The following is a 144,179-nucleotide window of genomic DNA, read 5'->3' as shown; positions in this document are numbered from 1 at the left end:
CCCTGAAGTATTCTTGCCAAAAGAACGTGCAAGCCCATAAAATGAAGTTGTCTGAGCTAAATTCCAGTGTAGAGAAAGTACTAGGAGCGGAGGAGCTCGTTAAATGACACTGCAAGGAAGCAAAGAGACGAGTCTCGAAAATAGGACATTCCACAGACACAGACTCAAGTTTCTGCAGTGAGCCAATGGCTTAAGGAAAGGTGATGGCGGTGGCGGGGCGGGGGTGGGGGTGGGGGGGCAGTCGTAGGGCTGGGAAGGAAGGGCTGCTTCAGATTAAAGAAGTTTTACAAGGAGCACCTGGGTGGCTCAGTCGGTGAAGCGTCGACTCTTGATTTTTAGCTCAGGTCATGATCTCACGGTTTGTGAGATTGAGCCCCGAGTTGGGCTCTGTGCTGACAGCACGGAGCCTGCTTGGGAGTCTCTCTCTATGTCCCCCCAGTCCAACTTGCATGCACACATGTGCGCCTTCTCTCAAAATAAATAAACTTAAAAAAAAAAAGAGCCTTATAAAAAATAAAAACCAAATGCCACACGTGGATTTAATTTGGTTGCTAATTTTACAACCAACTGCAAAAGAGCATTTTTAAGACAATTAAGGAAAACTGAGTATGTGCTGGGCGTTAGATGACAGCAACGAATTGCTATTAATTTTGTTATTTGTGATAATGACCGCACGGTTCTATTTGCAAGTGGCCTTGTTTGTTTCGGAGATCCACACCGGAGGATACAGGGAAAATTACAGAGGTCAGGGGTTTGATTGAAATACTTCAGTTCAAAGGAAAAAGAGAAAGAGCAAAAGAAAAGAAAGAAGGAGGGGGGGAAGGAAAAATGAGTAAGTGAAGCAAGCTGGTAAAATCCGAACTGCTGAATCTGGGTAATGAGAATACTGGTGTGCGTGATTCTATTCTCTTTACTGTTCAGTGTGTTTGAAAATGCCTGATAACGGCGAAACTTAAAACATGGTATCAGCACGTGAAAATACAGTCAGAGCACTGAAGCAAACAAGAAAGTCTTGAAATAACCCCAAATACATACGGCAGGTTAGTATACGAATAAAGGTGATATTTCAAACCGGTGAAGAAAAGGGTAATTGTTTCATCAGTGGTGTTGGGCAAATGAGTGGTCATCTGGAAAAAAAATAAAATAAAATTGGCATCCTACCAGACAAATCAAATACTCACATTTGAAAAACAAAACCATAAGCCTATGAGAGGAACACGTGAGAGAATTTCTTTATGGTTTCATAGTACAGAGGTTGTTCTGCTAGCCTGAAAATGACTGATAGGCAACATTTTTGACCTATGGAAACTATAATTTCACACGGTTCAAACATAATATGTACATTACGGACTACATACATTTTTTTTTTAATTTTTTTAATGTTTATTTATTTTTGAGACAGATACAGGGTGTGAACAGGGGAGGGGCAGAGAAAGAGGGAGACACAGAATCTGAAACAGGCTCCAGGCTCTGAGCTGTCAGCACAGAGCCCAATGCGGGGCTTGAACCCACGAACCGTGAGATCATGACCTGAGCCGAAGTTGGACGCTTAACCGACTGAGCCATCCAGGTGCCCCATGGACTACATACATTTTTTAGATTCTGCGTGGTGAAAGTCCTAACAAACAAAATGAAAATACAGTAAGTGGAGGAAAAAGATTTGCAACTCATATTCTAAGTGTCAGTTTTCCCAATATATAGAAAGCTTCTGTGAATGAGTAAGAAAAATGCCACCGGCCCAACAGAAATACCATGTTAAGAATTCAAACATCAGTTCCTCAAAAAGAGAACGCAGGTGAATCTTATCCATTTGAAAAGATGCTCAATCTCATTCATTTCTCAGCGGGAGAAATGCTAACTAACATTGCAACAAGAGCCACTTCTCACCTATCAGATTGGCAAAGATAAGGGCGTGGAGAAACAGGTGTTTGCACACTTCTCCCACAGACGTATAAATTACTGTGGCTGTGGAAGACAGTCGAGCAAAATCTATCGAAGTTACAACTGCACCTCCATTTCACCCTGCTATTCTGTTCCGAGGGGTTTATCCCACAAATACGCTCACACCTGGAGCAAAATGATATCCAGGCAAGGATGTCTGCTGCGAGTTCTGCTTAAAAAAGGAGAGTGGACACCAGCGGAATGGCTACTTCTCAGGGCTGCTGGATGAATGCGTCACTGTGCATCCACCAGCGGAAGGCCACACAGATGTTAAAAACAGCAAGGCCACTCTATGCGCACTGAGATGGGGCTCCCAGATGCCCTGTGAAGCAAGAGAAGTGGAACGGGGCACATGGCCTGACGTGCTGCTGCCGTGAGCATAACAAGGAATGATGCACTGGGCATGCGTATGGACCAGACCTGTCGGGAGGAGACTCGAAACAGATAACAAGGTCTCTATCTGTAGCAGCTGGCAGGGATGGAAGGAAGCATGCTCCACATGGACCCTTTTTACTTCTTCTTCTTTTTTTTTTTTTAATGCTTATTTATTTAAATAAATAAATAAATAAATAGAGAGAGGGAAAGAGAGAATCCCAAGCTGGCTCCATGCTGTCAGTGCAGAGCACGACGTGGGACTCGATCTCACGAAACGTGAGATCGAGACGTGAGCCGAAATCAAGAGGCGGGCACTCAACCGACTGAGCCACCCAGGCGCCCCTGGACCCTTTTTGCTTTGTGACTGTTAGTGACATAAGTACAACATCAAACTTTGTAAACTGAGGAGAGGGAAGGGGAGCCCTAGGAGGAGGCTAAACAGGAATCCCAGGAAAGAAAGAGTGGGGGAGAGGGAAAGGGTAAAGAAGAAGGTGAGGTACGGCAGGTCAGGGACCCACAGTGACCTTTCCAGAGTTCCCCCCCACCCACACACACACACACACACACACACACACACACACGGCCACACACAGGCCATCTCTCTGCTTCCAAACTCTATGTGAATACATCCCCCACTGGGCTCCCTCCTGGGGCAGGTTCGGGGCTGAGGACAGCTGGTGTGGAGGGGTGGTTGCCCTCTATGGGAGCCATCCATGTGTGCACAAGGCTAAGCTGCAGAGGAGGCATGAGACTCCAGAAAGCCACAAGTCTACTGGCCCACCCCAGAGTGACACGTCATCATTGGCCCACAGTCACCGCCTGCCACGGACTGCGTCCTCCGGCTTTCTTGGCTTCCTGGGCAGGGTGACACATGTCCATCTCGGGGCCCGGGGTCAACTGTTCTGTCTCTAAGGAGCCCCTGCCTCCAGATGTCCATGGGGCTCAAGCCCTACCTTCCAGTGAGGCTGCCTTAATCATTCTGTCCTAAACGGAAGTCCCCCACACTCCCTCCCACCTCCCCCAAGTACCTTCCAACTATCCGTTCTGTTCATTCCTACCTGTTTCTGGATTCTGTCTGCACTCCCAGAACCTGGATGGGGCCTGGCACGCTGGTTCTCCACATGCACTCAGTGGAGGGGATGATGGTCGGACATCTCCCCACATTCCTTTGGTTTGACATTGGCTTTCCCCAAGTCCCTCTCAGGTGAGGGGTGAAGGGCGGGCAGCACGTCAGAGCAGGGCTTTCACATGGCTCCACAGGTCACGTGATGTGGTGAGGAGGGGCAGGCCCGGGCTATCAGGGCCGGGGTGGGGCTCTCAGCCCCTTGGAGCCTCGCTGCTACACAGGTGACAATTTCCACACCCACCTTGGGCCCACTTGTGTCTAATGGCCCCTCCACGTCTACCTCGCCTGATGGCACCCGGGGCCCTACACTCCTCCAAGCCTCAGTCTCCGCCTCTGAGCTATTTGGCCCGCAGACCCTTCGAGCATCAGTGTCCTACGAAGCAATGTTCTTCTGCCGAGGCCTCCTCACCTCCCTTGCCCTGGCCGTGAGTGCACAGAGCACTGGGCAGTGACAGGCTCCCAACTCCAGCACGCCCTCCTCATCTGAAGCAAGCCTGGGACATAGACATTATCATTCTCCAACACCAGTCCTTGGTGTCTGTCGGATTAGGCTGTATTTATTATTTTTATCCCTGCAATAAAGTGCCTGTTTGCAGTCAGGTTCTTCTTCTTCACTGGGTCCTCCTGGGGGACTCAGGGGCCTTGCTCCGGTCATCCCTCCTGGGACTCATGGGGCACAGCCTGCCCTTCTTCCACGGTCCAGGGCCTGGCAAACTGGGCAGTCGGCATTTCTGGCCAAGGCACGTGGCTGCAGCCTGGCGAGGGTGGCAGGCTAGGGCCAGGACACGAGGACTTCCAACATCACAGCTGTAGAGGCTCAGGATTTCCCCGTGAGGGGAACACTCGCGATCCTAGGCGAAAGCTGCATCCATTACAGGTAAGCGGAGAGCTTCCGGGGGTGTGCCGGGGACAGGTGGGCATATGTGCACAGAAGCACTCTCACAGAGGCCTGCCTGACCCTGAGCTACCCAGGGCCCTGGGCCCTGGAAACCCTGCTCCAGTCAACCCCTCGCTGCAAGATGGGGTAACTGAGGTGCAATTCAGTTTAATTCGACCCAGCATCACCTGAGTAGGTGGGTATGGGGGTGTCTAATCCCGCGGTGAGAGATTCACGGGTGGGGGCGCCCACTGCTGGCATTGCCAGGTAGGCCTGTTCTGTCAGGAGGCCTGAGGGGAGGGGAAACATCCTCCTGGGAGGGCAGCAGAGGGGTGAGGTCAGGGCTCAATCAGGCCTCTCCCTGCCCCTGCCCTGCCTCATCCTCCTGGCCAACCTGGGGCCTGGTGCCCTCAGCTTTTCTGCAAGCTCCCCACCCAGGAAGCCACCTGCTACACCGTGTGTGACGCCGTAAGCGGTCTGGGCAGGCCAAACCTGGCAGGGAGCCACAGAGGGCCCCAGCCGGTGTGGGGTGGGCTGCCAAGCTAGCGGGGCAACTGGACCCGGCATCTCACTGGCCGGGCCCACAGCCCATCCTTGTGCCCACCACACTCACACTGGCCCTCACCGTCTACCCACTTGCTCAGCCTCTCCACGCCTCTCTCCAGTCTGCCCTGTGTGCTGCCACCCCTGAGCTGGGCTGTGAGAAGCCTGGAAAAGTTCACGGGCCCTCCTGCTGCAGGACATGCCTGAGTGGGGACCCCAGGGAGTGGACTAGCCCCAGGCAGGACAGCTGGGAGCGGGCAGTAAGGCCCCACACTCCCAGGCCAGGGGTCCTCCCCCAACACTATCCTCACCGGCCCACGGCCAGGCCCCTCTCTCAAGTCCGAGGGGCTCTGGACAGCCCTCGGTCTCAGGTTCTCCCATCCCTGGCCTGCTCAGCCTCCTGCCATCAGGCCCAGGACTGACAACCAGGCTGACTGACGGTCAGTCCTTCTCTGGACAAAGTGACAGAGATCCTCCCTGCACCAGCACAGCACTCAGTCCTGGGGCCCAGCAGTGAGCAGCACAGAGCAGAAGACTTGGACATGTGTGGATAACCCCAGCAGAATGAGACCTCATGGCAAGGTGGCCAGTGCTCTGAGAGCCAGGCCACAGGATGCCACAGGCAAAAGCGCACCAGACCCAAGGTTGCATCTTGAGGCCCACCCACCCCCACCCTGGGGACCAGAGAGGACTGTGGGAAGAGCAGAGAGCTTCCGGCCTGGAAGCGGAAATGGTGCTGCCTGGGGTGGTGCTTCTGGGGCCCAGATTGCCAGGCCGTCCTAACAGCCTGGGGCACCCGTCTCCCAGGGTTCCCAGCACGCTGCGCAGTTCATATCTGCAACCCTCTCCGGAGGACAGGAAGGGCCAACAATGAAAAGCTGACCAGCACAGGGGCCCAGAGTCCAACTCCCTGCCTCACAGTGAGACAAGTCTGGTGCAGTCTACACTCCGGAGTTCCCCCCCAGGGTTAGGCTGAGGCAAGGCTCTGCCTGAAATGGCACCTGTGCCCAGCCTCTTGCCCTTTCCTACCTTGCTTGTTCACCTCCTTAAGGTATCTCTCAAGACCATACCCTCTACACCCCTTGCATTCAAATCCCTGTCTCAGGCTGGGGAGGCTGACCTAAGCCATGCCCTTCCAAGGCATGGATGACGTGAGTGGAAGCAGGCAAAGCCCCCAGAAGAGCGCCTGGCATGCAGGACACGCTCAGAAGCTAGCCACTGCTGTCACAAGTGCCTGGCCCTCCACAGCCCAGAGGAAGAGCCTCCCAGTGGCCCCAGAAAGTGGCAAAACTTCCTGCTGGGAGCCCTGTCCAAGCTGAGACCTGAGGTGTGTGCACGTTCAGGGAAGCATGGGGGCAGGAGGTGGTCACGGTCAAAGGCAGGAAAAGCAGCAAGGGCCAGCTCAGGGCCTGGACACCAAGAGAGGTGGCAGGAAGGCACCAAAAAATGAAAGGAAGCACCAAGGAAGCACATTACCCACTCTCCAAAGTGTTCCTTGGCACAGAAGAAAGACCTGGGTTCAAATTCTGCCTCTGCCCTCTCTCCAGACAAGAAGGTCATCAACAAAACCGGTATAATGGTGCCAGCATAAAAAAAAAAAAAAAATTGGACATTAGATTAAGTCACTTGTTAGTGAAACACAGAGCAGAGCCCTTGGGACAGAGAGCTGGTCAGGGACCCCTTCCTGGTTCTTGCATGTGAATGTGTATACACATATACACACATGCACACACACACAGAGCCCACACACGTGCCCTGCATACCAAAGTCTGAGCACAGACAGGTAATCCAAGAGCTCTGGCCCCCACCACACTGCCTGTGCTTCTCTCCTCTCTCCACCCATGACCTTGGGCCATTCCTCACACTGGCATTTCCTCTTCCTCCCTTAACAGTGCCCCGTCACCTCACAAAACAGCCGTTCTTCCAAATCTCAGCCCAACCATACACGTGCCTGGCAGCCTCCCCTCCTGGGCTGTGACAGGCGGTGACCTGGAGCTGCACCCTGGCGGCCACCCTGGCCAGAGAGCACGCTTTAAAACCCCTGGTCTCTGCAAGATCACAGGCAGGACGGCCCCCTGGCCCCAGCCTGGCCTGAGTGCGAGGAGAAGCGGGGAGATTTCCCGCTTCCCTCAGGCACCCCTGCAGCGGGCAGGAGGCCAGGCCACCGGCTCCCTGCCTCCCAGGAGCTGCTTCCAGGCCTGCTTCCCATCCCCGGGGCCAAGGAGGAGGCACCCGTTTGTGGACTTCTCAAACTCCCTGGGCCCTCCAGACAGGGTCAGCTGGTGGTGGCAAGTGACACGTTTGCAGTGCCCCTATGGCTGTGTCCCACAAGTATCCCTCATTATGTTTGTATCATTGAATTTCATTATCGGCTAATTTCTATTACTATTTCTTCTTGGGTCCACTGTGTATACCTGTGTTTTCAACTTTCCAACTATTAGACTTTATTAGAGTTATGTTTTGTTGTGAATTTCTATCATAACTGCATTGTAAGAAAAAAACATGGTCTGAATCACAGTGTTTTCTGGATATTCCTTGAGGTGTTTTTATGGCTAGTTTGCAGACAGTTGACCTTGTGGTTCTGCAAATACCTGTGACCACGTCAGCCCTGCATCGCTGGGGGCGTGGTCCCGGTGGTGACGCACCGTTGTGGGTGTCTCCCCTAGGCCCCGCCCCCACGCGTAACCCCACCCCCGACCCCGTAACACATGCATTCTTGGAAGTGATCTGGCGGCACTGGCCTTTCCCAGAGCAACAGCTTGGACTCTGGCCAACCCTGCTCGCTGTCAGTCCCCCTCCTAAATCCTTGAGAAACCTCACTTTGCTGACCCAGCAGAGAGGGACCCGGAGACTAGGTGCTCCCAGGTGCTCCCAGGTCACCCACACCAGCGACCTCTCACAGGAACACTCACAGACTCGCTCGCCTTCCTGGAGCTGAGCTGGGCTCCCAGGCCAGAGGAGGGAGGCGCACAGGTAATGGGAGGCCCCTTCACGTAGCGGGGTGCCTTGCAGGAAGGACCCTGGCCATCCGGGGGCAGGGTGGAAATGACATGGTCTCACCCGGGGACGGTCCTGATTTTCTGCTCCCAGCCTCATTCGCCCAGCAGGGGCCACCCACTACTAATACCAACAATAATAAAATGAATAATTGACAGCCTCCTGCCTGCTCTGAGTGATTAACTCCTGAAAGCAACGGAGACTCGCCTAGGAACTCCATGAGCTTCTTCTGTGTGAGCTTCCAAATTCCATCCAATCCTAACCCCCAAGCTGGTTCACAGGGCAGCCTCCCCCCTGCATTGCTCTCCCTCAGCTCTGAGAGCAGAGACCTAGGTCCCAGCAAGCAGGACCGACCCTCCCAGTCACCACAGCCTGGACTGCAAAGCTCCAGGCTGTCACCCAGCAGTGCATGTCGTCACCTCATTTAATCAAGACCATAGCCTCAGAGGACCCGGAAACCCAAATGTGCACATGTCACAGTGGGAAGGGGTTTGGACACAGAACCAGTCTTCAGGAAGTCCTAGGCAGGAAAAGTTTGGGCTTCCGAGCCTGGGTTTCTACAGCAACAAAATAGGGATCCTCACGCCAGAAAGTGCCTGGTGCTGGGGCTGGCACAACCCCCCACACCCCAAGTCAGAAGCCTCCCTGGGTCTGCCCCAGTGACCCAGCTGTGGCTGGGATTCAGGCCACACCCAGATGGAATCCAGACACTTCATGAAATCCACAGGGGAAGGGTCTGAGTACCAGAGGCCCAGAGATTCCCACAGGTAGAGGGTCCAGGGAGGGGTTCATGCAGTTCAGGCAGCCTTGGTGGGGGGTGGGGAAACTGGTTCAGCTAATAAACCCATCAGAACAGGCACACCCTCTCCCAGCCCCCTCAGCTTCTGGGTGAGCCAGCCTCCTCTACCAAAGCTACTCTTTGTTAACAGTGTTGCCATGGCAACGGGATCCAGGGAGAACTCCCTTCAAGGTAGAGTCTGAGGGTGACACTTGGAGAAACGGAAGTGGTGGTGACAACAGGCAGGGGTCTGGCCTCCCAGCCCTACCCCCACCGCTCCTTCCTGAACCCGTCTGGCTCCCCAGAGACCACCCTTGTCTGTCCCAGAGCTTTGGGTCTGCTCCCCTCTCCTCTACCTGAGGGGGAACAGCAACATGGTCCAGGCCGGGCCCCCCATGCACACGTTCCCAGACACATCTGCGTGTCTCTGCCCCACCACGCACAGCGGCTCACAGACTTTCACATATATCCAGGGAAGGCTTGCTGAGTCCGCCGGCCCAGCCACCATCTCAGAGCTGGGGGGCCAACTGGAGACAACAGGCCAAGGGTACACTTGACTCCAAGAGATCACCGACGGACAATTACACGGGGGCAATGTGCTGCAGAGGCCCAGGGCACCCTGCACAGCACACCCCGGCAGGAGGGCACCCCCAAGGAAGGCTGGGGATAGGGAGACCCACTTGGGAACAGAAGGTTCAGAGCATGTTTACGAAGAGAACATTAAAAGGTCACCTGGCTGTGGTGTAGGGACAGAGGCCGCTGCAGTTGTCCAGGGCCGAGTGGGGCAGCCTGACCTGTGGAGGCAGAGGTGGGCAGGGGAAGAGGGTGGGAGAGGGGTCTGGGGTGGGTGGCACAGACTGGCTGACCATTCAGGGTGAGGGCCAACCTGGCAGAGGCAAGAGGGAGGCCCTGGCCATCCCGCCGGCTCAGATGGGGAGCCTGGGGCAGGTGAGGTTCAGGGGCACAATGACAATGGTCATCTGAGAGGGATCCAGCAGGCACGGGCTGGAACACTGACAGAACCCGGCTGGGCCGATGTGAGTTGGAATGGGGTCGGCACCGAGGAGGGAACAGGAGCCACGGCTGGGGAGGAGAGGGTATAGGTCTGGGCCTGAGGAACAGGACGAGTGAGTGGCCCCAGGAGAGGAGGGGAAGCCTGCAGCGAGGTCTGCAGGGCCGCCAGCGCACATGGAGGCCCAGGCACGGGCCTGCAGGGCCCAGGGGGACAAACGCCTGGGAGCAGGGGCAGTGAACACCAGCAAGGCCAGAGATGTCCACAGGCACCTGAAGACCATTTCTCAGAGTGAAGAGGGCGCTCCAGATTGCAGTGGGCTGGGAGTGAGTGGGAGGTGAGGATGTGGCGTGAGCAAGCAGAGAACACCGCTTCAGAGCCAGCCTACTCGCAGGGGAGGAGAGAAGGGGGAAAATAGCTGGAGGGGGAGACAGCAGAGAGCAGTTTGCTATTGTATTTAAGCTGGAAGAAGCTTTATGAAAGTAACATCACCTTGGACGCCATCATCTGTCAACCAGGGCAGCAGCACCTCACCTGTGAGGCAGTGATACAAGAGCTGGACAAATGGAACGAAGTGTCCCATCCCCCCCCCCCCCAGCGCCTAATGCCTTGCCCTCTGGGCTGGTTTCTTGCCTCAGTGTGTGGCCCCTGGGCGAAATGAGGTGCTCCTGAAGAGTCAGGGAGACTCAATGAAGCCCAGATCCAAGGCTTTCCTTGAGCTGGTGCTTGCCTACTGCTCCCTGAACTCACCCTGCATGACAACCCCACAGCCACTCAGAAGGGACATGGCAGGCTTTGAGCTCCCACCGCCACCACCACCCAGGGCAGCACAGCCCACAGCCCGTCCCCGCAGACCCAGCCTTCGCGCTCATGGGGAGAGGGGTGAGAGGCTCCTTTCTCCTGTGCTATGTCCACATCCCGGCCTCACTGCACGGATCCTGAGGAGCTGTCCTATCAGATAAGTGAGGTGGGTAGAAGCTTCCCCAGGCACGATCACTGGGGGTTGCCGTGAACCATACTCCGGGGCACCTATGCGGTTCTTAGGAAATGCCTCTGCAGCAGACGAGACCATTCAGACACCCAAGGCCATCTGACCGTCCTCCCTCAGTCAAGGTCAGTGACAGGCAGCAATCACACGGCCACCCCCTTGGCAGGTATCAGTGTGGTTGCAAACACTCGTACCATTGACTAAACATTGTCACGAGCCCCTCTGAAGCCCATCCCCAGAGGTGAATCCCCAAGACCCTCCACTCCCCAGGATGAGCCCTGCTCCTCTGTACCTGTCCCCTTGAACAGCCAGGACATGCTGGGGCTTTCTGGCTTTTCCTTTCATGGTTCCCACCATGTCACTGCCAGGCTGACGTTTGCTGACCTTCCAAACCCTGCTCCAAGGCTGTCAGACTGGGACTTCCCATGTCCCCAGTGTAGGGACATTCTGAATGGATCCGTAGCCCACTCTATGCCAGACCAGGCCTCCCCTGTGTTCACTCTCTGCCACATAAACACAGAGCCCCACCGCCCCAGGCTCTGTGCCCAGAAAGAGGTGAGAAGGGCATATACTCTGAATGAAGGGCAGGGCATCCTCCCCAGATCCCTGCAGGTCAGGGGGCCCTGACGTGTGACCCGTGGGTGTCACAGGCCCTCCCCCCATGGCCATGGGCCTGGCAGCTTCCCCGCCTGATGTCACTTCAGCACCCCGTGATGACGGCCCCCCCTCCCTTCTACCCTGCTCCCTCTTCAGATTCTGTCTGGAAGACAAGTTGCTAAGTAAACACTCATCCACAGGAGGGAGGTGGGCAAGCGAGGGCAAAGGAACTGAGAGGCAGCCCGGAGTGGGTGGGAGTTACAGGCAGCAGATTTCTGCTCAACATTTGGAAGCTCTGAGAGACAAACAGCCAGAGCGGACCAGGGCTGAAGCAGATGGCCTCAGGAGGGAAAGAGGGAGGGAGGAGGAGTCCCAGCAGGGGGCAGCCGGGGGCGTGTGCTCTGGACTGGGAACAACACTGTGATGACCAATGACCACCTGGACAGGTCCTGATCTGCATCCCCGCCCTCTCTCCCACCGTGGCCCTGGGATCTGCCCCCAGCAGGCCCCATGGTGGGGGGGGAGGGCGGGGGGGGGGCCCTCTTCTGGGGTCAGATCATGCAGAAATGCCCATCCTACCCCAGCCTATGCCAGTGCCCCCACTTCTGAGGACAGTGGTTGGACTTCAAACGGCTCCCCCACCCCCCCCCCCAGCCCTGCACCTTCACTTGGCCTATTTGACAAATTCGGTTTCTGTGAAACACGTGGCTTGAGAACAGGATTCTGTGGTTAAAAACCAAAGATCAGCCAAAGCTATTCCAATACTGCCCATTCAGCCCATCATTCTGCAGACGGGGAGACAGGTGTACTCGGCAGCTCTCAGGCCATCTACTCAGCCCCCTACTATTCTCCTCTGGAGGACCCAGTGGATGGACTAGTGGTCCAGCCTAAGGGGGCCACTTGTGGTGGAATGCCCTCCCCACTCAGCCGCCCCCCCCCCCCCCCCGCCACTGGCCTCACTCAGGACGGCTGAGCACTAATGCCGGTGGTGCCCGCATTTCTCCCTCCGCCCCCTCTGCCTGCGGTTGCTAAGTTACACCAAAAACCCTCCGCTCTGTGTGAACTGTTCCATTTCCACAATTTGCCAGGTGGAAGGGAGCCATCAGGCTGGCAGTTCAAGGATACTCCCAGAGAAAAACAAACTTACTGGCTGGCTTTCAGGCCCCCATGGAATACCTGGGGACACCTGCTTGTGCTCCCAAACCCAGGGGCCATGTGCAAGAGGACACAGCTGCCCTACGAGGGTATTGGCATGTGGGTCTCTACTGCTCACTCAGGGCGTGTGACTTCTGCTGCTGCCTCCCACCCAGCCATGACCACCCAGAGGGCTGTTGGTCACTATGACCCATGTCCCTCACAACAAATAAAAGCTAGATGGGCCCAGAACCCACCCGCGTGCCCGGAGCCAAGGCCCTCCACTTCCTCCCATTCTGGATCCCCTCCTCCTATTCTGGGCTGGGGTCCTGAGGTTCCAATGCAAAGTGTCCCTGGATGCGGGAGGGGAAATTCCCCTAAAAGTCATTGAAGCCATTTACAGATGGGGAAGCTGAGTCCCGGAGAGGCCTGCAGCCTGCCCATAGTTCAGAAGTCCAGACCTATGGCCTCCCAACTCCCTAGTTCTCTGCTCGCAACAGGAGCCGCTGCTTTGCACTCTAGGCCTCCAACTGGGGAGAGAAGAGCCTGGACCCAGGCCAGGCTGTGCTGGGTGAGACTGTGTCCCGAGGGAGGTGGAAGACCCCCGAGGGGCAGAGCAGACCACTGCCTCTTTAAGGTTCCCCTGCATGCCAGCCTGACTCTATATGTCCTGGGCTCCTAGGGCAGGTGGCCATCTGGGCCCTGCCCTTGCTCGAGAGGGTGGGAGAAGAATGATAGCAGTGGGGAGGGTGAACGAGATGGGACTCACAGCTCCAACCCCTGAACGAGGGTGCCCCGGACACCACCGCATCTCAGCCCCCAGGTGGCTCCCAAGAGGCAGGCAACCTGCCTGTAAATATCCACCAGCTCCAGCGCTGAGAAGCAGCTAGAGATGCAGGGGGCAAGGGCCTGCTGCGTGCCCTCCCCAGACAGCAGGAGACCCCTCCCCGCTCACACGCACACACACCGACTAGAACCAGCTGCACCTTGCCCCAGGCCCGTGCTGGGGCAACGAGAGCACGGTCCTTGAAATGACCCTTGCCCACGGTGCAGAGAGGAGCATCTCGCCCCGGTCGTCTCCCTTCAAATGCTGAGCTCACGCCCCAATTCCTCGACAAACAGCAAGGGCGTGAGATGCCACCGCGGGGCCCAGAATACAGACAAGCAAATGGAAACTTCCAACTGCGCAGCCCCGAGCTCCTCAGATTTCCCAGCCCCCTCCCCCACGCCAGGCCCGGGGCAGCGGACCTGCCAGCCAGTGCCCACGCCCGCCTGCGGAGTGCACTCCCGCCACGCCCAGGCAGAGATCGCCCGGTGCCCCGCAGGCGCTGGGGACCGGGGGTCCTGGAGCTGTCCAGCCCGGGGCGGAGTTCTCGGCAACTCCGCGCTGGGCTCCCGCACGCCCTCCTCCACGCGCGTCCCACGACCCGTGCCGGGAGCCTGTGCCCCGGCCACGCGACGGTCGCGCCGGGCAGGACCCGGGGCCCGCGAACGCCCCGCCCGCGCCGGCGGCCGAAGGGGACGGCCCGCGGGAGGGACCGAGGGACTGAGGATGGGCGCCCGCTGCCTACCTCGGTCCGGGCCGGCGTAGCTCCCGCGCAGCCCTCGCGCCGCAGTCGGGCCCCGAGCAGCGCGCGGCCGGCGCCGGCGGCGGCTCATGCTCGGAGCCCGGGCCCGCGGCACCCGCCCACCCGCGGCCGCCCCCGCGCTGCGCCAGCTGCGGGCAGAGCGGCTCCCTCCGCAGCCGGCGCCGGGGAGCGCGAGCGAGCGAGCGCGGAGCGAGCACGGAGCGGGCACGGAGCGGGCACGGAACGGGCACGGAGCGGGCGGGCGCGAGAGCGCGGGGAGCGGGCGGGCGCGGGGCGAGGGTGCGGGGCGGGCGCGTGGAGAGGGAAGTGCAGCACCAAGGTGGAAGGAGAGGTAAAGCGCGTGGCCAGGGCGCAAGGCGCAAGGCGCAGGGCGGGGTCGGGGATGGATGGGGGCCTAGAGAGAGCGCGGGGAGAGGGCGTGCCAGCCTTCATTTTTGAAAGGACAATTCAACAAACAACCCCAAAGGTGATGTGGCCGCCTAATGTGAAAGCAGCTTTAGGGACCCCCTAGAGCTGCCAAATTTTTGGCTTCTGAAACCACTTCCGTGGGCGAATCCTGGTCCCTTTGATTATTACCTTTAACCATCACAATTACCCTATCAGGTTGGTGTTGGTTTTGTTCCCATTGCACAGATGAGTAAACTGATGGTCAGGCAAGTGAAATGACCCTGCAGAATCAGGCATGCAAAGCAAGGCTCCAGAACCACTCTGAGAGATTCCAGAGTCCCCGTATCTCCAAAACCACTATGAGGAAGATGGTGGGGTTCGTCCGGCGTGAAGCTTCCTGTTCTCTGAACAGGCATCTTCCTTCCCTGGCAACAACCTCGGGGGTCAGGAGTGACCCTTACAAGCAGCCCAGACTCAAATGAAAGTGGAACAGGTGTAGGGCCAGGAAGCCCACAGGATGAAGGGGTTTGGGTGGAAGAACTGATGAAGTACCCCATAGCACCCCTTGGAGAAGCTGAGGACCTTTCTTAGTCCTATACATTCAGTTTGTGTTTATGGGGTGCCTATTGTATGCTGGGTGCCACTCTGAGCCCGGGGATACCGTTGTGAATCTCCCTGTCGGTTGAAGTTCGCGTTCTTGTGGGAAGCAGGCAGTAAATAAAAGCACAAGAATATATTTCGTGTCAGATGATGCAGATGCTCTGGAGGAAAGCATGGCAGAGAGAGGGTTTAGGGAGTCCAATTTGTGGAGTTAGTTATTTGATTGTGCAGATCAGGGACGTCTTTGCTGAAGGGGTGACATCTGAGCCAAGACCTGACTGAAGCAAGCCAAGCTGAATCCAAAGAATGAACATCTGAGGGAAAGGGAACAACCACAAGTACAAAGGCCCTGAGATGAGACTATGCTTTGGTCATGTGCAAGCAATAACTTAGGAGACAGAGTGGTGTGCAAATGAGCTACGAGTGTGGTAGAGAGTGGGATATCATGAGGTGCCAGGGTGACTAGATCACGGAGAACCTGGTTGGCCATTGACCCATCGTGGCTTTGACTCAATGCCAAGCTGGTGGAGGGTTTTGCAGACTGATGTTATGGTCCGGCTCTTCTTTACAAAAACATTTTATTATGGAAAATTTTAAACACTTACAAAAGTGGGAGCTAAGAAGCCCAGGGGCCCATCATTCGCAATTATCAATACATGGCCAATGTTGTTTCATCTATACTCCCACTCACCCCTATATTTGTTTAAGTGAGCATTTGTTATTAAGTGAACATTTATAACCTTTTTAAGTAAAATGTACATACGTGATAGTAAACAAATCACAAATTTGTGCTCAATTGATTTTCAATGAGAATATTAATAACCATCTGTACCTTGGAAGATTCTAAATTAGTTTCATTTTCTTTAATAGAAATAGGGCCATGAAGATTATCCAGTTCTTCCACTTTTGATAAATTGTCTTTTTGAAATATTTTTAATTTGGCTAAATTTTCAGATTTACTGACAAGTTGTTTATAACATCCTCCTATTATCCCTCAGATATCTGTAGAATATGTAGTGATGTATCACATTTCATTAGGATATTGGGAATCTTTGTTTCCTCTTTCTTTTCTTGATCAGTCTTGCTAGAGTTTTATGAATTTTATAATCTTTTTCAAAGAAAACTTTTGACTTTGTTTTCTCTATTGTGCCTTCTATTTCATTGATCATTATGTTTGTTTTATTTGTTTTATTATGTCTGTATTTCTGCTTTGGGGGGAGATATTTCCTGCCTTTTTTCCCCCCTTAAGTTGGAAGCTAGGCTCATTGATTTTCAACATTCTTTTTTATTATATGCATTAAAATTTTTTTTGATGTTTATTTTTGAGAGAGACAGAATGAGAATGTGGGAGGGGCAGAGAGAGAGAGAGAGAGACAGACAGAATCCAAAGCAGGCTCCAGGCTCTGAGCTGTCAGCACAGAGCCCTATGCGGGGCTCAAACTCAAAGTGTGAGATCATGACCTGAGCCAAAGTCAGACCATTAACCGACTGAGCCACCCAGGCACCCCTTTATTATGTGCATTTAAACCTATATATTTCCTTTTAAGCACTGCTTTACTATCTCAAGTTTTAAAATTTTTTATTATCAATTAGCTCAAGATATTTTTTAATTTCCATTTTGAGTTCTCTTTTGGCCTATGAGTTATTTGGAAGGGTGTTGGTTAGTTTCCAAATATTAGGTTTTCTAGCTATCTTCCTATTCTTGAGTTCTAATTTAATTACACAACAGGCAGTGGATGTACCCTGATGATTTCAATTCTCTGAAATCTATGCATTTATGCCCAGAATACATTCTATTTTGGTAAATGTCCCCTATGCCTTTGAAAAGAATGACTATTCGGTATATATCATTTAGGTCACGTCGGTTAATCAAGTCCAAATCTATATTGTTACTGAATGTAATTCGTATTCTGCCAGTTTTTGAGACAAACTGGAAACAACCTAAAAGTCCTTCAGTGAGTGAATGGATAAACTGTGGCACATCCATACAGTGGAACGGTACTCAACAACAACATGAATGATTCTCAGAAGCATTATGTGGAGTGAAAGAAGCCAGACTCAAGAGTATTCAAACTGTATGATTCCATTTCCAGGACTTCTAGAAAATGCAGAATTGTAAAGATAGAGAACAGATCAGCAGTCCCCAGGAGTTGGGGGGATGAGGGGTAAGGAAGATTAACTTCAGCATGGGGAAAATATTAGGGACCATGAACGTGTGTCTGTATCTTGATTTGTGCTGGTGGTCACGTGACTGTGCGTTTGTCAAGACTTAAAGTTACTGTACACCAGAAAGAGTAAATTCCACTGTCTGTCAATTCAAAAGTAACTTTCAGTCTCCAGTATAATTAGATGCTTCTCGTGACTGCCTTGTCATCTCTTTTTTGTTTAGGTGCTGTCCACAAGTTTTTGGTTTTCTCCTCCCTTTTGCTATATCTGTTGTTCTGGAGGGAATCAGAATGACTCATTACCACCAGCGAATATAGTGTTGCCACTGTTGCCGCCGAATGGGAGGTCTGTAGGCTACACAGGGGAATTGGAGGGAGCAGCTAAAGGCTGCTGCAAGAGTCAAGTGATGCATGGTGGTTGCTTAGAACAGGGCAGTCATGCTCATGGTGACGAGAAATGTTTGCATCTTGGCATGTGCCACAGATAAAGCCAGAAGTACTTGGGTCAGAGAAAAAGAGAAGAGCCCACCATCCTTTTGCCCCAAGCAGTCTCGTGGCCGTGCTGGGGAGCACATCCCAAGGTGCATTTGCATAGCTGGACACTGGTAGTACTCTGAGTGCTGCTCTATTTGGGCTGGCTTTGGGGTAGAGGAGTTTCTGCGGGTTATGGGAGCTGAAACACATACATCCATGACAGTTCAGCCACCCACTGTTCCTGTTACACCCAGACATTGTCTTCCCTTGAATGTGTCCCCTTCAAGACGCTCATCACAACAACGGCGCTGGCTTTACAGCTTTTTACTTCCGTGGAGTCCAGGTCAGCTATTGCACTAGGTCCTTCAGCAATCTGATCCCCCATCCAAACCAGATCTTCCCAGGATTTCAGCTTTCTCCCTCCTGACTTCACTTGCCTTCTTTTTAGCCTTATTTCCATACAACGGGTTTTCAATTGTTCCCTTGCCAATACCCTGGATTTTCTTGCTCCTTTTACCTTCATATCTCCCACCTGGCAAAACTCCAGTGGCAGATAAATCCAACACTGCCTTCTCCAGATGTCCCCTCAGGTACCTGAGAGCTGCTAGAAGCAGTCATACAGCCCTGCTATCACTCTAAATTCACAATAAATTCATCAGTGGAACTGAGAACTCAACACTGCTCAATCATCCTCTGATAGTTCTTTCTTTCCTTTTCTTAAATTGTGAGTATGTACATTACATATACAGGAGACTGTACGAAATGTATATGTACAGTTTCAGAAATCATCACAATGAGAATACCAATGGAACCAGGACTTAGGTTGAGAAATAGGGCACTGCCAGCACATGGGAAGTGCCTTTTGTGTCCTTTCCCAATTGCTTGCCTACATATCCTTTCCCTACCACCACCCCCCAGAGGCAATCATTACCCTGATATTTATTTCCTTGACCCTGTTTAAGCTTTTATCCCTAGATAAGTACGCCTTTTTTTGAACCTTTGTGAAGAGAATTATACTCTGTTTAGTCACTTACTTGTATCATCAATATTATGTGAGTTCCACCATGTTGATGAGGGTAGTTTGCTTATTCATGTTGACTGCTGTTTGGTATTTTGTTATTTTTATTTGGTCTACATTAGTTGATGTTTAAGGAGCTAACATATTTTTACTATTATTCATTCATTCACTGAACAAATATTTCTTGAGCACCTACTATGTGCTAGGCACTACTTTAGCAATTAGGGCAAAATTGGTAAAATTTTCAAAAAAGCTAAAATTTCCTTCCCACAGGGGTATCCTAGGAGCAGATGACTACAATAAACATTTTTTTAAAAGATAAATTATATTGTATGTTAAAAACGAGAAGTGCTGCAGTGTCTGGGTGGCTCACTTGGGTTAAGCATCCAGTTTTGGCCCATGATCTTGCAGTTCGTGGGTTTGAGCCTTGTGTTGGGCTCTGTGCTGACAGCTCGGAGCCTGGGGCCTGCTTCGGATTCTGTGTCTCCCTCTCTCTCTCTGCCCCTCCCCTGCTCTCACTCTGTCTCTCTCTCTCTCAAAAATAAATAAACATTAAATTTTTTTTTAAATGAGAAGTGCTAATTAAGAACGAAAGCAGGGGAAAACGTGAAAAGTACCAGGGTTAGAGGTTGCAATTCTATATTTCCCACTGAGTTCACATCTAAGCCAGGAATTGAAGGGGTTGAAGATGGTGCCATGTGGCCATCTGGGATGAAGTGTTCCTGCAGAGGGAGGAGCCAGTATACCCATTTCAAGGTAGGACTAATACAGACGGTCTGTGCAATGCACTTCTGGTACTAACTACACAGTTAAGCCAAACTTCACAGGTTAAGGCCACAGTCCCCATGAGACTGCAATAACTTCAGACACAAGCTGCAAGCTTGGGGGTCCCCAGGCCACCCAACTTTTGACCAATTGGCTACAAATTTAGAGGTTCCCATTACCCTCTCAAGTTTGATAATTCACTAGAAGTCACAGAATTCGGGTAAGCACAGTACTCATGATTACAATCCTACCATAACAAAATGGATTCACATCAGGACTAGCCAAAAAAGGAGTCTCATAGGGCAAGATCTGGGAGGATCCCAAACACAAAGTTTCCATGTCCTCTCTACACAGAGTCAGTATGTGTCACCTTACTAGCATGGAGTATTGTTAATCAGGGAAGTTCACTGGAGCTTCTGTGTTCAGAGTTTTATTTCTGTGTCCAGGGTTTTATTACATAAGCATGATTGGATTATCCATTGCCCATGTGGTTCAGTCTCCAACCTCCTCACCTCCCCAGAAGTTGGACTGATGTCATGTGACTCAAGGTCCCAACCCTCTAATCACATGATTGGTCTTTGTGGTATGACTAGCCTCTATCCTGAGTCACCTTGTTAGATTAAACTCAGCTGTGGTCTGAATAACATGAATAAAAAAGATACTCCTATCACTCAGGAAATTCCAAAGATTTAGAGTCTCCCTCCCAGGAATCAGGGGACAAAGGCCAGTCAAATTCTTTACCACACATCCTGTGTGGCTAGAAAAGAGTGAGCAACTCCAAGAATAAAAAGGAGATGCAATCAGAGAGCTACTAGGACTAGATCCCTTTGATTATCCCAGTACCTGTTTCATGGTGCCTAGGAGCAAGAGTTCTCTTAGGTGTAGGCTGGATTTACAATTGCTGGTTCTTGGGAAATGCACATGTTCAACCCTACTGGGAAATATCCAATTGTTTTCTAAAGTGGTTATGCTCCTACCAGCAGTGTATAGAGTTTTTATTGTTCCAATCTATGGTACACAGAATAATGGCCCCCAGAAATCTATGTCCTAATCCCACAAATAAGGGAACATGTTTTCTTACATAATAAAAGGGACTTTGCAGATGTAATTAGTTAAAGACCTTGACTTGGGGAGATTGGACAGGGAGGAACATAATCACAAGGGCCTTTATAAGAGAGAGAAAGGAGGGAGCACCTGGGTGGCTCAGTCAGTTAAGTGGGTTAAGTTTCCAACTTTCACTCAGTTCACAATCTCACGTTCGAACCCCGCATCAGGCTCTGTGCTGACAGCTCGGAGCCTGGAGCCTGCTTCGGATTCTATGTCTCCCTCTCTCTCTCTCTGCACTTCCCCACTCACTATCTCTCTCTCTCTCTGTCTCTCAAAAATAAATAAACATTAAAAAAATTTTTTAAAGAGAGAGACAGGAGGGTCAAAGTCATAGAAGGAGATGTGATGATAGAAACAGAGGTCAGAAAGAGTGAGAGATTTGAGGATGCTACACTACTGACTTTGAAGATGGAGAAAGGAACTGCAAGCTAAGGAATGTAGGCAGCCTATGGAAGCTGGAAAAGTCAGGGAAACAGATTCTCTCTTGCAGCCTTCAGAAGAAACCAACACGCCAACACTTTAAATTTATCCCAGTGAGACTGATGCTTGGATTTCTAACCTCTAGAACTATCAGATAGTAAATCTGTGTCATTTTAAGCCAAAATATGTGACAGTTTGTTACAACAGCAATAGGAAACTAATATGTAATCCTTGCCAATACTTCATTAAATGTTTACTTCTCAATTTTTTTCCAATCTGTTGGTTGTATAGTATCATCTCTTTGTGGATTTTTTTATTTTCCTGATGATAAATGATAACAAACATCTTTTCAGATGTCTATTAGTCATTTGGGTTTACTTTTTAGTAAAATGCCTATTCAAGGTTTTTGCTCAGTTTTCTATTGATTGTTCTTTTTCTTATTGATTTAGAAGCTTTCTATATATTCTAGGTGCTAGTGCAATGAGATTTAAATCTGTTATATTTTGGGAAATGTCCTGTTATTTGGACGATCTTATCCCCATTTGTGCCTTATATTGTTACTCCCTTCATGCTGTCTTTTGATGGAAAGAATGTCTTAATTTGTGTAGTGGAGTCCCATTTAGACTCTTTCCTTTTATGGTTTGAGTTTTTCAATCTACTTATCTCTAAATTCTCCAAACATTCCCAGAAATTTCAAGTCCTCCAGACCTTTCCCAACCTCCAGGCTTCTATTTCCCTCCCTGACAATAATGATTCTTCCTCCTTTACCTCATAGGGAAATTCAAAACCATCATCAGGAACTGTCTCAACTACCCCCAAATTTATACATTTGTCTGCACCCATTCTTCCCTCCCTCCTGTCATAATGGAGAACACAACCCCTTTCTCTCACAGGTCACTCTTTTGTCCTCTGCCCTAGATGCCGTCCCTTCCTACCTCCTCTTTAATACTGTGCATTCAAATACACCTTCTTTCATTTCTCCCTTTAATGTCCTCCATATAAACATCTAACCTTCTTAATTTTCAAAAAATACCTGGGACCCCCACTATGGCTCCTAGGTCTCATCCTGCCTTCTCTTCCCATTCAGAGCCAGGATTCTCAGCAGGATTGTCTCCTCTGATCTGCCTGTACTTCTGTGGCATAATAAGAAATATATATTTGGTCTTTGTCCCCAATTCCTGACACAGAGCTCCTAAATATCTTGGAATTTCCTGAGTGATAGAAGCATCTTTTGTTCTAATAAGATGACTCTTGGCAGGCCCCTAGATAGCTTCAGAATGGAGGCTGATTGCCAGAATGACCAAACCTTGATTTGAAGCCTGGAACTTTCAGCCCCACCCCCCAACCTCCAGTGAAAATGAAAGGAAAATTGGATGCATACATTAAAAAAGAAGGACTTAAAATCAATCATTCAAGATTCTCCCTTGGAAAACTAGGAAAAGAAGAGCAAGTCAAATCCAAGTAAGTCAAAGAAGAGAAGTAATCAAAATTAGAGCAGATCAATAGAGAAAATCAATGAAACAAAAAAATAGTTCTTTGAAAATATCAGTAAAATGGATAAGCTTCTATCTAGGGGAAGAAATAGAGTGGACACAAATTACTAACATCAGAAATGAAAGAGGGGACAATAAATTATATTTTTAAAAAAGAAATGAAAGAGGGACATCACTACAGATCCTATGGACATTAAAAGAATAATAGAGAAATATTATAAACAACTCTATCTCTACAAATTTGATCACCTAGATGAAACAGACCAATTCTCTGAAAAACATAATGTGCCAAAACTCACACAAAGGAGAAATACACAATCTGAATAGGTGCAAACCTATTAAAGAAATTGAATCAATAATTTATAACCTTACAAAACAGAAAACACCAGGTTCAGATGGGTTTACTGATGGAATCTACCAAACATTCAAGAAAGAAATTATACAATTCTCTACAATCTAATCCAGAAAATGGAAGGGAATATTTCCTTTAACTCATTCTGCGAGGCCAGCATTACCCTAAGACAAAAGCCAAAGACAATATAAGCAAAGATTCAACTATTTAAGAAAACATAATCTATGCCCATCCTTAGCAGGGGCCATGGAAACGACACTAGGAACAAAATTCTGAAGTCAGGAAATGTGTGAAAGGACCGCTGATCACTTTCTGCAGTGGGAGCTACTGCTCTGCCCCCAGCATGTGGCCTTTACCAGACAAGACCAAAATTTACCTGACATTTGAATTATGTCTGCATATTAGCCATTAGTAAAGCTGGATTTCTCTATTTTAAATAAATAGATATATTGGGGCACCTGGGTGGCTCAGTGGGTTAAGCATCCAGCTCTTGATTTCAGCTCAGGTCATGATCATGGGATAGAGTCCTGCATCAGGCTCCAGCTCGGTTCAGAGTCTTCTTGGGATTCTGTCTCTCTACCCCTCCCCCACTTGTTTCCTCCCTTTTCAAAATAAACAAATAAACTGAAGAAGAAAAAAAAATTTGTAGATACATACATACATATACACACACATACATACATACATACATACATGCATGCATACATATAAATGGGTCATCTTGCTTACCCAACAGTGGAAACCACTTCTATATTCAGAAAATAATATTTACCTATTAAGTACCAGCCCTGTGCTGAGTCCATAATGTGGATTATTGTATTTAATTCTCATAGCTCTATGAAATGGACCCTAATATAACCTTCACTGAAGTTCAGAGATAACCAAATAACTTCTCCAAGATCACCCAGTTATTGAGGATTAGATAAAAATCCAGACATTGATAACCCTGATCAGAGCCATTGCTCTTAACCATATTTATTATGACAACCATATTTGGGGCAGTATCCTCATTCTTTGCTTAGTGCAGCAACCTTTTTTTGTTGTATACAAATCAAGCACAACCTTATGCTCCACCTTTACCATGACTCCTATAAGGAGAATGGAATCCAGATGTGCCCCCAGCTGCCCTTGCCTTCAGATCCTGGATCTACAAATGGTATGATCTTGGGGCTCTGTCAGGAGTCAAGTCAGCCTTTCTTTCTATTTGGTCTTATCCCATTTTTTTTTTCTGGAAAACTACCTTAAATACCTGAATTTCTGATTTGGAAATGCCACACTTCCACTTCTATCATTGACGCATGCTTTTCCTATTTCTCTATTCTGTTATTGGTCATTTCAGTAGAAATTTGTAAAGAAGTTAGAGTTGCATACAAATGTAGCCATTTTATCTGGGAGTCAGTTGCATCAAGCACAAAAATAAAGTATTTTTTCCTGCCTCTAGAGCATAATTATGGGCAAGTTTTCTGAACTGAGACATTCTATCTCATCTGAGCTAAGAATTCATACCTTAAGCTATTCCACAGTATGTACCTTTGCCAAATTAGCAGGGCCAGGAGGAGCTGAAAGGTAAGGAAGTGTGGGGGCGGGGGGCGGGACTGGGGGGGGGAGCTTCAAAATGCCTCCAGGCTACACTTTTCTGTTCACCCCTCCTGGCCCCACAGTTTACAAAGTTCTTTCTATGGTCATGGTTTTCAGTGTGACCTTTGTGAGCTCCTGGGGAGTGGGAAGGAGGCTGAGTGTGAGACCTCAGAGCCCGCAGTTCCAACTTCATCCAAGCAGCTTTATGTGTATTTATGCTAAAAACATGACCTGACTCTTGGGCAGGATACTATAAGCATGATTGAACCAGGATGTCCTTATGAGAGGCACATGGGGGCTTCTGAAGTTCAGTCCTTATCCTAAGGCAGGATGTCTTATGGAGGAGCCAAAAGGACCCTGCCCCCAGGAGGTGGTGCAGAGTCCAGCCCTATCTACACCCAAGGCCAGGGCTCAATTTTCTCTTAAAGATGTCCAATTTCTCTAATTTCACAGAAGATTGGGTATTAAAACAAAAACACTTTACTACATAGAAAGGAAGCATACAGCATCAAAACAACACTTATTTGAGGCAATGGCCAAGACTGATACCCCTGCCCTCTGGAGAGCTTCTGCCTGTGATGGAGGAGTGCCCCACTACAGCTGCTTCCGCTCTAGATACCGTGGCCTGCTGGCCACTGCCCTATAAGCAAGCAGCAGGTTGTGCATGCTCTGCTGCTCCCAAGGCCAATCAGCACCTCAGCACCTGCTTCTGAAACTGAGAAATGCAGGTGGTGTCAGTGGTGTCAGGCTTCAGGTACCGTGGAGGCTCAGGAATTTACAACTCTGCAGCCAAATCCAGCTTCATACAAAGATTGGAAAGACCACTTCTGCCTTAGGTGTCCTTAGCAGCTGGCCACCAGGATGTGTGATGCTAGTCAGCACCAAGGACAGAGCCCAGGCCAGCTGGTGGTCAGGATAGAAGGGCCTCCTTACCCACATTAGGAAGGGTCAGGGTAGGGGTGTGCCCAAGTGCCCTACAAATGCCACAGGCGGCTGGCATGCCCCTTCCTGTCATCACAATCAGAGTTATCTAGCTGCACTTTCTAAAGTATGAGGCACCAAGTCACTTAGGGGCTGGGAGGCCAAACATTAGGTGTGAATGGATGCCATAAGGGGACCGGATGTTGGGCAAACTCCCTGGAAAGAAATATGTGATATGTTCTCCAAAATGTCAAATTCTGCCTGATCACCACAGACTGATCTCATGGATTTGCATCCTGGCCAAAACATATTCTCTCTCCGGTTTGAATGCTCACACTGCTGATTCTGAGATGTTTTGCTTTCCAAGGGCCCTTGAGTTGGGAAAGAAAGTGCTTTTATGGGTCCAGAACTTTATATGGAGAAATCCTGACAGCAGTAAGAGCCACTAAAAGAGGAAGGAAGCCTCACTGGGATCACACTGCAGGTTCTAACATGGCTGCTGGGTTAAGCAAGGCTCCATTTGAATTGAAACTCCCTGTTCCCAGCACAACTGAGTGATGCAACATTGTTCCTCCTCTGCTCCTGAGGGGCTGCCCTCTACTGACCACTTCCTATACCCTGCATACGCTAATCTCTTCTCTCTTCTGATCCCCATAGCAACCTTGTGGGATGGGTACTGCTGCTGCTCCCATTTTACAGACAAGAAACTGAGACTCAGAGTGGTGAGTCCAGGACTGTAACCCAGATCTGCCTCACATCAATGAACAGAACATGTAGAACAGAACAATGTCTCTGTTCTGTACTACATGGCTCCAAGGGCAGAGAATTCCTGGGGCAATGAATCTGGAGTAAAGAATACACCACAACTGAGCTACATAGCCTTCCTTCTCTGGGTAGTCAAAGGCCATTTAGATTTGGGGGTCAGACAACAAATGTCATTGCTTGGTGCTGGGCTTAGAAGGTCTCTGCTCCTGAATCCAAGAGTCTGGCAGGAAGGCCAACAATGCACAAATAATCATGTACTGTCAATCTCCCAGAGTCTATTTTCACCTACTCAATGAAGGCATGACAATCATGTCTGTCTCACAGCATTCCTCCGCCCAAGGGAGGAATTCCACTAAAAGGTGTCTGGCCCAACATACATGCTCAGTAAATACGACCTCCTTCCTGGCTGCATACTGAGGACCTGTGAATTGAACCTATTCCTTCTGGACCCTGAGTCCCTGGCAGCAGGTCTCCACCTGGGGACTGTGAAGGTGTAACAGCTCCTGCATGGTGGCATCACAGTGGATCTGCTATCCTGGGGGTGGAGTGCAGGGGATCTTCCCCATAGCTTCTCCCCAGTCACTTCCCTTTCCTTCACTCTTATGCTGCTGTAGGTCAGTTTGTGAGCATCCCTGTCCCCTTGATTCTCTTCTTTGGAAGCCCAAGGTACCTCTCAGTAAGGGAATTGCTTGGAGCCCACAGAGCATGGGAGTCTGGAGGGAAGGTCTGGTGTCCCAAACTGAGAGGCAAAGGAAGATATCAGGGATACCTACACTAGAAGCAGAAAGGGCTGTGGCTCCAGAGGGCTTGGAGGCAGCCATAGCTAATTTCCATCCCAGATCTGCCACTTACTGCCACTTGTACCCTGCAAGCAGCAGTTGCCACATCAGTAAAGTAGAATAAGCTGAGTCCCCTTCTTCAGATAAAGTAGAAGGTAACACATGGAAGACACCAGGAAAGTGCCCAGCACATGACAGTGGAACAGAGGTTGACAACACACACACATACCCCCCCAGAATGTGCTAAACTAGTCCAGCAGGGCAAGCTCTCCAAGACTGGAGACTGGTTTGAATAATGGAAACATTCATTTGAGAGTAATAAATGCTTGGATGCTGATAGCATTTCTCAGGAAGTATAGTCAGTGCCCTGTCTCCCACATAGCACACTGGGCCTCCTTGGAAGAAAGGTATGGTTGGTCTTGAAGATGAAGGGCATGGAGCCCTGTAGGCCACATTGCCTGTTTCTCTCACCTCCCAGACTCCTGACCCAGAATATGTCAGGACACCAATGGTGTGTGGATGCCCCCTTCTCCACTCCTTTCTCCCCTAAAAAGGGGAGAGCCACACACAGAGGGAGTTATGTTCCCACCAGTTGAGCACTCCTTTCTGGAAATTGATGTGTTTGTTAAAATCCAACTTCCATCTCTCCTCACAAATTAAATGACTCTTCTCATTTGGATATAAAAAAAAAAAAACCCTAATGTAGATAAAAAGTTCCTATGTAGGTGCTGCTGTTAACAATAATTGTTTTTTTTAATGTTATTTATTTTGAGAGAGACAGAAACAGAGCATAATTAGGGGAGAGGCAGAGAGAGAGGGAGAAACAGAATCCAAAGCAGTCTCCAGGCTCTGAGTTGTCAGCACAGAGCCTGACACGGGGTTTGAATTCACAAGCCGTGAGATCATGACTTGAGCTAAAGTTGGAGGCTTAACCCACTGAACCACCCAGGTGCTCCAACAATATTTGTTTTTAATCTAAACCGATTATAAATGATTAGAAAGTCTTCTCCATTCTTCTGATATATCTGCTTCTGAATGTCAGCTTCAAGAAAGCAGATAATGGGCTCTGGGTTGGGAGGGCCCATAAGCTAAAGACTTCCTAGAGAAGAGGGGAGAATAAGTGTTTGAAAGAGGAAACAAGAGGATTTTCAAAGGACCAGGGCTGGATAATGTTGCCTCATCCTTGATGCATGGTGCCATGCCCTCAGCACATGCTCATTAAATAAATGAATGAGTGAATTAATGCATAGAAAAAACAGGCACAAAAATGGGAAATGCAAGGAAAGATTCATGTTCACTTAGTTGGACAAGATGGCCATTCGGGTCTTGTTACATTCATAAACTGTGGGGAAAATAGGCAGCCATTTTACAAAGGAGGAGACTAAGCCCTGAAAAGTTGGGAAACTTGCTCCAAGTCAATGGCAGGGATTAGGCAGAGTCCAGACCACCCAGCTACAGGCCCAGCCCATCCATTGTGAGGCTTTACCTGGTCTTGAGTTGTTCATAGCCAGACCCCACCCATTCTTCTAGGTTGGACCAGAGGCGCTTCCTCTGGTGACTAGGAGATTGGAACCACAGCAGCCTCTGATGGGGGTGGCCCATAAACCCCTGCCCAAGGGATGAGGGATGGGAGAATAGGTATTCTGGGCAGGCACCTTGGGCCTCATCCTGGGGCAGCAGTGTCTGTGCTGTGTGAGCTCACCACAGTGGGTCTCTTGTCCTGATTTTCACACTACTGTATGCTCCCTACCATGACCAGCCCTCCTCAGTCAGGGGCAGTGAAGCAGCATCAGCCTCACCTCCCATGCTCTGGGGTCAAGCACGAAAAGGGGCTGGCATGGTGGAGTGATTGCTGTTCTCTCGACCTCTGCTGCTCTGCCTGCAGCATAGCTAATGGCTAGTAAAATAACACAGAAAACTAAAACTGAGGCTGAGAAAACAGAGAAGTAGAACAGAGGAGATAGACAGATGAAGGAAGAGTGGAAAAGGAATAGGAAAAGATAAAGAAGAAGCAGAGATAACTACAGAAAAAGAATGAGTAAAACTGAAGAATAAAATCTGAAGAATAAAACAGTGTGTGGGTGCACCTATGTGTGCACATCCATGCTTGGGCATGTGGCGTGCAATGCATGTCTATGTGGTTGCATATACATGAAGCAGAGGTAGGGAGGCTATGTGTGACACTTCATGTGTGAGCAGAAATACCCATGAGCACCTCTAAGTTGAACATGAGTATCAATCACATGGCCACCACCATGGGCTTGGACATCCATCATGGTGGGCACTGCCAGCAAAGGCAATGAAACTTGTTGGAATCTCTGGAGTTCTTTAGGGGTGGAGCCAGGCTGGGAAGGTGTTTGGCCTTTTCTGCTTCTGTAAATTCCCATAGAGTCTGGCCACCCACCAGTCAGGGTCTCAGAGCCATAGACAGGCCAGCATGGTGCAGGCACTTTCCAAATTTGCTTGCAGTGAGGTGACGATGGCAGTCTTGGACAATGAAGGCACCTCAATGCACAGATGCTGTCCAAAATGTGTTCTTTCCATGTTCACCTTCTAAGAAAGGAATGTCTGTGGTACAGATGAGAAGATGAAACCAATGAGGTCAGTTTTTCAGTCCTTGTGGCCATTAAGTTATACAATAACAAAATATCTCTTTTAGGAAATCATATCAGGAGAAGACTAAAAGGTGGGTTTTGTTGGAGGCTCTGAAAGAAGGAATCACAAGAACAGAGGGGCCTGGGCTACTGGGGGGTAAGGGTTTGGGATTTGGGGGGGCAATGTGTGGGGGGGTTAGGCCCTCTGTCATCCTCCTTCACTTGCCCCAAGACAAAGGCAGTAGGTGACTTGGGCTTCAGAGGTCAGACAGAGCCTGGCCAACTCCCAAAAGAACAAGTAACCCTTTTCCAGGAAGCTTCACCACTGGGACTCACAACTGACTGCTGGGATTACACATGTTCCTTTGAGGGGGGCGCTGCAGGAAGTAATAGAACATTCCTATGTGGGTAAACAGGAAATGGCAAAGACAAGAATGAGCATAACCATATGTCCCTATAATTTAACACACACACCCAAGGAAAACAAACACAAAAGAGGAAGCCAATGCATCCAATGGTAACCAACATTTAAAGACCTAGAATTAATTGAGAAAACAGAATAAACTTTAGAATAAGTATAAATTAGTATCCACAATGAGTGAATAAAAAGCCAGAAAAATATTTAATTACAAATCTTGAAGGCATCCAGATTGGAAATGAAGAAGTAAAACTATCCCTGTTGGCAAACAACATAATCTAGTATATAGAAAATCCTAGAGAACACACACACACACACACACACACACACACACACACACACAAATTATTAGAGCTAATAAATGAGTTCAGCAAGATTGCAGGGTACAAGATCAGTGTACAAAAATCACTTGTATTTCTCTACACCAGATAAGAACAACCTGAAAGTAACATTAAGAAAATAAGCCTGTGTTAGTTTGCTAGAGCTGCCATAACAACATTCCACAAACTGGGTGGTTTAAGCAGAAATTTATTGTTTCATAGTTCTGGAAGCTAGAGGTCCCATATTAAAAGTGTTGGAAGGATTGAATTCTTCTAGGATCTGTGAGGGAAGAATCTGTTCCAGGTCTGTCTCCTAGCTTCTGGTAGTTCCTTGCTTTGTAGCAGCAGAACTTCAGTCTTCACTTGGTGTTCTCACTGTGTATATCTGCATACTGATTTCTGCTTCTTATAAAGATATCAGTTTTACTGGATTAGGGCCCACTTTAATATTCTCATTTTAACTTGATTACCTCTGTAGAGACTAACTCTGAATCAGGTCACATTCTAGGATACTGATGGTTAGGACTTCAACATATGGATTTTGGGGAGATACAACTTGACCCATAACAAATTCCACTTACAATAGTTTCAAAAATAATAAAAATACTTATAAATAATTTTAACAAAAGAAGTGTAAGACTTGTACACTGAAAACTATAAGCATAATTGTAATAAATTAAAGAAAACTTAAATAAATGGAAAGATTCTGTTTATGATTAGAAGACTAAATATTATTAAGATGGCGATACACCCCAAACTGACCTACAGATTAAAGCAATGTCTATCAAAATCCCAGATGAATTCTTTGATGAAATTGACAAGCTGATCCTAAACTCTTATGAAAATTCACGGAGCCCAAAATAACTAAAACAATATTGAAGAAAAAAAAAAGAACAAAGTTGGAAGACTCATACTTCCTAATTTCAAAACTTACTACAAAGCTACAGTAATCAAGATTGTGTGATATTAGCACAAAGACAGATATCTAGATCAATGGAATGGAATTGAAAGTCCAAAAATAAACCCTTATATATATGAGCAATTGATTTTGGAAAGTTACCAAAATGATTCAGTGGAGAAAAGAATAGTCTTGTCAACAAATGGTGTTGGAACAACTGAATATTTATCATACAAAAGAATGGAGTTGGATCCCTACCTCAAACCATATATAAATATTAATTGAAAATAGACCTAAAACTTATATGTAAGAGCTAAAACTATACAGCTTTTAGAAGAAAACAGATGTAAGTATTATGACTTTGGATTAAACAATGGTTTCTTAGATATGAGCACAAGCAACCAAAGATAAAATAGATAAGTTAGACTTCAACAAAATCTGAAACTTCTATACTTCAAAAGACAGATTAAGAAAATTAAAAGTCAAGCCACAGCCTAGAAGAAAATATGTTTAAATCTTATACCTGATTTTTAAAAAGTGTATCTGGATTATATAAAGATCACTTACAACTCAGTAAATAATATTTTTAAAAGTCGAACAATCTATTTTTAAAATTGGAAGGTTTTATTCATTCTTTTTTTTAACTTTATTTATTTTTGAGAGAGAGAGAGAGAGAGAGAGAGAGAGAGAGGAGGAAGGGCAGAGAGAAAAGGAGAGAGGGAGAATCCCAATCAGGCTCCAGAGTGTGGAGCCCCATGTGGAGCTCAAACTCCTGAGCCATGAGATCATGACCTGAGTCAAAATCAAGAGTTGGACACTTAAATGACTTGGCTGCACAGGCGCCTGCAAATAACCTAATTTTAAAATGGGCAAAAGATTTGAAGAGATATTTCATCAAAGAATATATAGGAAGGGCTGATATGCAAATGGAAAAACATTCAGCCTCTTTAGTTATTTAGGGATATGCAAATTAAAACCACAGTAAGATATCGTTTCCCAGCCACTAGGGTGGCTATAAGCAAAAAGGCTGATTGGAGCGCCTAGGTGACTCAGTTGGTTAAGCATCCAACTTCAGCTCAGGTCATGATCTCACGGTTCATGAGTTCAAGTCCTGTGTCTGGCTCTGTGCTGACAGCTCAGAGCCAGGAGCCTGGTTCAGATTCTGTGTCTCCCTCTCTCTCTGCCCTTCCCCTGCTCGTGCTCTGTCTCTGTCTCTCTCTCTCAAAAATTAAAAAAAATAATAATAATAAACATTAAAAAAAAGAAGTCTGACCATACCGACTGTTGATGAGAATGTGGGGAAACTAGAGCACTCATACATTGCTGGTGAAATTTAAATGACGCTACTTTGGAAAAACATTTTGTCAGTTTCCTTAAAAGGTAAACATAAATTTACCATATAACCCAAGAAATTCCACACCTAGGTATCTACCCAAGAGAAATGAAAAGCTATGCCCACACAAAGATGTATATGCAAATGTTTATAGCAGCATTATTCACAGTAGCCAAAAGGTGGAAATAACCCAAATGTCCATCAACTGGAAAACCAAATGTAGTATATCCATACAAAGGAATATTATTTGTCAATGAAAAGTAATGAGGTACAACATAGATGAACCTTAAAAACATTAGGCAAAATGAAAGAAACCAGAGGCAAAAGACCAAACATCATATGACATACCTTTTGTGAAATGTCCAAAAAAGACAGACAAAATCTACAGACAGAAAGTAGATGAAGTTATTCCCTAGGACTGGGAATAGGAATAAACACTACTGAAGATGGGCATAAAGGATCTTTTCCAGTGATGGAAATGTTCAGAATTGAATTCTGGCAATGGTTGTACAACTCTTTAAGTTTATCAAAACTGAATGCGAACGCGCACACACACACACCTAAGTGATAATCTCAGTGAAATTCCAGACTTCCAAAAATAAAGATACCTAAAACTTCCAGAGATTTAAAATGAAAGATTTCATCTGAAGAAACATAAATGTACATAAAGCTTCTTTTCCACAAATATGCAACTTATATGGAATAGTACCTTCAAAATCCTGAGTGAAAATAATTTTTTTTATTTTTTTAAGTTTATTTATTTATTTTTTTGAGAGAGACCGCTCAAGCAAGGGAGCGGCAGAAAGAGGGGGAGAGAGACAGAAATCTGTCAGCACAGAGCCTAACGTGGGGCTTGAACTCACGGTTCATGGGATCATGACCTGAACCAACACCAAGAGTCTAACACTTAACCAACTGAACCCAGACGCCACAAGAATAATTTTTTAAGTTTATTTATTTTGAGAGAGTGCTCTCAACATAGTACTGAGAGTTCTAGTTAGAGCAATTAGTCGTGAAAAGGACAAAATAAGCGCCCAAATTGGAAAAAAAAAAAAAAAAAGTAAAATTGTTTCTATTTGCAGACTTTTTATGTAGTTTATGTGCTGCTGAAGCAAGAACCAGACTCTATATGTAGATAACCCAAAGGAAGTCACACACAAAAACTGTTAGAGCAAATAAATGATTCATTCAAGTTATAGAGTATAAAACTGGTACACAAAAAAACAGTTGTATTTCTATATATGTGCAATAAGCAATCCAAAGGAATTTTTTAATTCCATTTACAATAGCATTGGAAAGAGTGAAATAATTAGAAATAATTTTAACCAAGAAACTTAAAGATTTATATACTGAAAACTACAAAATGTTGCTGAAAGGAGACTTAAATAAATGAGAAGACGTCTCATGTTCACTGATTGGAAGACTTAATTAATATTGTTAAGAAGACAATAGCATTCAAAATGATCTAAAGAATCAATGTAATCTCTATCAAAATCCCAATGGTGGTTTTTACAGAAATTTTAAAAATCCATCATAAAATTTATATGGACTATCAGGAGACACAAATAGACAAAACATCTTGAAAAAGAAGAACAAAGCTTGAGGTCTCACCGTTTCTGATTTCAAAATTTACTACAAAATCAACAGTAATCAAAACAATGTGGTATTGGCATAAAGACAGACATATAGACCAAGGGAAGAACATAGAGAGCCCAGAAAAAAAATCCTTGCATACATGATCAAACGATTTTTGGAAAGGGTGCCAAAACCATCCAATGGGAAAGGATATAGTCTTTTCAACAAATTGTGCTGGGAAAACTGGATATCCACCTGCAAAAGAATGAAGTTGGACCTTCATCTAACATCATATATCAACATCAATTCAAAATGGATCAAAGACCTGGGACCCCCCAGGTGGCTCAGTCGGTTGAACCTCCAACATCAGCCCAGATCATGATCTCACGGTTTGTGAGTTCAAGCCCCACATCGGGCTCTCTACTGTCAAGGCAGAGCCTGCTTCTGATCCTCTGTTCCCCTCTCTCTCTCTGCCCCTCCCCCTCCCCCGCTCCTGCTCTCTCTCTCTCTCTCTCTCTCAAAAATAAATAAACTTTAAAAAATGGATCAAAGACCTAAAAATAAGAACTAAAACTATAAAACTCTCAGAAGGAAACATAGATGAAATTTTCATGACATTGGATGTGGCAATGATTTCTTGGATTAGATACCAAAAGCACAGTTTTGGAACCCTTATAGATTGCTGATGAGAATGTTAAAATGGTGCCACTGCTATGGGAAACAGTTTGGCAGTTCCTCAAAAAGCTAAACATGGATTTACTATATGAGTCAGCACTTCCACTCCTAGGTATTGATACCTAGAAACAGGAACCCATACTGAAATAAATATTTGTATCCCAGTGTTCATAGCAGCATTATTCCCGGTAGCCAAAAGGTAAAGACAACTTCAGTGCCATTAAAAAACGGATTAACAAACAAAATATATTATATACATACAATAAAATATTATCCAGCCATACAAAGGAGTGAAGCCCTGATACATAGCATGGATGAATTTTGAAAACACCATACTAAGTGAAATAGCCAGACACAAAAGTACAAATATTGTATGATTCCCCTATATCAGGCACCCTGAATAGGCAAATCCAGAGACTAAAAGTAGACTAAAGATTACCAGGGGCCGGGGAGAGGATGGAGAGTTTTTGTTTAATGGATACAGAGTTTCTTTCTGGGATGATGAAAAGGTTTTGGGAATAGATAGTGGTAATGGTTATATAACATTGTGAATGTAATTAATATAATGTGATTGATGAATGGTACACTTTAAAACGGCAAATTTTATGTGATTTAATATAATGAAACCATTGAATTGTATATTCACATGTGTGAATTCTGTGTCATGTGAATTACGTATCAATAAAGTTATGTCTCACATGTAATATAATGAAACTAGATCCCTATCTTACACCACTCATAAAAATTAACTCAAAATGGATTAAAGACTTAGTTGTGAGGCCTAAACCCACAAAACTCCTAGAAGAAAACACGGAGGAAAAACTTGTTGGTGTGGGTCATGGCAATGATTTTTTGGATAGGACCCCTAAAGTAAGAGCAACAAAATAAAAAATAAACAAGTGGGACTACATCAAACCTATAAGCTGATGCACAGCAAAGGAAACAGTCAACAAAATGAAAAGGCAACCTACTGAATGGGAGAAAATATTTGCAAATCCTATATCTGATAAGCGTTAATCCAAAATATATAAAGAATTTGTAAAGCTCAATGGCAAAAAAAACAAATTTTCCTTTTATTTTTTAAATATTTATTTTTGAGAGAGAGAAAGAGAGAGCACACGAAAGAAGGGGAAGGGCAGAGAGAGAGAGGGAGACAGAGTATCCAAAGCAGACTCCGTGTTGACAGCAAAAGGCCCGTTGTGGGGCTCGAACTCACGAACCATGAGATCATGACCTAAGCCAAAGCTGGAAGCTTAACCAACTGAGCCACCCAGGCACCCCTGGAAATTTTTCCAAAGAGGACATTCAAATGGCCTACAGGTACATGAAGAGATGCTCAACATCACTAATCATCAGGGAAATGTAAATCAAAACCACATGAATTATCACCTCACCTGTTAGAATGGCTATCATCAAAAAGAGAAGACAGAGGAGCGCCTGGGTTGCTCAGTTGGTTGAATGTCCAACTCTTGATTTCGGCTCAGGTCATGATGTCACAGTTCATGGGATGGAGCCCCGCATGAGGCTGTACATTGACAGCACAGTGCCTGCTTGGGATTCTCTCTCTCTCCCTCTCTCTATGCCTCTCTCTCTCTCTCTCCCTCTCTCTCTCTCAAAAAATAAACAAATAAACATGGAAACATTAAAAAAAAGAGAGAGAAGAGACACATGTTACCAAAGATGTGGAGAAAAGGGAACTCTTATCCACTGTTCATGAAAATATGAACTAGTACAGCCACTATGAAAAGCAGGTTCCTCAAAAAATTAAAAATAGAACTACCGTATGATCTAGCAATTTCATTTCTGGGTATATATTTGACGGAAACAAAGTCACTATGCCGATGATATATCTGCACCCACCATGTTCATGACAACATTATTCATAATAGCCACGACATGGAAACAACCCAAGTGTCGATTGATGGATGAATGAATAAAGAAAATATGAGATATGGAGACATATATATAATATGGATAGATACAGGGACACATGGCTGGCTCAGTAGGTAGAACTTGCAACTCTTTATTTTTTTTTTAAGTTTTTTTTACTTATTTATTTTGAGAGAGAGAGAGAGCGAGGGAGGGACAGAGAGAGAGGGAGAGAGAATCCCAAGCAGGCTTCACATTGCCAGCACAGAGCCTGATGCAGGGCTTGAACCCACGAACCGCAAGATCACAATCTGAGCCAAAACCAAGAATTGGACACTTAACCCACTGAGCCACCCAGGCACCCTGAGCATGCAACTCTTGACCTTGGGATTATAAATTCAAGCCCCAGGTGGGGTCTAGAGATTACTTAAAAATAAAATCTCAAAAAATATAAAGAGATTGATATAATGAAATGATCAAAAAGAAGGAAAACCTGCCATTTGAGACAACAGACAGAGACAAATACTATATGAGCTCTCTTATATGTGGAATCTCAAAAAATCAAACTTACAGAAAAAGAGATCAGATTTATGGTTGCTAGAGGCAGGGGATGTGGGTAGGGAATGGGGTGAAGGTGGTCAAAAGGCACAAACTTCTACTTATAAATAAACACTGGGCATATAATGCGCAATATGATGACAAAAGTTAACAGTGCTGTGTGGTATATACAAAAGTTGCTAAGAGAATAAATCCTAAGAGCTCTCATCACAAGGGGAAACTTTTTTTGTAACTCTAGAAGGCGATGGATGCTAACTAAACTTATTGTGGTAATCATTTTGCAAAATATATGTATGCCAAGCCATGCTGTACACTTTGAACTTACACAGTGTTGTGTGTTAATTATATTTCAAGAAAACTAGGAAAAAAGCTATTTAAAAAAACGGAGGGAAACATCAGGAAATATTAAAATAGCTCTCCTTATAGTGGGGATTTTTTATGCACTTACCTGAAAAATCAACAGATACAATTTTTAAAAATGGGTGATAGGTAGATACACAGACATTTTGGATTATTTCATTAAAAATCTTTCTATAAGCAATAGAATTAATCCTTTTAAAAAACAAAAATTTCCTGAGGTATAAACTTCTAAGTATTAAATCCAAAAGTATAATTTGAGTAGCCCATATTTACTGGCTTCAAATGAGTAGTCCCCAAAATTACAAAATACTTTAAAATAACTCTTGGGCTGGGGGGACCTGGGTGGCTCAGTTGGTTAAGCATCTGACTTGAGCTCAGGTCACGATCTCATGGTTCATGAGTTCGAGCCCCACATTGGGCTCAGTGCTGACAGCTCAGAGCCTGGAGCCTGCTTCGGATTCTGTGTCTCCCTCTCCCTCTGCCCCTCCCCTGCTCATGTCCTGTCTCTCTCTGTCTCTCAAAAATGAATAAAAACATTTTAAAAATTAAAATAACTCTTGGGTTTAAAAGAACATCACAACAGAAATTACCAACCCCTGAGAAATGGATGACAAAGTATTCCACTTTTGAAACTTGCAAAATACTTTCAAAGCAGTATCCAAAGAAAATTTATAACCTTAAGTGCATTTATTAGAGAAAAAGAAAGATTAGAAATAAAGAACCACTATCTTAGTTCAAGAGCAGGAATGCCAACATCAAAATAAATCCAAGAAAAGTTAAATAAAGCCATTGAAAAAGAAGAAAGAAAGTAATGAAATAGAAACAAAACTTACAATGGTGAAAAACTCACACCAGTAACTGATAAAACCCAAAGCAGGGCTTCAGAATGTAGCAAATGCTGATTTGGACAGATGCTGGGTGGTTCTACTACATACACATTTGTGACTTGGGTACCACAACCTCATCAAACTGACAAGGAGAAAATGAGAAAAAAACAAGACAGACAATGTCAGGAAAGATTAAAGAAGATAAAAGAAATCAAATAAATCAGAGTAGGCCAGTATGTACAATAAAAGGTTTTGAAGACATAGACATTATGGAGAAATTTATGGAGAAACGTGAATTATCAAAATAAGTGGGAAAAAAACCCAATAAACTATAACGGCAAGGGAGGAAATGGACAAGAGAGTACAAGGTTTACCCTAAAATGCAGTGTCACTTTTTTCAGACAATGTGATTTTTTTACCTAGAAAATTGAACTAACAAACTTTAAGAATAATTAGGACAAGTGCCATTAGGTGGAGAGACCTGCTTGCCTATGTCAAGTCCTCCTATCTATTAGTAATGATGAATTGTAACATATAAGGGAAAATGTCATTCATAATAGCAACAGTGTTGTAGCACAGCTAGAGGTAAATGAAACAAAAATGTGCAGGACTTATATGGAGAAAATTATAAAATATAGTGTCTATAAATGTATTTCCATGAATAAATAGATACTCCATGCTGTTAGTAGAAGATTAAATATGATACAAATGTCATCTTTCCCCCAGATTAGTGCAGAATTGAAATTCAGCATTAATCACAATCATATAAGATTTTCCCAATGAAATTCATGAGCAGATTCTTATATTTGAAGGAGGAAATGTGCAAGAATAGTAAAGACAGTTATGAAAAAGGAAACCCATGAGGTAGAAATTCTTTGAGATATATAAAAATATGTAATAAACTATTATAATTGAAAGAATATGTAAGAATAAACATATAGAATAGATATTCATTTTGAAAGAGGGTAGTGTCCTGAAACTGGCTCATGCATTTAGGAATTTAGTATATAAACTAGAAGAGTGTAAAAATATAGATTCAAAAAAATAGTAGTGGATTGACTATCCATTTGTAATATAATAATGGTAGGGGGCTACCTCCCCAATACCCAAACAAACCCAGATGATTTATCCCAACAAAATTATAAGAATCATTTGAAGGAAATATTTTAAAACACGTTTACAAGTGAAGAAAACATGATAGAATACATATTTTGAGGTAGGAAAGTCATTCTTTTTTTTTTTTTTTTTTCAACGTTTTTTATTTATTTTTGGGACAGAGAGAGACAGAGCATGAACGGGGGAGGGGCAGAGAGAGAGGGAGACACAGAATCGGAAACAGGCTCCAGGCTCCGAGCCATCAGCCCAGAGCCTGACACGGGGCTCGAACTCACAGACCGCGAGATCGTGACCTGGCTGAAGTCGGACGCTTAACCGACTGCGCCACCCAGGCGCCCCAGGAAAGTCATTCTTAAGACACAAATCACAAAACCTGTAAAATAAATGATTGATACATTTGGCTACATTGAATTTAAAACAAAAACTTCCTCTACAATAAGAGATACTAGATGCAAATGTAGAAGACGAATTACAGTGTGAAGATAACACACACCACATCTTTAACAGGTAAGACTATAATAGGCAAAACAGTCCCCGTGACATCAATAAGGAAAATTCAGTGACTCAGGGGTGTGAGGACTGAACAAGTAGGTCAAAGAAGAGGAAATAGAAATTGCCAAAAGACATGAAAAACATGTGCCACCCCAAGATTCAAGATATATATTTTCACCCATCAACTTGGAAAAAGCTGTAAATACTGGAACTACTTAGTACTGATGAGGGTATAAACAGGTACAGCAATTCTGGAGGCCAAGTTGGCCATGTCTTCTAAAATGAAAATGTATAATCACATAGACCAAAAAATTCCACTTCCTGCCCACATGCATAAGTAGGCTATACAAAGATGTTTATTTAGGATTGTTTATAATAGCCAATGCAAATACATGAAACAAAATAACTAACCCAAATGTCTATCAACATGGAAATGTGTAAATAAATTATCACTATTCAGCAGTTTAGAAATGAGGTTGTCCTATATGCATTAATATGAGAAGTCCTCCCAAGATTATATTAAGTGGAGAAAGCATATTGCAAAAGCATGAATACATAGTTAACCATTTATGTTAACTTACAGATGAAATCTAATTATGCAAAAGCAAATTAAACAACAACAACAACCAAAAACACTGTCAGCAGGGATACCTACAACAATTACAATGTCATCTTTGGGGAGGGCTTTGGCTTGTGGGAGGGAGGGAGTGGCCATGCAGGAGGAATTTTGTGGCACTGTAAATTTCATTCTTGTAAATAACAGAAAATCTTCATGTATTATGGGTATAATTAGAAGGTAATCAAGTGCAAATATAAAGGATTTGATTTGGTTTGAGGCAACGAACAGGTACATATGAAAGCACTTGCTGGGTCTTAGCAATGCTTAACACGGATTCCCTGCTTTCCCTGCTTTCCCAATCACAAAGGCTGGGGAGGTGGGGTGCGGGCAGAAGGAAGAGGAGAGAACTCAAGTTTCTGCCCAGTCACGGAAGGTACTGTATCCCCAGGACAGAGAATGAGTATGTGCGTGAGAGAGAGACAGAGAGAGGTGTTGATGTTCCCTTTCTGACTCTGAGACATCAATGGCCAGGTTTTTCCACATGATGCCATCCTCTGCGCCATCAGGAGAATGGATACTGTGGCATTTCTGAAAATAACACCCCACTATCTCTTTCTGGATACTCTCCCATGCCACTGATCCCCATTGTTCAAGGTTTGATGCTGGTACTTTCTCCATCTTACCAGAAGGTGTCAGCAGAATGTTTCAGACACCAGCCAGGGCTCATTTCTTCTCCAACGGTCCTTCGATGGTTTGTTAATGGAAACACTGAGGGGCTGAGGTTATCCAGTCAAGCTGGGGGGAGCGACATATGCAGGAAGCAATATTAATTTCAGGGTTGCCACCTAGGCAACAGTTAAGACTGTCAATGGAGAGACATGTCCTGATTTCTGAAATGTCGAGGTGTAAAAGTCTACATTTCAGAACTGATTAAATGTACTACTTCTCTCCCATCAACTTCAAACACCCAGTGAAGTCATTAATCTGTAGGGAACAGGGGCGGAGGGTGGGGCAGGAAAGGGTAGTGCAGTCCTCTTGTCACCCACCACCAATGTAGTGGAGGCAGCTCCAATCCAACTCTACAGATGTTCAGGGAGGTTAATTCCTCAGGGTTACATGGTCAATGAATGACAGAGCAGGGCTTGAACTCATGACCCGTGGCTCTGAATCCAGTGTTTGTTCTGTTACGCATCCAAGGGAGCTTGCTGGAGGAGGGGGCTTGGGGCTGGGCTTTGACCATACAGCATGCATCAGCCCCTGTAAACACCCGACGGGCCCAGCATGGTTCTCATTGTCCATAGGACCAGACGCTGTTGGGGCCAGGAGGGCATTGGCTGTGCTATGCTTTGGTTCTGTTTCAGCCCTGAACTGCTGGTGACCTTGCTCTGGACCTCCCGCCTGAGGCTGGAGTGCTGAAAGAGCATATTACACTCTCGTGTCTCTGAGGGCTCTCCCAACTCCTGGAGCTCTGATTTCCAGAAAGAAAACTGTGAGACCGTGAAGCCTCATTTCTGTGCCAGTGGGCCCAAGGAGCCTGGTGGTAGTGCCTGGACCAAGGACTCCAGGCCTTGTCCTGCCTGAGGACTCTGGGCTTAGCGGGTAGTGAAAGACTGTGGATAACGTTCATTGAACGGAACCCCACCCTATCAGGGGAAGTGGCCCCCACAGACCTCTGGATCCAGAAAATGCCCGTGAGCAAAAGCCTCCCGCCTTGGATGACTGAGCCCATTTCCTGAGAGCCCAAGATCAAGGAGGGAGAAACTAGGGACGGCGAAACAGGGTCCTTGCTAGCCAGGACAGGCAAGTCTTCCCTTGATCCTAGAGAAAGGCTCAAAGGGGAAACGTAGATGGGCTTCGCAGAGCTAAGGGCATTGCTCCAGATGGAGCAAGGCTGATCCACATGTGGGCCCCCGCATTCCTGTCCTGTGCGCCACCCCATTCCTATTCTGTGGGTTATCCTCTTCCCCTCCTGTCATTCCCACCTGTGGGCCATCCTGCCTGCCTCCTAAAGGCAACCCTGCCCCTTCCTGACCAGTCTGACTGGACTCCAGAAGAATTCGACCAGCCTCTGTGTGCCATCTCCCAGAGTAGCATGCGCCTCTCTGCCCGCCTTGGTAACAGCTGGCATTTCCTGTGGAACTCCCCAGGTCGCTCTGGCTCCACTCTGGTAGAGGTATGATGGTATGGGCTGGGAGATCAGAGGCTGGAGGCAGGGCACAGGGGCACCGGTCAGGGTGGGTGAGGTGGGCTGGATGCAGGGCAGAGCCACATGGAGAAGACCTCTCTCCTTGCCCCCAGCCCAGGCTTCTCCACAGGAAGGAGACCATCACATGGTCAGATACTGTTCGGGCTGGGACTGCTGCCGAAGCCTGCCTTCTGTTTGTCTAGCATTAATGAGAATATTATCTCCAAGAAGGGACACTCTCCTCGGCGGCACAGGGTGATCATGGGAGACATTTATCTCAGTAAATGTGAAGCCCGGCCATGGAGATCTGAATGGAAGGAACAGAGATTTCTGCTCCTTGTTAATTTCATGGTTGACTTAACTGTTTTTAAGTGATTATAGCGCTCGTGAAGATGTGCTTGAAATGCTCTTCTTTTTTTTTTTTTTTTTTTTTCCAGCCAATTCTTCTCTTTGTCCTGAAAGATTCAGACTCTTAGTTTGAAGCATAAGTTCCCTGCCTTAGGGCTTCCTGTGCATTGTGGTCTGTGGGAACATATTTATTTTGTCTGTTGTAGGAGAGAGAGCACTGAAGACAGCATAGTGATGATGATGATGATGACAATAACTGTCTGCATTCCCAGGCAGTTTTTATGACCAAGCTGCTGAGTGCTGTGTTCATGCACCGTTTTGTTGAAATTCTCTCAACAGCTCAGGAGGCAGACACAGCCCCCTGGAATGTGAGCTCCATGAGGGCAGGACTTTTTTCTTTTCACCACTGCCTCCAAATATCTAGAACAAGGCCTAGCATACAACAGAATTCAATAAATATTTGTTTTACAAAAGTGATGCCATTATCGTCCACGGTTTTAAAATAACAAAACTGAGGCTGAGGAGATTAGCAGCCTTGCCCAACAAGGCCACACAGCTTATAGGAGGCAGAACCAGAGTGAGAACTCAGATCTCTGGGACCCAAAAGGTTGCAATCTGACTGTGAAGGTGGGGATAATTCAGCCTCTCCTCGATGGTCAACACAGGGGAGTGGTGTAAAAGCACTTTGGAAAGATATAGGAAGAACTTAACAGGATGGGCTACATAATTCTTAATGGATTGTGATTTAGGTTGCACGTGAATTTAGGAACTCTTACAGCAGTATTTTCCAAAAGTGGCCACACATGCACTTTTTTACAATGTCACACGGAATCTTGCCCTGTGTCCGTCAGGCACCTCAGCCTACACGAACTTGGCCAGAAGCCACAGGCACCTGATGAGCATTTGAAACATAGCAGGTTCAAACTGAAATGTGCTGTGAGTGTAAAATACACATCGCATTTGGAAAACTTTGTAAGGAGAAGAGGATATAAAATATCTTGCTGGGGCACCTGGGTGGCTCAGTCAGTTAAGCATCCAACTCTTGATTTCAGCTCAGGTCATGATCTCAGTTCGTGGAATAGAGTTGAGATCCATGCGGAGTGTGGAGCCTGCTTGGGATGCTCTCTCTCCCTCTCTCTCTGCTCCTCTCCCTTCCCCCCATCAAAATAAATAAATAAACAAACACTTTTTTAAACTTTAACACAAATGAAGGGGCTGAGGCTTCGAAAGGCTCAGCAAGGGGGTGACGAAGCAAGCACAGACCCTCCCACCTTGGCACACCGCCCGGTGCTGGCACATCTCACCTCACCTGCTTCTGGACTGAGGTTTCTTCCCCCCCTTCACCTATAACTTTCACCCATTTTAAGTGTGAATTGAATGATTTTTAGTTAATTTATAGAGTTAAGCAACCATCACCACAATCCACATTTAGAACATTCTATCACCCCATATGCAGTCCTTCTCCACTCCTACCCCATCCCCAGGCAACCACTAACCTACTTTGTCCCAGCACCACTTGTTAAAATGACTATCCTTTTCCTCCATTGAATTGCCTTGACATTTTTGTTGAAAACCAATTAACCATAAACGTAGGGGTTTATTTCTAGCCTCCCAAGTCTGTTCCATTGATATATAGGTCTGTCCACATGCCAGTACCACTCTGTTTTTTGTTTGTTTTTTACTGAAGCTTCACAGTAAGTTTTGAAGTCAGGAAATGTAAGCCCTCCAATTCTGTTCTTTTTCAGAATACTTTTGGCTGTTTTTGCCCTCAGGGATAGCTTGCCAATTTCTGGCGGGGGGGGGGGGGCGGGAAATCCTGCTGGGATTTTGAAAAACACTGCATTGAATCTATAGCCACTTTGGAGAGAATTGCCACCTTGGTGATACTGCATCATCCAGTCCATGAACACAGACTCCCTGTATTTGTTTAGGTGCTCACAGGTTTCCCTCGGCACAGTGTCCATATCCTGGCTGCCATGCACTCACGGCGGAAGAATTAAGCAGACTCAGGGGCTGGCGGGGAGAGGGAGCACATGCTCTCCCCACAAACACACACTGCAAAGTCACGTCACGATGAAATACCCTTACTGTGTCCCTGAAGAGCAGAGGAAAGCAATTTTTTAATACCTGATTCTAGTGAGTGGGCATTTACCTGCACCACTATAGTATAGGAACTCGCTAAACCGATTGGTATTACGATTATGAAACAGAAGCCAGGTTATGTTTGTTCCTTTGTCAAGAGAGCAGTTCAAAACAATTGTGCTCGCCCTCTAGTGGCTACATCCGGCACCATTGTGGCAGATGGGACCTGTCTAGGAGCCCTGTCAGGGGCCCCTGATGGGGCAGCTGACACGGGCCTCCTGTCATGAGTGGGAGGGAGGGACTAGGCAAATCACTATCTGTCTACTGCCTAGGAAGGGTAATCGGGACCCACCCCCTCCATGCTTCCTTCAGCCTCCTTGTCCCCTGCAGACACCTTTCTTCCCACATGCTCTGAGAACATTTCGAAATGCAATTCTACTACAGGACACCTCGAGTTTACCTGACAGCACCTTAACAAAGCGTGTTTACTGATCCCAGAACATTAGTGTGTAAAGGAAGAAACTAAATAACCATGAGGATGTCAACTATACCTCAATAAAGCTGGGATAAATAAATAAGGCAATCTGCTTAACCAGTTGCACCCTTAAAATACTATTGTTCATGTAAAATACCTTTTATTGTTTTTTACTATAAAATTATTTTTTGTTGGGGCACCTGGGTGGCTTGGTCGATTAATCATCAGACTTCTGCTCAGGTCATGATCTCACAGTTTGTGAGTTCAAGCCCCACATGGGGTTCTGTGCTGATGGCTGGGAGCCTGGAGCCTGCTTCAGATTCTGTCTCCCTCTCTCTCTCTGCTGCTCCCCTGCTCACACTCTTTCTCTCTCTCTCTCTCTCTCTCTCTCTCTCTCAAAACTAAACATTAAAAATATTTTAAAATAAAATTTTTGTTAAATAAAATTTGAAAAAATATCAAAAATTATAAAGAACAAAAAGTCATAATCCTACTACCTAGTAATAACCACTGTAAAATGCGCATATGCATTTATAGCATGTGTTTATATCCACTTGAAACCAAATATATATATGCACTATAAAGGGTGTGTCTATGTATGTGTCTATGTGTATGAGTATTCATATATAAATACCATTGAAATTTGTTTTTGAAATTTGACATTACATAATAAGCATTATTTAATATCAGTAAACAGATGCCCATGACATCATATTTTCTCTCCTATATACTATTCCCCTGTATAACAATGGCTTCATAATCAGTTCTCTAGCTTTGGTTATTTCATTCATTTCCAACTTTTAATTACTAATTTGCCATTCTCTAACAAGCATTGGGTCAGTCAGGATGTTTTGTGCTTCAAGCAACAGTAAATCTAAGTGTGAGTGGTTTAAACAATAAGGACAGTGCCGAATCTCATGTAACAGGAGACCCAGAGGTGGGAGGGTTCCCAGTAGGTGGACAGGCTCACTGATCTATTTTATATGTAAGAGAAAACCACTGGAGGATTTTTGCCCTTTGAAGCTCCTTCTGGCTGCTGTGCAGGCATCATATGTAGAATGGGGCAAGAGAAAACAGTGGTGAGGCGATTTCCCTAAATCAGGAGCAAGGATGGGGGTTTAAAGTCAGGTACTAGCAGTAGAGACAGAAGACATGGATATGAAAAAAAAAAAAAGAAGAAGAAGGAGAAGACACGGATATGAATATATTTTGGAGGTTGAGCCCACAGTATTGACAGTAAGGTTGTGCAAAGACTTCCAGGTTTTTGTCTTGAGCAATTGGGTAGAGAGGGTGCATTTCTTGGGATAGAAAAGCTGAAAGAACAGGCTGTGAGGAAATAAAATTGTTCTACTTTGGATGTATTAAATTTGAGATGCTTATTGAACACCAACATGGGTATGTAAAGTAGGCAATTGGATATAAGTAATCAGTGCCCCGTGAGAAGGACAGGCCTGGAGACACACACTTGAGACTTATCAGCCTGTAGATAATATCAAACACTAGGTAACTGGATGCGATCACCTAGGGAGAAATGTAAACAGAGGAATGGAGAGCACAGGATGGGTCCTGGTGGCATTCAGACACTTACAGGTGACACATCAGAGGAAGCCAACCAAGGAGAGATTGAGTTAGAGAGTGGTAGAGCAGGATGAAAAGAGCAAAGCATGGAAGCCAGAGAAAAAATGCCTTAGAATGATAGACTGGTCAAGTGGGTCAAGTACAATTGAGAAGTCAGATAGGAAAAGGACAGAGCATGTGAAATGGAGAGTCACCATAGATCTCTCCAATATGGTGGCCACTAACCACATGTGGCTATTTAAATTTAATTGAGAGGCGTCTGGGTGGCTCAGTCAGTTAAGCCTCCGACTCTTGATCTTGGCTCAGATCATGATCTCATGGTTCATGAGCTCAAATCCCACATCAGGCTCCTCGCTGATAGTGTGGAGCCTGCTTGGGAGTCTGTCTCTCCCTCTCTCTGCCCCTCCCCTGCTCTCTCTCTCTCTCAAAATAAATAAATGTTTTAAAAATAATAAATTTAATTGAAATTAAACGAAATTAACAATTCACTCCTCAGTTGCACTAGCCACATTTCAATTGCTCAACAGTCACATGAGGCTAGTGGCTACCAAATTAGACAACGCAGGACAGAGCATGTCCACCATCCCAGAAACGTCTACTGGACAGTGTTGTTAGAAGACAGTAATTTTATAAATTTTCGTTGGGAAGAGAATAGAGAAGTTGGTTTGTAGTTGGAAGGCAAGGAGGTGTCAAGCAAGAGTGGTTTGGGGTTTCTTTTTGGTTTTGAGAAGAGATGTGCTGGAGCACAACTACACACTGATGAGAACGAGCCACTAGAAATGGAAGAACGGATGGTAGAGAAAAGCGAGTGAGGTGTGAAGACATAGAGAAGCTAGCGCAGATGGGTTCCGCTGAGAACCGTGAAGAGACTGAGGTTAAACCTTATTTGCAAGCTAACAAGTCAGCCTGCCAAGTTTCGTAGATGCTGGCAAAAGACACACGCCTGCCCTTTGCTCCAGGGTTAGATATCATCTCTATCTTCCAAGGCTGTTTACTAAGCAAAGATCATCCAGAGCAAAGGTCAGTCCTAGCAAAATGTGCAGCAACATAAGAGATCACGGAGAATTGTCTGCTGAGAAGAGCCAGAGCAAGAGTGAATGTCTTCACTGTAGATGGGAGCAGGGACACAGTGTCCAGAATGACAGGAGGCTGAGCGGACAGTGTGACTCCGGATCCAGGGCAGGGGTGGTTTTGATGATGGGATGACAAGGCAGTTCTGGTCTGATGGAGTCTGTTTTTCCAAAGAAATATGGTAGGGTAGGGAGACAGAGCTGGGAGTGTGAGGGGAGTGAAGACAGTATGATATATTGTCCTAGAAGATGGTGTGGTGGGCAGAATAATGGTTCAGCCACATCTTAACCACTGGAAACTGGGCATGGACCTTACATAGCAAAAGGAACTCTGTGGGTGTGATTAAGCTAAGCATCTTAAGATGGGGAGATTATCCTGAATTATCTAGGTGGGCCCCGTGTCATCACAAGGGTCCTCATAAGGGAAAGAGGGGGATAGGAGAATCAGAAGAGATCTAAGGACAGAAGCCAGGGGCTGGAGTGATGCAGGGCTACAAGCCGAGGAATGAGGGAAGATTCAAGAAACTGGAAAAGGTAAAGAAACAGATTCTCTAACCTTACCGCCTCCAGAGGAAATACGATACAGCCAATACCTTGATCTTACCCCAAAGTGTTATAGGCTGAATTGTGGGGTGTAGCCAGGTGGGTCCAGCAATGAGAGAGTGGGGCAAGAAAGGGGCAAGTTGATCTGAGGGAGTGTTTCTAATGATGACCTGTGGAATCTGAGCTATGTAGGGAAGGAAGTGAGGAAGGTGATGGATAATTGAAGGTAGGAGAGTAAGTAGATTAAAGGTGTCAATGGGGCAAACACTGATCTAATGGAAAAGAGTGAATTTTCTAAAATAAGTCACTCTGATCATGTAACTCCCTTGCTTAAAACAGCCAGTGTGGTCCAATTCATGTAAGATAGCATCACATTCCCTAAATGGGCCTGCAAGGCATTCCTCTTTGAGCTCGGCCTGCAGCTCAAGATTCTCCTTTAGGATTCCACACTCTCTGCCTCCATTCGGCCTTTGCATATTTATTCCCATCTGGAATATTCTTCCTACCCTCCATCCTTCATCTGTCATGACTGACTCTTAATCAGCCTTCAGGCTCCACCTGGAATGCTATTTCCTCTGGCAAGTTTCCCCGACCCCTGGACTAGTTAGACCCTCTGCTGGAGGGACCTTGGATGCCCAGTACACCATTTAACTGTCACCTCTACCTCCGAAGCCTCTAGAGCAGGCACAGCACCTAGAACACAGAAAGATCTGCAAACAGGGGCTGAGTGAGTCAAAAATAGACACCATTTGAAATGGCTTAAATGGTTCAGCTACAATGATAAAGGACAGACCAAGGCGATCCCTAAGAAAATCTTCCAAGTCAGAGCTTTAGTTCCAGGGAACATTCTTGGTTACAACCTGACCTCTAGCCAGGGGGCAGGACCAGGTTGCAGTTCCACACTCCATTTTGTCAAGGTATTTGAAGCCATCCCACCAACCAGTCTCTGGATGTCAGTACAAAGTGTTGGTCTTCATTTTTGTTGGCCTTGTAATATTTTTCTCAGCATTCTTGTTTTTCCTCTTCTTTCCCTTTTCCTGGTTATGTTTTTGTGTAGATTCTTTTCCAGTTCCTTTTTGATAACTTTGATAACTTTGATAACTTTGAGGTGTTTCTGACTCAGCTCTTTGAAGAAGGTTCATGTGAATAGGGCTCAGGGCTAGTCAAGGCTTTAATATGAGATTTTTTTTTTCCATTTGAAAAAGTGGAAATATCTGGCACATAAGAGAATATATGAAATATAAAATGTATATCTAAGATAAAGAAGCAAATAGAATAAAGACCAATGTACCTGGCACTCAGGTTACAAAATTGGGTGTTATCACCATTCTGGGGGCCCTCATAGTGCCCCCACTGCAGGGCAACCATAACCTTAAATGTGTGCTTACTAATCACCTATTGTTCTTCGTAGATAGTCAATGTCTTTTTTATCCCTCCACATTAAATTGTTTCTCATATACTTGGGCTTTCAAAGAAGCGGTTTTATGCTGTGTATCTTATTTTGTGATTTGCTTTTCCTAATCAACATTATATTTGAGAGCATGTTCCAAGTTGGAGGAAATGGTGACATTTGTTAGTCATTCTCCCTGCTGGGCAGCATTCCACTTTAATGGCTGTACACAATTTCTCCATTCTTCTGTAGAACGACCTTTTCATTGTCCCCGGGCTCTACGATGTTATCTATCTAGAACAACGAAACTCTCTAGTCCCCTGGGCCCCTACCCCAAAGTCACTTTGGACATAAACAGCTGGGACTTAGGATGTGACTAACGTTGCCCCTGCTAGAGGATGGCAAACTGGTTTCCAAAGTGGGTCACTGTGTAGATACCCCAACCCTCAAAGATGGCCCACTGCTCTATGCCTTTCATGTGTTTGGTCAGTTCCCACCAACAGTGAGCAGAGAGTGGCAGACTTGGGGAAAAGCCCCCCCTTTTCTCCACCAAGTTGACTCTTTTCTGTCTAAATGGCTTGGGTGTGAGATTGCTTATTTGTACCCACTCTTTCTTCATGCAGAAAAGGCTGTTGCAACCCATCCTGACCTTGTAAGAAAGATGTTTACATTTTGCAGCACAGGATGTATACTCCTATAGCCCCTTAGGAGCCCTCCCTCCCCTGCCTGTTTACAGCTCCTCTCCCACTCGGTGGTTCAGCTGTTCAGCTTCCCCAAGTTTACCTCAAGATCGTATTTGTTTTTATCTGATTTTGGAGAGAAAATGAAATGCCAACTTAACATTACTATCATTAAGCATAAAACCCTCGAGACTCTTAAAAGTGTCCACTTCCAAGCCCAGTCCCAGCCCCCAGCACTGGTGTTCCCAGATGAGGCCTTGAACATCTGTTTATTTAAAAACCTCTCTATCAACAATAGCCAAACTATGGAGAGAGTCCAAATGTCCATTGACTGATGAATGGATAAAGAAGATGTGACATATATGTCATGGAATATTACTCAGCCATCAAAAAGAATGAAATCTTGCTATTTGCAATGATGTGGGTTGAGCTAGAATGTATTATGCTAAGTGAAATAAGTCAATCAGAGAAAGACAAATACCATATCATTTCACTCATATGTGGAATTTAAGAAACAAAACAGAGGAAGAGATAGGAAGGTGGAGTGTGGGGAAGAGAAGAGAAGGAAACAAACCACAAGAAACTCTTAAAGATAGAGAACTGAGGGTTGATGGAGGGAGGAGGATGGGAGGTGGGCTAGATGGGTGATGGGTATTAAGGAGGGCATTTGTGATGAGTACAGGGTGTTGTATGTAAGTGATAAATCACCAACATTGCACTGTAATGTTAACTAAAATATAAATTAGAAAAGTAAAAAATAAAATAAAAATCCCTCTAGGGGGTGCCTGTCTGCCTCAGTCAGTAAAGCATGTGACTCTTGATCTCAGGGTTGTAAGTGTAAGCCCCAAGCTGGGTGTAGAGATTACTTAAAAATAAAATCCTTAAAAGAAAAAATCCCTCCAGTTTATCTGAACAGAGCCATGCTGGACAGATTTGACTTGGAAACTACTTTCCACCTAAGTCTTATTCTATTATTTTTCAACTGAGAACTAATCTTTTATGAATTAGAAAATATTGACATTCCAAATTCCTTTTCCTTTTTATATGAAACATGCCACTTATTTAATAACTCTTTAGCAGCTGTGCATCTCAATCTGTATTTGGCCTGACAGATTAACATTTTATTTTTGTTTACTCAAATGATTGGGCTTATATTATAAATTAGCTTGTTAATAAGGACTTGGCTTCTTTCTTACATGTTTCCTGACAACAAGAGTCTTCCACATGTCCTACTTGCTCACCATGTAGATGGAATGAAATACTGAAGTCCCCTCCACCCCACCAATGCAGCCCATGTGGCTGTCCTGACACCATCCTGGTTTCCCATCCTTGAGCCCTGGGGGGCTGGCGATGTGCTCACATGGCCATCTGCACCATCTGAGTTTGTTAGAATTCAAATCTCAGCCTGCATCATGCACAGGGCTAAGCGCTTAAATGTGCCACGTTTCATCAGTTTATCTCTAATTCATCCTGGAAAGGCAAGAAATGGCCATCAAGGGAAATACATTCCTAAGGATGTAAACACTTAACCAGGATTCAACTATAAATGCCTTCACTTTCTCTGGGTTCAGTTCCTGGAAACAATCACCAGGACCTTGTATTGGTCCTTGAATTTTCAACCACAATAAAACACTTCCTAAGACTGGCACCAGAGAAGGTAAATCAGAATTTCCTTTGGCTGTTGTTGGCTTTTGGCTTTATTTCTTGTGAAATACATCCACTTGGTTTTTCCTCCTCTGGGATGGGCATGCAATTGTACAATTACCAATCTTTCTAATGTAAAACCTAAAGACAGCTAATGGCTCACAACATGAAATGTCACTTAGTGAATACTTTTCTGATTCTGGTTTGCACTTCTTTGGTCAAGCTAGAGGGGTGTGTGTGTGTGTGTGTGTGTGTGTGTGTGTGGAGAGAGAGAGCAAGCAACACACATACATAATATTTTTATACTGACACAAAAGGTATTAAATACACAGTAAAAGTACAAAGGCTGGCTTTTGGACCTGTGGTAATTCCAAGTCTTTCGGTCTCTCATGCTACCCCTGGGATGCTGGAGGGGGAAACCAACACTTTCCTACTGTTGGAACTACCATTGTCTGGACATTTCCCACCTCCTTCCCAAAAGATAACTTGGGCAAAAAGAGAAGACACCCAGGTTGAGGGGGAGCTTCATGATGCTCTAGGACAAGACACAGTTATTTTATTTAGTGGATGCTCTCAATAGATCATCGCATTGTCTGCATATTATACCAGTGTTATTCCCCCTCTTCATATTTTGCCCTCTCATGTATTCCTACCTACCTATTATCTATCTATCTATCTATCTATCTATCTATCATCTATTATTTATCTATAATCTATCTATCTATCTACCTACCTACCTATTCTCTCCCTCCTCCCTTCCTTATCCTAGAGTTTTGCCAGACTCTGGAACTATGTTTAACTATGGAGTTATCATGTGGACATCAGATCTTGTGCTTGGTTTTAAAGGGAATGCTTCTAAAGCTTTAAATTAAGGGATGTTAAAGGTTTGGGTTTATAGCCTTCAACAAGATTAAAGAAGTTCCCTTATGGATCTAGTTTGCTAGGAGGTTTTGTCTACTTTTCTTTCATGAGTCCACTGTACAGATAAAGCTTTGGGGAGTATTTCCCTGGTGCTTTAAAAGCAATGCACTCTGTTTTTTATGGTGGTTGTCCTTAAGATGCATACTTATATTTATCTATATTTGTTTCTTAAACTTAACACTATCCATTTCTTTCTTGCCACGAAAAGAACTTTAGCAAACTCTCTCGCCCCTGCCACAACCCCACCCCTGCCTGTCCTGTGCCTAGCTGGCGAGGTTTTATATATATTTGTGACAGATGGGCTCACAGTGTCTTCTATTATCCTGGGTATTATTATGTAAAGATAGTCTGTTTCTATGAGAACTGCAAAAAAGAATCTCAGGATTTGGGTTTTCACTTAATAACTCAAGAAGTTGAACATTTTTTTTATGGCAGCTGAAAGTATACTTCTGGGGATGCCTGGGTGGCTCAATTGGCTGAGCATCCAACTCTTGGATCTTGTGATCTCGCAGCTCTCGTGTTGGGCTCTGCACTCTCAACATAGAGTCTGTTTGGGATTCTCTCTCTCCCTCTCTCTCTGCCCCTCCCATGTTTGTGCTCTCTCTCAAGATAAATTTTAAAACTTCTTTAAAACTTCTGGTTCTGTGAATTATCTGCTGATGCCCTCACTGTTTTCTTCATGTTCCTTTCAGTTTTCATTATATAATACTTGTTGATTATAGAAAATTAGTAAAAACAAAAAAGTCAAACAGTAGGAAAAAAGTGGCAATCACCTAAAATCCCCCTGTGCAGAGCTTAGTCATGTTACACATTGGATTTTGTGGCCTTTCAGGTTTTCTCTCAGATGTGCACGACACGGGTTGCCATGGAGATTTCCCTTGGATGTCCACACAGCAACTCCAACAGAGAGGCTTTATCAGGAAGGATTAATTCTATCCCCAAACAAATCCCAAAGAGCTATAGTGTAAACATGGATAGGACTCTGTTTATGCATAGAGATGTAGGCTCATAGCTCTCTGCACTGCTATTCTAGGGCAGAATAGCCCAGAATTGCTACTACAGCTCCAGCCATGACATACACATTCTGGGCAGCAAAGAGAAAGAAAGGGAGAAGGGTACACCCCCTTCCTAAAAAGAATAGTGCTCAGAAACCACACACGGTCTTTTCTGTACATATCATTGCCTGTAATGTAGTCACAGGGACTACACAGGGAATCCAGATGCTGGGGAGGCTGGAAAAGATACCCTTTTGAATGGAAGCATGGCTGCCCCACTCCCAATCAGTGTGCTTTAACTCAGGAAGAAATGCCACAGAGATATCTCAGTTCTTCGGAGAATAAAAAAGGAGCCCTAAAAAGATGTCACTTGCCAGAAGCCCATAGAAGTATAAATGATGCTGTATATTGGGGTATATACTAACCTTTTGGGGACAGATACTAATATTTTGGTCTCTGGACTTCTGCTTCTTCAATTATAGATTATGAGAGTTATTTCTACTTATTCTTAAGAACTTGAAGCAACCACTCAAATTTCTTTTGAGATGTTAATGTCAGGAAACATTCCCGCAGTAAACTCCCATACTGAAATACTGGGAAGGAAACATTCAGAATAGAGGGATAGGTTTTACTGAAACCTTGATTTTGTTCTCAGATTAAGCTCAGGGATGACACGATCCCTCCCAAACCAGCACAGATAGAGTGCCTGCACTGGATGTGCTTCAGAGCTTTTCCATTTTTATTTCACTTAAAAATATAGGGAATATAAACGTTCATTTATGATCTCTTCACATTATTTTAAATTATTAGTGGTTTTAACAGACACTGTAAAAGAGTATCCCTCCACAAGATTGTGATTATTTTTCTCGTGACTACTCTTTACTCTGTTTGCATAATAAATAAAAGACCAAGAATAGAAAGAAACTCATCTAACATACCTATTGTTTTTCTTTTCTTCTTCATTCCTTCCCTGTCTTCCTCTTTTTTTCTCCTTCCCTCTCTCCTCCCTCCCTTCCCTCCTTCCTTCTCTCCTTTTCTTTCCACAAGATGAAAGTGAGAAGGGAGAACACTACCTCAACAGAGTGTTGTGGGGCATGTTGGTTGGGAAAAGCAAGGCTGAGATGTTTTGAGACTTTGAAATCTGGTTTAGTGCAGGCCTTTCAACTTGAGGGCTTAGAACAGTGTAAGGGCCATGATATGATAGTTTGGGATTGGTAGACACAGAAAGGCAAAGGTTCAAAGAGTTTTAATGTATAAACTGTTGTTTCCTGCTTCCTATTGAGTTGCTGATGGGTCTTTCCAGAAGTTGTTGGAATAAACAATAAAGTTGTTTATGAGTGTCTCCTAGGGGAGTAAGGTTGTGCTGATGAAGGCAGCCCAATAGTGATGTCCCATTAGTGTAGACACTGAACTGTGGATGCAGCACCCCTGGATGGTCCTTCGTACCTGGGGCCATCCCTGCATATCTCCATGTGGTTTGAGTGTCATCTGAGGGTGGTCCTTTCGGCATCTATATGGTTTTAAATGAAAACAGGATCAGCATTACTGATTTTTCCTTCAACCTCAACTTCCAACATAGCTGAGCACAGCACTGTTACTGATCCTTCTTTATTTAAAATGATATTTTGTTGGGATGCCTAGGTGGCTCAGTTGGTTCAGCATCCAACTCTCGGTTTCAGCTCAGGTCATGATCTTGCAATTTCATGGGTTCAAGCCCCGCATCAGGCTCTGCACTTGGCAGCATGGAGCCTGCTTGGGACTCTCTCTCTCTCTCTCTCTCTCTCTCTCTCTCTCCCCCTCCACCACTTGTACTATCTCTGTCTCTCTCAAAAAATAAATAAACTTTGAAAATTTTTAATGATATTTTGTTTATTGTGGACTTTTGGCATTTGTTTTGACTTTTAAAAAAGATTATATTAAAATATGATCTTGAGTACAGGGTGTTTTTTTTTTCCCTCAGTCTCATATCTGCCTTTATTGTGAGCTGCAAGTGGACACTTCCAGCAATAGTAAAAAAATAATAATAATTCACAAAAGCCGGGATTTTGGGAAGCCACCTGGTTGTAACCCTTTATATGTAGATGCCAACCCAGAATAGCCGGAAGAAGGCTCCAAAGTCCATGACAAGCAAGGCCACCAAGGAGGTGAGGAGCTTTTATAGATATCCCGAGTGTACTTGGTGGAGGTAATTTCATAAATGAAGAACCAGGTGGTGAAGAACATGCTATGGCCAACAACACCACAGTCAGATGGGAGAAGACAGCCGGGTTCACGGGACTGGTGTATCTGCTCATGACCTCAAGCTCCATTTTGCCAGGCACAAGGTAATCCACTGCTCTGCCACTGGAATAACACATTGGCCTGATTACAGGGTTTTTGACATTCCCTGAAATATGCCCAGGCTGAGTGCCATACCTGTTTCACCCTACTCCCAGCCCTTCTTCACAAACCTCTTAGTCAAGGAGGTCTATTGCTTCAGTGGCTTGATCTAACTCACCTGTTAGTCCAAAGCACATGGGATCGCTCATTTTTCTGGGCCTCCTGTAAAGCATGAAGTGAAGAAACATAAGGAAAGAAGAAAGCAATCTAGAATTCCCCTTGAGTAGTTAGGGTTTCTGTTTGTAAGTCAAGGCCCAGTTTTTTCCTACTCGAATTAAGTTACCTAAATTCTTTTTCCCTAGAAGATAAATTGATGGCCCAGAATGGACACTGGACAATGTCAGGGGCAACCCCTTAAATAAAGCAATGAGTTTCCATCCAGTTTGTGTGTAGGAACAGGTAGGCTTTTGTGTCACAAATCCAATTACCAATCATTGAGAACCACTCAGTGGTCTATTTTTCACCAAAATACCCCTATGAGATAACCAAATAGCACTGTAACATTTTAAAACCATTTGTCAAGAAAAATTAGGTGTCAGCCAAGAATGTTTGTAACATACAGATCATTAGGTAGATCCAGAGCAAAGAAAAATGTCTTCTAGGACTCGTGAAAGTGAGACAGCCTCCAAATAGGCACCACCTGCTCCCTGGCCCTCTGCTGTCAAGGTCCCAGCTCAGAAAAGGCCACGTACAAAGATTTTAGCCCCCACCAAAGTCCCCAGTATTGGTAAGGTACATGATAGGAAGTTTCTGATTTTGAATGCCTGGCCTGTTGCTGTGTCTAAAAAGTCACCCTAATAGTAAAGTCCAGTTGCCAAGGAAACAAGCTGACTCAGTATAAGAGATTGAAACAAAGGAAAACTGGGTGAGTCCCAAAGTAAAATGTGCACAAGCCTAACAGGAAACATGGTTATATGCCTTAGCCACTTCATGGGCAAATTACCCAGGGGTCAGCCTCAGGCCACTCTGTTTTGGACTATCCTAGGCCAAAAGTAAAAAGACTTGGACCCTCGCTGGGAACCCCTCACCCATAGCATGTACTTCATGGACTCTTGAAGCTTGATGACCCTTAATGGGGGTCATTAAGTCATTTTTGTAGGACCCCGAATGGCACTCAGGAGTCCACAGGGTCCTGAACTGCCTCCCATACTCCCATTCAGCCCAGGCCCCAGGGTTGCCTACAAGTTCCTTCCTTGTCCGTTTGGCATCTGGAAACAGGAATGAAAAAGGATCCAGAAAGAGTCAATCTTGGACTTTTCAGAGATGGATGGATCTCCTTAGATAAATGGTTCATAACTTTTCATGGGTCCTAGACCCTTTGAGAACTGAACTAATGCTGTTGGTCGTTTCCTCAGAAATTACACATTGTCATCTACATACAATTCGGAATACATCAGCTCCATACACAATATTGAATGTAACGTCAGGCACCCTTGGGCTTCATGGACCTCAAATTAAGACTGTTTCTCTAGGTAGACCTGCTTCGAAGACTGTTAGGGACCTCTGAGATCCCAACAGAGGCACAGCATAAGGAGGGGGCTGCCAGCATTCTCCTGGCTTCCGGATTCAGACATAGCAGACATCGGCCTGGAAGCTTGTGAGAAGAGGTTAGTTTTTCAGTTACCCAGGGAGATGCTGGCCAGGTCATCCACTGGAGAGATAGTCAAGAGCTTGCAGAAGGAATTAATTCACTTCCAGAGTCAGCCAGATAGCCCAGGTCCCAGGCAACAAAGACAACTGTTTACCCAATGGGTCTTCTGGGGAGTTGATCTCAGAAATTCTGAGCCTGCCCTTTTAGACAGCAGCCAAACTGAATGCCAGGCAACTTTGTGGTCAGTTGGGGTTAGACCAATGGTGCACAGGGCAGGCTTGTTCTGAGGCAAGGATGTCCCTACCATTGTGTCAACACAAGAGTGAAAAATCAGCCTTAGCCGGGGCCTCCGAAGGGCATCTTGACAACATGAAAGCACTCATGCTTTCATGAGGTGGAAGAGGGACTGTGAAAGGGGCAGGTGGCTCTGAGCTCAGTGAGTCAGGGGGTGGCCTCTAGATGTAACGTGTGGGCTTCTCTTGCAGCCCCTCTGGCCCTGAGGTCACTCTCCCCACCTCCTTGCCCTTAAGTCAGGTGCTCTGAAAAGAACACACAGAAAGCAGAGAGAGCCTAAGAAAACTGGGGAGAGAATTCCTGGGAACAATAAGAACCTGCACATTTCTGGGTGCCGCAGCATCTGGGGCGGGGTAACAGCACAGTGCACCCCTCTTGAGGGGCAAATGGAGATGATAAACCCCATCACTCATGGAGCAGCCCCTAAGCTGACAGCCCCCTCCACGATCAAACATTTGGCCTCACTTCACATGCCACCTACTCTGCTCTAGTGGAGAAGTCACTCTGCCGGGGCCCCCTTGCCCATTGCTTGAGGCGACAGGAGAGTGAGACTGAGGTAAGTGCACCAAGGGCAAGTACAGGCGGCAGGAGTCCTGGGAGCCGGAAGACAGGACCTCTCAGTCACAAGCTAGTTGTGGGATCTTGAGCAAGCGACCCGGTGTCTCAGGGCTTTCTTTCACTTCAAAAACTGTAAGCTCTGACAGAGGTAAAGCACTAAGTGCTCAGAACCCACCCAAGCACCATGAGCTCTCCTGTGCTGGCTCTCCTGACACCGTCCTCGCTGTGGAGGAGGGGGCATGATAACTTCAGTGACCCTTGGGGACACTGCTTCCCACACAGCACAGTCCTGAGGGCCAAATGGGATGACAAGTGACAACCTTGCTTTTGTCAAGGGTCCAGCAGGAACATGGTCATGAACTCTGGGGATTCTTCACATCCCAGTTCCTTCTGACAAGATGAACGGTGCCCATCCCGCAGGGCACAGCAGACTCTCTGTGGGAGCTTCTTTTAAATGACATAAAACAAAAGCATTCTTTTTACTAATCTTAATTTTGAAAATTTTCTTTCACATGAAGCCACAGATACACAAGTAGGAAGAACCTTAAACATATCTTTGGCACAGATTCATAAAACATTCGCTTCACAAAAAATTCTAGAAACTGGAAGGGAAAAAAAGCATTCTTGAAAAGAATTACATTTATACTAAAGTTCTCAATCCCCAAGTGAAATGGAGGTCAGAGGGAGGCCCCTCTTCCAGCCCAAATTCCACTCCGGGAAAAAGAGAGGAAGCACTGCCTTGAGACCCCCGCCCTCAGGTCTCCCTAGAAATGATTTTACACTGCTTGTGTTTGAAACACTTGTTTCAAAACTTGTGCTTGCTATGAATACTTTCTTGGTGTTGTCACTTCTGTCCTGTCCTTGGCCAGAGTTTGCCCTGTAGCCACTGGCAGCGGTGAGGAGGTCAGGGGCTCTCTGGTACTAAAGAAGCTCGCCTGCATTCCAGATGGGTCCACAGTTTTGTCATTTTTCCTCCAGTCCTTGACTCCTTGTAAGTTTTTACTTGCTCAGATGGTTTTTGCTTGTTGCTTGGTATTTCTGCACTTTTTCATACCTTTCATTTCTCTCATCCTTTCTGCATATCTAAGGCCATCACCGCTGCTCACTCTAGCCCTATGGGCCTCTGCAGGCTGGGGTACCCCTCTGGAGCACCAGCAAGTGTGGCCTTGCACCTTCTGCACCCAGATTAACTGCCTTGAGGCCTCTTGGGGGATTCCCTAGGCGAGGCAGAGTCCCATTCTCGGGCACATTTAGAAGCTAGAGAACCAGTTTGAACATTGCTGATAGGTTGTGAAGGACTTTCCTAATTCCAGAAGGTGGGTCAAAAGAGCCCTCTTGACTCAGATGTGATTTTTCTGGAAGGATTTTATGACTATATCTTCTGAGAGCTGAATTTTGGATTCCAGCCTTGTGGGGGTTTCAAAAGGTAATTCTGCTGCTTTAGCCTTCTATTCACAATCTGGCCATACTCTAGGCACTTGCTATATTTCTGTGCAGGTATTTTTAAACTTTGGCTCAGTTCATCGTTGATTCACTCAATGTCTCCAAGAATAAAGTGGTAATAAGCACTGGCTTCCAGAACACATCAAGAAATGGGCCCAGACCATGGATCCACAGGCAGCATAGACCTTAAATCGCCCAGTCCTTCTTAACAGATGTTATTTCATTAAAAGCCCTGACCTTGCCACACCTTGAAGTCTTGGGCCTCTTGTAGGCCAGAGTCAGAGGTGTTGAGTTCTTGGGGCCACATGGGCCTCCTAGCATATCCAGCCCTCTTCATGCACTTGCATTCCCAGACTTGCTTCTCCACTCTCTGGTCTTCTCTGATACACAGTGAACCTCCTCACTTCACTCACTCTGTCTTTCATTCTGAGGGTCCTCCGATGACCTCCTTTAGCTGGTGTCTATCCTGTGATGGGCTCCTGGTCTGACACTCATTCTGCCTCTCTCACACACTGAGCTAGAAGTGGGGTGGCCCCTCAATCCTGGACCTTCCCAACTCCTCACTAAGCCTCGGGAACCTGATGTTTCCCAGGGACCCAATGGTCTGGGAAGATCAGGGGAGAGAAGACCCCTAACAGGAGAACAGCTGCTCAGAAACACTGTGTGGGTGGCACACCTCCTGTGTGCAGACTGGCACACCTCCTGATCTTTCCCTAGTCCCACCCCAGTAAAGCTGCACCCAGAACACATGACTGGACGTTTCTGTGGCAATGCTATACAACCTAAACTGTTGTCTCTGCATCACTTCCAGGTCTCCACATCCCCATCTTTAATTCAGTGCTCAGATGTCCTGATGCAATGAGCCAGAACACAAAGAAATGGCGGCTCAAATGGAGGGTCAGGGTCCTAGGGAAGGGATGGCCAGGGTACTTTTGACAGGAGAAAGAGGGCCTTGAGGTCAGGGCCTATGAACCTAGGGACCAATGCTGTACTACCTGGGTGATCAGGGATTTGGGGTTTAAAAAGCTTAGGTTAAGGAACAAGTGTAAAAGACCCATGAGAGGGAGCCTAGAGGTTCATGGAGCCCCAGGAAGCAGAGATACAGAACCAGCTAGTAAGGGAGTAATAGGGCAAGGAGACAGAACAGCTTGTCCTAATGAAGGCCTCCTCCATTGCAAAGCAGTCATATAATGAGCCTCCCGGCCACTGTAGACATGTGAATGTGAGCAGACTCCTTGGCATTCTTGCAAGGGAATCTGAGCCCTGGCTCAGATATTGGGTGGGAGTGAAGAAAGAGGCTCTTTGTAAGTGTTTCAAATCATAGTTACATATCACATAGTTTGAAGAACCAAATATCTCTCTAAGGCTGCATGACAGAAAACAGCGACTCCCTTTCTCCTTCTCCCACTGCCTGCTCCCAGAGGAAATCATCCCCAAGTTGGGCTTTTCCATCCCTGAGCTCTGCCAGGTCACGTTTCACTTCCTCTGAGGTCCTGCCACCTTCTCCTCGGCTCTTGTATCAAAACATGTGTCCCTTGTTTGCAGAGGTAACTCCTTTATCAGTTTGCGTCATGTGAGACAAGATGTTCGGTCAAACTTTCCAGGTGACTCATAGCAGGTTTTCTTACTCATCCATATGTGTTTCCTTTACTTCTCTTTCTGTGCGGTATCTTCAAAGTGACCCTTTGCTGCTTCTTTTTCCTTAACTCATCTTGAAGGCGAGTTTTTCCTGGGCCATATTTGCATAAGACATTTATGTCAGGAAGACTCAAGCGTTGTGTCCTAGGTTTGCACAGATTTTGTTGTGATTCAAGTTTTTGTATGTAATCATGTTTCTCACCTTAAAAGAAGTAGTGGGATATTTTGTATATGAGAGGTTATAAAGGTAAGATATAAAGAGCACTAATAAAGGCCAGTATCGGGCGCCTGGGTGGCTCAGTCGGTTAGGCATCCGACTTCAGCTCAGGTCACGATCTCGCGGTCCGTGAGTTCGAGCCCCGCGTCGGGCTCTGGGCTGATGGCTCAGAGCCTGGAGGCTGCTTCCGGTTCCGTGTCTCCCTCGCTCTCTGCCCCTCCCCCATTCATGCGTCTCTCTCTGTCTCAAAAATAAATAAACGTTAAAAAAATTTTTTTAAAAAAATAATAAAGGCCAGTATCTTTGTAAGTAAAGACTCAGCCTATGAAATAGAACACAGCATTATCTCAGATGTCTTCTGCATGCCTGAGCCTAAGTCTACCATCCCAAGGGTGAAAAACATTGGCACTGGATGTGGACATAACCCCCTGACCCACTCTAAGGTCCACTTTTATCTTCCGTTTTAGTGATTTCCTTGATTTCCTTTGTAGTTTTACTACATTTGTGTTGTATCCTGAAAGGGCTGGCCTCCTATGCCCTTGAACATTCTCTGTCTGTGGCCTTGTGCCCAGGTCTTCCTCTCAAGTACTTGGGATTCGGCCTCAGCCCAGAGGCCAAGCTCTTCACACAAGCCTTTTCGATGTCAAAAAGCAAGACTCAGCGTGGTTTTACACCCAACACATTTTGGCGTTTCCTGGATAGCCACTAGCCCCAGAGGCTTGCCCCCTCACCTTACCGCCCTGACATGGCAATCATGTGCAAAAGAGACCCTAGAAATAATAGGCGTGGCACTACCCTTTACATTTAATTAGCTCCACATTTTTTATTAGTGCACCATTAAATGGTTGACCTGCTGACCTACTTATCTATCCCACAGGGTAGGAAAAGCTATTAAATCTAAAAATGAAGTTCAATGGTTCAGAGGTTAATTTTGTGCAGGCAAATGTACAAAGCATTAATAAAATATTATATTAATAAAAACATTTTAGGGTCTGTACGCTTTACAGGGTGACTTGGAAAGCCGGGCTGTGTCCGTGAACTCATGCCCTCCGGAGACATGTGACATAGTTCTGTATCAAACCCCTCAAAAAGGTTACTTCTCGTCATTCTAATATTGCTGGTTACTGTTATAATTTAACCACTCAGTCTTGTCTTCGGCAGACGGTTTCTGCTTTTGTGCCATGCTTGCTGGAAGATCCATTACAAGTTAAAAACCAGAAATTGCATAGCCAACAAAGGACTGTCTCAAAGCCAGGGTGGAAGGGATCGGTTGGATACTAAGCAAAGGATGCTACAAAAAGACTCATGGGTACAGGATTCTTAGCAACAGCTAACATTACCTGTAAGACTATCCCAGGGAACTGGGCAAGGAGTCCTAGGATTCTGAGTTTGAAGAGAAACAAGTAAGTCACCACGACTCTGGGGCTGGGGCACTGACCTGTTTCAAGAGTCCTCAATGTATTGTTTCATTGTGCATTGGCATGGCATTGCCCTCAGTGTCCAGGGGGGGCAAAGTCCCACAACTTCAGTCAATGGGCCTTCATGCTGACTTACAACCTCCACGAATAGACAGTAGCAGGCCTGTGCCCTGGTGGAGAAGAAAATGGAGACTCAGTGATAGCCAGCCCAGCAGGCCTCCTGCCCCTCAGTCTCCAGCCCCCATGATGAGATGACACAACGAGGCTCATGCCTGGCGAGACATCTGTGGCTCACACTTCTCCAGGCTCATCGTCTGCTTCAGCCCTGCCCAAAAGGGGTCTTGGCATCAAGAAGAAATCTTATATTTTGAAGCAGTCCGTGATGTGGCCAGTCAGGACAATTTACCTACTCCCAGCCCTCAGCCTGCTCCTTTTCCCAGAGCAAGGCAGTGAGACAGAGAAGGCATTTGAGAGCAAGGCTAAAAACCAGTTGGGATCAAAGTCACACTGGCTGAGCATATGGAACCTGAGTGACAACTCCTGAGTTCATGCCCCAGCTCTGCCACAGGAGCTGTGGCCGCTCTGCATTTCTGTTCTCCCTTTCTGTAGAATGATGATGAGAGCCTCACCATTTTGGCTTGTTACAAATCTTGAATGAATTAATGCGTTCAAAGAACTTAGAACAGCACAGCATCATGAGTGACCATGGTGTTATATCTCATTTTCACTTGGAGACCCGGAGGAAAATGGTTCCTTTGAGCTTTGATGGCCACTGATTCAGCCCCAGCCTGGATATCAGCTAACATCGTGGGTAAGTGCTTCATCAAGGGCACTCATTGATGACATGGGAGCAGGTTTCTGAAGTCAGTACAGTATGTTCCTGTAGTTTCCCTAGAACAATGTTGTTCCCTCCCTCCTGCCAGAGCCCCTGTACCTGCCTGCGCCCCCTCCCTGCTGGAGAACCTGATATTTCTGCTTCCATTTTTGCCTCCACTTCTTCAGGGCAGAATTTCTGTTCCCCCAGGAGCAAGGTAGGTGAGAAAAATGCTATGGCGGAGCTTCACTCCATGTTGCCAGACCTGAGCAACTTGCCTGACACATTGCCAAGCATTCCACGTAACAGATGCTTCTGTCAGAAATGCTGTTGTGTGTATCATTTGGAAGTTATAAAGCAACAGTGTCTCCTGCTGAAGTTTAAATTTCACCGACCTTTGAAGTAATGTTTTTAGTGAATATCCTTGTCAATAATTATCTTGTGCATGTCATTGTTTTATAGAATAAATTTTTATTTTTTAAGGTTTATTTTTGAGAGAGAGAGAGAGAGAGAGTGTGTGTGTGTGTGTGTGTGTGTGTGTGTGTGCAAGTGGGGGAGGGGCAGAGAGAGGGAGACAGAATCCAAGCAGGCTCTGAGATGTCAGCATAAACTGTGCTTGAACCCACAAACTGTGAGGTCATGACCTGAGCTGAAATCAGATGCTCAACTGACTGAGTCACCCAGGCACCCCTCTTAGAATAATTTTTTAGTAATAGAATTATTGAGTTCGTGTAAGAATTTTGACACATACAGCCAAATAAGACTTCCAAACAACTTGCGACCAATTTACACTCTTACCAGCAGTAAACTAGTATTCCTGTTTCCTGAACCTTTGCCAAATGCATATTTCATAGCCTCTATCTCTCTATCTCTATGTATCACTGCCAGTTTCCTAGACAAAAAAATTGTAAGTCTTTGTGAATTATAAAAGTTCCCGTGAAAGTTTATCAGTTGGCTATTGCCAGCATAGCAATAGCAATCCACAGAAACAACATGTGATCCCTTCTTAGGCTCTTGCAGTAGTTTAGAGAAGGAGGAGTAGAGCAGTGGGGAGCAATGGGATTTAGCCATGAACCAGATAGGAGATGGGGGAGAAAACAAGGTCAAAGCCAGCTCCTTCCCTGGAAACGGGGAATGCTGATGGATGATCAAGTTTTTTGAAGCATGATCATCAGTAATTTTATCTTGACCAGGCTCAATTTGAGATCGTTATTAAACACCCACGTGTGGATGTATATAAGGTAGATTGCCATTTGGGCCTTGTGTCCAGAAAAACGGACTGGAGACAGCAGTTTGGAGAGTCAGCCCACAGGATTGAACCGACAGCCTCAATAACTTCACTTAGCGGGGTGACGAGAAAAAGAGGAAAGGTCTAAGGCTAATCCTGCCACCATCTCAGGTGGAGAAGGCGAGGTTCAGGGGGACCCACTGAGAAAAGACCAAGGAACGTCCCCTCAAGCAAAGTGGGAAAAGGACTTCAAGGAAGAGGGAAGGTGAGGTAAAATGGAAAGCCTGAAGGTGTGGCTGGGAGCAAGAAATGGGTATCACCCCCGCAGGGGCAGTTAGTGCAACCTCTTAACCACTGTAATCAGGGCTCCAAATCCACCTCCCCAAAAGGCTCTTCCTTCCTCAGGGTCATGGATGGCCCAACAGCTCCACACGTCGTTTACCAGACGCAAAACTCCCAGACCACACACACCCAGTCCCAAGTCCTAGGTCCTAGGGGTCAGCAGTGGGCCAGACTGTCCCCTCCAACACTCCCCTCCAACCCAATGTCTGACAGTAGGAAAGGCGCACTTTGCTCAAGACGCCCAAGGAATGTTATTACCTTGAGGAAGAAAGGAATGATTATCGAGGAAGAAACAACTTTGGTGTCGGGGACACGGAGTCAAGGACCTGAGAGGCCAGGGTAAGTAGAAAGAATCTGCAAGGTGACTCGGATGAGAAGGGAGGAGGGGCCCAAATCTTCACTAACCAACAAAGGGGACGGTGGGGACTCCGAAAGACTTGTTTTCGCGCTGTCGCAGCCCGTCAGCCGCTCACCTGCTCCTTGGGTACCTGTGCCTGTCTCCCTAGGTGAGGCCACTTCCTCTGGGGAAAGTCCTCCTCTCCCCAACTGGCCCAGGCTGTTTGTGATCCCCTTGGCAACACGGGGCCCAGGGCGGGACCGCGAGGGGCGGGGCCGGGAGGGCGCTATTGTGATGCGCCTGGAGCGGAGCCACGGATTGGCCGGCAGGTGCGGCGTGGGGCGGGGCTAGCAGAGGGGCGGGCCGAGAGGCCACCAGGAGGCTCTTGAGGCAGCTGCAGCTAAGGGAGCCGGCCAAACACTCAGGAAAATTCCCATTGCTGGGGCATGGCAAAGCTAGAAGGAGGCAGGGGCGCCTGGCTGGCTCAGTCGGCAGAGGACCCGGCTCTTGATCTCCGGGCTGTGAGTTCGAGTCGCACGTTGGGTGTAGAGATTACTTAAAAAGATATAAGAAGGCATATGCCCTTTACCACTGCGAGTGAAGAGGCTACGAGGCTACGGAGACTTCAAACACAGTCAGTGAAGGAAGTGAACCATGGTCCTGCAGTGGAACCTTCCATGCACCCCAGAAGGCCTGGAATGAAGCTCTAAGGGGCTCAGGCAGGACGGGAAAGTTGTCCACGAGGTGTCCTCTGGGGGTCGGAGCTGGGCAGAGCCCTGTGCTCTTCTTGACACGTTTACAGAGGTGCTGGTGGCCCCCTGCCTGATGGGTCTGGTTATCAGGAGGAGTTCTGAGCGTATAGTGTGGGGAGCCATTTTATTCTGGGGAGTTCTTTTTATGGGGGACTACTTCCTATGAGTACGAATAAGTGGGGCAGCAAATAACTTTAATTTGGCCATCAGGACAGCTGTGGAGTAGACAGGGCTTACCAAGGCATGGAAAAATTATCTTATTTCAGCATTTCAACAGCTAGTAAATATAATGCCAGCCCATATTTACTGAGCCCTCACTAAGCCTGTCACTGACTGTTCTGAGCTTCTACATAGAATAACTCATTGCATTCTCAGCCCGGTAAGGTAGGTTCTGTGATTAGCACATTGGTTGGGAAGCACAGAGAAATTAAAGGAACTTCCAGGTCCCACAGCCAGTGTATAGCAAAGTAAGGAGTTAGATGCAGTCTCTCGGGCTCAAATCTTTCCACACGTGACTGCCATACCTGTGAGCTCCAAGAATCTAACTCTCTGTCGTCACCCGGTTTTCAGCCTGGCTCACAAATTTATTCTTGTCCCATTGCCTCTCTGTGGGAGATGAAGGGCAGGGTGAGAACCATGAGAAGGAAAATAAATTGTACCTCCCAGCCACAGCAAGGAATGCTTCTAAGTTTTCTCTTTGATGCCAGGGCTCCTGTGGGCTGAAGCTGAGAGTGGCCCCCTGGCCTCAAGTGCTCCTGGAGAGAGAGGAATCTCCCAGATGTCAGCATGTTCTACAGTTGTTCTTGACTAAACAGGCAAACGCACAGACAGGAACCAGAGATTTATTTGCAGAGTGAGTCAGTGGGAACAAAGCAGTTCCCCTCTGTTATTTACAATAATTTCCACAGCCCTGCACTAGAGGGCGACATATGGTTACTGAGGGCAGGCACCACTCAGGCTCCCCTGGCAGGCCACAGACTTTCAATATCTCTCAATGAGTGAAATCAGACTTATTGAAGGACCATGCAAGTTATGACGATTTCCTGTTTCTCTGTTAATTCATGATGTTGGAACCAAAGTCCGCTCTTCCCGAGCAGCTCCCAGTAACTGAGCAAAGCAGGAGGCTCACTTGGCCATCTCCACCCACTGCTGCTCTACTCAAAAGGCGGTCCTGGCTCTGAGCTCCTGCAGAGATGACCAAGACTTTCGCAAGCCTGCAGCAGGGACTGAGTCCCCCTCTCCCCAGGCCTACATCCTTCTGCTTTATCTCTCACAGGAGTTGCTCCCCAACCAACCTCTTGCACTTCTCACTTTGACCCAGAGCGTCTGAACTGACACAGTCTGTCTTCAGTTGCCAACAATCAGATTTGGGGTCTGGTGAGAAGTTTTTCAACCATCAGCGTGGATCTGGTGCCTCATCTCTGCTCACCCTGTGATGTGTGGAACAGATATTTAGGGTGTGGAATAATGGCAAAAAGAACAGAAAGTTAGATTGGGCCAAATTTAATGAGGTAGGCCTATTAAGCAGAAAGTACAGATAACAGATTGTTGTAGCTCGAGGGGCTAGAAAGTATTATAACAGGGGTTTTTTGTTGACTAAAAAAAGATGAACCCCAAAGTGGTCTCCACTAAATGAAGTTGAAATTCCAGAACTGCCTTGATATACTGTAGAGGAAGGTATCCAAAGGAAAGGGAGATGGTAATATTAGGGTGTATTTATTGATAAGCAAGAGCTGCTCACCCACCCCAGGAGGGTCCAGAAGAGACACTTTTCACCGTGACTGTAAGAAATAAATTTGTCAGGGGCCTCCAGCATCCTTGAAGATCAAAAATTACAGTGGGAACTGCTGCCACTGAATTGGATCACCAAATGCAATGGGGATAATTGGATCATGTAGTGGCAAGGGCTAAGTGACGGCCCTCAGTCACCAACAGGCAAGGTGGTCATGGTTACCGTTATGAACAACAGAGTCAATGCAATAATCAGAATGGTCTGACTCACAGAGACCTTATGATGTTGGCTAATTGATCATGGTATCCCTAGAAGAGAAGTAGATGAGCACCCTACTAAACTCTTACTTGATCTGTATTAGTAGATGAATTCTAGGTCAGGTGAACAGAATTCTAACCTGAATCATAAAAACAGAGTCACAGCCTTTGTTCGATTCCCAGTCTTATGCCATTTTACAGACCCAGAACTTCTTAAATAAAGGGGAGCCAGGTCCCTTTGAGGAAGGACCCCACTAAACTGCCAAAAACTTATATTGTTACTCTTTCTCTCAGCGTTCCCCAAAGGGACTAACAGCTACTTGCCAGGCACTACTGTGCATTGGAGAAAGAGAAATAATTATACCTTTCAGAGATTATTGGACACAGACCCTCAACTGATTCCTGGAAACCCACCATCCAGAGCAGAGGCTTATGAAACACAGGTGATCCATGGAGTTTTCACTCAGGTTCATCTCACAGTGGGCACAGTGGATCCCTGATGCCACCCTGTGGTTATTTGTCCAGTTCCAGAATTGGAATAGACACACTCAGCAACTGGCAGAATTCTCACACTGGTTCCCTGACCTGTGGAATGAGGACTATTACAGCAAGAAAGGCCAAATGGAAGCCACTAGAACTGCCTCTACCTAGGAAAACAGTAAACTAAAAGCAATACTGCATTCTTAGAAGGTTTGCAGAGATTAGTGCCACCACTGAGAACTTGAAGGATGCCAGGAGTGATTTCCACCACATCCTGACTCAACTCCCCTATTTTGGCCTGTGCAGAAAACATAATGATCTTGGAGAATAACAGTAAACCTGGTTGTTTATTTTTCCTGGAAGTAGAGATGGCCAGAGGCATAAGTCTCTGTCAATTCATGGGTTGCAGCCAGTATTTGGTTAGATGATCAGGGATTTGGAAGCAACACAATTGGAAAATTGGTGATGGTGAGGTTTTGGGAAGAGGTGTGTGGATAGATCTCTCCGGGCAAAGAAACATGATTTTTGCCCTGTGTGAATGCTCACCAAAGGGTGATCTCAGCAGAGGAGTATTTTAATAATCAAGTAGATAGGATGACCCATTCTGTGGTTACTGTTCATCCCCTTTTCCCAGCCACTCCAGTCATCACCCAATGGGCTTATGAACAAAGTGGCCCTGATAGGAGAGATGGAGGTTATGCATGGGCTCAGCAACATGGATCATTCACCAAGGCCAGCTTGGCTACAGCCACTGATGAGTGCCTGACTTGCCAGCAACAGAAACCATGAAGTCCCCAGTATGGCACCGTTTCCAAGTTGATTATGTTGAACAGCTTCCATCATGGAAGGGACAACAAACACTTTGGTTTAATGGAAATAAATGCTTACTCTGGATATGGACTCCCCTTTCCTGCCTGCAATGCTTCTGCCAAAACCACCATCTGCGGACTTGCAGAATGCCTTATCTACCATCTTGTGTTCTACACAGCATCACTTCTGGTGAAAGAACTCGTTTCACAGCAAATGAAGTGAAGAAATGGGCCTGTGCTTATGGAATCCACCGGTCTTACCACGTTTCCCATCATCCTGAAGGAGTTGGCTTGACATAATGGTAGAAAGGACTTTCAAAGATTCAGTTCGGTGCCAGGTCGGTAGAAATGCCTTGAGGGACTGTCACAATGTCCTGCCAGATGCAGAAATCAGCATCCGATATATGGTGCTAATTTCCCCATAGCCAGGATTCATGGGTCCAGGAATCAAGAGGTGGAAATGAAAGTGGCTCCACTCACTATTATCCCCCAGGATCCACTAGCAAAAATTTTGCTTCCCACCCCCACCACCTTAAACGCCACTGATCTAGAAGCCCTAGTTCCAAAAGGAGGCACGATAATGACTCCGTTGAACTAGAAGTTGAAACTGCCACCTGGCCACTTTGGGCTCTTCATACTCCTGAGCCAACAGGCAAATAAAGAAATTATTGAGCTATGTAGAGTGATTGATCATGATTACCAATGGCAAACTGGGCTGCTACCAAACAGTGGAGGTAAGAAAATATACCTGGAATACAGAAGATCCCTTACGGAGTCGCTTAGTACTACCATGCCCTGTAATTTAAGTCCATGGAAAACTAAAACAGCCAAGTCAGGCATGACTGTTGATGGCTTAGACCATTCAGGAATGAAGATTTGGGTCACCCTATCAGGTAAAGAATCACAACTACCTGAGGTGCTTGCTAAAGGCAAAGGGAATACAGAACTGGTGGTGAAGAAAGCCATTATAAATACCAGCTGTGATGACATGAACTCTGACTGATAGAAATAGTTTTTTTAAATAATTTACATAAATAATACCCTACTACATTTGAGGATTACTGCTTAATGAGGCCCCTTTGTATAAGACAGTATCTCATCCCTGTGGTTGGGCACAGACTGACTTTAAGAAGATGGATGGCAAATGTTCATAAGAGTGGCAGTTCCCACCCCAGGACATGTTGGCTTCCATGACTGTGGTCTCATGAAGCAAGAAATCTCATAGCCACAGTCAAGGTGAAATGTGTGGGATGCTGGACGGTTCTGGACAGGCTGGAAACCATCAACTCTTATTTGAAGGAAAACATGCCAGGGGGGCATAGAGGCTTGCTCTGTTGGGACCATGGATTAACCTCAGCTGAGCACTAAGGTCTTGACCCTGAAGGAAGCCCTACCTTGGTAGATCCTCCACCTTCCCTGTAACCTCTTGCCTGGTGGTCTTCTTTCCTCCCAACTCATCAGTTCTTGGATGGGTCCCAGCCGGCGGGGGGGGGGGGGGGGCGGGAGGTGGGAGGTGGCGGGCAGAGGGGGGTGGAATCTGGCTGTTCCATTGTGGCAGATGAAAGATGGCCATGAATTTTTTGGAACTTCGCCCATAGAAAAGTGGGGTCTTTGTCCCCTGCCCTTAAATTTGGGCAGGCTCTTTAACAGCTTTGACTAATAGAATACAGAGGAAATAGTACTGGACCAGCTTTGGGCTCAGGATTTTATGTCTCTTAAGAATACTCAGCTTTTGGGTTCTTGGCTTCCATGTAAGAATTCCCACTGTCCTTCTGAAGAAATCATATTGAGAGACTCTGAAACTGCAGAAAGAATCTGCTGAGCCCAGCCTCTGCCCGTCTCTACCAAAGCACCAGGCATGTGAATGAAGCCATTAAGGGCCCTCCAGACCACTCCAGCTACCAGTGAACACCAGCAAGCAACCACAGTGCACACTCACTGAGCAGGAGTGGCTTCCTGAACCCTGCCTGCCCTCTTTACCCATGAGATCATGGCTGTTGTTTTAAGCCAATGAGCTTCAGGATTGCTGGTCATGCTACCATGGATAACCCAAGAAATACATTCTATATTCACCACTGGCAGCAGAATTGGAGATGGGGCTCCATTTTCCCTGGTGCTAGGCTGGTGGGAGCCCAGAGCAGTGGTCCCAGGTTCTCCCTCCTCACAAACACCTGAGAACTCAGCTCATGGGCAGACCGCCTGCCAGCGGGATGATGCGAAGGGCCAGGAAAGAGACAGCAACAGGAACAGGGTGTTCCTTTGTCCCCATTCATGGCCAGAGAAAGCTCATCCCCTCAAAAATTAAAAAGAAGGTTCTTACTCTCAAAGAGGTCACATGAAAACAGCTAATACTGATTACTACTAACAGTCTACCGTAAGCTCTTCTAACCTTCCTTCAAACCCTGCAAACCCTGTGATATGAGTAGTATTGTGAGCAGATGGGGAAAACCAGGCCCTAAAATGTTAATTTCCCTAGCACACAGATACTGGCTGAGCCAGAATTCAAACCCATAAAGCAGTCTAGCTCCAGAGAAGTCTGTGTTGCCCTCCAGCTTTCATTAGGAAAGGAAGGGCCTGGGTAGTATGAGAAGGACTCTGATGGGTTGATATAAAATATAAAGAGAAGGCATGCTCATAGAAGGATGGAAAGACTGACTGGACCAGATGGAAGAAGCTGGCAAGGGAAGGGGTGGCCTGGAATAGGAAGAGAAGAGGAGAGAGCAACAAATTTGAGATCAGGGTTTCAATAGGGTATGGAGGCCCAGAAGGAAGGGCTAAATGGTTAGCAGAAAGACGGGGGAAGAGAGAAAAAGGCCCTGGCTCAGGGGCATGAGGGTAGAAGCTGGCATCCTACGGGCTCAGGTTGGCTCAATCCCCTCCATCCCCAGTCTCCTTGGATGGTGTCTCCTCTCCTTGCCTGCTGGCTTCTTGGCACAAAGAATCCAAAATTAGTAGGGGACAGTCATGGCTTCACATTTGCTAATAAAGTCATGGCCCTCCGGAGCCAGGATCTCTAGGCTTACAAGGCCTAGAGTTGTGGAGATAGAAAATATAAATTCTGGGGGCGCCTGGATGGCTCAGTCGGTTAAGCATCCGACTTCAGCTCAGGTCATGATCTCATGGTTTGTGAGTTCGAGCCCCACCTCGGGCTCTGTGCTGACAGCTCAGAGCCTAGAGCCTGCTTTGGATTCTGAGTCTCCCTCTTTCTCTCTGCCCCTCCCGCACTCATGCTCTGTCTCTCTCTATACATAATATAATAAATGAATGTTAAAAAAAAAAAGAAAATATTGGGGCGCCTGGGTGGCTCAGTCGGTTGAGTGCCAACTTTGGCTCAGGTGATGATCTCACGGTCTGTGAGTTCAAGCCCCGCGTCGGGCTCCGTGCTGTCAGCTCGGAGCCTGGAGCCTGCTTCCGATTCTGTGTCTCCCTCTCTCTCTGCCCCTCCCCTGCTCATGCTGTCTCTCTTTCTCTGTCAAAAATAAATAAACATTTAAAAAAATTTTAAAAATATATATAAATTCTGGAGGCAACTGGGTGGCTCAGTTGGTTGAGTGTCAGACTCTTGATTTCAGCTCAGGTCATGATCTCACTGTTTGTCAGATGGAGCCCTGTGTTGCTCTACGCTGTCAGCAGAGCCTACTTGGGCTTCTCTCTCTCTGCCCTGTCCCCACTCACATGTGTGTGGTATGCGTGTGTGTGGGTGTGTGTGTTTGAAGTTATTTTGAGAGAGCACATGCATGCGCGCTCTCTCAAAATAACTTAAAAAAAAGAAAATATAAAATCTTTAAGTGGATTGTTGAAAGTGAGGGCCACTCCTCCTTCCACCCCCTTGTACTCTACCTGTCGGGACGTGGCACAGCCTCATACAGTGGGAATGACCAGAGAGGATGGCACTCCATCCTTACAGGATTAGTCTCTTAGCTGGTGCCTCAGTTGCCCCATCACAAGGCCATTCCAGCCGTCTGTCAGGCTAGCAGCTCTAGGGGGAGGGGGAAGGGTGTTATGTGGTAGAACCAGTACACCCCATAGTCACATGCCCACTTTGCTACCAATTAGTTTCCTTGGTCCAATGCAGTGTTATGCGGAATCACACGTTGATGGATTAAACACTCTATATGCCCTCAGATAGAGAAGCAAGACAAACCCACACTCAGGATATGTGTCAGCTCCACTCAAGATGATTGTTGAGTGGAAGAGGATCCAGGGTAATCAACTTACCACCAAGTAGCTGGCTCATCTCCTAGGGGAATAATGCAAAAAGTTCTGTGTTGGTCCCTGTTGCTGGCAGTTTGGACAGTGGGCCAGGGTGATATTCAGGCCAGCCTTGGTGAGTGGGAGCCTGTGCTGTTGGATCCATGCACGTCTCACCCCTGCCGCCATGGCTGCCTTGCTCATGTGCCCATTGTGCCAGTGCTGGTTGATGCCAGTGGGCAAGCCATAACGTATACATGGCTATTAAATGCTTCATCCATGGGAATATGTGATGCATGGATCTTTACGTGCACAGTCCCACAGGTCCTCACCTTGTCTGTCAGTTTCCTAGGCCTACCATGACAAATGACTTAGTGACTTATGAAGACAGAAATTTATTCCCCCAAAATTCTGGAGGCCAGAAAACTGAAATCAATGTTATCAGCAGGGCTGCACTCCCTCCAGAGGCTCTAGGAGAGAACTGGTTCCTTGCCTTTTCCAGTTTATGGTGGCCTGGTGGTCTTGGCCTGTGGCTACCTCACTCCAGTCTCTGCTTCCATGGTCACATGGCCTTCTTTTCTGTATGTGTCTATTCTCCCTCTGTCTCTGTATTATAAGGACAGCTGTGATGGCATTTAGGGCCCACTCAGATAATCCAGATGCTCTTATCTCAAAATCCTTAAATTAATTACATATGCAAAGGCCTGCCAAATAAGGTCACATTTACAGCTTTCAGAATTAGAATATGGACATACCTCTGGAGGATGGGAGTACAATTTTTAGTCGACCACATCCTGCAATCTTTCTCCTTCTAGATTCCGGCTTAACCAGCCAAGCCATCAGTCACTGCCGTGAGCTCTTATGTATTCTAACGTCAGTCTTCTTCTTTCCACACAAAGTGAATGACCAGATGCTTTGTCTGAATTTCTGCCCATTGGGAGGATCTCCCCTCACCACTGTTTTTCAGGGCCACCTCGTTATGAGGCAGGTAGGATAGCAGCATTTTTGACTTACCTCAACCTACACATTCATGGCTGAAACTTGGCCCCTTTCCTCCCTCCTCTCTATGCTGTTTATAAGGGGCCCTTAATGCAGCCCCAGTTATGAGCTGAGAGGCCCTGTAAGCCACATGCCCAATATAAGATGAGCTGCTACCGTCTTATGCTACAAACTGCTGTTGGGCCCACTGACCTTACGACTCAGTAGGTCTGGCAGACCCCAGCTCGAGATGGGTGGTTCTGGCTGTAGGGTCACTTGAACTCTCTCGGTGGGTTGTGTCTCCATCAGAGTCCAGTAGCACACTAGAAGCTGTCAGGTGTGTTTTGGTTTTTGGATGATTTATCTAAAATTCTCAAATACAGATGCCATGGCCTTGATCCAGAGCCCTGAGCATCAACATTGTGATTCTCCCATAGGGGCTTGCCATCAACTCTAGAGGGCATCTTTTCCTAACACCGATAACACAAATACAATACAATCTGCCCGACCGTGGGCTGCAAATGGCAGGGCGGCCAGCAGCACAGCCTGACTTGCTGCAGAGCTCCATCCTGCTCAGGGCCTCAGTCAACACCAACCATGGAACTCAGTAAATGGGCCAGAGCAACATTGCCACGCACACGATATGCCAAGCTCAGACCCAAAGAAGCCCACTAAACATTGTGCTTCATTCTCATTAGTGGGAAGTATGAGATACAATCATTTGCCTTTTACTTCGGAGGGAGTATCGAAGCACGCCACAAACTACTACACCCCTAAAAATCTTCACTGAGCAGTTTAACAGGTTGGAAGACACAAGGCCAATACATATAAAGCAAGTGGATATACAAAAAGTAACTCAAAATGGATCATAAACCTAAATGTAAAACCTAAAACTGTAAGGGCACCTGGGTGGCTCAGTCGGTTAAGCATCCAACTCTTGATTTCGGCTCAGGTCATGATCTTGCTTCATGAGTTCGAGGTCTGCATTGGGCTCTCAATGCAGAACCTGCTTGGGATACTCTCTCCCTCTCTCTCTGCCCTTCCCCCGCTTGCTTTCTCCCCACCCCACCCCCCGCCAAATAAATAAATAAACTTTAAAAAAAAAAACCTAAAACTATAAAATTCGTATAGCATGGGTTAATGTCAGCTGAACCAGGTTAACTACATGTTAACTATATGCTGACCCTTGGCTAACACTGTGGACTATATTAACTAAAGATAAATGTTCTAAACCATGGGTCATCAGTTGTTTCAGAGAAGGACCACCAATCTGTCAACACTGTCTAGTAATCATTGAATTTGTTATTTGTACCTAGTCTTAATGGCGTCTGGGAGATATCAAAAGTTAAGGCTGGTCACACAGCTATAATGTGCCTACGTGACGATCTCAATATAAGACCCTACCACGAGCAGACTTTGGGCTTCCAGTACTGAGGGGCTTTGCATACACGGTACACAAGTGGTTTGAGACCTGAAATCAAAGTGCATCCTGGGTAACCCTGTGGTAGAAGTTCAAAGAAGCCTGAGCCTGAGATCTTCAGACCCCTCCAGTGCATTTTCTTTCTGCTGGGACCGCAATGCCTGCAATAAAATAGGAGTATAAACTGTATGAGTCCTGTAGGTCATTTCAGCAATCGAACACTGAAGATAATTGTGTGTAATTAGCACAAACTTCTGGAAGAAAACAAAAGAGAAAATCTTAGTGACCTTTGGTCTGTCAAAGACTGCCTAAATAAAACACAAACAGCATCATCCATAATAAAACAAAAGCCAGTAATTAGAGTTCATCAGAATTCAAACTTGTTCTTAAAAAGACACAGCTTTTGAAAAGGGAAGCAACAAATTTGGATAAAATATTTGCAAAATATATATGTGACAAAGGTCTTGAACCTGGAATACATAAAGAACTTTTATAACTCAATGAGAAGACAAACCACTCAATTTTTTAAAAATCCAATCAGGAATGAGTAAAAGACATGAACATTTATTTCACCAAAGAAGATATACATTGGCAAATAAGTTCAGGAAAGGATGTTAAACATCATTAGCCATTAGGGAAATGCATATTAAAACCATGATCAGATATCACTACATACCAATCAGAATAACAAAAATAAAAAATAGTGATAACAACCAAATGATGGTGAGGATGCAGAGAAACCAGATCATGCATACATTGCTGGTAGGAATGTAAAATGGTACAGCCACTCTGGAAAATAAATTGGTAGTTTCCTATAAAACTAAATACACACTCACCATACAACCCAGCAACCACACCCTTGGACATCTGTCACAGAGAAATGAAAACTTATGTTCACACCAAAATCTGATCACAAACGTTCATAGGAGCATTATTCACAATTGGTAAAAACTGGAAATTTAAACAAACTGTGGTACATCCATACCAAGAAATAGCAATAAAATAGAACAGAGTATTGACATGTTCAACAGCTTGGATGGATCTCAAGTGAAGTGTGGTGAGTGAGAAAAGTAACACTGACCCAAACTCAAAAGGCAACATACTGTATGATTCCATTTATGTAATATTTTTGAAATGACAAAGAGATAGAGATGGAAATCAGATGAGTGGCAGCTGGGGGTTAGGAGTAAAGGAGAGGGAGACAGGGGCGTGGAGATCAGTAAAGGACAGCCTGAGGGAGTCTTGAGGGGACACAATTGTTCTGTATCTTTTTCTTTTTTTTCTTTTTTTGAGAGAGAGAGGGTGCAAGTGAGTGAGGGAGGGGCAGAGAAAGAGAATCTCACAAGGGGAGAGAGAGAGTGAGGGAGCAGGAGAGAGAGAGAGAAGTGGGGCTCATCTGAAGAGGGGCTTGTGCTTTACCCAAAAGAGGGCTCATGCTCACCCAAAGAGGGGCTCGTGCTCAGCCCAAGCAGGACTCGAGCTCATGAACTGTGAGATCACGACCTGAGCTTAAGTCAGATGCTTAATGACCGAGCCACCCAGGCACCCCTAATTGTTTTGTGTCTTAAGAGTAGCGCTAGTTACATGAATCTACACCTGTGATTAAATCGCACAGAACTATTCACATTCACACACACACACACACACACACACACACACACACGTGCATATAAAACTAGTGAAATCTGAATGAGCACTTCCAACTTCCTGGTTTTACATTGTATTGTAGTTAGGGAAGATGTTACCATTGGGGACAACTGGGTGAAGGGTACATGACACCTCCCTGTGCATTTTTCTGCAACTTCTCATGGATCTATAATTATTGCAAAATAAAAAAACATTTAATACATATTCTTTGTAAAAATGCTTCCCTACCCTGCTCCTCTCCCTTGCTGTACTTCTGTTGCTAAGGCCAAGAATAAAACTACAACTGCTCAATGTTTATATAACACTTAGAGAAAACCACTCCCCACCCCCACCCCCATCATCTCAGTGTAGTGGCATGGCCAAAAGTAACACTGACCCAATTCCAAAAGCTTTGAGCAGTTACAAAGCGCTGTGCCTAGGTTCTTCTGGAGGGGACAGTGAGGGGAGGTCCCTCACAGGGGATCCCCTCGCTCCACCCCTCCTCTCTCCCAGAGCTGCCTCTCTCCCCCTTAGTTCCCAGCTTTCTCCTCCTCTCCTCCCTCTCCCCTCCAGCAGGATTCTTTGATTCCCACCCCCCCAAGTACTCCCAGGTCTGTTCTAAATAGATCATTCTAGCCCCATGCCCCTTCTTCCCATCTCTGCCCTTAAAGAGCAGCAAAAACACCAATACCTCCTCCGAAGACAGGGGACGGTGGTAAGCACTTACTTACACAATATTCTGTTCCTGTCTTTAAAAGATGGGTAAAAAAAAAAAAAAAAAAAAAAATATATATATATATATATATATATATATATATATATATATATGAATAATCACTTCAGCAAAGAAGATAAACTGATAGCAAACACACATGAAAAGATGCCCAACATCATCAGTCATTAAGGAAGTGTTAATTAAAACCACAGAAAGGGGCGCTTCGGTGGCTCAGTCGGTTGAGCATCTGACTCTTGATTTCAGCTCAGGTCATGATCCCAGAGATGTGGGATCCAGCCCCCCGTAGGGCTCCATGCTGAGTATGATGCCTGCTTGAAATTCTCTCTCTGACCCTCTCCCCTGCTCACACACCCTCTCTGTTAAATAGATAGATAGATAGATAGATAGATAGATAGATAGATATAAAATTAAAACAAAACAAAACAAAACACAGAGCAATACTACTACACGCCCACTAGAATGGCTATAATCAGAAAGACTGACCAGTGGCAAGGATGTGGACAAACTGGAACTTTCTACACTGCTGGTAGAACATAAATAGTTTAGCAGGTTGTTTGTGTGTGTGTGTGTGCTTTTTTTTTAATGTTTATTTGTTTTTGAGAAAGAGAGCACATGAGCGTGGGAGTGGGGCAGAGAGAGAGAATCCCAAGCAGGCTCCATGCTGTCAGCACAGAGCCGAACATCGGGCTTGAACTCCCAAACCATGAGATCATGACCTGAGCCAAGATCAAGATCAAGAGTTGGCTGTTTAAGCCACCCAGGCGCCCCTAGCAAATTTTTATAAATTTAAACATGCAAATTTCATTTGACTCTGTCATTCCACTTCTAGCTATTTACCCAAGTTTAATGAAAATATATGCCCACACATTAATGCATTAATGCTCACTGGAGCTTTACTTGTCATAGCCAAAATCGAGAAACAACCTAAATGTCCATCAGTTTGCAAATGGATAAACAAATAATGGCACATCCTGTAAAATGAAACACTACTCACCAATAAAAAGAGTGAACTATTGGCACATTAACATGAGTGAATCTCAAAGTAATTATGCTGATGGGAAAAAGACAGACAAATGAGTATATGTGTATGATTTTATCTATATGAAACTCTAGAAAATACCTGTATTTAAACTTACATTAAAATTAAAAGGAAAATGTCGTTCTTTTTTTTTTTAACGTTTATTATTTATTTACCTTTTTTTGAGAGAGCGGGGGGGTGGGGGGGAGATTGCCCATGTGATCAGGGGAGGGGCAGAGAGACAGAGAGGCAGAGAGAGAGAAGCCCAAGCAGGCTCTGCGCTGTCAGTCCCACTGCGGACTCAGTCTCACAAATCATGAGATCATGACCTGAGCAGAAATCAAAAGCCGGACGCTTAACCACCTGAGCCACTCAGACACCCCCTCAGGGGTGGTTCTTACCTCATTTCTCCAGGCAGGGTGAGCAGCACCTAAAGTACTAGCCTAACTTTGGGGGCTTGAAGTCAAGCCTCTGCCTCCTTCCGGATGTCAGACTTTCAGTCTTACCTTGGGACACCGCACCATAAGCCACACAAAGATCCTGTTGTTTTCTGAGAGGCTCCCAGGCTTCTGTTTGCTCAATGCACTCACTCTGTGTCTGCTATTCATTTTTAATTTTTTTAATGTTTTTTATTTATTTTTGAGAGACAGAGAGAGACAGAGCACGAGTGGGGGAGGAGTAGAGAGAGAGGGAGACACAGAATCCGAAGTAGGTTCCAGGCTCCAAGCTGTCAGCACGGAGACTGATGCGGGGCTCGAACTCACGAACTGCGAGATCATGACCTGAGCCGAAGTAGGACGCTTAACCTACTGAGTCACTCAGGAGGCCCTATTCATTTTTTAAATTACATTTTTTTCCCTTAAATACACAGAAAACAATGTGACAGCCCCAGATTTCATAAATGTTGCCAGGTGTCCACAGCAGGATATGTAGGTGAGTGCCCTGCTGTCGATTCCATCAACTCTCCTGGCAGCAAACCGCAGGCAGTTCGCGGTGCTTCCTTGTCTCTGCAGGTCTAACAGAAGCCCTGGCCGGTGGCAGCCACGAAGCCTGAGGCTCTGGCTCGCTGCAGGTCAAGTTTGTCCACCAAGCCCATGGAGACGGCACCAGGTCAGGAACGGGAAACCGACCTCCGAATCTTTATTCCTGGGAACTTCTCCCTGGTAACTGGATTACCGTCTGTCCCAGATGGGTGTGGCCGTAGCGCAGTGACCGCCACTGGCATTCTCTCTGCAAAGTCTCCCCCGGACCTGCTGACGGAGAGGCCCACACCAGGTGCCCACTGTACACAGGCCCCTTGTCTGCAGCTGCAGCAGCGATCAGGCGTGGAGCAGACATTTGTGGACTCTGGCCACCCGGCCGCAGGCTCCAGGGCCGCTGTGGTGCATGTGAGGCATGGCTGCCCGCCAAGGAGCTCTCGGGTTGGGTGAGGCACACAGAGGAAGCCAACCACCTGTAGCGGAAGGTGGAGTGGCAAAGTCTGGAGAAGGGCGTGACAAAGTTCGGGGGGAGCAGGAGGAGGTAGCGGGATAAAGCTATAGAAGTTGGGAAGCTTTCCTGGGAAGGGGAAATTGAAGAAGAAATAGAATTTCTGGAAAGGGTCGGAGGAGGGAATGAGCACAGCCCAAATCTTTCCTCACGTCCACGTGCTCCCCCACAGCAGGACGGCAAGGCAGGCCCAACTCTGAAGCCACACTCAGCCACTTGCTTCTCCTTGGTGCCTGAGGTGGGTAGGGGGGTAGGGGGGTGGGGGTGGGGCCTAGGGTTTCGCGGATTCACTCTTTATTGGCAAGTTCAAAACATAAGAGCGGGAATTTGGGTGGGAAGGGAAAAGTGGGGTCACTCAAGTGGTCGGTTATCACCCAGGGGTCTGGAAGAGGGGAGCCTCCTGGGTGGTGCAGGCTCGGCTCCTTACCCAGTTGTGTAGCTGGTAGCTGTGTCGGCCAGCTGGTGGTCTGTCTCCCGAGATGAATGCCTTGGCCCTGGAGGTCTGGGCTCTCCAAAGCTTGCTGTCAGGCACTCACACTACAACCCTGCAGAGCACACAGCTTCCTTCAGCCGCTGGCCCCACTTGCCTGCCATGAGGCCATCTGGTGTCAGGGTACTTGGAGCTTATCCCTGTGGACACCCCCCCCCCCCCGCTCCGGGGGGCTGCCCTTGGACTCCAAGATGATTTCTGGCCTTTCTAACTTGCCCTGGGACCCCCTTCCTCATGAAGGAAGGAATCTTGCCAAAGGAAAGGACAAGGCAGTGAAAAGTGAGAAGTACTAGTAAGCTTTGAAAGGTAGGTTGTTAGCAGATCACACGGGGAATGCTGAGAGCCACCGCGGGCTGTGCCATCTGCGATTCTATCCCTGCCGGAGCAGAGGAGGAAGGAAGGACAGGGGCTTTTGGTAAAAACTATGGAACAAAATGGGGACACACATACTTAAGTGCTAAATAAAGACATGTGATAACTGATAACAAGTCCTTCCTACTGATGTTGGAGGGGGCGTGCCCGAGGGCAGAACCAAGCTGGAGGGCCTTTTTCTGAGGATCTCTGTGGAGACTGTAGCACCTGCTAAGAAATTCCGCTCGCCTCACCGAATTGCCCCGAGTTGCCTCGTCAGGATGGCAGCACGAGGGGCTCCACAGACCCACTTCCCAGGGAAACAAGCAAAGCTGGTAAACACTATTTTTTAAAAACTACACCATTTAAAGTTTCTGGAAATTGTCCTAAGGGCATTCAGTCAGTGAAGAAACATTTATTCAAGAAAAGCTACTAAAACTCAGTAAGGCCAGCGAGAGTCTGGGATTTGAACCGCATCCTATTCCCTCTCTCCTCCCCTCTCCCCAGCTCAGTTTGAGGGAAGCTCTACTCTGGGCGGATGTAGCCAAGAAGACAAGGCTCCCTCTCCCCTCAGTCCCCGACCAAGTGTGTAAACTAATAGGCAGTATCTATCTTTGCCCCCAGCTCCTGACAGAGAGCTCCTAAAACCCTTGTGATTTCCTAAGTGATAAGAGCACTTTGAGCATTTTTTGTTCTAATATTTGATCTTTGATCCCGGTTCCTGACACAGAGCTCCTAAATCCCTTAGAGTTTCCCGGGTGATAGGAGTGTCTTTTATCCTAATGAGGCAACTCTTGGTGGGCTCTTGGATAGCTTTGGGATGGGAGCTGGTCACCAGAAAGACCAAGCCATGATTAGAAATTTGAAATTTTCAACCCCACTGCCCATCCTCCAGAGGGACTGAAGATTGAGTTAATGATAGATCATGCCTCCATGTATGGAATGAAGCCTCCATAAAATCCCCAAAGTATGGGATTCGAAGATCTGGGTTCGTGAACACACTTATATGCCAGGAGGGTGACATATCCCAACTCCACGAGGACAGAAGCTCCTGCTCTCGGGACTTTTCCAGACCTCACGTATCACTTCATCTGACTGCTTATTCATATCCTTTATCATACCCTTTATAATAAACTGGCAAACATAAATCAGTATTCTCCTGAGTTCTGTGAGCCACTCCAGCAAGTTATCAACCCCTAGGAGGGGGTTATAGGAACCCCAATTTATAGCCATGTAGTCATAAGTACAGATGATAATCTGGAACTTGCCATTGGCATCTGAAGTGGGGCTGTCCTTTGGGAGGACCTAGCTAGCTCAGTCAGAAGAGCATGCAACTCTTGATCTCAGGAGTGTGAGTTAAAGCCCCATACTGGGTGTAGAGGTTACTTAAATCAACAGATTAACTTGAAGTGGGGCAGTCTTGCAGGGGTGAACCCTTAGACTGTGGGATCTAACACTAACTCCAGGTAGTGTCAGAACTGAATTGAATTGTAGGACAACTGGCTGGTGTTGCAGAACTGCATGATGGGTGGGAAACACACACATCTAGTGTCAGGAGTGTCGTGAGTTGTTACAGTGATATGAGAATAAAAGAAACACAGGAGTGTTTTTCTTTGTTTTCAAGATTTTACTTTTAAGTGATCTCCACACCTAACGTGTGGCTCAAACTCACAATTCTGAGATCAAGACTCTCATGCTCTACCAACTAAGCCATCAAGGTGCCCCAGGAGTGTTTTTCTTATACAAAGGGTTACTGTATTTCACCAGGAGAAGCAAGCTACCAGCACTTCTCATCTCCAACTCCAAGTTGAAGGGGCTAAGTTACTGGTGAGTGTAGCCAAGAGGTCAAGGGCTCCTGTTCTCAACCTACAGAATGGAGGTTCTAGCCCAGGGGAAGCAGGCCAAGAATTCTGAGGTCCTGATCACTCCTGCCCCATCATTTCTAGGGCAGAGAGAGGTCCCACACCAGAAAAACAAGCTGAGAAGACCAGGGGCTACCAAACCCACTCAGCTCCCTAAATAGTGGATCACAGATATTGCCTGGGGGAAAGGCAGCCAGTTAGAAAAGAGAGCTCTGAAGCTCTCACCAAAGGAATTGATTTTATTTGAAATTGAGCGTAGAGAAGTTCAAATTTAAGGACACTCTTAAAAACAATAGTTCCTCTTAATTAAGAGCAACACACTAAACCATAGGCCAGCTAATTCACTAGAGATAACCAAGAGAAAAGAGAGCTAAGAATAGCCCACCTACTCAAAAAGTGGCCTCTGAAACTACCCTTGCCTGAATTTAATTGGATCAGACCAATGAACAATTTATGCCCCAGGACACGGTAGAAAATAATACAGCTATTAGCCAGTAATTAGTGGAACCTAACATATTGATGTAATACAAAATGAGGCAGACAGCTTAACAGAGAGATCAAGGAAAGACACACTCAAAAAGAGCCCTACTAACAGCATTATCACCCCAGGGTGAGTGGCACATGCTCAAGACTGCACACTCTGAAGGGTGTCATCAGAGGCTCCACATTGCAGGGGAAAGATTTCACATTTAGCAGATGAGGGAAGCTCATCTGCAAATAAGCAAGCAAACAAGAACCAAAGCAAGCCAGAACAAGTGGTGGGGAATCTGTATTCACATTGCTTTTCTCCTAAGATCAGGAAAAAGACAAGGGTATCTGCTCTTGCCTCTTCTATTCAAAATTGTACTGGAGGATGGGACACCTGGGTGGCTCAATCGGGTATAGGCGTCTGACTTCGGCTCAGGTCATGACCTCACGGTTCATGATTTTGAGCCCCACATCGGCTCTGTGCTGACAGCTTAGAGCCTGGAGCCTGCTTCAGATTCTGTGTCTCCCTCTCTCTCTGCCGCTCCCCTGCTTGCACTCTGTCTTTCTCTCTCTCAAAAATAAATAAACATTCAAAATAAAATGTACTGGAGGTGATAGCCAGGGCAATTAAGCAAGAAAAAGAAATAAAAAGCATCGAGATTGTAAAGAAAAGAAGTAAAAACTGTCTCTATTCACAAATGACATGATCTTGTTTATAGGAAATCCTGAAGAATCCACTAAAAAAAAAAAAAAAAAAAAAAAAAAAAACCTATTAGAACTAATAAATGAGTTCTGCAAGGTTACGGGATAAAATATGAATATACAAAAGCCCATTGTATTTCTACACACTTGCAATGAACCATCCAAAAATTAACTTACTAAAATGCTCACAATAGCATCAAAAAGAATGAAAGAATAGACAAATAACCCAGTTTATAAGTGAGCAAAGGATCTCAAGATACATTTTTCCAACAAAAATACACAAATGGCCAATAAGCACATGAAAAGAAACGTGACACATTAGTCATCAGAGAAATGCAAATCAATACCACAAAGATACCACTTTACACCCACTGGGATGTCTAGAATCAAAAAAATTAGCTAACAATAAGTATTGATGGAGACATAAAGAAGTTGGAACACTACATACTGTGAGAATGTAAAATGTCTGAGTTCTTCAAACGATTAAATAGAGTTACCATATGACGCAAAAATTACACTTACAGGTATATGCCCAAAAGAAATGAAAACATATTTCTACACTAAAACTTGTATATAAATGTTTATAGCACCATTATTCCTAATTGCCAAAAGGTGGAAACAACTCAAATGTCCATCAGTGGATGAATGGAAAACAAAACATGATACACTCACACAATGGAATATCGTTTGGCTATAAAAAAGAATGTAGTGGGGTGCCTGGGTGGCTCAGTCGGTTAAGCGTCTGACTTCAGCTCAGGTCACAATCTCACTGTTTGTGAGTTTGAGCCCCACGTCTGGCTCTGTGCCGACATCTCAGAACCTGGATCCTGCTTCGCATTCTGTGTCTCCCTCTCTCTCTGCCCCTCCTAGCTTGTGCTCTGTGTGTGTCTCTCTCTCAAAAATAAAAAAACATTAAAAAAAAAAAAAAAAGCAATGAAGTGCTAGGCGCCTGGGTGGCTCAGTCAGTTAAGCGTCCAACTCTTGATCTTGGCTCAGGTTATGATCCTAGGGTTGTGGGATGGAGACTCGCATAGGGCTCTGCGCTAAGCATGGGGCCTGCTTAAGATTCTCTCTCTTCCTCCCTCTGCACCTCTCTCCCACTCATACTCCCTCTCAAAATTAAAAAGAATTAAAAAAGTAAAAATAATTTAAAAAGTAATGAAGTGTTGACATATGCTACAACACAGAAGTACCTTGAAAACATGGTTACCTGTAAAAAGCCTGTCATAAAAGGCCACACAATATATGATTCCATTTATATGAAAGTCCAGAATAGGGAAATAGAAAGACACAAAATAGATTAGTGGTTGTTTAGAGCTAAGAGGACAAGGTGTTAGGAAGATGAGAGCTAAAGGCTGTGAGCTGGGTTTTGCTTTGGGGTGGGGTGGGGGACGGGCGTAGGTAATGTTACCTCTTTTTTTTTTCTTTTTTTAATTGAAGTATAGCTGACATAGTGTGGGGTTTCTTTTTGATGTAATGAAAATCTAAAATGCAGTTGTGGTAATGGTTGCACCTATCCGTGGATATACTGAAAACCTTCAGTTGTACACTTTAAATGGGTAAATTGTATAGTATGTGAATTATATCTCAATAAAGCTGTTTTAAAAGAGAAAAAATACCTCTATATACACATAGAACTAAAATACATGACAGCAGGAGTGCCTGGGGGGCTCAGTTGCTTGAGCATCATACTCCTGATTTTGGCTCAGGTCATGATCTCAGGGTCATGGAATCAAGCCCTGCCTTGGGCTCTGTGCTGAGAATGGCACCTGCTTGAGATTCTCTCTCTCTTTCTCTGCCCCTCTCCCCTGATCATACGCTCGCTCTCTCCCTCTCTCTAAACTAAAAATAATAGTAAAATAAAATCCATGAGAGCAATAATGCAGCAATAATGCAGCAATTGATGAGAAGTTAACGGAGTTCAAATGTTCTAAAGTTCTAGCAGTATTAGAATATTAAAGAAAGTGATCATTTGTATTAGACTGTGCCTTGATTTCCAGTGCCCCAGAGGCTGATTCTGAAACAAGGATTTGGTACAAGCCACGTGGGAGTTAATCTCAAAAAGAGGATGGAGAAGCTGGGCAGGGGCAGGATGGACCAAAAGATGGTGTGTTGTAAATTACCACTGCAGGGGCACCTGGGTGGCTCAGTCAGTTAAGCATCCAACTTCAGCTCAGGTCATGATCTCACAGTTCGTGGGTTCGAGTCCCATGTCGGGCTCTGTACTGACAGCCCAGAGCCTGGAACCTGCTTCATATTCTGTGTCTCTTTCTTTCTCTGCCCCTTCCCTGTCTGCACACTCTCCCTCAAAAAATAAAGATTTTTTTTTAATTTTTTAATGAATAAAGATTTAAAAAAATTTTAAGAGAAAAATATGTAGATATTTAGATATACATTTCAATAAACAGTACTGGGCCAACTAGATTCCCACATGGAAAAGACTCCTATCTGACACCATACAATCAGTTCCAAATGGAGTGCTGATCTACATGTGAGGGTAAAAAATATATACACAAAGCTTTAAAAGAAAAACAAAGGAGAATACCTTCATGACCTTAAAGTTGGCAAACATTTCTTAATGGCAAGTAAAAAGCACTGACCATAAAAAGAAAATTGATAAACTGGAAATTTTCAATTTAATAATTTCTGTTCATAAAAAAAGATCATTAAAGAAAGTGAGAAGGCAACATACTGCATCAAGAAAGTAAAGAATTACTACAAATTAAAGGGAAAGATCATCTAACAGAAGAAGACACAGAAGACCCATAGTTCCTAGGATGCCTGGATGGCTCATCTGACTCTTGATTTCAGCTCAGGTCATGATCTCACAGTCATGAGATCAAGCCCCACATCGGTCTACACACTGGGTGTGGAGCCTACTTGAGATTCTCTCTCTCTCTCTCTCTCTCTCTCTGCCTCTCTCTATATATATTTATTAAAAAAAAGAAGACCCATTGTTCCTGAGAGATGATGCAAATGACTAAGAAGCATATGAGAAGCAGCCCCATTTAATTAGTTATCAGGGAAACGCAGATTAAAAGCTCACCTACCAAAAAGGTTAACATAAAAACATTGGAAAATGCCAAGCCTCCAGGGGTGCAAGGGAACAGTGGTTGTTCCATTTCACACTGTGTCTCCCTCTCTCTCTGCTCCTCCCTTGCTTGTGCATGCATCCTCTCTCTCTCAAAAATAAATAAACATTAAAAAAAAAAAGAATCTTTAAAAAAAATAATAAATAGAGACACCTGGGTGGCTCAATCGGTTAAGTGTCCAGCTCTTGATTTCAGCTCAGGTCATGATCTCATGGTTTGTGGGATCGAGCCTCACATTGGGTTCCATACTGACAGTGCAGAGCCTGCTTGGGATTCTCTCTCTCCCTCCCTCTGCCCCTCCTCTGCTTATTCTCTCTCTCAAGATAAATAAATAAAACTCAAAAAAATAATAAATAAATTGAATAATATACAATAACAAGGCAATACCATAAAATAATGAGAATAAAAAGGCCTTGACTATATGAGAAAAGCTCACAAATGCCTAAAATAAGACAGCCTGTTTGATTCCATTTATATGAAGTTCAAAGGCCAGAAAAACAAATCTAGGGGTTAGAAGTTCAAAGAGTTATTACTCGGGCCAAGTGGAAGGAGGCCTGTGGGGTCTCTGGGTCCTGGTAATGTTGGTTCTTGAGCTGCATGCTGGATACCCAGGTGTGCTCACTTTGCAAAGATTCATCAAGTTAGACACTTAGGCATACTTTTCCATGTGTATATTATACTTCAATAAAAAGCTTTGTAAAGTCATTTAAAAATTTTTTTACTGTTTATTTATTTTTGAGAGAGAGAGAGAGAGAGAGAGAGAGAGAGAGAGAGAGAGAGAGTGAGAGCAGGGGAGGGGCAGAGAGAGAGGGAGACACAGAATCCAAAGCAGGCTCCAGGCTCTGAGCTGTCAGCACAAAGCCTGACACGGGGCTCAAACCCACGACCCATGAGATCATGACCTGAGCCGAAGTCGGATGCTTAACCAACTGAGCCACCCAGGTGCCCATTTTTTTTTAATGTTTATTTATTTTTGATATAGTGGTTACATAAATATTGACAACGTGAAGAAAAAGTGTAGAATAGTGCTAAAATTGATTCCAAGTGGAGAAATAGCAAAATATGCAAAAATACATGTTTATCTTTGTAGACAGGTGTTTCCATCTATACAGTGGTTAGATAAATATAATGCTTAAATGGACCTTATACAGACTCTTTTGTACACTTCTTGATAGATAGGATGTATTCAGTGATTCAAAAAATACATATTCAGATACTTAATGATTAGTGAAGTATAGGTGTTAAGGCATCTGGACACAATGAATACAAGTTTTTCCCACCAAAACTCCAGCCAGGTCAAGCCAAGGATGGTCCTGCCCTAGGGTGCCTGTGGGAACACTGACCCAAAGGAATAGCACCAGCCAGTGGTGAAAAAGGATCCAAGCATGTGACGGTAAAGTTACTCAAAGTCATTATACACTAAGTTTGTACCAGGTCTCATTTCACATTACCTCCACTGGGTAGATTATTCTATTATCCCCAGGTTAGAGGAAAGGAAACTGGGGCTCAACGAGGAACGTCTAGCACAGTAGTAACTCTACAAACCTTTTAAATGTCATGAAAATTGGTGGGCTAGTCCTGATTTTTAAAGTAAACTTCAGGTTTGAACGAATTTGCTGACATCCCAAATCTACTCCCTCTAACCTGGAAGTGTCTCAACAGTGAGAGTGCAGTAGGGAAAAGAATGCTGCTGCAACAGTCCTCTACTGCCACCTTGTGGCTACTGGGGGTGGGCTCTGCCCTGCTCCCACAAATGCAAATTGCCCTGGGATCCCACACCCTTGCTTGGCCTGACTCAAAGGCCACGCCCCAGAAAGGACCCTGGGCGGTGAGCTAACCACTGGCTTCATGCCTAGTAGGGTTGTACCCCGAGGGGATAATTGCTGGGTCTGGCCTGGAGGGTACTAAAACAGAACATCTGGAGTCACAGAAATTTCCCAGTCGAGCAGGCTCAGGGAAGTTGTGAGAGACACCTGGATATAGCAAAGATACAGAAATAAGGATGCAAACAACTCAGAGACCCAGAGCGATGAGGGATAGCTAGAGGGAGGGAAAGAGAGTCCAAGTCAGACCCAGAAAGTGACACCAAGGAACTCAGAGCCACAGATACACAGAATGGCCAGGCAAGAGGATCCTGTGCCAGGAAAAACCCTTACCCCTGCCCTTCAAGGGGACTTCCAGGCAGTCCTCCAGCAAATCTGAACACCCACTTTCTGAAGGTCCGGGGCACTGTAATTCCTACTTCTTTCTGGGATTCTCTAGCACAAATTAGCTTATCTCAGGGCGTTCCCCAGGACAGACGAGGGTGCTGCCTCTGCTGTGGGAGGTCCCACTCTCCAGCTTCCCAAACCTGGCTGCCATGGTGTCTTCAGCCAGCACTCCTCCTGGTGAGTGTTTGCCTGTCCTCTTTCATATACATAATGTCTATTTTCATACATAAAAACATCTATAGCATTTGCCTAGGAGAAAACAAAACTGACTGTGGGTTTTCTCCCAACTGGCTGTCCCACTGAGGCTGATAAACAGCTGTGAATTTGGAGGGCCCAACAATCTGTCTTGGGCTTCTTCAGTGAAGACCCCTGCCGGGCCGATGAATCGAATTCATCTGCCCCGTGCAGTCTGCTCAGTTCACGGCTTCATCAGTAGAACCAGCACTGCCTCCATGTAGGCACTCACAGGCTCTGGGAGAATTCGGGGTGAGTTAACAGGAGAGGGACATAGAAGATGGGAAATGAGAACTCCCACGTTCAATCCGTTATTCCCCTCGTACATTCCCTACCGCGTGCCACCCCCTGGCCACATTGTTTTCTTCCACAAGCACTTCCACTCCCGCCACTGTCCCTGGCCTGAGGCCTAGATTATGGGACCCGACCTGGATTCTAATTCTGGTCTCATCGATTACCATCTGGCTCTCTGTGCCTCCACTTCCCTGACTAGAGAACAGAACACTGATAGGGTCAACCTCATAGTGCTGTTGTGAGGAGTCAATGAGTTAATGCTGCAAAGTGTGGTATTGAACAGTGCTAAGACCAGGGACTTTGGGGTCAGACTGGCCTTGGCAAATTCACTGAATCAGTCCAGATTTCCGTTTCTTGTCTGTAAAATGGGCACAATGACTCTAAATTCATCCATTGCATCGAATTAAATGTCGTGAGAGACCCTATAGGACCTGAGATGTGAGACTTGGCTATAGTGGCTTTCAAATGTCCTGTCTCCTCAGCTGGGCCTCCTCATCCCTCCACACCACTTAGCCTCACCTCTTCTTCTGCATCCCTCTCCAGAAAGTCTGGCCTGCCCAGCCTACAGCTGCTAGCCTCAGAACATTCCCTCCATTCCTTGTCAAGTCCAAGCTGTCCAAACCACAGCTGCTGGTCTTCCGAATAATCCCTCTATTCCCATTTCAGACACCAGCTGTACCATTCCCATGAAAAACCTGGAAGGCCTTCCTCAAATTACCAGTCCCTTTGCTCCTTCATAGCCTTCTCCTGCCAGTCGTTAACTGTGCTTCATTCTGCTACCTGTGCTCTGCGTCATTCTCTTGTACAACGGAAAAGCCAAACAGACGGCACCGGGTCAACTTTAACAGACCCAATAATTACTGAGGCAGGTGAAGTTTCCCGTGCACACGAGGCCTCACTCCGTTCCTCACTTTTCAGAGGAAACTCCAGTCTGAACTGTGCACTCACTTTTTTTTTAAGCTTATTTACTTATTTATTTGGGGGTGGGGGGCAGAGAGACACAGAGAAAGAATCTCAAGCAGACTCCAGGCTCAGCACAGAGCCCGACATGGGCTCCGTGAACTGAGCCGAAATCAACAGACCCATGCCTAACCTACTGAGTCACCCAGGTGTCCCTTACTTTTTAAATTATTATCTATTCTAGTATTTTCATTTATGGCTTTACTACATATATAGTCTTGAACTATATAAAAATGGCATTCCTCTACAACTTTTTTCATTCGATACACTGGTTTTTACCTTAATCCATGACTAAATCACTCAGTTCACTGCCAAATAAAGTTCTAACCCACAAAATGCTGTAATTATCTTTCTCTGGTCAATGGTTATTTACACTGTTTCTGGGTTTTCTTCTATCAAACCCAGTCCTGGGGCGCCTAGGTGGCTCAGTCCATTAAGCAATAGACCTTTGATTTCTGCTCAGGTCATGATCTCACAGTTTGTGGGACCAAGCCTCACGTTGGGCTCTGTGCTGACAGTGTGGAGCCTACTTAGGATTCTCTTTCTCTCCCTCTCTCTACCCCTCTCCCCTGCTTACATGCTCTCGCTCTCTTTCTCTCTCAAAATAAATTAATAAATAAACACTAAAAACAAAACAGTCCTAGTGGGAACATTTCTGAGCTACTAAAGCTACTGAAACTTAAGCTTAGGGGTCCCACACCCCAGCTTCCCCCATTTCCTGGGGCCTAGGCCTACAGGCAGAAAACCCTCCACCACCAGCCCCCTTGACCCCCACCCACGTCCACCCACGTCCTGACCCCCTCCCCCACACCTCCCATAGCCAGATTGCCACAAAGTTCCGGTATCCCTAATCCTAGCCACTCTGCAGGCTCTGGGATCCACCCTCCTGTCTACAGGTCCCACATCAGGGACTCTTCCTCAAAGTCAGGGCATGCCCACCCATAACTCCCCACTCCAGGGCCTGAGCCCCTTACCACACCCAGCTCCACCCACACTTGGGCCTCCTCCCACACCCCAGCCCCCTCTCCAGTTTCTCAGTGTCCCTAACCCCCCACTCCAGGCCCCTCACCCACACAAGCCCAGGCGATCTTGGCCCAGGTCCCAAGCCCCAACTCCAAGTCTGATCCCCCCAAGCTCTGGCCACTACCCTGCTTCCAGCCCTCCTCTAGTGTGTGCCCCCACACCGTGGTCTCCTCCCCACAATGGGACTCCCCCCTCAACACACGCACACCCTGTCCCCCAACCCCCTTAGCCAGACCTCCCTCCCACACACCGTCCAGGCTCCACATAGACCTCTTCCTCACTCTCCAAGACCCTCTTCACCCACCTGGTCCCTCCCTCCCCACATACACTCCCAGGGTCCCTTCCAAGGCCTCTGGAGCAAACCTCCAGTGTGGTCACCCAGCATCACCAATTCAAAGAATGGTGAAGAGTGGGAAATACACAAGAAAAGGTAACTGGGGCGCCTGGATGGCTCAGTCAGTTAAGCTTCCGACTTCAGCTCAGGTCACGATCACATTGTCTGTGACTTGGAGTCCAGCGTTGGGCTATGAGCCAACAGCTCAGAGCCTGGAGCCTGCTTTGGAGTCTGTGTCTCCCTCTCTCTCTGCCCCTCCGATGCTCACGTTCTGCCTCTCTCTCAAAAATAAATAAACATTAAAAAAAAAAAAAAAAAGTGAAACACCCTGAAATATGGCTGCTCATGCATAAAAAAACACTCAGTAGAGGGGCGCCTGGGTGGCTCAGTCGGTTAAGGGGCCGACTTCGGCTCAGGTCATGATCTCATCGTCCATGAGTTCAAGCCCCGTGTGGGGCTCTGGGCTTACAGCTCAGAGCCTGGAGCCTGTTTCAGATTCTGTGTCTCCCTCTCTCTGACCCTCCCCCGTTCATGCTCCGTCTCTCTCTGTCTCAAAAATAAATAAACGTTAAAAAAAAAAAAAAATTAAAAAAAAAAAACAACTCAGTAGAGGTTTTCCCAAATTTGACAGCACCCAAAACTTTTACAAGACATTAGCAATGATACATTGTGAAGCTAGAAGCAAGTTTTCTAAATTTCAGTAAAAATGTTTTTAGAAGAGTTAATCAGGCTAAGAAGGAAGACTTCATTATCTTCCATTCTTTCCCATAGAAATTATTCTAATTTTATATATTCTAATTTAAAATATTTAAAATCACTATCAGATGAAGTAGTGACAAGCTTATGCAGTTAATGCTTCCAGTAAAATTCACATTTTGACAATTTTAAAATTTGTTGCATTAAAAATTTTGTGTCAGCTTTTCTAAATTTGCAATTGCTCTGCTTTGTCATTCCAAATCAATATAAACTTTCAGGGATGCCTGGCTGGTTCTGTTGGTAGAGCATGCCAGGCTTGATCTCAGGGTTGTAGGTTCGAGCCCCACCTTAGGTATACAGACCACTTAAAAATAAAATCTTAAGGGGCAGCTGGGTGGCTCAGTCGGTTGAGCATCCGACTTCAGCTCAGGTGGTGATCTCACGGTTTGTGAGTTTGAGCCCTGCATGGGCTCTGTGCTGACAGCTCAGAGCCTGGAGCCTGCTTTGGAGTCTGTGTCTCTCTCTCTCTGCCCCTCCCCAGCTCATGCTTTCTCTCTCTCTCTCTCTCAAAATAAATAAACATTAAAAAAAATTTTTTAATAAAAAGTAAAATCTTAAAGTATATATGAACAAACTTTTGCACAAACATTATGTTAATGGTTTTATGTTCTCTTCCTAGAAAGAACTTCTGGCATTGTGTGAGCTTCAGCTTCCACTTCTGGGATCTGCCTGCGGGGGTCTTCTGGGGCAGGTGTATCTGTTTTCCAAGGGACACACCCAGGGCATCGCTCCTGGGCATCAGGTTTGCACTTCAGTTTTCAGAAGCAATGTTGTTCTTAAGACAGGTGTACCCCTTTAAAAATGGAACTTAGACCGGGGCGCCTGGGTGGCGCAGTCGGCTAAGCGTCCGACTTCAGCCAGGTCACGATCTCGCGGTTCGTGAGTTCGAGCCCCGCGTCAGGCTCTGGGCTGATGGCTCAGAGCCTGGAGCCTGTTTCCGATTCTGTGTCTCCCTCTCTCTGTGCCCCTCCCCCGTTCATGCTCTGTCTCTCTCTGTGCCAAAAATAAATAAAAAACGTTGAAAAAAAAATTTTTTTTTAAAAAATGGAACTTAGACCTGTGTACCCCCCTGTACCTAGATCTAGAAGCCTAGAAGGTCTCAGTCACCCAGGATGAAAGGGAAGAACACAGCAAACTCCACCCACCTCTAGCAGCAAAACTGGTTCTCCAAGGGCTGTGTGGTGGAGGGGATGGCTTCAGCACTCACTGTGGAAAATCCCAATGTTGATCATTACAAGTTAATACATTAATATTTTACTAGTTTACTAAGAATTTGAAGGTAATTAATAGCTCTCAAGACTTTACACATCAAACTAACAGGCATTTTACTTTTACATTACAAGCAAAAAGTTAAAACTGCTGCTCAGTTTTTAAAATATGATTTATTTCTCATTGTTTAGTGAGCTTTAATTTCTCAATAGTTCTTTTTAGTTTGGTAAACATTGTTTGGAGGTACTTGTCATTCTCTTTTGTAGTCTGATTGGAGTAGAACAAAACACTAAGTGCCTTTGTGTACTGGTGAAACTGCAAAACGTTGCAGGGTTTTTAAATTAGCTAATGCAGTGGAGACAACAAAGACTTTGTCCAGCTTTGACTGCATTTGAATCCAGATTTCAAGCGGTCACAAATTCAATGCTTTCTTCAATTTAACAGACAAGCTTCTAGAAACTACTGACATTCACAGTCAACATTGCTAACAAACACAGAACTAAAACCAGCTTCAGTGCAGACCCTTTCCAATCATAGTGTCTTTGGTCTCTCAAACACGAACACGGTTTTTAGTCTTTCAACTTTAACAATGCCAGTAAAAACATTCTTTTATTCTAATACTGCCAAATAACTACGTAATTTTCCTTATCAGACACTTATTATAACTTATATAAAGAGATAGATTGTTAAAAAAACAAAATTCAACCGAGTAAATTTTAATGATCTTATTTATTGGCTTTATTCAGTGATTCATGAATCTGGCAACATCCCATCTACCAGAAAGAAAGGAGGTCTGAGGTGAAATAAGAGACTTTTATAGGCAAAAGGGAGAGGAAACAAAGAAGTTATACTAGCAAAAAGTGGATTGGCTGTGCCAAGGTCACTTTCCTTTAAGAGAAGGCAGGGGTTATCAGGCAGATTACCCCTCTACTGCTGATCAGGTAGTTCCTGATTGACTGGTTTAAGATTCCATTTCAGAGTCAAACTGTAATTAAATTAAGTCTAAGTTTGGTGATGTGGCTTAGCAGAAGTATCTCCATATGGGGGCCTGTTGTCTTGTTTTAACAAGATAAACAGATTTGATGGAGAGACATTTCTTGGAATGAAAGGCACTGGCTCTAGATAAGAAACCCTTTTTGTAAATTATGCTCTAATCTAAAATCTGGGTATGTTTGACTTCATTGGCTCAGTTTAGCCAGAAAAAAAGTGGCAAAGGAAAATGTATGACTGTGGCATAGAAATGTTTTAAACCTATGTTTCTATCACTGACCAATTCTGACCTACCAGTCTAACTAAGAAAGCTGTCTCTCCGCCCCATCACTCTGTATCTCAGCCACTTTCTGTGTCTTCACTACACCTGTCAATCAGTACTTGAAATACTGTACCATCTATTTCTTTTTCCAGCTCACTGCCCTCACTGTGATCCCAGCCACTCAAGGCCAGAGCTTTGCATTGCCTGGTTCAGAACCCCCAGTTCCTGGAAAAGTGCCAAAACTGTAGTGCAATTCAAAATACATGTGGAATTATTAAATAGATATCCAGTAATTATATTAGAGTGAAAATACTTTGAAAGTTGCAAAATCAAATTATTACTTATATTCTTTTCTTTCTTTTTTTTTTTTTTTTTTTTTTTGGTAAACTCTGCCCCCAAGGTGGGGCTTGAACTCATGACCCCCAAGGTCAAGAGTCTCACACTCTACCAACTGATCCAGCCAGGAACCCCTATAACTTATTTTAAAAAACATGGCATACATAGTACTTGTATAGTGATACCAACTTTTTGACAATTGCCACCCTAGTGAAAATAAAAAGTACACTCACTGATTCAAAATATCTAGGGGTGCCAGGCTAGTTTAGCCTGTAGAGTATGTGACTCTTGATCTTGGGGTTTTTAGTTTGAGCCCCACATTGTGTATAGAAATTACTTAAAAAAAATTTTTTTAGGGGCACCTGGGTGACTCAGTTGGCTAAGCAGCCAACTCTTGATTTTGACTCAGGTCATCTCACGCTTTCGTGAGTTCGAGCCCCACATCGGGCTTTGCACCCTGACCATGTGCCTGGGATGCTCTCTCTCCCTCTCTCTGTGCCCCTCCCCTGCTCTCACTCTCTCTTTCTAAAAATAAATTAATTTTAAAAGATAAAAACAAATTAAAAAAACAAATTTAAAAAAATATTTAGACATTATCTGCATAAAAATCACATACATCAAAGAGAAATATATTTTTAAAAATAATGTGTACAAGCTCTGTGAACATACAAAAAAAACATTGAATTGTACACTTTATTTTAATTTTTTTAAATGTTTATTTATTTTGAGAAAGAGACAGAGCATGAGCAGGGGAGAGGCAGAGAGAGAAGGAGACACAGAATCTGAAGCAGGCTCCAGGCTCTGCACTGACAGCAGAGAGCCCGATGAAGGGCTAGAACTCATGAACCATGAGATCATGACCTGAGCCAAAGTCATATGCTTAACCGAGTCACTCAGGCACCCCTCTAATTTTCATTTTAGAGAGAGAGAGAAAACACAAGCAGGGGAGAAAGGCAGAGGGGGAAAGAGAGAGAATCTTAAGCAGGCACCCCTAAACTGTACACTTTAAATGGGGTAATTGTATGGTAGGTGAATAATTTCTCAACAGAACTGTTATAAAATCATATTAAAACACTAGTGGCACAGAGCCTGCTTAGGCTTCTCTCTCTCCCTCTCTCCCTCTGCCCCTCCCCTGGCTCATGTACACACACTCTCTAAATAAATAAATAATTTTTTAATAAAATAAAATCATATTAGAAATAAATCATGCGCAGTTTACTGTGGAGAGTGGTGGTTAAACGCCAGCTCTGGGGCCAAGTAGCCACTTCCAGCTGTGTGGCCCAGAGCTTCACTTAACCATTCACTTCACCTCCTCATCCTGAAATCGGGTGATGAATCCTCTCTAGATAGGCTGTTGTGAGGATGACATGAGTTAACACGTGGAAAGTCCTGGAAAACAGCCTGCCAAGTAGCAAGCACTCGCTTAGGCTGCTCTTGTAGACGAAGCTGCTGTCGGCCAGGGTGAGAGGTGCCTGGGCCCCTTCCTTACGTGCTTAGCAGTAGCCTGTGCGACACGTGGATAAGGGGGTGACCTGAGATACGGAACTCTGAAATAGGTTGTGAGTGTGTGTGTGTGTGTGTGTGTGTGTGACAACAGGAAGGTTTATGTTACAAGTTGTTGACTATCGAGTACCCCTGGGAAATGAAGAGGACAGCTGCGAGGTCTGGTTGATTAGAGACATAAGCAGCAGTTGGACAAGGATGCTAAGGGGCCTGTGGACCTGTGGGTGGGAGGAAAGCATTACTGAGCTCTAACAGAAGCCCAATGAAAGGTCAACGAGAAGTGACGTCGCCTGGCCTCAGTTCGGTGAACCGTTTCCACTTCTCTCCTTTTGCACAGGTCTTCAGGCTTGTAATTTGCCCTCAGTTTGAAGCGCTCCCCAAGTCCAAGGTCCCCTGGCAGCTTTCCGGCCTCACTTCACGCAGCCCGCCTCCTCCTGCCTGTTCAACAGGCAGCCCTGCTCTTATCTTACCTTACCTGCTCTGGGCTCACCAGCTGTCCTGTCCCTTCACCTCAGCTATCCTTCAACCTCTAGGGTCCCAGTTACTGAAGACCACGACTTCCGGAAGACTGTGACCATTATGGGAGCGCGAACCTATGAATGGATGGACAAAGACACTGCGCGACTTGACCGGAGCGCCGACCTTTACTGGGCTACGAAGAGCACCTGAGTGACTGCGCATGCGTAATAGGGAGGCTCCTTGACAAGCACGCAGTTGAACCGGAGCAGCCAATCCTCGCGAAGAGGGACTGAACCGCTTCCGCTACAAGAAAACCCCGCCCACACTGCTTGGGCCCTAGCCTCGCAGGCGGCTTCATCCGCGGCCGGGCCGCAACAGCCCTCCTTTAATGCTGATTGGCTGGAAGCCACCGCGGTCCTATTCTGATTGGCTATTTCTCAGTCCTTTGCGTGAAGTGGAAGGGTGGTAATGAATAGCCTCTAGGAAGGAGCTTCCTAGACGCGGAGGAGTCATTTCTGGGGGCCAGACTGGACCTAAGAGAGCCAAGCCTTCACTACACACTCTTCAGGGGAGTGGCTGCCACAAACACCCACATATCCCCCTTCGTGAGATCCCCCCTGCACCGTTTCCTTATCCCCTCTCCCAGAAGGCACTTAGAATCCGCAGCAGAGGGCCCTTCCTGATGCCTCCCCAACTGACAAGTCAGCCAAGGCCTGACTCCTGAAAAGTGAGCCCTCAGACCGCCGCTACCCTTCAGATGGCCGCCCTTGCACCCTGTCTTACACCTGCTAACCTTCTCTCACACAGGCTGTGTTTCTAGCTCCACCCCCTCAACCCCCATCGTTAAAGGCCTCGGACCAGCACTCTGAACACACATGGGGAAACTTGCTGAAAATGCAGAGAGGGGGTAAGGAGGGTGGGGGGCTCCCGAGGGAGACAGAGCACAGGAAGTGGGTCCGGGTGGGAATTTAGTGTGTATTTCTCAAAGGGAGGAAACATCGGAGACAACTGGAGTAACCTCCCCCCTCATGAATGGGGTCTTTTCCCTACTCTACCAGACCCCCTCGAAATAGACAATCAGCCTGTTGATGTCTGTGACATTCATTCCATCTTGGGAGGCAGGAAAAAACACATTGTGCTCCCGCCATGTGCCGGGCAAGATACCAGCCACTTCCTTTTTATTTTACCTCTGGTCAATCTTAGATAATCCCTGTTTTATTACCTTTTCTCAGTGCAGTGAATGGTTTTGAGGATGCATCTCTGTTTTTCACAGAGCAATAGTTAGTGCTTGCAGAAGGGGAAAAGCAGTTTGGGACTGTAAGGAGCTGTGGCAGTGATTGACATGAGCAGAGGCGGGACCCTGGGCGTCAGTGCTGATTCTCAGGCAGCCACTCTTGACAACAGACTTCCCTCCTTTGTAATCCTTTGCAACGCTGACTTCAGAAGGGGAAGTGTTCAGAGCTGGATCACAGTTTTCTCTCTCTCTCAACTTTAATACCTCCAGGCTGTCATCTGCACCCACCCAACTAAGTGTGGCTCCCCATCACCCACTCCTCTCAGCCTTTCATCACCCAAGGTATGATTTTCCTGGAAGCCTCAGTTGCCTCTTACCCAGCTCTCCCATTTGGTAGATAAGAAATCAGACCCGGGGTGCCTGGGTGGCTCAGTCAGTTGAACGTCTGACTTCGGCTCAGGTCATGAACTCTCAGTTTGTGAGAGTTCAGGTCATGAACTCTCAGTATGTGAGCTTGAGCCCCGCGACGGCCTAGAGCCTGCTTTAGATTGTGTGTCTCCCTCTCTGTTCCTCCCCCACCCCCACCCCACTTGCACTCTCTCTCTCTCTCAAAAATAAATAAAGGTTAAAAAAATTTTGTTTTAATTTAAAAAAAGAGAAAGAAATCAGACCCAAATGGATGGCTCCAGAGATTCTGATGAGGAATGCATGTCCAAGAATCAGGGCAAGTGGCCAGCCCGCCTTGAAAGTAATTTCCTGAAAACAGCCTTCACTGCCAGTCCAGCCTCTCAGTTGAGAGGGCAACTGTTCATCCTAAACACTCCTAATGAATGAAAAGACAGTTTAGTAAACACTTCTTACCATGCAAAACTTCTAAAGGTTTCAACACCCAGTTTTATGACCATCCATAAGTGCTGGTTTTAAGTCTTAGAAGATAAATTCACTAACCTGGGAACTGACTTTGTACCACTTCCATTGCTGCCTGCCACTGAGTGAATGGCCGGCCTTTGAGGTCCCTCAGAGGAGACAGATGTACTTACCACTCAGCCATGGTGCACCTTACACCTACAGTCAGTTTTGGCAAAAGGAAGAGATGAGGTGGTGACTTACCATTGTGCTTGCAGAAGTCACACGGGCAGCTGGGCTCCCTCTCCCTGGTTCTGCCCCAGGCTCAACCTACCCCTTCTTTACCTTGGACTAGTGTCAATACCACCTGGTTCAGGTGAAGTTTTCTTTCTACCTGTTAAAGATGATAAAATCTCTGAGTCACCCGGGTGGCTCATTTGGTTAAGTGTCCAGCTCCTGGTTTCGGCTCAGGTCATGATCTCACGGTTTATGGGTTCCAGCGCCACATTAGGCTCTACATTAACAGCGTGGAGCCTCCTTGGGATTCTCTCTCCCCCTCTCTCTGCCCCTCCTTGGCTCGCTCGCTCTCTCTCAAAATAAATAAATAAGCTTAAAAAAAAAGAGATGATAATATCTCATGGTGACGGATGGGAGTGCAGGATCCCTGAAGAGGGCAGAAGGTGCAGGGTAGGGCAAAAGTGCTAGGGCCTTTGAAGTGGATCTGAGGTCCTTTTCATACTTCCTGGAGACCTCCCAAAGCAAAAAGGGCACTCGGGACTTCCAAGTGTCCCCTTTTTACAAATGCCTGCTTCATTTCTGCTTATTCCTCCCTGGAGCCTGACGGGGCAGAAGAACTCAACCGAAGGGTTTGATAGGTTGGGCTGAGAGCTCCACTCTGCTACCAAGGCACAGTGTGACCTTGAACAAGACCTTTCTCTTCTCTGGGATGTGGTTTCTTCACGGGGATGTCTGTACTGATGACCCTCTTCCTCTTATGCTGCAGATGTCTCAGTGTGTATATCAGGGCCATTCACGGCTATAGTTACAGTGAACTGAGCAGCACAATCAGATGTCCACAAACATTCAGAGTAGGCGCGGTCATGGTTCCTACTTTATGGATGAATAAATAGGCAGGAAGAGGGGAAATTAGCTGTTCCAGTGCACATAGCAACTAACTAACAGAGCCTGGATTTGACTCCAAAGTATGTGCAATTAGTGGTTCTTCTGAATCTTGAGGTTAACAAACTTTCCTCATGCCAGACCTAGGAGGCATTCACTCCACAAATACATATTGAGGGCAGGACCTACACCCCGAACTTTGAAGAGAAGTCCTGTCATTAACTCCACTTTAGAAGAAAGGAAACTGAGACTCAGGATGATGAAGGAGCTACCTCAGCTCACCCATTGAGCAAATGGCAGGCTGGGCATCAACTCTAGCTCTTCCTGGCCCCAGAGCCCCTGGACTTGAACTCTGTAGAAACTGAATCTTGAAGACAGGGAGCACCATGGAAGGTTTTCATGAGGAGGTGTAATGTTCACACCAGGAATATCCTCCCTCTTCCTCCCCGCCCTGCCTTTCAAGGCTTTGTTTTCCCCCTTGACCCCCAGCACTGGGAGCCTCTGGTGGCTTCTTGTCCTCAATTGATTCAACAATTCAATCAAAATCTATTTATTGGTGTCTATGACTGGCCATGGGGATTAAGGGAGGCAACAGTCCTGCCTTCAGCTGATCACCATCCAGTGGTAAAAGCAGCAAACACAGAGGAATTGAGGAGGAGGGAGAGCAGAATAGGGCCAAGGGCACAAGCCAAAAGCATGTGGTGGGGTGAGGGGCGAAAGAGGAGTTTGGCCAGCACCACATGAGGCAGATATGGGGGTGCACAGAGGGAAGCAGCCCATTCTTCAGCCTGAGCTGACAGTCTTCCTCCTGGTACCACCCCTCCTCCCATACTCCATGGAGTAGGCAGGAAACCACCCTAGGCCAGGATGGTTTCAAATCCCAGCCATCAGTTTCCCTGGAATAAATGGGTGTCAGGGCCTGGTCAGAGGGTGGGCGATCCTGAAGGGTGCCACCAGCCCCAGCCCTCCCACTCAATAAACATCCAGTTCAGGGAAGAGCAATGGGACCATTCACAAATGGAGCCTCAGGCCAGTCCCTGACTCCTAGTTGATCTGATTACACCCCACACAGAAGTCCTGGAACCTCCACTGCTGACACAAGAACCCAGAAACATCCTGTGTCCCAGCCCCCTCTGGACCCCTCTTTTAGGATCTAGGTGAGCTAAAGAAGCTGCAAGTCCACCTTCTGCTCAAGAGAAAGGTCTGAGACCCGGCCCATCCCTCTCCCACCACCACCTTAGCCTCTGATGGCCCTGGGGCCCCTAAGAGTTCAGCTCTGCATGGGGTGTGGCAGGACAAGCTGTCTCCAGAGCACGAGGAGTGGGGGGGGGTGGGGGGGGTGGGGAGTGGAGAAGGAGCTACGGCAATCTCAAGGAATCTGACTAGTTCCCTCCTGCCTGATGGCATTGTTGCCCTGGGCGGAGTTGCTGGGTTTAAAGAGCCGGAACCCACCTGGATTCAACACAGCCCCAGCAGCCTCTCCAAATCTGCCTTTTGCACCTGGCTCGCAGGTAAGCAAGTGTCTGCTAGGATTTCAGGGCTGCTAAGCAGAAGGGTGGGGAAGAAGGGTGAGGGTGGAGGAGGTACCTGTCTGAGGAAGGGGTGGCAGGTGCCTGGGTATCATCAGTAATAGGATGCATGTTTGAGGGTTTTGAGGATTGGAGGCTACTTGCTCTATGACCACCATCATATGGACCGTGGGTTAGGGTTAGGGGCTGGAGGAAACAGAAGCCAGCCTTTGGCTAAGGAGTATGTAAAGTGGAGTTGCAACCCTCATTATTGAAGAATCCCAGGGTGGTGAGGGGGGGACGAGTCCAAAGGAGGGCTAGCTGCAGAGACTTAAAAGCCGACAAACTCCCACGTCCAGAAGATGCACATTAATAGTCCTCCCATCCAGGACAAAAGGACCTATGTATGTATGCATGTATTTATGTATCAGATTGGCTTTATTAAGCAATTCACGAATCAGGCAACATCCCACCTAGCAAGTAAAGGGCTATGTATTTGTTTATCGTTAACACACATTTCATTCCTTACTATGTGTTAGGCATTATTCTTAGGCTTCACATATAGTAACTCATTTAATTCAATCATAACCTTTTGCAGTTACTATTAATTACAGTTTTACAGGACACTGAAGCGCAGAGTGGTTAAGTAACCCACTGAGTCACACAGCTGATCGGTGGTTTTGAAGGGATTAGAGTTCCAGCCCTTTGGACTCAGCAGATCACAACGAGGGCTTCAGTTTGCAACAGCTGACAATCCCTATGCTTGCCTGCAGCTAACAACATGCAGAAAGCTGGAAGGGGTCTTATCTCAAGGAAACAGCCACCCTCCGAACTAGTAAATAGGGACATGGATAGTTCTCACCCCAAGGAGAAAGAAAAAAGGAGTAATGATCCTTCCATCTGTCAGTTTCCTGTCAATAGCAGTCTGTACTCAGAGTGGAATTTGGGGCCGCCTTGGAACAAGATCCCTGGCTGGGGCTGAGGTGGGTGGCTCTCACCTGCCTCCACCACCACCTTTCGCCTGCTCAGCTGCTCCCTTCTCTGCTGCTCAGCCCAGGGTGGCCCTTTGCAGAGACTATCTTGGAATTCATCCTGATAGTGCCTGAGGCCCAGACCTTTGGGAAAAATAGCTCAGGGTGCCTTCGCTTTTTGAGTGGGGGTTAGGAAGGCAGGCACCAAAACCTGAGTTAGCACAGTAGCTCTGCTCCTCTGACCGAGAGTCAGGCATCTGATTAAAGACTTTAACGAAGACTTTAACAAACCACTTACTACGTGCAAACACTGTTCTAAATACTTAACTAGTAGTAGCTCAATATATGTCACTCCACTAGTCATTACTACTAGAAATTGGTAACTTTCCCCAAACCACCTCATAAGCCAAGTGCACCCTTGGGATTTGTGCCCTGGTTCTTTGCCTCAGGGACTGTGAGCCTCTGGCAGGTCAGGGCTATCTGACCCCAGCCTGTCCCCCTCCCCTGCAGCCCTGCCCTGAAGCTGTATCATGAAGAGAGTGACCCGGACCCTTCTCCTCACATTGGCAGGTGAGTCCCCCCTGCCCCCAGAAATGAACCTGCTGCCACTCACCCTCCCACCAAGGCAGTGAAAGCGAGGGCAGCATCTCCCAAAGGCCGGGGGGGGGGGGGGGGGCTGATGTCGAACAAATGTGTTTTCGTTTAAACCATGAATTTAAAGAGCGGCACTAAGGAAATAATAATACGGTTAGGAAGTGGATATTGCAAAATTGTCCTACATGACTGAACTTTGGAAAACGGTAACCATCTGTTGGCATAAAGAGAGAAGCATTTCCTGGGGCGCCTGGTAGCTCAGTCAGTTAAGTGTCCGACTTCGGCTCAGGTCATGATCTCACGGTTCATAGGTTTGAGCCCTGCATTGGGCTTTGCAATGATGATGCTGAGCCTGCTTGGGATTCTCCCTCTCCCTGTGTCCCTCCCCCACTCACACTCTCTCTCTCTCAAAATAAACAAACTTTAAAAAGAGAGAGAGAAGCTTTCCCTATTCCCTAACAGGGCATTGGCCAGAGTCTGTGTAGGAAGCTTCTCAGAAGAGGGTAAAAAGATACCAACACACCATCCCATTTCATATGCAAGAAAGGCTAGCAGGAAGCAAGAGAAATAGCAGGAAGGGCGAGTTGGGGAGGGGGTGCATGGCTATGGGGTGAGAGAAAAAATCCCAGCGTTGTATGGAGCTGGGAAAGGTGTGAAGAAGGAAGGGAACTGGTGACTCCAGGGTCCCCCCCTACCCATGAGGCTGGTTGTCATCTTTGCCCTTCTGGGCTGAGGTCCTGACTGCTGATTCATTTTGAGACCAGTGTCACGAATTAATACAGATCCCTCTGCTTTTTCCCACCCAGGCCTGCCTGCCTTGGAAGCCAATGATCTGGTCGGTGAGTGAGGCCCCAAACTCCCCTGCTCCTGCTGCCCCACATTTTCCCTCTAAGACTCCACATGCTGCCTCCTGGTTCTGGTCCTTATTCTTTCTTCTTCTTCTTTTTTTTTTTTTGTTTTTTTCTTTTTCCCCTTTCCCACAGATAAAGACAGTCCCTTCTATTATGGTAAGAGCTGATATCCCTCACCCCCACCCCCCACCCCTCCCCTACCTTTGCCTATCCGGCTGGACCTCTTTGCTAGAGCTTAGTGAGGGCTGATGAGGGAAGAGCAGCAAGATGGGGCTGGGACTGGGGATTGCAGAGTCAGCATGGTCTATGAAAAGAGTGAAAGGCCAACACGCAACATGATCTTTGGGAGAACTTCATTCCAGCAAGGAGGGAAGGTGCCCACAGGATATTTAGGAAGATTTGTGGGGGAGGGGCTGGGGGCTCTTGGGTCCCCAGGTATCTCACCTGATCCTCCCCTTACTCTCTCACTTGCCGCCTTCCCCAGCCCCTGGCTCTTTGCCCTACAGCCCCCCCACCCCCACCCCCAGGGGGGTTTCCTCTTCCTTGGCCTGGCACTGTCCTCTAGTATCCCTACACACTCATCTCCCCCTAGCTTCAGCTCAAGTGCCACCTTTCAGAAAAGCCTTCCTTCTTTTTCTGTGCCCTTCTGCTTATGTTTTTCCCCTAGTGCTGTTGCCACCAGATATTATACGGTGTATCTATTTACTGACTTGTCTTTCTTGTTGCCTGGAATGCAAGTGCATTTGTACAAGCAGGTGATGATAAATATCTTTTGAATGAGTGAGTGGAGTGGAGCCAGGCTGGTGCCAGCTCACCCTCTGCTCCCCCAGACTGGGAAAGCCTGCAGCTGGGTGGGATGATTGTTGGAGGGCTCCTGTGCATCGCTGGAATCTTGATAGCCCTGAGTGAGTGGTGGGCTGGCAGGCAGGGCATGGGGCGGGAGGCGGGGGGGGGGGGGGGGGGGGGGGGGGGAGGGGGGCATGGCCCAGGCTCCCCAGGTTCTTTGCATTGACCATCTCGTCCTCTCCCAGGTGGAAAATGCAAATGCAAGTACAATAAGAAGCACAGGTGAGATAGGGCCCCTGTTGTATGCACCTGGAGCTGAGCACACCTATTTTGGGGTAAAGTTCTGCAATTCAGAGGAAGAGGAGCCTCTTGGCTGCCCCCTGGGCTTGCAGTGGGATTTGTTATTCACAGATAATCAGCCCCAAAGCTCCCCAAATAGGGAGAGAGCTATAACCCTTGGTATTGTTTTGTTTTTTAAAGTTTCTTTTATTTATGTTGAGAGACAGAGACAGAGGGCACTTGCGCACATGCTCAAGTGGGGGAGGGGAAAAGAGAGAGGATTGAAAACAGGTTTGGAGCTGTGAGCACAAAGCCCCACAAAGCCCTGGGGAGGGGGCACCAGGAGTCTTGATGCGGGATAAGGACAGAAGTTTGGGTGGGGAGATACTAATTTCATGTGTCCCCTTCTCAGCCTCTTACCTGAGAGGGCCACTCCACTCATCACTCCAGGTGAGACGGGCTTCTTTGGCTTCTTTGAGAGGCTTCCAGGCACTCAGGGAGGGTGGCCATAGTATTTGAGTTGTTAAATGTTATGCCATGTGTAAGGCAGGACTGTCCTGAGCCAGCCCAGCCTTGGGGTCTCCGAAGGCTGAGGGGGTTGTCTTGTAGTGACCAGGTCTATGAGGACTTCACCCCATTCTCTCCTCAGGCTCTGCCAGTACCTGCTGAGCACAGGACCAGCTTTGTGGCACTTTCCGTACCAGCTCCCATGCTGTTCCCTCCCCCCTTAGGGCCCTTACATGATGGCCTTTCTCTCCAAAGCTGGGCCCTTCAGCTCCTGTCTGATCAGGACACTGTCTAAAGCTTATTTCTAAATTAAACTGTCTCACTCCTCCCTCCAGTGGTCTTGTGACTTTCTGTGGGTCTGCTTGGGAATAGGCAGGCTGGGCAGGGACTCTCACATCTTGCTCAGGAATGTTCAGGCCCTTCAGTGGCTGGTGGGTAGGGGGTCCAGTGGATTGCTAAGGTTTCCTATGGCCGCATGTCTGTCCTAAGGCCCACTCCCCACATGCCCTCCACTTTGAAAACCTCCTGATAATTGATCCCTTGCCTCATCCATGCACTGTGCAAGATACCTCAGTGTTCTATCAAAAGATCTTACAATTCCCACACCTTGCCTAGAAACCCTAGAAGTCCCAATGAGCCAGGTACCCATGACATCCTCTAACCTAGAATGACCCCCAGGGGCTCGCCCTCCACTAATGTGCCACCTCACTCAGTGAATACTGTCTATCATTCACACCACTCAGGAAATGAAGCAGTTGTTTTGTTGATTCACCCCAGTAAAACCCAATATAACCCTCAGACCAACCCACAGACCCTCTGCCCACCCTAGGTACTATCCTATAGGACCCTACTATGAGCCACATCCCAAGGAGCCCTGCATAGTGCACAAATCTAGGTCCCCCAGTATGTTCAAGTCCACTCCTGGAACGCCTCACTTGAAAGGTCCCTACATGTGCAGAGTGGGGCTGGGGAAATGTCTCTCCCACCTCAGTACCCATCTGTCCTGCTGCCTCATCCTTCATGCCAACCTCAATAGCCCACGATGGAAGGAGTCAGGTGCACTCAGTCCAGCCCTCCCTGCATAGGCCCTGGGATGGAGGCAGGCCCAGCAGCAGAGATCTGCCCTGTCCCGGCCAAACAGTGGTGCACAGTCTGGATCTGGGGTGATGGGACAGCCATGTTGGTGCGTCTTGGTGTTGCTTCAAGCCAGCTCTCTCTAATGGTGCACTGCTCCAAACCCTCCCTCCACTTCTTAAGGGTGGTGTGGGTCCTGTGGAAAGTATGTGTCCTAGAATTCAGGCCCCTGACTTGTAGACTTGGGTTAGGAGGCTATAGCAGGGGAGTCTGAAAGCTGAGGACCTATCTTCTGGTTGGCAGCCCATCTCAGACCCTGAGGTCTAAAAATGAGATTCATAGATCTGCTTAGGGCCCTTGAAACAGGATATATAAGGAGGTAGAGGTAGGGGAGAGTTCCAAGGCTTGCCCAGAGCTGCAGCAAGAACTTTAAGAACCTGAGTGAGACCCAAGATACCTGGTTGAAAGTGCAGCCACTGTCTGAGTGACCAAGGGCAGCAGGGAGCCATGGAGGTTGGCAGCTGTGCCAAGCTCATCACCGCCAGGACCCATCCTATAAGGCCCTCAACGTCCCAGGATTCTGAGCCTGTGCATGCTGTGAAGGAGATACAAGTGTGTTTCAGCGGCTGGAATGCGTGGGCACCAATGGGTGATGTGTTCAGGTTAAGAGGTGACATTTGAGCTGAATCCTCAAAGGTGAATGATTAGAGGCGCGAGCCGCACAAACATCTCTCCTGGTGGAGAGATCAGCGTGTGCAATCGACCTTTTGCAAAGACCAGAGGCAAGTCAGTATGACTGGAACCTGTGCGATGAGATCAAAGAGGAAGGAGGCAGGTGCGGCCACTACAGGCAGAAACACCGTCCCCTCCTGAGTGTGAGACGTGGGAACAGGAGGAAGGCTGAGAGCACAGGGCACGCAGCCGCAAGCACCACAGAGTCAGAGCCTCAGAAGGTGGCTTCCAAACTCGCTCTGCAGCCCTGGGGAGTGGGGTGCAGGTCCCTGTCCTTGGACATGTAGGATGCTGGTGTGTGTGGATTGCATTTGAGAAGCTAAAAATGAGCTCCACCAGGAAAGCAAAGACTGTGGCTGTTGGTGGGGCTAGAGTGGCAGACATGGAAGCCACGTGGTCAAAATGCCACCTTCTGAGTGAGGGAAAACTGCTTTCTTTTTGTTTTTAAGTTTATTTAAGTAATCTCTACACCAGGGTGCCTGGGTGGCTCAGTCTGTTAAGCCTGTGATTCTTTATTTCAGCTCAGGTCATGATCTCACAGTTCCTGGGTTGGAGCCCCACATAGGGCTCTGCACTGACAGTGAGCAGCTGGCTTGGGATTCTCTCTCTACCTCTCTCTCTCTTTGCCCCTCCCCCCAAAAGTAAATAAATAAACTTAAAAAATAATCTCTACACCCAATGTGGGGCTCGAACTCATGACTGGAAATCAAGAGTTGCCTGCTTCTCTGGCTGAGCCAATCAGGTACCGCCCCCCACCCCCCCAACTGCTTTCTTCCTGAAACACTTAGGTCTCTACCATCACCAGCCTAAGAAGCTCTGCTGTTGGAAATCCTACTAGTAAGAAGGAAACCCCACCCTTGCCTGGGGGACTTAAATCACTTTTTTCGGGGGGGGGGGGGGGGGAGGAGTTTATTTACTATTTTTTTAGTATTCTCTACACCCCACATGGAGCTTGAACTCACCACTGGGGGATCAAGAATAGCATGCTCTACTGACTGACCAGCCAGGTGCCATGGGACCTAAGTCACTTTGACTGGATATTCAGGGATTCCAACCTGGGCGCCCGCTCCGGTAAAGGGTTTCTGGACACGACGACATTCCACATCCATCGTAACATTTTAGTTTCCTGGCTCCACTTGGCAGTGGACCCCAGTCCCAGTCCTGCTTTGCTCTCAACGGCTTTATTGCAATTTTGGCTGAACAAACTGCACAGTTCCCTCAAGTCCTAGAAGCAAGCACTCTGGGGTGAGGGACTCCACAACCCCTACACCTCCAATATGTGGGACTCCACCAGTGCCCAGCATAGTGAGCCTGACTTTGTCCAATTACAGGTGGGTACCTGGTGATTTAGGCTGTTTCTGCCTGACCAAGGCTGGGGCAAGGGGCAAGGGGGCAAGGCTCATGGAGGACGTCGGGGGGGTCTGGCTTAATTGTGGGTAGATGTCAGGGAGTGTGATAGGGATGGTAATGGGGAGTAAATTAGCCTGTGTGTTAGACAGCTGGGCCCTGGAGTTGGGCTGTGGATTCCCATGAAAAACAAGTCCAGTCCCCACCTCCTCACCTCACCCCCACCCCCAGTCGGGAGAGGGAAAGGTAGCCATAGAATGAGAGGGGTCTCTGCTCAGGGTTCGTGTGTGAAATCTCTCCCGGTGCCTCAGAGACCCCTTCCCCCGGCCCAGTTCTCCTTGGAGGGGTGTGACTTTAGTCCCAATTCCCTTCCTTTTGCCCTCTTCTCCCAGAGGAGGAGCTGCCCAGAGAACCAGAGATAGCAAAAGATAATTTCTATGTAATTGAATACTTAGTATGTGAAGGGCATTGTTAACAAACATTTCACACCTTAACTCAATTTGTATCATTCCATCTGTGCAGAGGAGGAAACCAAGGCTCTCAGAGGTTCTCACAGGCCATCTTGCTCCTGAGCTATTTCTGAAGGACTGGGCTACCCTGCCTTTCTGGTATTTATCACTATCTGGGAGAAAAGCCAGTGACTGTGCCTGCTTCGGGACTATATATATGCCTCCCCATTGTATGTATATATGTATGTATATGTACTTTTAATGTTAAGTGCTATGCCCAATGTGGTGACTACTTGACTACTTGACAAGAGTTAACATGTTCTGGTCTTCTAGCTGGCTCAGTCAGAAAAGCAGGAGGGTCTTGATCTTGGGGTCATGAATTTGAAGCTGGGTATAGAGATTACTTAATTAAAAAAAAAAATTGCATGCTCTACTGAGTGAGCCAGCCAGGTACCCCCTCCCCATTTTCAAATTTAAATACTCTTATTCTTTTTCTAATTGCAAACATCTTTTATGCTTGTAACAGAAAACTTGAACATTACAGAGATAATGAGTAAATCAATTTTTAACCCAGCACCCAGAAATAATCAAGGTAAAAGTTTGATAATTCTATTAACTCTGTTATATATAAATACTGTTCTCTCTCTCTCTCTCCCCCTCTCTCCCCCTCTCATACACACACACATCTCATTACTTTGTATTGCTGCGCAGTAGTCTGAGGGAGAGCTTTTCAAGTAAGAGCCTATTAATGAGAAAAAGGTGTTTTATTCTAAGACTAGTAACTTAAACACTGTAATATTTGTTTCCCAGAATGTACAGCAGCATCTAACTCTCAATTTTTTAATTTTTAAGTAATCTCTACATCCAATGTGGGGCTCAAACTTACAACCCTGAGATCAAGAGTGCTCTACTGACTGAGAGCACTCATTCTACTGAGTAGTTCATACTCTGAGCCGGCCAGGCACCACTTACCCTCAATTTTTGTGTAAAATGCTGTAAAACCCAGGAGAAGTAAGGACCAACAGCTAACATGAGGGAGTGACTGACTGACTAAGTTCTATGCCCGGCTCTGTAGAGGGATTTATCACTCAAGTCTCAACCCAGCCAGAGGAATATTCTAACGGGAAGATTAGAGCAATTCTGCTCAAAATGCACCAGGGATACCCTATTTACCTTACAGAAAATCCCCCTTTTTTTTTTGTTTAAAAGTTTTTAAATGTTTTTATTTTTGAGAGAGCGTGAGCGAGTGCACAAGCAGGGGAGGAGCAGAGAGAGAGGGAGGCAGAGGACCCAAAGTGGGCTCTGCGCTGACAGCAGTTAATCCAATGCAGGCTCGAACTCAGGAACCGTGAGATCATGACCTGGACCAAAGTCAGATGCTTAACCAACTGAGCCACCCAGGCACCCCAGAAAAGCCCCCTTAACATGGCCCATAGGCCCTACTTTTGACCCCAGTCCCTACCAACATTCCATCCTCACCCACTGTCCTTTCCTACACTCGCCCTGCTTCCTAGGTATTGTACTGTCTGAACACCTGTTGTCTGCAACCTCAGCCTTAAGGCACTGCACTCCTCCCTCTGCTGGCCATTTTCCCAATTGCCCAGCATCCCTGCATCACCACCAATGAATTCTCCTTTAGGCCCTTTTTGGAGGCCTCCTGGCCACCCTACAACTGCACCACCACCATTTGTCCTCATTACTGATTGCTGCTGCTTCTTTGTACTCAGCCCTAATTCATATACTATTTATGTTTTATTGATTTATTTGTTATGGTCTCCCACCCCTACCAGAGTGTAAATTCAAATTGGTGCCTACAGAATTTTCTGAGTTTGGGTCACAGATTTGGCTCTTCTCAAGTTATCATTTTATGATTTCCACTGAGTACATATTGGCCATTTTGAGCTTTTTGTGTTCTCAGGGTAATTTTTAAAAGTCTGGCTGCATGCCTGCCACCAATCCCCTCTTAAATGATAATAGCACATGGGTCTTGTAATTATCCTATGCCTCCAATATATGTACACAATATCTAAACCCTATCAAAAATATCCAGGCATAAAAAAAACAAAGGATGCCAGACAACATAAACACAGAAAAAGAAGATGCAGATATTAGTCTGATCAGACCACAGCTTTAAACTGTGACTGGTATGTTCAAGGAGAGACGGTATATGGAGAGTCTCAGAAGAAAACAGAATGGATGCATTGTGGGGGAAGCTGTGTGTACTTCAAAAAGGTACGCTCAGGTTTTAACCCCCAGTACCTGAGACTATGACCTTAATTGGAAATAGGGTTTCTGCAGATAACAATCATTTTAAGATGCGGTCATACTTGATTAGGGTGGGCCCTAATTCAAGGACTTATAAAGAAGAAAATTTGGACACAGGTAGAAGGCTATGTGACAATAGAGGCATAGATAGGAATGGTGCAGCTGCAAACCAAGGAACGCCAAGTTTTCTGGCAACCATGGAAGCTAGAAAGAGGCATGGAAGGATTCTTCCTTGCAACTACAGAGGAAGCATGACCTTGCCAACACCTTGATTTTGACTTCTCATCTCCAGAACTGTGAACAAATTAAATTTTTTGCATTATGTAAAAAAAATCAAATTTTAGAACTAAAAAGGTTTTTTTTTAAGTTTATTTACTTATGATCTCTACACCCAACACAGGGCTTGAACTCAACCCCAGGATCAAGAGTCGCACACTCCACCAACAAGCCAGTCAAGTGCCTCAGAATTAAAAGTTCTTAACTGGAGTTAAGAACATAACTGATGCTTAACAAGTTAGGCTTAGCTGCAGAGAAAGAGTGAATTGGGAGATAGATAATAAGGAATATCAAGATAATGTAAGGAGAGAAATGCATTAAATAATTTAAAACTCAACATTTACTAATGATTAAAAAATGTACCTATACTAAACCTGAAGCAAATGGAAATTCTCCTAATTTAAATTTTTGAATGTTTATTCATTTTTGAGAGACAGAGAGAGCACAAGCGGGGGAGGGACAGAGAGAGAGGCAGAATCCGAAGCAGGCTCCAGGCTCTGAGCTGTTAGCACAGAGCCCAACACACGGCTCAAACCCACTCAAACCCACGAACCGTGAGATCATGATCTGAGCTGAAGTCGGACACTTAACTGACTGAGCCACCCAGGAGCCCCAAATTCTCTTAATAAAGGGTATGAGACCAAAAAAGCAATCTTTATCTTAAGGATTTTTTTTTTAAGTAATCTCTACACCCAACGTGGGGCTTGAATTTATAACCCCAAGATCAAGAGTCGCATGTTCCACTGACTGAGCCAGCCAGGTGCCCTGACAATATTTTAAGGGAGAAATAACAAAAGCTTTCTCTCTGAAACTGGGAATAAAACAAGGATGTCCTCTCACTCCACTTTGTTCAGCATCACATTTCTAATGATAAAAGACAAACTTTGATCTAAGAGCAGACCACAAGGCAAAAAAAGAATAAAGTACATAGGGATTAGGAAAAAAAACAAAACAGAACTATCATTGTTTGCAAACAGCATTTTTTTACATAGAAAATCTACATTTAAACCTGCATTGATAAGTAAATTTATTGAATTCAGCAAGGCCACACTCAATATAAAAATCCACAGTATTTCTTGGGGCACTTAGGGCACATGGATGACTCAATCGATAGAGCATGCAACTTTTGATATTGGGGTTGTGAGTTCAAACCCCACGTTGGGTGTAGAGTTTGCTTAAAAAAAAAAAAAATCCATAGTATTATTATTATTTTTTTTTAGTCCTAAGAAGTCCCAGCAACAAACTAAGCAAATCAGAGATACCACGTAAAATATAATACTGGAAGCAAATCTAATGGAGTATGTGCAAGAAGCTTTACACAAAAACTAAAAACAAAACTGAGATGCCTTAAAAGAACCTTATGATTTGATGCCTCTGCCAACACCACAGAGCACGGGTGGCGGTTAGTGCAGAGTGAGGCTCAGTAACTCCAGGAGCTGCGTTTGGAACAGTAAATAGCTCTGATATAGGGGCACGGCCTTGATTCGTAACACTCAGGGTCTGAGCTGGGACTGTTCATTGAGACTTGTCAAGAGACACCACACAAAACCATTTATGAACACAGACACCTCGATCATGGGGCCTACTCTGTCCTCTGTGGCAGATGGCAGGGCAGCTTGCAGGACCCCTGCAGCCTTTTGGTCACCTAATAATTGGGTAGAAGCAGTATTTTCATGTAATGAAATAAATCCAAAATCCAAAATGTCTTCCCAAAAATTATCTTTTAGTGATGAAGTGTCTTGACCTTTACTTTAGAGGAAGAAATGTCCCAGATCCGCCCAAAGCCAAAAGTTAGCAAATACTTCCTGTAAAGTCTCAGATTGTACATACATGAGGCTTTGTGAGCCACACGGTCTCAAATCAAACTGCCCACCTCTCTGTCAATGTAGCACAAGAGCAGCCACAGACAAAACAAACGGACATAGCTGTGTACCAATAAAACATTTACAAAGAACTGGTAGCAGGCCAGATGTGGCCCCAGGACCCTAGTTTTGCCTATCCCTGCCCAAGACTATCAGACTTTAAAAAACTTCCATGATGTGGCAGAGCCCTGAATTCTTCCTCCCTTTAGGACACAGAATTCTGCTTCCTCCCCCAACAAACACAATGAAGAGGTCATTAATACAGTGGAGCACGGCAAGGTGATCAATGTCTCTCCAGACTCTACTATATAACAGAGAGCAGGAGAGTTACCACAGCCCTGGAGAAGACAGGGAATGTGTTCTAATGTTATGAGGTTAAAATTTTTAATCTCCTCCTTGATGCTGATTAAAGGAAATATATTCATTAGGTCAGGAGTTCTCAAGTGCTGGAGACTTGATTTATACTGGCAAGGGCACCTCATTAAGCACTGAATTGTGCTGAGATTAACTTGGTTAATTTCCTGGTCATCCACTATCCTCTACCAGAATGCATCTGCTGTTTGCTGAAACCACACAAGTAAATTAAAAAGGCATTTGCTTGCCTTTCTAAATTAAAAAAAAAAATTTTTTTTGGACATTCACCTTTGAGAGACAGCATAAGCAGAAGAGGGCAGAGAAGGAGACACAAAATCTGAAGCAGGCACCAGGCTCTGAGCTGTCAGCACAGAGCCGTATGCAGCGGTCGAACCCACAAACTGTGAGATCATGACCTAAGCCGAAGTCGGACACTTAACTGACTGAGCCACCCAGATGCCCGTTTGCCTTTCTAAATAGTCTGCAAGCATGGTTCAACCCTCAGATGTTGTGGCATTTCTCCTTATTCACAGTATTGAACGGGGAACACCAAGAGGTTCCCCTTGGCCTTTCCTGCCATTATGGCTCTTAATTCACAAGCCAAGGACCCAGTGCAGGGGGGAGGGCAGCTGTCAACTGCCTAATGTACCCCTTTGTACTAATTCACTCAGGGAGGTACCTGCAGGGGTCTGCAAACTTGTTTGACCTACAGTGAGATGAACTTGGCCTGCAAACTTGGCCTTCTCACATTACCACTCTAAGAAAATCCTGATTTCCAATTAGCTTTCTGCTCATAGAGTCAGAGTAATATCTGGGGGCAGAAAGTTGACAGACCTTATAGCTGTGCCTGTGTGGACCCTGTCCATACAGAGGTCCTAGTCTTAACCACAGATCTGGCCAGGTGAAGCCTCGTACTGCCTTTGGGTTCACTGTCCATTATGGCAATCATGCTTAGCTCACATGTGATGGAATCCCTTTAACCCTTTCTTGTACTGCCAACCATGGCTGTTTCCATTAAGCTTAAAATGCTTGTGCACTTCCCTAGCACATTCCTTTATCAACTTAAAAGTGTCCTTGGGCCCTCCCACAGAACATTTTTAAAAATTTATTTAAGTAATCACTATACCCACATGGGCCTTAAAGTCACGAGCCCAAGATCAAGCATTGCCATGCTCTTTCAACTGGGCCTGCCAGGTGCCCCTCTACAGCACACCTTTAGCTGGTGTTTTTCCTGCCTTCATATACTAAATCCTAACATGCCCACCTGAATCTGATGACCCCTTTCTCAACAGCCAGCATCCCTTCCTCCAGTAGGTTGCTGTCTCCAAGCTTCAAGAGTTGACTGCAGCAGATTGTTAGGATGGATTCCAAGCATTTTACTCAAAATTTAAATCCTTAGTCACAGGAGATGCCGGTTATCATTTTACACGCAACCTTCTGGTCCAGCATCCTCCAGACCCCCTCCTGTCCACACATATCAATCAGGCCCTGGCTGTTTGGTAGCATCTGCATTTCCTCCTGCAGTGGGGCCTCTCCCTTCTGTGTCATGCTAAGTCCTGATACTAGTTTTCAGGAACAGAAAAATCAGAATTTCCTTGAAGGTACTAGATAGCAAATTATATTAGGTTTTGCAGGCCAAGGCATATTTAAATTTTTGTCTACTAATAAGAATGGGATTCATTTGGGGAGTTTTTAACTGGGGCTCCCTGACATTAAATTGATTCATCTGTAAAACCCATTCTCAGGTCATGGACCATGTAAAAACAGGCAGCAGGCTGGATTTGACAGGCAGTCTGCCAATCCATTCTAGAAACAATACCGGAAGTGGACTTTGATGAGGAGGACATCTTATAAATCACCTACCACAGGTGAGATCTCCAGATAGTTTTACTTCTAGTAAGAGCCACTACTGCTGGCCCAGCAATTTCAGATAATATAGCACATTCCTCCGGATAACCCATCCCAGGTTCTTGGAGTCCACTCCTTCCTTATCTGGACCCTAAACCTAACAAGGGAGGTTTATACGGGGTGAATATACTCCTTAAAACTTCACTGCCCTATCAAATCTTTGTCATTGCAGGTTTCTTAAGCTCTCAGGTGTTCTACCTGGTTTCTGGGTCTTGACCACCCAGGGCCTTAGCATCGCTATGCACTATTGCTGGAGACTTGGGAGAATGGTAGACCCATGGGATGGGTAGAGACCCTGTGAACATGGCTCACACCAGGTGCATGAGCTCTGCCTCCCCAGAATCTCACGTTACCTACTCATCAGAGCGGACCTTCCTAGTTAAGCCTGCATCCCGGAACCTCTGGCATTCCTGGGTATTGCTGGGTATTGCTGCTGCCCTATCTAAAACTATCTGAATCTGCAGAACACCAGTGGGAAGAAAGGCAGGTAAGGTAGGGCTATGAGGCCATAGGAGGATGAGAGGGGCTGGGGTAAGATTCTAGTTTACATAAATGCTTATTTAGCAAAATCTTCAGGGCTTAATCAATATTTTGTCTATAAATGAAGCTTGTCCCTTTGAAATGATACCAGATGAAGACCCCAGAACTGGTGAAGTTAGGATATCTGGGCTACAAGTGGGGGGACAAAGTTTGCAAAATCAGTAAGTGGCCATCAAAAAATTGTTTTAAATAAACTCCATTCACATCTTAAAGTCTTGATGGTCTTAGTTTATGTCAAATTAAAAGTGATGGCAGGCAGTAAGCTGTGTGCAGAGCTGCCTGGAATTTGGACATGGTTCTCTACTTGCTAGGTGGAAGGCGATTTTCTAATTTGGAAACAGATCTGTCCCAAGCTTATGTGAAGTCTGCAATAACCCGTAATTGCTAACCTGGGAGTGTTTGAGCTAGTATGAAAAAAAAAAAAATAGCACATTTTATATTTAAAAAAAAAAACAACAAAAAACTGTGGTTAATAACTGCCAGTGTATGGCACCCAAAATGAAGGGCCGCTATGAGAAATGAACAGGACTCCAGCATAAAATAAGGGAAGAGCAGGACATAACAAATAACTGATCAAGAACAGCACTCTAGTCTCACGGGAGGCTGGGACTGTGTGCTTCTATTTTAATACTACTCTGGGATGCGTTTCCAGTCACCATTTCCACCACTCATATTTAACATTTTAAAAACCAAACTTTTAATTTAACCGTGGTATACGAATAGAGGGAAATCTTAGATTTCATGTGCTAAATTTTGAAATTCACACTGAAATACAGCAGTATTAAAGCAAGTTCTTCTCTTCAACCACCCATTTTGCTACTTTTTGGTGAGTATATAGTCGGTGCCAGTCATTGTGGAAAAATCTTTATTTTAAGAAAAAAATTTAGTTAACAAAAAAATTTAACAAGTTTCACTTAGCAAAATACACCCAAAAGGAAATCACAGTACAAAGAAAGTTTTAAGTCAAGGCCTCACCAATTCCTACAGTATTAGTAATGTGTCTCAATTTTCAAAACTAACTTATTTTTAAAAGCTTAAACTTAACCTAAAAGATTTTAAATGAAAATAAACTAGAATGAACAAACATGAGAAATGTTCCTCTTTGAATTAGGGATCTAGCACCTTGAGTTTTCCAAAAAAGTACGTCTCCCCAATGTGTTCACGGTGATGTGGTGTAAAAGATCCATTTAATGTACTCAAAACTACTTTAACTCAGATAACATCACTCTGAAGTACACTACCAAAATGTTAATTGAGAAAAGCTGAAAATAGTTTTAGTTTACTCAATATCACATGCTAGAAGAAAGTTTGCATGAGAAAACACTGAAGAGGTAATTTTTTAATCCAGATTTCACAAACTCATGGTGCAAAATGGGTCCCACAGCTTCCTCTAGAGTAATAATTGCTTTTCACTGCTTGTTGGCTGCCTGTGAAAATTTGATTGCAATAACTCAAATGCTCCTACAAAACTAGTCATATCCACCCATGCTGTTCTGGCCTCCATAGCCAGCCCCATAACAGCCACTCACAGACTGGCTCTCGAGGCCACTGTAAGTGGACTGGGCCGACACCCCCATGCCTTGCATCATCTGGCTGCTGTACGCCCCATTGCTGGCCCCAGTTGTGGAATTCAGGAAAAGTTCTATGTATCTGTGTTGCATGTTGGCCCGGTCTTTGGACATTGCTGCCACAGCTTCTTCGTGAGTGGCAAACTCAACATCGGCTTCGCCCGTCACTCTTCCATCAGGGCCAATCTCAATATGGACTCTCACAGGGTTGAGTGGAGAGAAGAAGTTGTAAATGTCGTTCTCTGTGGCTTTGTATGGTAGCCCTCTCATGTGGACACAGTGTCCAGTGGTACTCTGGACAGTGAACTCGCCGTCTCCGTATCTGTGGTCATACATGCCTGAGAGACAGTAACTGAGGTCTCTCCCAAACAGATCAGTGGTGAAGCCGTAGCCATCGCTGAGGCCGCTGTACTCCTCATAGCCCCCATAGCCTGCACTATAAGCACCAGACCTCATCCTCTCCAGGCCTGCTTGCTTGACAATGCCAATATACCTCCTGGCCGTGCCAGGGCGGTCATAGGGCCCTGGCCGCTGTACAGACATGAACTTCAGAGGGGGATCCGAGTATGACCTAACTTCTTCCTGACTGCTCTTGAACACTTCAATATACCTGTGCCCTATTCTCTCCTTGTGCTTCCCTAGGGCCTTCTCCGCTAACTCCTGTGAGGCAAACTGCACAAAGGCTTCCCCTGTAATCTTGCCCTCGGGGTCCACAGGCAATGTGATCCCGTTTGGCACAATTTCCAACCCTGAGAAGAACTGAACAATTTCTTCCTTGGTGCATCCAAATGGGAGTCCTCGAAGCCGCACGAAGCCATCATTGGCGGTGTCGGCACTGTTTGGACCACTGTGCTTCAATACCCAATCCATCTCGGTTCTGTGGGACTTGAACACCTCAATGTACCGGTGTCCCATGCTTTCCCTGTCTTTTTTAAGGGCCATTTTTACATCATCTTCTGATTCAAGTTCAACAAAAGCCTCACCACTCTGCCTGCCTTCTCTAGTGTAGATGAAATGAACGCCTGCAGCCCCATCATGTATTGTGCAGTCAGAAAGGAAATTCTGCACATCCTCAACAGAGCAGGACCAGGGCAGGCCACGGAGCTTGACCACAAAGCCTTCACCTCCCTCGGGGCCCAGCATCATGGACACTTGAGAGGACTGACGTCAAACAAGCTTGGGTGCAGCTTTTTGTGGCTGAAAAGAAAGCAAAAACTACTTTACATAATTTTTCATTTATTATGTACAAGAATATGCAGTAAATGTTGTTTTTCTGATTTTGCAGACGAAAAAAGAGAAGCAAAATTAAATGTTAAGAAAATATACAAAATACATTTGAGCTGAGATTCAATCCAAGGTCTCCCCGCCCCCAAATGTACATATTATTCAGGCAGAAAAAGAATTAGGAGACTTAGAAAAACAAAATAGCAATACGGAAGCTTTGAAGCCAAAACCTATCACTTCTAATGGTCAATTATTTTAAGTTCTAGAAGAGAAGACAAAAGAATGAAATAAGCCAATATCTAGAAAAAGAGAACTTTTCAGAACTGGAGGAAAACATGAGATTACACTGCTAAAATAAAAGGCAAGAGGGTAAGTGCCATGATCATAGAGGAATTAGTACCGGTCAGGTTAGAGCAAGGGCATTTTCTGGTTATTAGAGAAAAGGCAGAGCAAATTTGTAACATACGAAAGGTTCAACTGCACTAGTATAAAGGAAAAACAATTACTGACAAATTACCATTTTGAATCGTTATGATTTATAGTAATTTAAATATTTGACAAAAATCACTCTATGCAGCACTTATTTTTAAAACTGCTAACGTGAGAAAGGATAATTTTGTAATGATTTCAGTCCTTCCCCCTACAACAAATGGAATTCATATGCTCTTTCTCCTTTATCGTTTGTGCCCAGTAAAACAGCCCAGGAAGATTATCTGTTTCATGGTTGTACTGAGTGGCTAGTGGCACACATTTTGGCCCACACAGTTCCTTGTTGTGGGGAACAGGCCTGTGCACTGTAGGGTGTCAGGCAGCATCCCTGGCCTCTACCCACTAGCTGCCAAAGGCACCCCTCTCCAGTTGTGACAACCCCCAAATGTCTCCAGACATTCCCAGATGTTCCCTGGGGGTAAAACGGCTCCCAGTTGGGAATGACTACTGTAGAATCAGGGTCACCAACCTTAAAATGGGCCCTCAATACTGCCTAAGTTCTACCATCAACCCCAATCTCCCAAAGCCCTGAGTAACCTGTGGCAACCTCACCTAATCTTCCCTCATCTTTGGGTGATTATCTAGTTCAAAGAATGGGGACGATGTGAAGAAACTGCCACAAAGTCTAAAAATTTATAAACAAGAAGTTGCTTCTCCTATTAGCTGACATCATTAGCAGGATCACAGTCCTGCTCTGGTCCCAACTCCACTCACCCCGGAGAAATTCTTGATCTTCATGGTCTCTTCACTGAACACAGCATGCGCATTTATACCAATTATATGCCAATTTATACCAACGCCATAATATACCTTCCCTGACACCAACTTTGCCTCCAGCTACTTGATTTACTGATCCTCTCAGTAAAATCTCAGACAGCAGGCCTCTACTGTCACCTCTACTCCTTACCATTAAAAGGGCAAAACCTTTCACTCCACTGGGAAGAAAAGAGGTTTTTTTTGTCTTCATTTTACTTGTTCCAGCAGCAGGATTTAAGCAACTCCCTTGGGAAATCCTTTCTCCCTCTGGCTCTTATGATGTAACCATCTCCTGGTTTTCCTATTAATTCCCTAAATAGGTTCTCCCAGCTTCTTCCAGGGAGTCCTTCCTCAACATTCAACTGCAGGGATATCACTGGACTTGGGTGAGTCCTTTTCTAGGCAGCCTCACAAGATCAAGATCAACTAGCTCTGGGCCAAAGACACTCAAGTCCCCAGCCTTATGCTTCCTGAGGCCCAGACTGGTATACAAAACTAATCCACAGCCCCTATACACCACAAATGAAAGCAGCCTTTTTCTCTGACACTCTTCTATAGCACTCTGGCTGCCGGCATAAATAGCTTTACCTGCCATCCCGAGGTTCTACAAAGAAAGTGAAATAATCCTTGGACAACTTCACCCAATGAATTCAAATCCAATGAATTCATTCTCTCTGGAATGATCCCATTCACCACCCTAACCCACATTCCCAAATCCTATTCAGGAACTCGAATTCAACAAATAATAAGTTTCTCACAATTCTATACGCAGTCCCTAGCCATTTCTCGACACAGTAAGGACTCAATAATTCCTTCCTTTGTGATTTCAACTGTCAAACTTTTTCTTTCTGCATTGCCCTCATATTCATTTCTACTTCCTCATTTCTAAATTCCAGTACCAACAGCCCATGCCAGGATACTCTTACCTGGTTCTTAAACTTCTCCAAGTGTAATGGCTAGCCCTTACTGCAACCCAATCTGCAGCTCAAGTGTTCTCCTAAAACTGGCTTTATGTCATTCTCCTGTTCCAAGTTCTCAGTGGCTTCCCACCGGCAGTGGAACACAAACCACAGTGCTAACGGGTCGCTTAGACCTTGCAACTTTGGCCTGCAACAAACACAATTATCTAGCTTACATCACTCCTATTTACAAAAAAAAAACCACAAAGAAACAAAAAAACAAAAACCCTCCTTTATCCATTTTCCTATGCCTGGAATGTGCCAGGCTTTCTGCTCCCTTGCATTTGACACACGTGATAATTAATTCTCTCTCCAAATACACTCCACCCAACCTTCTGTCTAGTCAAATCCTACTAATCCTTAAGGTCTCAGCTCAAACATACTACCTTTCCACAAGATCTTCCCCTTTGAATTAAGTCTCATGGTTCTACACTCCCATAACATTCTTGCTCTGATTTGTTCAAAATGTGTCTTCAAAACTGCTTGGAAAGCCTACCAGGGACAGGCTGTGTCGGTTCCATTGGTCACTGTGGCCCCACCCCCAACAGAGCAGGCCCAAGATTAGCAAGAGATTAACTGATGGCCATGTGAGGTCAACACCTCCCTCTACAATATGGCAGTCTAGGCTGAAAGACATGCAGGAAGCATAAGCGAACACAAACATTTCATATGAGAATTACTTAAAATACCTAACAATACATTACAGATTAGAAGTGTTTTACTTCAGAAAACAAAGTTTCAAAAACAAAGTGACTTCTCTGAAGGCAAGGAGAAGAGCATTCTTTTCTCAAACACACGTCTACAAAAGTTTATTTATACTCTGGAATTATTTTTCTGTTCCACTTCTTGCAAGCAATCCTATGACACGTAATTCCGTATTCTTTCAATGAAACTCAAACCTAATTTTAGATGCAAACATAATTCAATATCCTCACTTTGCCCTTAGAATCTTCTACATTTGGATTCCTTGTAGAGTTTTACAGTGCTCAAGACATTAACTAAAACTCAGTAAGAGTGCTATAGATTTCTGCTGTTAGATTTAAAGCTAATGATAAAACTTCTACTTCATGCTTTAAAAATCTCCTACTTAAATATACCAAACGTAAACCGAAATTACTTTTCTTAAAAGAGCTCACCTTTAAGAACAACCCGGGGGGGGGAGGGGATGCCCACAGTCGGAGACACTCCTGGTAGGTAACGAATTGTCCTAAAAAAGAGCGATATGGCCGTCTGCCTCAGTGGCCCAGCACTCACCAGAGCAAACAGGGATGGTGGTGCCGGGGCTAGGATGAGCTCCAGCTCCCTTTCTCCAGGGAAGGGCAAGTTGGGGCAGCAATTCTTTTAAAGCCATGAAGCTTCCATAATTAAAGCACACACCCAGGACAGCCCCCATAGCATTTAAAAGGTTTACCTTTTCATATGGTAATACAAAGGATAACAGCAAGAAAACACTCACTAGCCTAGATGAGACTTAGAAAACTCTAAGCTCTGTGAGGATATCTAAATACTAAGGGTGGGAGGGGCTTCTTCAGGGAGGGGGTGGAACAGTTCCGGGTAGGGACCTCAGGGGCAGGAGGTGAGAGACTCCAGAAGCTGCCGGACCTTTACGGGGAGGAGCGCCAGTCTGCTTGCCAGAAACTATTCAACAGAATTTACAATTTATAAGACTCCCTGAGGGTCAGGGTGGAGATACCCAAGTCTTTCCTTCCCAGTTTTGTTTGATAAACTTCATTTCTTGTGACCTGTATTTGCTCTGATGTTTATATTTTAATTAACTGACAAGAATGTAAGTATACGTTAAAATATGCTTTTCAGTAGGAAAAACATTACTACCATCACCCACAGCCAAGTGATGAAGGTGTCCCAAAGGATCAGGATATATGAAGTTCAGGAGTACATTGGAGAACTAAACTACATTCTTAGTTTGGGAAAGGTAAAACCGGGAAAGTCAAGTTAATTTCGCCTAAGTGCCTCGTGTTAAAGATAAACTTGTCTTTATAGCCTCCTGTGATTATTACATAAGCTACTATCCCAGAAGTGTTGGGGGAACCTGTATAAAAGTTAAGGTATTTAATTTCAAATTCTCTGGAAGATGGTTTTCAAAAAGCTTCAACCGTCCCTCCTGCTAGCCCCCAGTGGAATCTGAAAGGTAGAACTCAGGCATCTTAAATGACCTGAATCCCTTCTTTTATATGGTTTACCCCAGCTCCTGGTTCCTTCCAGTGTGGTCTACAGACCAACATCGTGGGGACCCTCCTTGTACATGCACGCATAGGAGCGGCCAGACACACTGAGGCCAATTTTCACAAGACTGAAATGGGGCGCGCATGCCCGCGAACACACACGTTGAAGCACTGATAGAGAGCACGGGTCTCACACGAGCACACGTTGTAATCGCTGGAGTGTGAAAATACACTGCTCTTAGGTCCCGCAACTGGAGATTCAAATTATCTGTACTGTACAGGATGTTGTTAAAATGTGAGATTCTGAAACAACGTACGTGGGATAGGGCAAGATTCTGCATTTGTAACAGACTCCTAAGGCTCCTGGGAGGCTCTCCAGAATGTGCTCTCCTTCACTGTACTGGTTAGACGGGATTTAGTTCGGATTCAGGTAGATCCAATCAAGATAAACAGGGCGGGCCTCCGAGTGCCATGACTGATTAGGTTTATCTACGGAGTACACAGGCCGGCTTAAACCCCCATCCTCTGTTCAGGAAGGGGTGGGTATTCAGAGGGACCGTGGCTTCAACCTTTTATTTACGTCTGTGTTGCAGTAGGACCTAAGGAGCAATTTCACCCTTATTTGTAAATAAATATTAACCTACAGCTGGTGGCACACTAGAGCAAGGTTGTCCTGAGTATCTTAATTACTCAAACAGTTCTACTCTTAAAACCACAGTGAGCAAGAGACGCTGCCTCAGGATTACGCAGTTGACATTTTTGCTCTAAGACTTACCGCTGAGAGGAGCAGGACTGATTTCTATTTTCAAACAAGCGCGGTTTACAGCCAAAGGACCCCTAATTCCACCCGACGCTTAAAAACGCAGAAGGCTCCGGGAAAGTCCAGGTGCGTCTCCTTTTGTTATTAACCTGAAATTGAAACTGCGCTCTTAAGCTTGCAGCCGCGGGCCGCCAGGGGCGCGTCTGAGCGATTTCGGCGGGAAGCACAGCTGTGGTCTCAGGCGCTGAGCTCCTGGGGCGGGGGTACGCAGACGAAGTGCAGAGCGGGGGCTCACTGGTCGTCTACCTGGCGGATCCGACAACCTACGCTCGGCTCAGCCCCACAGGAAGGCGGGACCCCGGAGCGCCCCGTCGCGGGGCCTGGGCGGGATCAGCGGGAGCTTCCGGGGCGGGGGCGGGACGAGCCGAGGGAGGAGGGAAGCGGGGGAGGGGGAGGAGGCTTCACGGGCTGAGCGGGAGGGGGGAGGGGGAAAGAGGTCAAGAGGCGAAGGCTTCCCGGGCCTGGTGGTGGGAGGAGAGAAGGGGGGGGGGGGAAGCTTACGGAGGCGGGAGTGGGAACTTCTAGGCCGCCGAGGAGGGAGTGAGGTGGGGCCAGCGTTCTCCGTCCCGGCTTCCCGGAGCCGCGGGGGGAGGGGGCGGAGCTCCCGAGTCGGGGCCTGGGAGGGGGGTGCTTTCTGGGGCGGCCAGGAAAGAGTTTCCCTGGACCCGTGGGGGGCGGAGCTCCTGAGTCGGGTCGGGGGGACTTCCTGGGGCAGAAGGGACGCGGGGGGGGAGAAGAGTTCCTGGGGCGAGGGGGAAGAAAGAGTTCCTGGAGCAGGCAGGGTGAGGGTGGGGGTGGGGAGTTGCGGAGGAGGGGAAAATGAGTTCCCGGGACTCGCGGGGGGCGGTGGGGGTGTACTGGGGGCTGGGTGAGGCGGGATGAGCGGGTGGGTGGGGGTCGTCCGCTCGCGGCGGCTCACCACGACGGGTCCGGAGTCCGGAAGGCCGGCGCGCGGGGCTGCGTCCCGGAGGCAGAGGCCGCGTGACTGAGGGCGGCGGGCCGGACGTGGGTCACGGGGTGTAAAGGAGGAAGTGCCACCGATGGGCCCGCCAAGATGTCACCAATGGAAACGCGTCCTGCAGGTGCGGCCCGCGGCCCGCGCGGTCGGCCCAGGCAGGAAGTGGGAGGAAGGAGGGAAGAAAAGCAACGAGGAAGACCGTTCTGAGTGAGTTTTCAGGAAAGGTGCCAAGATGGGGAAAAGTCCAGAGTACAGCGCAGGAGAGGAGTAGATCGGCACGGTTTAGGTGGAAGGAGAAACCGTAAACCCACCCACACACACACACACACACACACACAAAAGAGGGAAAATACAACAAACCTCTTTGAAAGAATTTAGAATGGAAACTAATGGACAAAAGGTAGAACTTCTTTACCTCTTTATATATAGTCTTGTTTTATATATTTGGCCATGAACGCCTATAAATATTTTTCATCAATTTAAAAGATTTTTAAGACTCGCAATTCTTAATACACGAAAAAGAACTACATTTCATGAAGCCCTGAATCCGAATTCATACGATCTTGAAAATAATTACTAAAGCAACTGCAGTGTGAACAGTGACTGAATTATTTCAAAGAATTTAAAAATTTTAGTTGTGAATTATGGTGCTGCAATTTTATTTCTGGAGTCATTACTTAAGAGATATATTTGATACCTAGAATGTTTCTAAATCTGAGTGGGATTACAGATGAAACCAACAGGGGCCATGATTTAATTACTGAAACTGGGTGATGGGTACATGGAGTTTCATTATATTTTTGTCTCTACTTTCCTATGTTAAACACCTTTAGTAATGAAATTATTTAAGAAAAGAAAAAACTATGAATCTACTTACTAGAACTATGAAATAAATATGATTTAGAGGTAAGAGGAACCTACTAGGTGTGAGTATGCAAAGCCAGACTGGGGGAAATTCTACAAGGACAGATGAGTTCAGTCCATTAGAAAACAGCTCCAAGGGAAAAGACCAAGTACACGGGGGAAAGACCAAGTACCAAATGCACAGTACACGGGACATATTTGGATTTTGAGTCAAACAAATTGATAAACATTTAAGACATTTCTGGACACTGACTAAAAACTTTAAGGTATTAAAGTATTACATTTACTTCTTTTAGATACAGAATTATAGTTATGTTTAAAAAATACATTTCTAGAGATTCACTTGGAACTATTGGGAGATGAAATAGTATGTTTGCTGGAATTTGCTTAAAAATTATTAGGTGGGGGATGTAAAGAAAAACTGTCCTTCACTGGTAATTGTTGAAGCTGGGTGGATGATATGATTAAAAATCCAGCCTCCCATGGAAAGACACAGGCACTAAAAACTGAACTCAAGAGAAGCAAAACAGTATTTTGAAGAATGAACCACAAAATTGGCTTGTTTTTGGAAAAGTATCTCTACAGAACTGAGGTACCCTGCTTTGTAAGCATTTATTTCACTTTTTAAAGTTTATTTTGATAGAGTATGAGCAAAGGAGGGGCAGAGAAAGGGAGCCAGAGAGAGAATCCCAAGCAGGCTCCTTATTGTCAGTGCTGAGCCTCAGAGCCTGACACTGGCTTGAACTCCCAAACCGTGAGATTATGACCCGAGTCAAGAGTTGGATGCTTAACTCAGGCACCCCCTTAATTTCACATCTTAAAAACCTCCTCAAAATATATTCTTGGTAATCTATATGACTGGTGTGCATTTTCTCACTTATTTGAATATATTTCTTGCGGTTAAGTAGTTTTACATATGCCTTCTTGGCTTAACTGGTTGGTGATACAGGGGAGGTGGCTGTTAATAATTTATCAGCCATGATATGGTTCCTGCCTGGTGAAGGAACAACAAGTACCGAAGACACGGGAGCATGTTGTGCTGAGACCAATGAAAGAGGAAAGCAGAGAAGATCTGAGACCAATGAAAAGAGGAAGATCCTCCACACAGCTTTGAAAGCCTGGTTTGGTATTTTGTACTTTAGTCTAAGGCCAATGAGAAGTCACTTAATAGTTTCAAAATGGAATGTGGTGTAAATTTGAGTTTTTGCTTTTCAACAAAACAGTCTAGCTGTTATCTGGGAAACTAACGGTGGGAACAGATGCATAGAGACGGGAGGCAATGACACAAGTTTAGGAAAAACTAATGGTACCCTGCAATAAAAACATTGTGATAGAAATGAAGCAATTGTGAAAGGATTTGAGTGATGCGCAGTAGATACAATTTACCAAATTGGGAGTCATTAACCCAGAAATATTGTGCACTTACAAAATGCAGGTGCTGTGCTAGGTCCACAGAACAGTGGACTAGGAAATCAGTAAAGAAATAAATGTATGATGACAAAATCTGAATGGCCCAAAACTAGAAAATGGGGATTAATTTACACTGGGGACCTGAGGAAGTGACATTTAAACAAACCAGAAGCGTGAGGCCGGGGGGGGTGGTGGGATGTGAACCTCTTTCCCCCTGGTAAATATGTAAGGTTCAAAAGCAGAATTTAGAAAATCGTATTTTTTGCTCCTTTGAACATCACCCTGCTTATTCCTCCCTGAATGCTTGTTCAAATTCTTTATATGGATAGTATTCCTGTTCCACTGGAAATTACATTACAAACCAAATCTCTTCTAACCTAGCAATTGTATAAAGTCAGTGGCTCTTAAACACTTCTGTCACTCTCTTGAGAATATGACCTAGGTCTGAATAAGCTGCTTCAAGAAAGCACACCCCCACACAGTTGTACCAAAATTTTCAAGAGGCTCATGCTTCTGAAGTGTGAGAATTCTGACCCTAATTTGTACAACAAACCAAGTTCAATACACAAAGCTATCTCAGAGCTATTAAAGAGAAGCTGTAGATGGATCACTAAATAATTTAACGTTCTAAATGTTTATTGCTATTACTATATTTTTATCCACAAAAAGGGGATATAGATGAGCCGTAAGAAACAGGAAAGCTGTTTTCCATTATCTTTTAACTATTAAACCCTTTAGTTTATGTACTGTAGCTAAGTCTGGGGTGATATTTCACTGTTTCCCTCAGTGTTCACTTTGCAAAATCTGTGTTAACTAAAAAGCAAAAACAGTATAATACAATGTTAGGTAAATTCTATCACTTGTATTAAAATTTAACATAAGGGACAAATTTTTATCCAACATAGAACTAGCAACTCTTGCTCTAGGATATTATTGACTGCATTCCACAGATGGAATCCAAAGATGAAATCCAAATTATGAGAGGAAAAAAAATGTATCAGGTGAAGTTTTCCTAAAAAAACAAAAAAACCCACTGCTATTTGACTTCCACTGCTAAAGGTAAAATCTGTTCTCAAGTGAGGGATTCATCATCTCTATTAATTGGCAGTGCTCCCCCATCCACAGTAGGAAATGATTTTAGCCTAGCTAAGAAATATAAGGGGGAGGGGGAGGGGGACCTGTTAAAATACAACTGCTAAGACCAATTCCGAACCACCTCCCCTACCAACCCGCCTGTAGCTCTCTCCCCGGAGTAAGCAGCCCCTCCCTGGGTGGGTGGCCATTTAAAGCCGACATTCAGGAAGGCTTGTGGGGGTTACACTCATAGTCTCCCAGAGCCATGGCTGCAGTACGTGCCAACTGTCCCTTAAGGGGCCTAGAGCTTCCTCCTGGGGCGCTGTGGAGAGCTGACACCTTGTCAGGTCCCAGGCAGCTGCCAGAGGAGGGGAGACTGCTGTAGCAGCTCGTGCTCAATGTTTGCTGCTCAGGGGACCAGAGCACACTGCCCTGGGAGAGTGGAGAACAGAACCAAGAGGAAAGGAATGGACAATGCACATGAGAGTGACTCAAGCACCCGGAGAGGATACCATGCATTTAGACAACAGCTGAAAACAGTTATCAGGGAATGAGAAGTGCTGAACAAAACCATACATTTTTTAACAGAAAAAAAAAGAGCACTTTCAGATACTCAGTTACAGAATACAACACTTTTTAGTACTAACAATCAAATTTTGAGTTTATAAAGTTCGTAATAAACTGAAAGCATGGATAGTGGCCTGAAAAATAAGTGCAAGAAATATCTCAAAGAGAAAAAAACAGAAACAAAGGGAAAAAGATATGAAATTTGGAGGACACAAGATGTTAACACGAGACAAAAGAAATAACATGTCAACAATAGGGATTCCAGAAGGAGAAAGACACAAATAGAACAGATAAATAATGGAAGGAGATTTTCCTGGCTTAAGATAAACATGGTTGTGTGGTTCCCAACAGATATTTTTAAAAGACATAACCTAGGCATATGTTGCTAGAACTTCTAAATTTAAGTTTCAAGTATAGAAAAAACTGCTTGGAAAAAGAACAAATTGGGTACAAAGGATAAAAATATAGCCGTTAACCACATGTGCCTACTGAACACTTGAAATGTGACAAGTACAAATTGAGATGTGCTGTTAAGTATAAAACGCACACCGAATTGCAAAGATTAAAACAAGAATGTAACATAGCTCAATTTTAAAACATTGACTACATGTTGGAATATTTTAGATAACAGTTAATCAAAATACATATACTAAATTAAAATATTAAAATACATCCCAACTCATTCTACAAGGCCAATATTACCCTGCTTTATGGGCTGAAAATTTCATCATTAGAGTGGGCCATAATCCATTATGGCTGGTGTCCTTCCAATGGGAAATTCGGACACAGACAAGCTGACACGAGAAAGAGAAGACAGCTATCTAACAAAGCAAGGAGAGAGGTCCGGAATGTATCATTTCCTCATGGCCCTCAGAGGGAGCCAACCCTGCTGATGCCTTCATCTAGGACTTCTGGACTCTGTAACTCCAAGACTACAAATTTCTGTTAAGACACCCAGTCTAGAGTACTTTGTTATGGCACCCCTTTAACAAACTGAACACTCTGATACCAAAACCAAACAAAACAGATTTCACAGGAAGAGGTAACTACATACTAATATCTGTTATGAATAAAGGTGCAAAATTCCTCAACAAAATACTACAAACTGAATCCAGCAACATGTAAGAAAGGTTATACACCATGCCCAAGCAGGATGTACCCCAAGAATGCTTAAGGGTGTTTCAATGTAAAATATTCCTGAATTAGGTAATGGTGGTTTTTATAATGCTGTGAATTTACTAAAAACCTCTCATTTGTACTAGGTGAACTGTATGGTATGTGAATTATATCTCAATTAAAAATGAAATTACATGTCATTCATATTCTATTGGACAGCGTAATTCTAACTAAATATTGTGTAAAGCAGAACAAAGACCTGTGGAGACGTCAATAATGGAACATCTTTGCAATGCAGATGGACTTAGCAGGAGAGAGTGTAACAGAAATTTTTAATATTCACACTAGGTGAGGGAATTCAGAACTTTCCATTCTAGTCTTTTCTTTTTTAACCCATTCATCATTATCACTTTTTGTACCATTTTAAGAGATCTTTTTCTTAGCCCAAGTCCATATGGATGTTTTTTTAAACTTATAAAGCTTTGTTTCCATCTGCATTTTTGTTTTGATCAACAATCAACCTGATTTGATTTTCCATTCCCAAGAGTGTTAGAATTAGTTTACCAAGATTCACAGGCTAATTTTCCTCATGAACTCAGATAAAAGCTCCTAAAGAAATTATCAGCAACCAAATCCAGCAATACACAAAGAAATAATCATGACCAAGTTGGGTTTATTCTTGGAATGCAATTGTAGCTCATCATTTCAAAGTCAATCCCTACAGTCTGTCACACTGACATATTAATGAAGGGGAATGAGTTAACTAAGAATTTTTCACGTTTTATGAGAAATGCTAAGAAATATCCTACACACGGAAAAAAGAAAAGAAAGAAAATAGATGAATTCCATAAACTGGAAGTAGGGAAAACTTTCCTAACCATGACCCCAAACCCAGAATATGGGAAAATACTGAAAAACTACATAAATACAAACAAAACCCAAAACAAAAACCTCCAAACCTCTTATGAATAGCTAAAAAATACTAAGCTAAACAAAAATACCAATGCTAAAGTGGGAACGATATTTGCAATTTTTTCCCAAAGCATTAATATCCCTAACATATAAAGAGCATCTAAAAAGAGACAAAATCCAACTACCCAAAAAGGAAAATGGACTAGAGGTATAGTAGACAGAAAAAGAAATTGCCTTAAACATGAGAAGATGCTCAACTTTACCCATTTAAGATAAAATCTGATATGAAATAACATTTAAAATACCTACCATATTGGCAAAAAATACAGAATTTTGAAAACGCATTACCTTGGCAAGGCTATAGATAAGCAGGCACTTTTAAATACCGTTTGTGGAAATATTAAATGGCCAAAAAAAGCAAAGACACCTGCAAAGGCTATTCATCTCGGTTCTACTTCTAATAGGAAAAGGCTAGAAACAACCCAACTGCCTATCACTATAAGTCCAGTTGAATAAATGGACCCACTTAATAAGGAAGTGGACCCATTTAATAAGGAAGGTATCAAAGACCACGGAGGTCTTTCCTAAGTCAGGAACCAATTTGAAAGGCTCCCACTGGCCAGAGATTGGATAATTTGTGCACCAAAGAGACTAAAAGCCACAGTGGATTAAAGCACATCATAAAGACACCAGAAAAAGGGTCTTTGGCACCTGCTAGAGATTCAATAAATTGTTAGATATTGATAAACATAAGGAATGAATCAAAAACTTAACCTGCCATTAATAACATACAACTTACAGTAATCAAATGATTAACAAAGAAAATTACCTCTCTAGAGAAGTATTCCTGCAAATAAATGAGAAGTAATATTTTAAGTTATCACTATTTTGGAAACATCAACAAAACAAAAGATCTAGGGAAAAGACCATCAATGGCTGCTAACTTCACAAAGGGGGAGTGCCAAGAAGTGCCTCAGGCAGGAGTACACAACACCTCCAGTGAAGTCTTTCCAAAAAGAAAATCTCAACAGAACCCTAACTGCCATTTCACAGGAAATGCAGAGGTCAGAGATTCAAACGCCATTGAATGTAATCAGAAAAAGCCAAAGCCTGAGGAAGGAACTCTGACACTGTACCCAATTCGTTTAACAAAGAAGAAAAAAATACCTCTAGATTGCACTAATAAGGAAGCTACTTGCCACACTTAAAATGTGGCTGGTACAAACTGAGAGGTGCCGTATGCACTGGATTTTGAAAAAAGTGAAAATATAATTTAAAATTACATGAGCAAATATTTTGTATATATATTACATTAAACTAAATTACAATGAACTACACCAATTTCTTTTTACTATTAAAAAATGTGAAATTACATGTGGCTCGCATTGTATTTCCGTTGGGACAGCACTGCTCTGAATTAAAAGAGTGAGATAGATCTCCCAGATACAAGGTGTGACCTTGTCTAGATTCCAATTCAAGCCAGCTGTAAAAAAATATTTATTGTACAGTCAGGTACACTTGAACACGGGGTACTTAATGATTTCAAAGAATTAGCATTTCTTCAGGTGTGATAATAGTATTGCAGTTATATTTTTTAAAGATCCGTAGAAATGTAAGCTGAAATATTTATGAGTAAGACCCTTATTATATCTGGAATTAGTTGTAAAATAAGCCAGACTGGTCTCAGGTGAGGCCTGATTCTCCCTCTGACCAGCCTCTTGTTTTCCCCAAGAACAGCAATTCAGGGCAATAAACTGGGGGGCAGGGTCCTTGACCGAGTAGGGCTGTTCTCGTCTGACAGACGTGAGTCCTAATTCCCAGCTGTATCCCTCCCCCCGGGGGAAGTGACTTCATTTTCCCCTTGGCCTCCATTTTCTCATCTGTAACAGGGAGAACAGCAATACGCCCCCCTTACGAGACTACTCACGAGCATGTGACTTAAAAACATGGTGAAACTCCTAGCTTTGTGCCTAGACCTAGTAAGGGTCAATTAATGTGCTCCGACAAGAGTCTGAAAACCAGAGCTCAGGCTGAGGAGCCCTCCTCCCGTTTTTGTAACCCCTCCATGAACTTACTACCCTCGATGGGCACCATAGGTCTCCACAATCTCCTTCACAATTTTGGCCACATCGGAGGACTAACCTATTTATTTAATTAATCTTTTCACTCAAATCAGTTCACATTTTTACTTCAATATTTTATGTTTAAAGGGAGCTTTGTAACAATACTCAAGTGAATGCCAGTCACTTGTCAATTTAAAAAAAGCAATACCACAAAAAGAATGTTAAAAGAGAAAAAATAAAAACACCATAATACACAATGAGCCGAATCAATTTACAGAAATGCATACGGGCACCAGAGATAACTAAAGATGGACTCGCTTAAATATTAATTAGTAACATCAACACTCTCCCAATATTTATTTAAAGTAGAAAATTACTCACATATTTTAAAATGACGAATCTTCTCTAGACATTAACACTGAAAACATCACATCACTTTTCACTGACATATCCTACTATATTTTTATCTAACCGGAGAACCCGAGGTATTTTCATTCTCACTAGAAATTCAGAAATAAACAGTTAACCTTTAAAAACGTGTAATAGTGAGAATTACACTAAGATAGGTGATTTCGACGTTGTTTTGAATTGAAAGGAGTATTATTTGCAGTCTTCAAACCTCTCCCAGCTCCACTAGGCTCCGGACCCCTCGGCGCTCCCCACCCCCCACCCCCATCCGGCGGTTCCCCCCTTAGCGCGCTGCAGCTCGCGGGCTCCTCTCCCGCCACGCACGCGGCCCGCAGTGGCAGGCAAGAGCCCGGACGCCCCCACAAATAGTTGCGAAAACTAGAGAAGGAAGCACGTTCTTTCGTCCTAGGGCCTCCGGGGAAGGAAGCTACTGAGAAAGGAGTCCCGCGGGCAGGCGGGCCGGGACCGAAGACACTGCGGGCGGGGGTCCTGCAGGAGCTGGAGGGCGGCGTGGGGCGCTGGGGGGGAAGGGGGCCTCCCAGGCCTGGGGATTTGTCTGGCAGGCAGCTGGGGGGGGGGGGGGGTCCTGAGAGCCCCTTAAAGGTACAGATCAACGGGGAGGGGCCCGTGGCCTCCCAACCGTTTCTATGAAAGACCAGGGTCCGTCGAGTCCCCGCGCGACTCGCTCGGCGTCACCAGGCCGCCCAGAGCCACTTTCAGTGAACCACGCGGGTACACTGAAGGTAGAGGGCGCAGCGCGGGCGCCGGGAGAGTCCAGAAGTTTCTCAGGCGCAGTCAAGAATCAGCAAAAAATATATTCAAGGATACAAAGAAATAAAGCACAAGGAGAAAGAAATGGCCGATTAATCTCGCTCGGCTGAAATGTGGCCACCAGGCAAAGATAACGAGAACCAAAGAGTTTCACCCAAAATGCAAACACTATACCTCCAAGGACAGGAGACAAACGCACACCGGCGATCAGGGCACACACGCCGCCCGGAGAGGAAGAAAAGGCCGCAAAGATCGAAAGTGGAGGCTCAGCGAGCGGGAACGTGGGAGGGGGGAGGAGTCAACTCCCAACCAGTCCGGTGCAACTCAACCACGTGAAAGTACTGCTTTCATTTTTAAATGAAGCCCCTCTCCCACGGTCGCCGGATGCCCTCAAGGTATTCCTGGCAGGGGCGCTCAAGCTCCGCTTCCCCTGCAGTCCTCCGTACAAGGCCTTTTCTCCCTTCTTCACCGCGGGCCCTGCTTCCCCTGGTCCTAAATCTCAATCCAGCTGTCCAGTCTTCGAGTGTAAAGTCCTTGATCTCAGCCCCGTGGTCCACTCCCCCAGTGTAAAGCCCTTGACCTCTGACCCCACTCCCCCCGACCCCAATTCTCAGCTCCGCCGTTCCCAGCCCGTGTGTCCAGTCTCCATTCGGTCCCTGCATGTGAGCCCTTGACTTCAGACCTAACCTCCCCCAACCCCAAATCTCAGCCCCACTGTCCCCACCCCCAGAGGGCCCAGTTCCCTGTTGGTCCCAGCTGTGAGGCCCTTCAGCCTCGGACCCACCGCCCGTCCCGCCCCTCACCTCGGGCTCCGAGTCTCCACGCTCCCGCTCTTCTTCACATCCGGCACCACGGTCGTCCCTCCGAGCACCTAGAGGGTGGAACGCGGGGAACTTGGCAGTTGTAGCGGAGGCAGTTGAGGCTTGTTTACCATCACCATGGAAACCCCTGGCAGCGCGCCCTGGGCGGAGCCTCCGAGAGGCGGGGTCTGGCGCGCGGTAGGCCCGAGTGCACAACTCCCGCCCGTGGGGCGCACGCGGCGCTTCCAGCAGCCCCGCCGTTCTAGGCTTGCCCGGTCCCCGCTCGACCCTGTACCCCAGCACCCAGGAGCAGCAGCCCCGGGAGCCCGTCCCCCCGCCCCACTTCCGGCTGCCGGCGTGACCGCCAGTCGGTTTCCCCACGGAACCCCACCTTCTTCTCCAGGAAGACACGGCGCAGTGCTACTTCCAACACGGAGCCGGAAAGACGCAATGAGCGCTGCGGGGCGGGGCCTCCGCGGCTGGCGTCCGGGGGCGGGGCCACGAGGGCGCCATTGTGACGCGAATGGAGTGGAGCCAGGGATTGGTTGGCCGGGCGCAGGGCAAGGACGGGCCCGCGGAGGGGGGCAATGCGGGGAGGAGAGCGGCAGGATCTCCGTGAGCCCTTCTTAGAGGCGGCGGGGGGGAGGCTGTTGAGCCATATTAAGCTGCTGAAGGTACCAGGATACTGACTCAGAGAGTACCTCCACCAAACAGTGAGCCCAAAGAACTTCTGGATTGAAGACAAGCATGAGAAAAGAAAAAGAGAGTTACTTCCTGTCGAGAGAAAAAATAGGGAACTGAGAACACCGAGAGGGATAAAGGCGGCCCGATTGGAGGATTTAGGGAAGGATTAACAGGTTTACCGAGGTTGCTCACGTAATTATCACTTGGGCTGAAAAACCTCTGTTCTCTGAAGGTGACCCAGAAGACCCACGGAGAATGCATGGGTTTCAGTCAGAACACCTGAGACTACAGGCTGGGTGGATATGGCGACCCAGCTTGAGTCAGTGGAGATTTTCTTGATGTGTTCTGGGGTTAATTATTACTACCATTTTATTTTTGGAGACTCTTCATACAAGAGGAAGAGATCAAGACATTCATCATCATAGGTTAAGCAGGGCAGATTATTTTAAAATCACTGGTTAGGGGCTCTTGGGTGGGTCAGTCGGTTAAGGCTCCGACTCGATATCAGCTCAGGTCAGGATCTCAAGGTTCGTGAGTTCAAGTCCCACAACTGGTTCTGGTTATTGCAGATCCTGCGTGAGATTCTCTGTCTCCCGCTTTCTCGGCCGTTTCTTCTCTCAAAAGTAAATAAATAAAAAAAAAAACAGTACATTAAAAAAAATAACTGGTTAAATTAAGAGAATGCTTGGAATAGTGGCAGATGATGAGTGGATGACAATATTAGAGGAAGGAGCTGTTTGTCAAAAAACAAAAGTTGATTCCAGGGAAAAGAAAATGAAAACAGTAAAAGAGCCGTCAGAAGAGATGAAAATGTACAAGGAGAAAATTAAGGCAAAAATTGAGGAGAAAGGGTCCTACAAAAATCAGGTGGGTATTCTTGGGAAACCCCGCAATGACTGTCACAGCTCATGCTGTAGAGTAGTCTGTTTCTGGAGAGAAAATGTAAGCAGCCACTCTGGGGCAAATATTAAAATTTTACCAAAAAACAGTTCTTCAGAATGAAGGGACTGTGAAACCAGATCCAAGAAGATGTGTTTATGTACACAGTTCATTGACTCTGTGCCAGATCGGCTACTTGACCCTTCAATAGTCTTTGAGGGCTTCTCTGAATGAAAAGACTAGGGCCTTGGACTGATTTTGAGTCTCCCTCTGGCCCCTAGGAGTCATCCCAGGTGTCCACTATATTTTTTTCAGAGATGAGAGCCAGCACAGTCACATGTAGACCCCCTTTCACAGCGAGTGCTGGAATTGCTCATACGAGTGCCACTGATCCAGGCCTTTTCCACAAATGTCCGGTTCATCTCTCCAATTGGAAAACACTTGCCCACACCTGGTCTACTTGGATCACCTCAGCTGTGGAGTCTTAGGGGTCTCCATTGTTTTCACCTCCGTGTCCACAAAAGTGTCTCAACTAAGCTCTGAAATCTACAGAGACCTGTTTTTTCATTGTTGAGAGTACATGCACAGAGATGCACCTTTAAGGTTTGTGGTTTAAAAACGATTGAGGGGCGCCTGGGTAGCTAGGTTGGTTAAGTGTCCCGACTCTGGTGCAGGTCACGATCTCTTGGTTCATGAGTTTGAGGCCCGCATCCGGCTCTCCATTGTTAGTGCAGAGCCGGCTTCGGATACTCTGTCTCCCTCTCTCTCTGCCCCTTCCCAGCTCATGCTGTCAAAAATAAACAAACATTTAAAAAATAATAAAAAATAAAAACAATTGAATTCACCACAAATGAAGATCATCCCAAGATGTATCCTCTCACAGACTGACCTTTTTATTTCTGTTGTTTATGTAAATAGATTATCACAAATTTAATACCTTTCAACAAATATTTTAAGGTCTTGGTTTTTTGTTTTTGTTTTTGTTTTTGTTTTTGTTTTTTTTGAGAGAGAGAGCAAGCATTCACAAGCAGGGAGGGACAGAGGGGAACAAAGGATCCAAAGTGGGCTCCATGCTGACAATAGCTCAAACCCTCCAACCTTGAAATCATGACCTGAACTGAAGTTGAACACTCAACGGACTGAGCCACCCAGGTGCCTCTCAGTTTTCAAAATAAGCGCCCTAAGTTTTAAAAATAAGCTTCTTGGGACACCTGGGTGGTTCAGTCTGTTGAGTGTCCAACTCTTGATTTTGGCTCAGGTCATGATCCCAGGGTTGTGGGAACAAGCCCTGCGGCAGGCTCCACAGAGCCTGCATGGAGCCTGCTTAAGATTCTCTCTTTCTCGAGGCGCCTGGGTGGCTCAGTCAAGCATCCAACTTCAGCTTAGGTCATGATCTCGCAGTTTGTGAGCTTGAGACCCGTGTCAGCTCTGTGCTGACAGCTTGAAGCCTGGAGCCTGTTGTGGATTCTGTGTCTCCCTCTCGCCGCCCCTCCCCCCACTAGCACTCTGTCTCTCTCAAAAATAACATTAAAACATTTCTCTTTCTCTGTTCCTCTCCCCCGCTCACACTCCCTCTAGAAAATAAAAAATAAGCTCCTTTGTGGAAGCCACTGGTCCATAACAAATGGTGCAAAAGTTTGCATTGCCTGGAGTCCATTAAAATTTTCTAGTTACTATCTCTCCAAAGAACACTTTACCCATGAAGCTTTGCCCCCCCCCTTCCCCACGAGAGTGTCAATGGGTAGGCAGAATCCCAAGGCTCAGAGAAGACTTTTACTCCAAGCCATAGTATCTGTCAAAAAGCAATGATAATAACAATAGCTTACATATATTGTACCTTCACTGGGACAATCTGAATACTCAATCTCATTTAACCATCATAGCAACCCAGCGGTAGATGTTATTATCATCATCACCATGTAGTGGAAGGAGACTGAGGTACAGGGTCCCTAAGGTCACTCAGCTTGTGGATGGCAGGTCTAAACGCTGGCACTCTGAGGTGCTCTGAATCTATGGTATGCACTCTTAACTGCTGCACTCTTGAACCCAACAGAGAGAGATCGTCCAGGCTGGCTCACAAGCCCTGTTTCTGTCTCTATTTCCTATTGAGAAAAGAGAATGAAGTAAAAAGTAAATTGAATTGTCCAGCAGCAGCATAGATCCTGTCCAAATGTAATGTTTCTTTTTACGGCCGGGTGCTCTAGTAGGCAGAGATGAGGGATGACATAACCCAGGTGGGATGCAGGCTGGCTCAGCAGTCATAGCCCCATCTGGATAATTTTCTTGACCAATACAGAAAAATGCGTCTTTGTGGAGGAGGTCAGTTGTATGGTATCCGATGGTAACTAGACTTACTGTGGTGATCACTTTGTAGTACATGCAAATGTTGAATTATGTGGTACACCTGAAATGAATATAATGTTATATACCAACTTTACATCAATAAAAAAGAAAAAGAAACATGCACCTTTGAGGCAGCACTAATGCTAACCTAATGGCGAAGTCAGTCACCACTACAGCAGGCTGGATCCCTGGGTTATTTGCAGTTCAGGGATTACTTTGCAGTTACTTCAAATAGCACTCTGTATTAAGTAGTAAAAGAGGGATTACAGTACCCCTCTTAGCTTGATAGTTACTTGCTTGAATTGTTTTTTGTTTTTTGGGGTTTTTTTGCCTAGCAAAGGATTGCAGGTGGACTGGGTGATACTGGGCAATATCGTGTGGCTGCCCTTTGACCATTTCTTCAACGGGGCTAGCCAGGAAAAAGCCCTGGTTTGGACGTTAGTGACCTAAGGTCTATCTGTCTTCATTCTGAGTCGTAAGCTTTTAGCTTGATTATGACTTTTCCCATCCAAAAGTATGTACAGTTAGATGCCTTCATTTCTATGGGGCCTCAGGAGAGTCAGAAAATTTCATTTGGATCAAGATGTATGTCAAGATTGACATCAAGATGTCAATTATATCTCAAAAAGTGGAAAGAAAAAAGATGTGCTAGATGCAAGACAGCTTGCAGCTCCTCTCTGCCTCCTTTTCTCTCAGCAACTTTCATTTTTAAAAAATTTTTTTTAATGCTTATTTTTGAGAGAGTGCAAACTGGGGAGGGGCAGAGAAGGATCAGAAGCAGGCTCTGTGCTCACAGCAGAGAGCCCAATGCAGGGCTCAAACTCACGAACTGTGAGATCATGACCTGAGCTGAAGTCAGATGCTTAACTGACTGAGTCACCCAGGTGCCCTAGAAACTTTCATTTAAAAAAAAATTTTTTTTAATATTTATTTATTTTTGAGAGAGAGAGAGGGAGATACAGCACGAGTGGGGAAGGGTCAGAGAAAGAGGGAGACACAGAATCCCAAAGCAGGCTCCAGGCTCTGGGCTGTCAGCAGAAAGCCCGACACAGGGCTCAAACTCACAAACCGTGAGGTCATGACCTGAGCGGAAGTTGGACACTTAACCGACTGAGGTGCCCCAGTAACTTTCATTTTTTTAAAAAAATGGAATATTTAAAACGTGCAGAAAATTAGATATTGTACAGATGTAAGAGATGTTGACACTTTGACATATTGACTATTTCATTGTTTGGGGACAAAAAATTACAGCTAAACCAGTGCTGTAAGGTGTTTTCAACTCTTTAAAAAACAATTTCTATAATACAATTTTTTAATGATGGAATATTTCAAAATTTGAAAAAAATTTGAAGATAATATAGTCAGCAGGGAGTATTAAAGTTTTGGTATCAGAGAAGTAACAAAATGTGTGTTCATTTACATAACTTTTTAAAAAGAATATTGCTTGCTGTGATAGAAGCTTGTATGGGTCCTTGTGTGCTCTCTTGATCCAGTTTTGGGGCCCTGGCTAGAGGCTGGTCAGTTCCTCTTCCTAAACAACCCATTAAGTCTGCAACACTAAACATCTCGCTTATCTGACTTATATACTCTGGACCACAAAACACCCACCCTAATTACCCCAGTGCCAAGTACCAGGCATCCTGGGACAGCCCCTGTGCCCCAGAGCCCACTGAAATTATTCAAATTAGCCAATCTTAAACCTGTTTGCCCTGTCTAACCCTTTCCTTCCAGCAAAAGCCACAATAAAGGTGCTTGCCCTTGAGGAGTTTCCCCGTGCTTTGCTTCCCCTGAGTGTCCTTGGGTGGCATGTGTTCTCCCTTGAGAGCTGAATACAGAAAACTATAAAGCTGTTTTCTCTCTGTGTTTCAATGTTTATTTATTTTTGAGAGTGCACAAGTGGGGGAGGGGCAGAGAGAGGGGGAACAGAAGATCCCAAGCGGGTTCTGCGCTGACAGGCTGACAGGCTGGCAAGGCTGACAGGATGACAGGAAGACAGCAGCAAGCCTGATGCAGGTCTTGAACTCACGAACAGTGAGATCGTGACCTGAGCCAAAGTTGGATGCTCAACTTGACTCAGCCACCCAGGCGCCCCATTTTTCTCTCTTATGATCAGCATCTGACCTCACCCAAGGTAATATGGTGAAAACAGTTCCTTCTCAGTGCGGCTTCTATTTCAAAACCATCATGGTTGGATGGGTGGGAGGGAGCCTGAATTGAGGTCACTGCATCAGCCCCACAATCCCCACCCCTCTGGGGGACTAG

At 45.7% G+C, this 144,179-nt stretch overlaps 2 protein-coding genes, 1 long non-coding RNA gene and 1 pseudogene across 12 annotated transcripts; 1 reads left to right on the top strand and 3 right to left on the bottom strand.

The window, feature by feature from the left end:
- Positions 1–56,191: 56,191 nt before the first annotated feature.
- LOC102965382 lies at positions 56,192–66,798 on the bottom strand (annotated as a pseudogene).
- Positions 66,799–82,309: 15,511 nt separating this feature from the next.
- On the bottom strand, positions 82,310–99,932 carry LOC122232105. The gene is made up of 3 exons (XR_006209460.1): positions 99,584–99,932; positions 95,954–96,014; positions 82,310–82,577 (listed from the first exon to the last, which is right to left on the bottom strand). It is a non-coding gene; the product is annotated as an uncharacterized LOC122232105 (long non-coding RNA).
- A 175-nt stretch (positions 99,933–100,107) lies between these two features.
- FXYD4 (FXYD domain containing ion transport regulator 4) lies at positions 100,108–108,592 on the top strand. Of its 2 annotated transcripts, none has more exons than XM_042961222.1 (11): positions 100,108–100,294; positions 101,072–101,143; positions 103,839–103,923; positions 104,191–104,277; positions 105,756–105,815; positions 106,646–106,678; positions 106,823–106,846; positions 107,521–107,595; positions 107,722–107,758; positions 108,168–108,205; positions 108,405–108,592. In XM_042961222.1, exons 5-11 carry the CDS (start codon positions 105,776–105,778, stop codon positions 108,422–108,424), a joined length of 267 nt encoding a protein of 88 aa, XP_042817156.1. In that variant the 5' UTR covers positions 100,108–100,294; positions 101,072–101,143; positions 103,839–103,923; positions 104,191–104,277; positions 105,756–105,775; the 3' UTR covers positions 108,425–108,592. The 2 variants fall into 2 exon arrangements, with proteins under 2 accessions (XP_042817156.1, XP_042817155.1); XM_042961221.1 differs by having other exon boundaries at positions 100,108–100,474.
- Positions 108,593–120,393: 11,801 nt separating this feature from the next.
- On the bottom strand, positions 120,394–138,501 carry HNRNPF (heterogeneous nuclear ribonucleoprotein F). Of its 9 annotated transcripts, XM_042961215.1 has the most exons (6): positions 138,403–138,501; positions 138,015–138,082; positions 127,988–128,144; positions 127,024–127,157; positions 125,202–125,272; positions 120,394–121,834 (listed from the first exon to the last, which is right to left on the bottom strand). In XM_042961215.1, exon 6 carries the CDS (start codon positions 121,781–121,783, stop codon positions 120,539–120,541), a length of 1,245 nt encoding a protein of 414 aa, XP_042817149.1. In that variant the 5' UTR covers positions 121,784–121,834; positions 125,202–125,272; positions 127,024–127,157; positions 127,988–128,144; positions 138,015–138,082; positions 138,403–138,501; the 3' UTR covers positions 120,394–120,538. The 9 variants fall into 9 exon arrangements, with proteins under 9 accessions (XP_042817149.1, XP_042817152.1, XP_042817151.1 ...); XM_042961218.1 differs by lacking the exon at positions 125,202–125,272; XM_042961217.1 differs by lacking the exon at positions 127,988–128,144.
- Between the last annotated feature and the right edge of the window lie 5,678 nt (positions 138,502–144,179).

This window comes from Panthera tigris, chromosome D2, assembly GCF_018350195.1.
Source record: "Panthera tigris isolate Pti1 chromosome D2, P.tigris_Pti1_mat1.1, whole genome shotgun sequence".
Classification (NCBI taxonomy): Eukaryota; Metazoa; Chordata; class Mammalia; order Carnivora; family Felidae; genus Panthera; species Panthera tigris.
The sequence above is the reverse complement of the archived record's forward strand: the minus strand, read 5'-3'. Positions and strand labels throughout refer to the sequence as shown.

What these genes read in the sequence shown, in the direction of transcription:
- HNRNPF (XM_042961215.1), bottom strand. Translation starts at nt 121,783, where the DNA reads ATGATGCTGGGCCCCGAGGGAGGTGAAGGCTTTGTGGTCAAGCTCCGT.
- FXYD4 (XM_042961222.1), top strand. Translation starts at nt 105,776, where the DNA reads ATGAAGAGAGTGACCCGGACCCTTCTCCTCACATTGGCAG. An exon ending in GGAAGCCAATGATCTGGTCG is followed by an intron (nt 106,679 to 106,822) that starts GTGAGTGAGGCC and finishes CCTTTCCCACAG; the next exon opens with ATAAAGACAGTCCCTTCTAT. An exon ending in CACTCCACTCATCACTCCAG is followed by an intron (nt 108,206 to 108,404) that starts GTGAGACGGGCT and finishes TTCTCTCCTCAG; the next exon opens with GCTCTGCCAGTACCTGCTGA.